The 144179-nt window shown below is 41.9% G+C and overlaps 1 protein-coding gene across 1 annotated transcript; it reads right to left on the reverse strand.

The window, feature by feature from the left end:
- Positions 1 to 33101: 33101 nt before the first annotated feature.
- Positions 33102 to 115063, reverse strand: LOC126187534 (uncharacterized). Its single transcript, XM_049928675.1, has 6 exons — positions 114865 to 115063; positions 86279 to 86350; positions 86130 to 86199; positions 77865 to 77953; positions 52782 to 52959; positions 33102 to 35242 (listed from the first exon to the last, which is right to left on the reverse strand). The coding sequence occupies exons 2-6, from the start codon at positions 86345 to 86347 to the stop codon at positions 35133 to 35135; spliced, it is 516 nt and encodes a 171-aa protein (XP_049784632.1). The 5' UTR covers positions 86348 to 86350; positions 114865 to 115063; the 3' UTR covers positions 33102 to 35132.
- Between the last annotated feature and the right edge of the window lie 29116 nt (positions 115064 to 144179).

A 144179-nucleotide genomic window follows, 5' to 3' on the forward strand; every position in this document is an offset into this window, starting at 1 on the left:
TTGGTGATAAGTACTTGGATGAATAAATTGATCACTCTGGTGTCAGCTCTCGAACCTCGTTGACGCTTTTGAACGTTGTAATTTCTGAACACACGATATTGTTAATTGTACTTACGTTTTTTGCAGGATATACGTATATAAAGTGTTTGTCCTCTTAATCTCATTTCCTACCTTTCCATCCATGTGAATATAATTAATTGGAAATAATTAATTATCGCTAGAATTCAAGTTTTACCATTGGACATTTGCCACTGTTGTCTGGCAATAGCACATTGGAAGCCCTTAAGTAAAATATAATTTATCATACTATTTTTGGTCTCCATCCACGAGATAACAGGAAAAAATACTTCAAATATTTCTGTTATCAGGAAACGAAAATATTTTTTGCAGAAAAGTTTTGATTAAACATGCGCAACGAACGCGAAGAAAATAAACAGTAACACGAGGATGAGGTTTCTTTATTAGTAAATCGCTGACGTCAATATCTTATTTTCACTGCCGTAAATGTTATTTAAATTATAATTAACAGTATAAAAGGTCAGTGTTTCAGAGAGAAATTACGTAACATTTAGAATAATAATGAAGTTACGTAGGTGATTATACCGTGTCTCTCCCTCCCTCTCTCTGCAACAATATTTATTTATCGGGCATTAATTACCAGTTTGAAACAAACCATGAATATTTTTGAGTTAGCCATGTGTGTTGTCAATAAAGTAAATTGTTACAACCCAACCTACCACCTTTACTCATAATTATCTCTCTGTGTAGGTACATTGGTGTTTGTCAGTGTATATTTTAGCGGTACTACGGGTATGCGAAACATACGCGACGTCAGCACTTACAAATACTTTCAACGATTCCAAATGTAACAAACAGGTACCTTTCATAAGAAAAAAACAGACAATATAATTGGCTCTCGAACGTATAGCATGGTCCGATTTCCACGGGAATAGAAAGAATATAAAAGAAAAAACGTTGTTGTGTTTTATTGTATCGTATTGTGCTTGAAATTAATTTGTGCATATTTTTTCCACATGTTCATCGACTTGTGCTTAGACAGGAAACTAATGAGAATCTTTCCTTGCACTGGCGAGAAAAATTGTACCTAAAGGAACTAAATACTACCGGACAGGACTAAATTCCAAGCGACCTGGATCTGTTGCTGCTTAAGGGTACCTACTGTTTTGTGGTGACAGGTTAGATAGTTACTATAATAGCCAGTGGTACATTTTCATATGTTGTGTGTTGTATCTTGTATTGTATGTACCTTGAATGTAACCGTGTGAAGCTTGAGTTACATTTTCACTGCGAGTAGTGGTGAGTCTCGCTCGCAGCCAAATAATAGCAGTCGCAGCAATTGGCTGTGGATTAATACGCTACAACTAGGACGATAAATTTTGTACGTATTCACACTATGAACCGTTCTAGAACACGTCAGTAAACGAGAAAGGAAACAGAAATGTCTGATACCGAATCTCTAGGCAGTTTAAAGGAATTACAAGGTGAAGGCCGTAAATTACCCGAACCCTTTTCCCATGAAAACATGACAGGAACGGAATCGAAACAGCTGTTACACAGCGAATTCCAAAACAATATTAGCAAGTTCCAAAACAATATGTTAACAAATGACATTAAATCTTTAGTATCGACCTCTGCGGAAGCGTGGTCAAATCCAATATTAATTAAACCGTCACCGGCAACTATACAGAGCGATGATTTCTTCACATAATATTTTTTTTCAAATATTACAACTTAGAGAAAAGTTATGTGAAAAAGCTCATTCAGCAAAGCTACGTCAACAACTAAAGTATTGCGATAAGCAAACGAATGAACCATTACCCCTGAAGGAAAGGGAACGTGAAGAGAAGTTAGTCCTTAAAGAAAGAACTTGAAGGGAAGATAGCCCTTAAAGAAAGGGACGTGAAGAAAAAAGGGAACGGGAAGAGAGGTTAGCTCTTAAAGAAAAAGAACGCGATGAGAGGTTAGAGGATAGATAGAAGCTGCGGGATGAAGACATCACCTATCAATTAAATGAAGTTTTAGTAAAGCATGATGAAGCATTATTGCAAAAAATAGATGAACAGCTAAGAACCATACGAAGTGAGGTGACTGCTATGAAGGAAGCTTAGCGTGGGCTACCTGATGCAGTAAGCAAGATTACGAACGAGGTACAAAAGTGGCAGGAAGCACAAAATGCCCTGGACACTAAAGTACAGGTTATCACAGGTAGATGAAACGAGCTTTCTCTACAACAACCTGAGCAGTTGGAAGAGCACATGAAGGCTCAAACTGAGAAAATAGGAACTGAAGTAACTCAGTGGTTAGCGAAGAAAAATGTTGAGATTAGAGAACACGTAACTACTGAAGTACAAGCGACAATACAAAGTGTCACGATCGAAGCCGCATTCGGTAATAGTGAATCAGCATCCGAATTAAAGCAGGTTCAACACACGTTAGATGAGGAAAAATTAAATTAGAGCATGTGTTGTGTGTGTAGAACGAAAGGAATCGAGTGCAGGATAGTGATCAAAATATGACACAAAATCGTAAAAAATACAGAACGAAAGTTATTATGAACCGAGAGCTTTCACGGTGCGGAGGAACCTACAGTTCGGCTCCAGGGAGGGTGGTAGTTGTAGCTTGTAACCTCCCCCTCACTTATCGACCTTAATGACAGTGAAAAATTGAACCGCGTGTACCTAATGGAAATTTGGGAAAAGAAATCGTCACCGAAGTTAATTTGTCGGTAAAGAGGGAGGAAAGGGTTACATCTAAATGAAAGGGAAAAATGCAAATGAAACTGGTGGAAATTAATTTTGAAAAGGGGTAAAGTTAATAAAAAAAAGTAAATGTGCGGCCGGTACGTTAACAATTAAGTAGCGGTAATTAGATATTTGAGATTTGGGGGAAATTACGGTCGCCAGTCCTAAGGACAATTACTATAGTAACTGAAAAAGAAAGGTTATTACACATATAATTAGCACTAGAAGCGTGGCAACTGAAGATTGACACGTGTAGTGTGAAAACTGAAAGTTTGTCAGAAGTAATAAATTTCGCTACACCCTGACTCAATTTAGCAAAAGATTTAATAAAACAGGAAAATCGAAAGTTAATTTAGTGACTGAAATTAATAGTGAGCTTTGTTTCTGAAGCATATCGAAATTCAGTAGAATACGGTTAGTCTTGGGCTACCGCAACAATCATTTCAAAAGCTACTTGAATCTATGCAATTTAGAAATAAGAGATTTAACTTTGAACTTGAATTAAATGATTCTGAACAATTAACAATAGTAAAATTTAGTACGTACCAAGCTGAGCTGCAGTCACAGTTAAGCTAAAATATGCTATCAAAACTCGCACTCTTAATTTGTGCTTGTGTAATCTAAATATTGTAGCCAGCTATGAATACTTTAACTGAACTTTGAAATTAAAGCAGTGAAATCGAATTATATTACTTTAATGCTGGCGTTTGAATTTCAACGACACTCGGGTTCATTTCGGAAAAGGAAGGGACCCTCCTTGGCAATGCAATTGGGACAATGAGCAACAAAGGTTCATACTAAGTTGCTGTAATTTTGTGATGCAACAATTTTAAAAGTTTGAAAAACTGAGGTCTGCCATACAGTTCTAAAACTTTACGTGCTTCCAGTCTTCCTTGTTGGTTGATTGAAGGTCTGAAGCCATCGATCGAGGAGGTGGCGACAGTCACTCATTGTCGGCCGTCGCTGTTGCAGAAGCTGGATGTTGGCGCGCCTTCTTCTCGACACGGTCACCAGACGAAACGGGCTCTTGATGTGCGCCAGCTAATGCTTCCCGTCCGCGACACCATGTCAGAAACTATCATCGCAAGTCGAGCGCAATTACATGCTGCCAAACCCCGAAAGCGCGGCAACTCGCGGGAGCTTCACACAACACACCTGCTCCACTGCACCACCCCAGCCAGACTCTCTCTCTGCCCGCACTCCACGCGACAGCGTTAACCCTACCAAAGATGCTAAACACTTTGGTTCTCCACACGACCTATCGATGTATTCGTTCGATAGCATAGTTTTCCCTAGGCCAGACCCAGCGTATAAATACAAACAATATTCACAAAACAAACCAATTATACATCGACATAAATGCATATATATACAAATAGTAATACAATTACAATATACAAAGATATAGAAATGTCATATCTTGAGGTAACAAAACAAGGAAAAAAATTATAGTACAATAGATGGAAACAGGAGGATATGCATTTCCGGCGTTACAAGCTGATACCAAATTACAGGAAAGCCTTATCAAAGACAGGAAAATTCAGACATTCTCAGCTGAGAAAGAGGCTATATAGCCTGTTATTTTTATCAAGACTTTTAGACACGTTCTGTCCAACGCTGGACAGAACCTCAGAAGATTCAGTTTGCAACTCCGCACATTGTCGGTGAAGAGGCACTATGGGCTACAGAGACAAGCAGAGAACTATTAAACTTTAGAACAAAATATCCAAATCCTGGAGCACGTGCATCCAATACAGAAGATGTACAATCCCCCAATGTAAACTCAAAATTTTGAAGGTTGCGTAAATATGTTGAAAACTACATAAGCAGTGGCTGCTCGTACGTATACATTCTCGGTGTTCACAAATTTTTAAATTCAGGTAAATAAGAGAATGCGAAATTAATAGCATCCGCTGAATAACAGTTACACTTATCAACATATTTATACAAATTCAGCCGCTGTCAATAACAATGATCACATGCATAACTTATCTGAAGATGGAAGAATTATTTTTGTGGAATTTTGTTGTTTTGTATATAATTAAGTACAGTTTGTGGCAATAACGAAATAGTTTATAATCTATCATACTCTCCGTTTCGCATTTTTGTGTAAGTGGGAGTTTTCGTGCCCTTTCATTTTTTCGGACAATTGTATAGGGTCCCTAATTCAGGTATTAGTTAACGAACTAACTTCTGGGCTGAAACTCAGGCATTCTTACATTGCACTCACCAACAACTTAAACGCTTATTATACGCTTCTTTGTTATATGTTGGCTTATAGTCACCCTTATTTCATTTCGTCCCTGCCTCTGGTCTGGGAGGACCTACCTCCTTTATGGTTAATTTTTACTGGTAATTTTCTTTCCTGTTAGCGCTCAATACAGGTTCAAGAGAGTTCATGCCACCACTGCACAAGAAAGGCGATACCTGCACAGTAAACAAACAGGAATTGCCGTTTTCGGAAATAATAAAATTCAAGTAGTACTATCCACAAGGTCATTTGACTAGAATACAAATGAGGTGCTGAGAGCCATAAAGGCCAAAAGCACACCGTCTTCGACCCCCCATATATAAGTGAATGTCAGAGAAACCAGTTTTCGTGAATGTCCAGATATACATACAATAAGGGCCAACAGTACAGAGAAATTTGACACATCAAAGATCAACAGATGTCAGAAGCATGAGTAAATGCTACAGATTCACAATCCACGATGATGTACTTTATGGTTCTCAGGGCCTCAAATGGATTACTGTGTAATAAAATACAAAACTTAATGTAGTATATATCGTTCAGAATCTCACAATTAGGTTTTTCTACAACTATAACATATACTAATGTCCGATCTATTTTTACTATATAGTGAGTGAATTGGCATATCTGTGGAGTGTTAGCGCCTAGCGGTATTTATGGTAAGCGAACGTGCATAAAAGTCTGCTGCACTGTGCTACCACCTGGTGACATTGACATAAACTTGCAGTTGAGAGGTAAGGGTCAGCAGTGCACGCACTGAACAGTGCACGTTTTTCATAACATGTGCAGAACCTCCTTATAACCTGCACAAATGAAGGTGCTCTAGCCACCATGATGCCAAGTTTCACCGAGTCTAGAGAAGTAATGTAACACAGTGTGGTAAATTTAGCGACACGTATTTCAGATTACCGCATAAGAAAAATAGCCAATAAATCCGCAAGAGGTCAGAAGTTAGGCTGTTCGCGTGCTCGTACACAAAAGCTGCCACTGTACATCAGTAAAACTCGTTACTGGCATGAAGCCATGACCACGAGAGAAGAATTACTGATCTTTAAACCGAAACTATCTACCCAGGTGAGGTAACAGCTCGACCTCATACAGGAAGATCGAAAGAAGAATAACACAAATAACTATAGTTATTCTCCGCCATAGGGGGAGGAAGGAGGGGGAATAATAAAATTAATTGTAATGCTAGCAGGGATCAAAAGAAGAACGATTGCCATAACAATAATAGTAACAATGGCAATAGTGATCACATACAACCACCATATAATGTTGTGTATCGGAATTCAAATGTGAATGGATACGATGACGATCAACAAGGCGGCAACAGGAAGAAGGCCGGGGACGTCATATGGAACAATAATCCCAACTTCCAGCAGTCAAAAACAAGTAGATACAATTGCGATAGCTGCCCAAACCAACAACCTAATCCGAATTGGGGCCCACTTGCTGGATTCGATTAATACTGGAACAATACTGAGCAAGGACGTAGCCAGGATTTTGTTAAAAGGGAGGGGGGGGGGGGGTTTGATTTGTTAAAGTGGACCTTAAAAAGGCTTATATTTTTTATTTTATTTATTAATTTCGTGTGCATAATTTGCTTTCGGCAGGCCTCCATACAAATAATATTTAGTCTATAAAATCAGGCAAGAAAAGCTTTTCTTCAAAAAGCGTAACATATATTCTCAACATTATATAAATGTAAGAAATAGCCAAACATGCAATTAAATATTTCTTCGTTTGACAACACGATAATTTTTCTCTATTGCCAAACGAATTAAAATTCGATTATTGTGTATTGGCTTTTTACTAACAAAACAGCTCAGTCTTCTAATGTTTTGGAGTTCACTATCACAGTTCAGAAGAGTCTTAACGCTGGATTGAATAACTTGCGTATAAAATTAAACGGATCAGTTCTCTTCGAACAGTTACTACCTTTCTCCTACTACAGTATTGTGATTAAATATACAACTTATCTAAAACCAATTCAGATTCTCTTCGGCATGTCAAAGCATCCCACGGTACTCAGTTCCAAAGCTTTTATTTCAGTAGTCAACTTGACACTATAGCAAACAAATTTATTTATAAAACAACACGGAATACACATAAACTACGAGCTACAATTCTCGAATCTTAACAGTCACACATTAACTTAACTAGACTTCTAACGGATGGACCTCATAAACAAGTTTTTAATTATCCATGATAACATAGTTATACAGTCTCTGACGCCGATAAACTCCTCTACGATGTACAACACACGTTGTCGTTTACATGACCTTTATTGACAAATAAGTTAGAGCTGTGACTCTTAGACTCACTGCTCTTCGCATTAGAACATCATTCTTGTAGAAAGACTTGAAGACAGGATTTAATGCCATTTCACAAGTGAGCCACCTTTATGCTCAGATACAGAACACAAAATGACGATCGCTAGCTGCTTTCCAGTGTCAACAAGGCTTTTAGTGGCAGAAGTCTCTGCGGACATGTTCGGCTCCATTTCGGTGCAGCTCTTCTCATTTAAGCTGAGAGGCTGCATCTTTAAGGAAATCCGAATCTATCAGGAAAGAAAGGATTTTAGAAGGAATTCGCTGTGACCTACAGTAAAGTATCAAACCGAGCATTTGCTTAACCTGAAAATGAGATGCCACAGAAAAACATTTTCAAGGTTGCCTGCAGATGGATTCGAACCACATCGTTTGTCGAATCCAGTTGTTGCTAGCTCAGCATTTCAAGCCGTACACCTACCACAGCCGTTGGAAATCTGGAAGGACTGGTTGTTGTGCATTGTATTCAATCAAAATGAAATGCATCACAATAAAAGATGCAACTCTGATGATGCATGTTTCTCCCTTATTTATGCTTATTTTGCCGTTTAATAGTGCAAGAATACATGTATATTTTAAGATTTAATTGTGCAAGGGATTCGTGGCTTCAGTTTTTTGTAGTATGACATGAGCGTAATTAGATCTTGGACGAAAGGTGGGTGGGGACTGCAAGGCGCAGTTGGCTCAGACGAACTGAGCTGCCTGCCGAAAAAATCTTTTGGGAACGAACGAACTGTAGACTGTGCTGTCATCACACCCCGCTCTCCACAAACCCTGCCCCATCGTTCCGTAGACAAACAGGTTTTCATACCTGAGTAACACATGGCTGACCTGACCGTGCGATATATTATCATTTGGACTAATAATGATAAAATTGTGATCAAATTTTTAAGGACATGCAGCTATCGCCCTCTTGGGCGATTTTTTGTTGATCAACGCAATTATTGGGCGGTACAGGCAAATTCATGTGTATTTTTAGGATTCTGTACCTCAATCTGTGCAAACAAAACCTTTGTAAGTTGGAACGACAGGTTCAAATATACGTCACATACGAAGCTCTATGGTTCCTTGGCGGTGTAAAAATTTTAAGCTTCTAAGTCAATGCAATCAAAAGATACGACCATTTATGTCACATACTTTGAAACTCGAAAACCCAGCCATCAAAATCTATAGGATACTTCCCGTCGACCTACAATCATGAAATTGGGCAAGAAGAAAAAATGTTAAGATTGTTAATTTATAATTACATAGCACGAAAAAAATTTTTGGTAATTTTTCATCCGTCTGTCTGTTTGTTTGCGTGTCTATAAGGACCCCATCTTTTCTTGAACAGAAACATGCATCAAGTTCAAATTTATGTCACATACTATGTCTATGGTCCCTTGGTGGTGTAAAACATTTAACCTTCAACGTAAATTCAATCAAACAAATCGGTTATTTATGTTACATGTTTTGAAACTCGCAAACCCACTTATCAAATCCTACAGCGCTCTTCCCGTTGACCTGGAACCATCAAACTCGGCAAGAAGCGAGCTTTCACAGTATAGGTAAAGGAAAACTCCCGAAAATCATTAATTTTTAATTATCTATCACGAACAAATATTTTTGTCATTTTTCCATCTGTTTTTCTATCCACCTGATAGGACCCCCTTCCCTTGTAAACTGGTTGGCGTATAACACTCAGATTTATGTCACCTACTAAGGTCTATGGTCCCTTGGCTGTGTAAAAAAGTTAAGATTCAAGTCAATGCAATAAAAGATGCAGCCATTTATGTTACATGTTTTGATACTAGCAAACTTACTCATCAAAACCTATAGGATACTTCTCGCTGATGTAGAATCGTGAAATTTGGTGAGAAGCAAGGTTGCACAGTACAAGAAAAGTAAAGTACTCTGAAACTTGTTCAGTTATAATTATATCACACAAAAATATCTTTTTACCACTGGAACATACATTGCATTCATCATCCGTCGAAAGCATAATAGACGAACATTACGGAATACAAACATAAAACGTAAGTTTTAATCATGTTTTAGTAACTAAGGAAATAATAATTTATTAAATCTTCTATATCTAGATATATAAAATGAAATCCCCTGCTCGCTTATTTTCGAACCCTCAGATCGTGTGTGCTACTAGAACTAGACCAATTTTTTACGCATTGATTTTAATTTTAAGTCATTTGTAATTACGTTTACGACTCCGCAGCCTTGTGAAATACTCAAATATTCCTACCCCAGTGCTCTACCAGTCTCCAAATAATGACTCCAGTGCTAGAATTAGTCTGCTGCAGAAAGGCAATTAGGCTGTTATAGCAGCCCATAGAGTACATATGTTTAATTTACCACGACACTAGTGGACGAATCAAATCGGTTTTCCTCTTCATTCTTGTTGCAAACTTATCCATAACTGGCAACTATCACAACAGCAAACAGCACAAAAACAATAAACGGAAGCACTTACGTTAAATTCAACTGCATGTAAGAGCTGAACCGATTAACAAAACAACAGCTGAACTCAAGTAAGGCAAACGATTTACAACATTTGTGAGCTGGTGCGTTTCTGGCGCCAGTTTCCATATATCGCCATTTTGATCTTTGAGTCGACTTCGATGCTTACTTGTCTTCTGCTCATCTTTGGCGGCGCGGATTTAACGGCAGCGCGCGCGCTCTGCTGAGGTGGTCTGTCGGCATTGAGCGAGAGTCTCATGGGACTGTGTACTTAGGGAGGACGGCAAGAGGACGAGTTGGACAACGAAGGAGCAGGGCCAGCGGCTACGGCGTGTTGAGTCGTGAGCGCAGATCCACTGCCCATGGTGATTTGGTTGTCCTAGAGGTCAGACGGACAAGCTCCTTCGAATCTGTTATAAGCTACGCTGGCCGATTGAATTGGAGTCGCCGAGTCGCTTCGGTGGGTTGCGTGTGGCTTAACTGAATATGCCAGTGTACTAAAAATCCTTTGGAATTGTTTTAGTTGTTGATCACTTACCTCGGTGTTGTGACTAACTATCTTGATGGCAGTTGAGGAACTGTGGCTACGGCCAACTACCCGACATGAAGCGTGGTTAAAGACGTAGCTAGAAGTTCAACGAGTAGTGAGTAAGTCCGGCTTTGCGTTTCAACACACGCCGAGATACGTCCTCTATTCTATCTTGTAGCTCATTTGGTAGTTTGTCGTGTAAATGTGCGCCGAGATTTTTAGAGAATTTATTAATCAAAATTTAAGGGCTGGCACCGGCTAAGAAACTCACGGAGGCTAATTTGTTTCTATTCAGTTGTGTTGATCACCTGTTCTTTCGATAATATTCTGTAGTTCATGTCTCAGAATATTGTCTGCCGCTGATGTGTGTTGTGTTACAGATAACTGGAAGCGGTCGACGCGAGCATACTGGGAGCAGAGCATCACTGGGGCAGAGAGATATTTACGACCCTGTCCTCTCCTTTACGTCTTGGGTTATGTTGTCAGTGTTACGTGATTCCATCTTTCCAGTGGAGAATTATAGCATCTGAAGTTCAGTTGCAGTGTAAAGTTGAGTACATTTCTACGTCATTTCCTGTCTCCTGAATCTCTCGTATTGATCTGAATCCTTGGTCTGCTCGCGTCTATCACTAATTCATACGTAATGTTGAAGCAACCTCATTTGAGGGATATTGTCATATGGGCATGTTCTAGTTGTAATCATTCTAAGAATATTGTTGATTCATCAACTGATTAAGTAAACTTGAAGCCCCTCCTTAATTTTTTTGTCATTTGTGCCTAGTTTTGGTTAGGAAAGTTGGCTAGCCAAGCCTTAAAAGATCTGTGTGCTTACCCTTAAGCTGTTCCTCAGCTGATTGGAAGTAATGAGAGTTCTGATGGGAATTGTATGGACATTTCTACTATTTAAGTAAAGCTTTACCTGAGTATATTTACCTAGTCATATTCAAATTTCAAGTTTCATCGGTCTTGTTCCGGTTAAAGAAATTTATTTGTTATTTGTCCAAGTGATCTGACCTTGTAAGGCAGTCTCGTGTATCATTGTGATTGTGATTTTATAATGCTTTTCATTGTAATAAAATATGTAGCAACTACAATGGATTACTATTGTGATTTTGGTGTGTCACTACCATTACCACATTCAAATTTGTTCTTGGCTAAAGCAAGGATAGGTGACAGATGATAGCACTATCGATACAGCGATAATTTAAACCTATCTGTGGCTTTGCTATCCATAGCGCGTATCCCTTTTCCGTCTGTAATAGTACTTGAATTACGTAAACACAAACACCTCACCTCAACCTCTCGATACCAGCAATATTCCACTGTGTTTCTGTATAATAGTTAACATATTTCTGTGACAACATTCAGATTTGATTTCATTAATGTAGAGGAACTTCGATACATCGATATGTATATATTGCAATGATATTATTCTTATGTGTATTCTTTCTTTTGTCACTATGACCTTTGACGTGCTTGTAACTCTGATTTTTGGGTGCGTAAGCGTTTATTAGAGAGTCAAGCTTTGGTCGTCATGTTAAGAAGATGAAAATTGTAGTCAGTTTATGAAATGTGAACTTTAACAGTGAGGAAGATATTTTCAGGTATGTTTTTTATTGTGAAGTGATGCTTTGGAACGAGTTACGTGATATTGCAACAAAAGTAATAAAAAAGAAGTGTAACTTAAATTCGGAGTGCTGATTACTTTTTCACACCACCATTGTCCAAACTTGGAAAAGTTTAATCTTCAAGAATGGTTTATGAAACACACCTATAAAACTTTTGAATATCGCAGAACAACACCTATGCCTCTTTGCATCCGAGCTTGGAATCATCACGACCTAGATTTTCGACGATTGTGCCATGAGTTCACAACGAGACCACCGTGGGAAAATCGAAAAGATGAGTGCCTAGTTGATCCATTATTTCAAGAAATGACTTTATTAACTGTGCTCTAATGACACCTGCCACATAATATAACTTTGTTGTTGCCCGAAATTGCAAAATTCAGCAGCGTGAGCAACACTACAATTATAATTAATTTTTGACCTTTGTTGTGGTAGGGTCGTTAGACATCATATGACTGAAAACCGAAATAAAAGGCTCTACTGTCAAGAATCAGTATGGCACTCCGGCAAAATCGCCGGGGGCACTCAGGCAATCAACCCATCGACTCATCATGTTGAAGATACCCATTCAGTAAAACACCGTGTTCTGCAACTTGAAGAAGTCTGTGACTGCCTGCTGCCTACCCTCGTCCGACAGGAATCATCGACCCTTGAAAACCATTATAAGGGACCCAAGATGTGACAATCACATGGGGAGAGATCAGGAATATTGGCGCTTTTCGATGGACATGCTGTCCTTTACACATTCTTCTTTCTCTGGTGGATGACTACCAGTGTTTCTCCTACAGCAGCCAAGAAAAGAATAACAGCACGTTGGTCCTCTTTAGACGCATTTGGTAACAACGTCGCCACAGTTTACGTTCCCTCATTTTCTGCACGCTCGTCTGAAACACACGAATGCTACACTACTCCCACTACTCCATTGCCCATATGTCGGTGCTTGTATAAGCGCATCGGAGACGCACTACTTTGCATATATGCTGCAGCAACCCCCCCAAACTGAAACTTTTTAATCGCTTTATATATCTTTTAATATCACTACATGGCACCTAGGATGGGTGTAATTTCATTTAAGTGATGAGGCGTCTGGAGTCTGGATCCCCTGCACCCACCCCCCCCCCCCCCACTTTGTCTACGTCCTTGTCCTAAGAAGAGTAATGTGTGGGGACAAGATGATCACATTATGCAACAGTATAAAGACCGAAGAGTAAGAATCGTGAAAGTGGTGGATGACCACCAACCGGGCCATATACACCTTTAAACTAATCACTCATGCCTTCTTTCAATAGTCATGGAGAAGACTGAAAGCACCTCTATGAATAATATAAAAATGTTGCGATACGAAGGCCATGATATACGTAATGAATTATGTGCTGAGCCGAAAGTCTCTGGTTTCTTATTCTCAGGTCAGAAACATACAAATTTACAGTAGCCATACATATCAATATATAAATTGTATTTCTATTGCATGTGCCCAGTACTTTCCAACCTCCAAGGCGCAGGCGCTTGGAGTGGCTCGCAGGAGACCATTCTTCGTTCAGGATGTAGGGCACAAAGCACACAGAAGCATGTGGCTTGTAGTTTGTCCTTGTCCACAACCACAGGACGTGTCTTGTCTTATGAAGCCCCATCTCTTCAGATTGTCTCTAGATCGACCAACTCCTGATCGTAATCTGTTTAAAGATTACCACAGCTTTCATTGTGTCCAGGTGGTAGTTCTTCAGCTTCTGGCATCCATCGCCGCAGGTGAGGCGTCGACTTCTTCCATAACTCCAACCTTGCCTGCTCTGGTGAAGCGGTGAGCTTCTCGGATGTCCTCAGGAAGCTCTTTCGTGAGCTCGGCCTTTGCTGCGGTGGATTATGTCCGTACAGTGGATGGGCGCTGTTCTGTTCCACTTTCAGTCTCTCCTTGTTGGCAGCCACTGCTCTGCGTACCCATGGTGGCGCTATTCCAGCCAGGTAGTAGAGCTTATCGGTTGGGGTATGTCTTAAGCAACCTGCGATCAACCTGCAGGTTTCGTTGAGAGCAGTGTCTGCTTATGTAGTATCAGATGACCTGTACCAGATTGGGGAAGCATGCAGTAGAAAAGCACAGGGCCATTGCAGGAGAGCGAATAGTTTGTGGATGTGAGCCCCACTGTGTCCCCACTAGTTTGCGAATTAGGTTGTTCCGAGTGGAGATTTTCATTTTAGTGTTCTTGCAGTGGCTTTTGAATGTCATAGTTTTATCAAGAGTGACTTCCAGCTATTTAGGGACGTGATGATGCTGCAATTGGATGCCTGACCCTTCAACATGTAGCTCACGATTAGTTTCCCTGTTCCTTAGGTGAAGGGCACACACTTGTGTCTTCAAAGAGTTCGAAGGCTTTGGTCTGAGTTAGTAGTAGCTTGACAGTGTTGTAAGTGCAGTTGTCAGGTTTCATTCCACTGTTTCAAAGCATAGGCTCTGCGTAGCAACGGCTAGGTCATCTGCATATAAAAATCTTCTCGTGCCCGGGGTCAATGGCTGGTTATTGGTGTAAATGTTGAAGAGAGTAGGAGCCAAGACGCTTCCCTGAGGTAGACCATTTTTCTATGCTCTCCAGCGACTGCGTTGTTGTTGAAACTCAACAAAAAACTTGCGGTTTTAGAGAAGGGTACAGACTGTAATCAGATGGGTAAATCCATGGTGCAAGTTGCAGTACATGCTAAGTTAGGCAGTACACCGATTACTGAGTTTTTAGACACAGGAACAACGACAAGTATGACTGAGCTCCGCTGTACAAACAGTTATGTCAGGTATATAAGATACCGGATTTTCCAGTACTAGATTGTAGGGTAGTCAAAACACAGGTGTAGGTCGAAATTTTAGTGGGAAATGGAGCCTTTATGTGCACGTTCCTGGCGATAAAAAATTGATCACTGGCCTGTATACTGGGTTTAGATTTTATCGGAGAGAGGAGCGCAACAATCGACCTCTCGTCTGGTACCTGCACCGTGGATAATTTAGGAAAAAGAATACTACTGGAATTGATCGCTACAGAAGAGATACAAGGCAGGTATTGACTGAGTTTCTACACGCGACCTCAATTCAAATGGCTCTGAGCACTATGCGACTTAACTTCTGAGGTCATCAGTCGCCTAGAACTTAGAACTAATTAAACCTAACTAACCTAAGGACATCACACACATCCATGCCCGAAGCAGGATTCGAACCTGCGACCGTAGCGGCCACGCGGTTCCAGACTGAAGCGCCCAGAACCGCACCGCCACACCGGCCGGCGCGACCTCAATTGTTATATATAAAAAGTAATTTAGGGATGATGTAGCTTACGTCTAAAGAAGTGATTCAACAAAAGGTTGCCAAGTGAGAGTGCTTAGATATGCAGCAGCAGACACATTCAATGGATTTTCTAAGCAGTTAAACAGAAGTCTTTTCTGAGAAGGCAGTAACCATATGAGGTTACGTTTATAACATGTAAGTGTATCCACAGGAAACATATTGCTACACAACTTATACTGTCCCTTGGAAGAAAAAGGAAGCAGATGTTAGAATGGATTATTATAGAGCCTTCCTATTGTCCGCAAAGAAGTCTACTATTGGCTACAGCAAAGGCAGATAGAAGTGTAAGGCTTGTGTTTGATGCAAGAGATGCTAACAGGATAATTGTACCAGCCTGGAAAATCTGGAGCATAGATATGAACACCTCGTATTGCCGGATAGCAGTGTCAGGTGCAGCAAGGAAGTACACTGCTTTCCTGTTCGCTGGTGGGTGTTACCAGTTCAAGATATTACCCTTCAACCTTAATATTAGTGCAGGTGTATTTATCAATGTATGGATACTGTGCTAGGCCCCGACACCTTAGACAATGTTACGCTATATGTAGATGAACTTGTAATCGCTACGAGAACCTGGGACGAACATTTAAAAGTGGTGAAAGAAGTATTAATCAAATTTTCAGAGGCAGGTGTCACTGCCAATTTAACCAAATCCCAATTCAGCAGAACACATATTACATTCTTAACGCATATTGTGTCAATCGAAGGAATAGTTCCTGTTACTAAAAAGTTAGATGTTATATGGAATTTCCAATGCCTACAACAAAGAAACAGTTGAAGGCGTTTGTTGGGCTGGCTTCAGTTTTTCGCCATTTCATGCCTGAGCAGTTATTGACCAACAAAATCTTGCTGAATACGTCATGCATGTTAATGACTGAATGTCAGATGCATACTATAAGATTAAGAAGACTCTGATCCATTCAGAAGTACATATTAAATCACCCCGACATGAAAAGGACTTTTGTTAAACAACAGGTGTATCATTTTGTGCGTTTGACTCGTGCCTACTCCAAGTAGAGGAAATATAGGAAAGAAAGGTAGTAAAGGTGATAGGATTTGTCTGTCGCATACTCTCACAGTGCGAGAAGGCATATTCGGCAATGGAAATCGAAGCATTGGTTTTGATTTGGGCATTAGAAAAGTTTCACTACTATGTGCATAGAAAAATAATAAAGTTTTTGTTGCCGTCAATCGCTAAACCTTTTTCTCACATGTAAACTGTTGCATTTGTGTTTAGCTCATTATGCTCTACTCCTATGAGAATATGATTTCGAAATAAATCATACAAAAGGCTCTCACAGTGTGGTAGCTGACAAACTAAAGCATCAGCCACAGGAGCTTGCAAACTCGTAGAAGCTTCCGAGTACAAAGTGCTACTAACCAATACTCCGTCAAGTGCACGGCAGTATAGATGTGTGTGTGGGAATATGGCCGTATACAAAATGAAGATGAGAAATGGAAACCCGTCATTCAGGAAATAAGCAATAAGCCGAACACACAGTTCGAACTGAAAATGACATCTTCTTTTATTATAAAGAGAACGATGAGGATAGGTGGCGTATCTGCATCCCTTCTAATTCAATAGAGGATTTAATCTCGTCGACTCATAGAGTATGGGGTCATTTCGGAATAGACAAATCACCAGAAAATTGCTGATTATTATTACTTACGAAATCTAAAACGGCTAGTACACTGGCTCATATGGACTTGTACAGTCTGCCAAAAAGAAAAACAAGTGAGTATTTCTACTAAGATTGAACTGGATCGCATAATACCCACAAAATCCTTCGAGCTCACGTCAACTAATGTAAGTGGTCCCCACCCGACATCTCGTGGTGCAATTCAGTATTTAGTGGCACTCTATGAATTTTTCTTGAAGCTTTTAAAGTTGTTGCCCACATGAACCACTACAGCAGCTCTTATTAAAGGAAAAGTACTAAATGATTGTTTGCCAAACGTAGGAAAACCCAAACCTACGTCGTCTCACAATGTGTCCTACTTCCTCGATGCTAAATGAGAAGGATTTTTGGAAGATATTAAACAGGTATAAATATCAAGATTTCATCCAGAAAGTAGCCCAGTTGAATGCATGTTTGAAGTGTTTAAGAGATTTATATGAACCTACAGCCCTAGACAACATATGCACTGGTAGACTATGTGGGGCACTTTCAGGAGATATACAATAATCTGACACATTTTTCCACTGGGTATACCCCAGCGAAGATCATGTTAGCTGCTAAGGAAGAGAATAAGTGGGCAACCCCAATACCTAAGCTAGTTAGATCAGAAGTAACTTGGGAAGCAAAATGAAATGAGAATAACCTATAATTGAATTAAATCAAGAAGCAGAATACTCAAAAGGAAGTATGATAAGACTGTAATAGAGTAAGAGACTATGATACTGGAGAATTCGTGTTCCTACAACAAGGCTTTGAGCCTTAAAAGACAGAACAAAATATGGCAACTTTTGTACACTGGTCTCTGCAAGGTTGCAGACATTACCCATGAGGGCAGTCACAGGCTGGCACAACCTGACAGTATGACTACCAAAGACATGTACCCACATAAGGACTTGAAAAAATTATAGAATAACTTGCAAAAGGAGGTGTGAGATTTCTCTAGATAATATTTGTTTTTTTGAATACGTGTTGTAGTTTGTCATGTAAATATTTGTTATATATTTTTTGTTATTTAACATTTTCAGTGTGATTTTTAACAAAGAGCCCAGGGGTAACAAAAGCAAGAATCAGTCTAGACAAATAACATGTACTGCATTTAAGAGTTGATTTGAAACCGTTTTTAAAACATTGTTAATTATATCTCTTGTATAATATTCTGAACAGGGATAGAACATTATTAAATGCTATTTACTTGAAATGAGAACTGTTGATGGTTGATCCATCTTTTAAGTCAGATTCTTTTCCTTAAAAGTGTCGATAAGAATAGTAATCACTTTTTTACATTTTATTGAGCTAGAATATAAGAATATTAGGATAAGTTTCATTTCGCACACTGTGGCGTGTGTGTATGTGTGTGTGTGTGTGTGTGTGTGTGTGTGCTGGCTCGATGGGGATGGTTGTTCAAGTGTGGTTGACACAGATCGGCATCCGTCGATCGTAACAACTCCGATCTGTAATTGTTAAAACAAACTCCTCGCTTTATTTGATTAGTTTCATGTACTATCTCCGTTTAACAGATATTCTCGTATCGATGGAGCAGCACGCCGAAATGTATAAGAGGCCCTCTCTTATAATTGAAGAAATGGTGTTCGCAGGACGTCTGTCTTCTTTACTGCTACACACAGCGATTGCACCACTCGGTACTGCAACAACTCCCTTTATCTGAAACAATAAACCAAATATCCTTCGCGTGTTCGCGACGGGCTTATAAGCTTACGCGAAACATGATAACAGAAATTTTTATGCCCGGTTTGCAAATGAATGTTCAAACGTAGATAATATGATATCTCGAATTAGAAGTTCCACCATTGAAGCCGATGCCACTTTATAGTCTTGCGAGGATGTTCATTACGAAGTATTATAGCGTCGTTAATACGTCGCTACGGCGCTAAGTCAACAACCATGTCGTAAATGCAGAGATAATGTATTCTCTAAATAACGTACAGAAAGCGTCGTAATAAAATGTCCAGTTTCTGTTCACTGGTAATAATGTCACTCAATCACCTTCAGTTTCGGCTTTCTATCATGAAAATGATTATTTCACAGTTACACAATAAAGTGCCATTAAATTATGTATACGAGACGAAGTATTAAAGTTATAAATGAGTTTATTAAACTTCTGAATTGTCTAACCACTGCACTAGAAAGCTCACCGAACTGTCATTCAAGGAACTGAAGCTACGATTTACATCAGCAATTTTGACATTGACTACAGCTTCCGACAACACGGTATACCTGTGGATTCTTCGTGATTGCGTGTATATGTTTCCTATTCAGGTCTATTTGCAGAGTTTATGTCGGCGTTTGGTATATTGCTGTGTCCATCAATGTTCGTGACGATCAAAGATCACGACGACTAAGTCCCAGAATTGATTAAGAATCACACGAATTACTTTTCCCTCGCGTATAGCACCTGTTCCGTTGTCTGGCTAAACGGTAAATGTTCTATCACTTTTCTTCAGAACTTTGACTACTACGTCAAGACGATAATTGAAAACTTTAAAATTCCAGATCGGTCTGAAACAATCTAGTATCTGCCAATAAGAGTGCTTCTATCGTGACGTCCACAAGAGAGCGAATTAACATCTCCATTGGAGTTTTTCATAGTAGTCGCAGCGAACTTACAGCTCGATGCGGCGACAACTCTCTTCTTGGATTAATGCTATCTTTGATCACTTTATCTCGTCTGGGTTTTAACCTTCGTAAAGCATATATTCTTTTCTTAGACTGATTGATTCATTATTTGCTTATATATCCTTGTGTGCCTTTATAAACATTACAAGATGCGCCATGGATTAACAGAGTTTGAATTGCTGTGTGATGAAGTTTTTCTTTTTGTATCTAATGGCAGTTTTGCCAATTAGTTTTCGCGTTTCTGACATTGTCCTGGCGACAACATTATTCGCAACATTATTCGCAACTAGGCAACAACAGCTTGCTTCTCTGAGTAAACAGGAATATGCACAGCTGTCTAAGCCGTGTTCTCTCCCAACTATGCGTTTTCGTGAACTCGCTGTCTGTCTGTGTTTGGTTTCCCACCCTTGTCGCAATTACGTCGTGGTTCTTCTTCCTTCTACGAGTGGAAGCAGTGATGTGTATCCATGGAGGTAAGAATAAGGGGAGATGGCGCTACGTATCCCAGCCATACTACGTTTTGAAGGCATGGGGGCGTGGCTCGCTGCCATGACACTCTGACCAAAACATTGCCAGCGTGCTGTAGCGCTGCGTGTATTACAGTCGCTAATTGCACCATGTACGCATGTAACGTCATCAGATTTGTTGTTTCAAAGTTTTTGTTTAAAATAAAATCTCGTAAAGGCGAAATTCCGCGTTTCTTCTGATTAAAAATAGTTTTTAATGTAATATTACGAATAGCTAGCCTTCAGTGTAAACGATACAATTTTGTTAATTCAGTAATAAACGTGTATCACAAACTAAATAATAGTAACTGAAAACTAAGTTAGCTATACCCTCCCTCCAAAGCCCCATAAATACATCTTGTTTGTAATACGTACTGGGACATTTCAGTTACGTTACACTACTGGGAAACACTGTTCATTACCACCAATATTTACTGAAATACGGTACATAGAATGGAAAATCTACACAGTGTCCTGTTTAGGCCTATACTTTACGCCAGTTAATGTAGTGTTAGCTTTTAATTTGGTACATGATGAAGACAAAGTGAGTTACTCAACACTTCGATTATCGACGATACGTACGTATTACACTGAAACGTGAACTTGAAAACTAAGAATTTAATTCTTTGAATTAACATACCTTTTGCAAATGTTTTGGGTGTGTAGGGAAAACTGATGGTACAGCATTTTCTCGGAGCCTTACGGCTGAAAGGGAAGTTCGGACTATGTCCTCTTCTCGGAAATGCTGAGAACATATAGTGCTCCATTTAGACGCACGCCAATTCTTCCTCCTCACGGCATTCTCCCACAGAGCTTTCCGACTTTCATTTTTAGGAAATCTAAAATCATAAAGGAGAAAAACACGCTATAGTACAAGTACCGATGTAGCACACGTTCATTCACAATGAAATTGTAAAATCACACTTAACGAGACAACTTACACATGAAATGTTATTCCCTTCGATTTCGCATCACAGTCAGAACGATTCGTACATCTGAACACCACACAAGTCACCATAATAGCGAAAAATCCTTCCAAAAGCGAGCGACAAGCCTATGCACACAAGCTTACAGCAGTAATGTTTTGGTCGGATTGAGATGGCTACCCTCGGCTTCACATAGCTTCACAGCTGTGACGTCACGGCGTCTCCCTCTATTCTTACCTCCATGTCTGTATCGATATTTGCGCCGTGTACCGTCTTTGGTTCAGTGGATATAGTTTCCGGCAAGGGGGTCTGGAGTGAGTCGGTCGGTTGTTGGGGAAGAGGGAAATTATCTCCGCGCGGTGCAGTCGGCTGGGGCCATTGGCAGCATCTGCGCAGTGTCGGATCGTGTGTGGAGCTGTCCGATCGCTACGAGATTCGTAGTTCACCGACCCAGAACGTCAAAGTTGAGTAGTGGTTTCAACTACCCAAGGCACGTCTATTCATGTTGTGGTGGTTCGCTTCGGTGGTTTGCTGCTGGGGAGGTTTTCCGGTGAGCAACACCGAGTGGTTCTACTGCTGAGATTTACCCGCCATGCGGTGCAATTTGAATGCACCAGTGGAATCTTCTGTCTTGTGGCCGGTAGTGTTCTGTTTACCTGCCTTGGGGACTGACGTAAATTTGTGCAGCGTCCTTTCCTCACATGTTGGCGCTGTCCAACATGGTGTGTAATTCTGACAGCTAATACATACTCTATTGTGGGTTATCACGTCTGTAACATTGCCGGTTTGAATTCTCATGTACTGATTGATGGGAAACAAGTCGTTGTGTCGGTCGGTCCGTGGCTGTCCGCTGGTTGGGTTCCTAAGGATCAAGTATAATTGGGCTCACCACCTGTCTCACCTAAGTAAACGAGGGCAGACTGACCTCCCTGGAGGCCTTCTTAGTGCCACCGGTAATTAATTATCTGTTGTCAGCTATTTTAAATTTTAGGCTTATGGTAATTTGTTTTGTTTCTTAAAATTTTGCAAAATTAATTTTTAAATTTATCTTTCAAGTTTAAACACTGCAGCCTTCTGCCTTTAAAGAACATGGTAATATATTTTAAAATTTTGAAGTTTAATTGTGGCCCTAGGCCATTGGTATTGCACCTTGCATATGTTGCTTCTTTAAATTATTTTATTGCTATCTTAATTGGATTAACATCGAGTATTGATATAAGTGTCAGGAAGTCGTTTCTGAAAGTATTTGTGTGGAGCGTAGCCATGTATGGAAGTGAAACATGGACGATAACTAGTTTGGACAAGAAGAGAATAGAAGCTTTCGAAATGTGGTGCTACAGAAGAATGCTGTACATTAGATGGGTAGATCACGTAACTAATGACTAGGTATTGAATAGAACTGGAGAGAAGAGAAATTTGTGGCACAACTTGACTAGAAGAAGGGATAGGTTGGTAGGGCATATTCTGAGGCATCAAGGGATCACCAATTTAGTATTGGAGGGCAGCGTGGAGGGTAAAAATCGTAGAGGGAGACCAAGAGATGAATACACTAAACAGATTCAGAAGGTTGTAGGTTGCAGTAGGTACTGGGAGATGAAGAACCTTGCACAGGATAGAGTAACATGAAGAGCTGATCCAACCAGTCTCTGGACTGAAGATCACAACAACAACAACAACAACAACAATTAGATTCTAATCGTGTTAAGATTTCTTGTTGGAGGCCTTCAGCCGTGAAATAGTTGCCTTCGGTAAAGATTCGGCTATGTGCCGCTTTGATTGTAAAGGTTATCAAATTACAATAAATGACAATTACAAGCAGCAACTGACCTCAACCGCTGACCCTTTCCACAATCCTGTTACCTGTAATGCCCAGCGAGCTTAGCGGGCTTCTCAGTGTCCTCTACATATGTAACTGTATTCTTGAACATGAAAAATTATACTCTGACTATTACTTTGTAAAAATCAAGCCAGAGCCTTAAGTGGCACAATCCAGATAGTCAACTGATCATAAAACATGAATTGGAGAGATACATATGTAACCTTGCGTAAGCACATTATATTTCTGAGAAAAGTTACATACATATCTTCTAACATTCTGCGTGGTTTCTGCGACTGTTTGTTCTATATCGTGTCTCCCTACCACTTTCGCCCAACGACGCTCTGAGCGTGTTTTTTAGGGAATTGACTAGTTTGAACCTGGGACCTGTTGCTGGTAAGGAGACGCCAGACCACACATGACATGTAGAGTTCAGAAGAGTTCAGTGAGACTAGCGATGATATAACCAAATACTTAATGATTTCAGCGTCAGCTCCACTGCACTCCCTGTAAAAGAATCTTAATACTACCTAAATTTAGTGGAAGGGGTTCAAGGCTTTCCTATTTTTAGTTAGCTGGTAAAATAACGTCGAAAAATCAGTTAAGTTTACCATTGGAAATTTTATTCTACTCACAAAACATTGTTTATAAATTGCACTATTGATAAAAGGAAATGTTTTCATACAGGATGGTAAAAATCAACTGCATTCAACAAAAATGTGAACGTATATCCCCTGAATGGGTTTCCAAGTTCTACAATGGATCGAAGGATGACCTATGCCATATCACATCTATAATCTAGGTTTAAATTAAGTTTCACAAAAGAGAAAACTATCAAAATGGTCTACAGTGACCCTAAATTATCTTTAATTACTTATCTAACTTGTCGTAAATTACAGTGGCTGATGGGGCTTCTCAATAACTATATAACAGAAAAATCATCGCGTTTCAGATTTTTACTTCAAGTGGCAAATGTGAACACCATGAGCTTTAATTGACGATCGACACTAGTATTACGCAAAAAGGGGATGTAACAGATGAGACTTCTGCAGTTCTGAGTGAAGCTTTATGCGCTGTTATGCGGCACTGAAAGCGACGAACAGCTCTTAGCTCGAGGTAGAATTCCTGGGTATCAAATATTGGCAACACATCACGGAATTGCCACGTATATTAAAAACGACATACGTCAGTACAACGTAATCCCGACCTCTGAATACCATTCTTTCTTTGCCTCATCTGTACAATTAGAGAATACGGTGATTATAAATGTCTACAAACTTCCTTCCTCACCCTGGCCTGATCCTATAGCTATTGTCTGCACGAGTGAAAATATTGTAATAGGGGTTTTTAACAGTCATCATACATTCTGGGGCTACTACCAGAATGACAATAACGGCATTAAGTTGGTAGAATGGGCCGAAGTAAACAATCTGACTCAAGTCTACGACCCTAAAGACAGGGGTACTTTTCACTCAGCCCGCTGGAAGCAAGATTACACACCAGATCTATGTTTCGTCACCCCTGGCTTAATAACACCAGTCCCTCGAGTCCGGAGACAAGTGCTTCAAGATTTCCCCCACAGTCAACACAGGCCAGTAATACACAAAATCGGAATCCAATTACCAGCTATGCGTTCCACGCCCACACCTCTATGGAATTTCCGAAAGGCAGATTGTAAAATGTATACCAACTACATTGAATCTAACATCTGGTGGATTCAAGCAGTACCTGAGAACTACACAAAATTTGTAGGATTGATGAAAACAGTAGCCAAAAGAACTATCCCAAGAAGTTTCCGCAAGGAATACATACCAGGTTGGAATGAGAAGACCAACAGATTAAGAGAAGAGTGTGATGAAAACACCAGGAAAGAGAAAGCATCTGAAATATTACAATCTCTGGACAAAGCTAGGAGAGATGGGTGGATAAATACTGTTGAAAATTTAAACTTTACTCATTCCAGTAGGACGGCCTGCTCAATGATACGAAAACTAGATTCTGCTTCCACACAATGGAAGGGGACCACCCCTGTCAATGTTAATGCAGTAGCTAACCATCTTGTTGATACCGCTAACGCCAAACGATAAGAATCTCAGCAGACTAGTAAAATCCAAACTCAGGCAACCAAGCAGACAACTCAACCTCACGACGTATATTCACGACCTTTCTCCATACAAGAAGTTGAACAAGGTTTACATTCCCTTCAAAATGGAAAAGCAGCAGGATTCGACGGGATTTATCCGGAACTACTAAAGAACTGCAGCCCGGCTGCAAAACAATGGTTGGCATTGTTTTTTAGTAACATATTGGAATGTGGGAACTTACCCGCAATATTCAAAAGACCAAAATCATTGCTATCTTGAAGCCAGGAAAAGATCCAAACTTACCTCAAAGTTATCGATCAATAGCCTTGCTTTCTGTCACGTACAAGCTTTTGGAAAGGCTGATATTGAATGGAATAGCACCAGTAATTGAAGAGCTAATTCCAGTTGAACAAGTGGGATTCCGTCCCGGTCGTGACTGCACTGATCAATTCCTTTCACTGATCACTTTTGTGGAAGCTGGTTGTGAGAAGAAGCTGAAGAGCGTCTCAGTCTTCCTTGATCTCAAGGCAGCTTACGACACTATTTGGAAGGAAGGTCTTTTATTGAAACTGATCAAGGTGGTGCCCTGTGTGAAGATATCAACTTTAATCGAAAATATGCTATGTAACAGAATAATTCAACTTTACTCAGAAAACAGCAGAAGCCGACTCAGCAAATTAATAGTCTACCACAAGGTTCCGTCCTCTCTCCAGCACTTTTCAGCGTATACACTCATGATCTGCCTAACACACTCTCCCGCAAATTCATATATGCGAATGATATCAACCTCACTGTTCAACACACTAATTTTGCAGAAGCAGAGAATGTCCTCAACCAAGACCTTGTACTCCTGGATGAATACTTTAAGAAATGGCATTTGAAACCGAACCCTCACAAACGTGAGGTATCTACTTTTCACCTGGACAATAGGCTCTCAAATTACCAACCAAGTGTCAATTTTAGAGGGGAAGCATTACAATATCACTTATCTGGGTATGACTTTGGAAAGGACCCTAACGTACAAAGCCCACTTACGTAAATCTGCTGCAAAACTGAAGAGCCATAATAACCTTCTTCAGCGTCTACCTGATACATCATGTGGAGCTCACACCAACACATTGAGAACATCTGCTCTGGCACTCGTCTATTCCTCAGCAGAGTACTTCTCTGCAGTATGGCTTAATAGCTGCCATACTCACCTTGTGGACACTCAACTTCGTCACACTATGCGTATCATATCTGTAACATTACTTGCTACTCCAGTCCAATGGCTGCCGGTGTTGTGTAACATACCACCTCCTCACATCATAAGACAAAAACATCTTGCTCATCTGTGGTCAAGAATACTGAATAACTCGTCACTTCCAATTCACGAAGATGTGAGACAGCTAGAATCATCCAGGTTGGAGTCCCGTAAACCGGCATATAAAACGACCATGGAATTGTTATACAACCATTTCGACCCCAAAGACAGCTGGCTGAAAGAATGGACATCTATCCTTTCTTCCAGGAGTGCTAGTTCTGCAAGGTTCGCAGGAGAGCTTGGGGCGTGAGTCGTGCTTGGGTAGCTTATTTGGTAGAGCACTTTCCCGCGAAAGGCAAAGGTCCCGAGTTCGAGTCTCGGTCCGGCACACAGTTTTAATCTCCCAGGAAGTTTCAAATCAGCGCACACTCCGCTGTAGAGTGAAAATTTCATTCTAGAATGGACATCTACTCCACAGGGCATCTTGAAAGTTGAAGATCCAACAGTAAGGCTAAATGGTTTCAGTTTACAAGATACGCTTGGAGCAGGCTTAACGGCTTCAGAAGTGGTGTGGAAAGAAGTACTTCGATTCTTCATAAATGGGGTTGGGTGGACACCCCATGCTGTGACTGTGCTGACGTTCCACAAACAATGAAGCATATAGCAGTGTACTGTCCCCTTCGTGCCTTCCCTGGAAATCTAGTGAATTCGAACCTGGTTACTTCCGAAGTGGTGGACTGGATCAATGGTTTAGATACAAAGATCTAAACTGTATTTTAATGTGTCTGTGGTACTGTATTTTATGTGTTATTGTGATTGTTATGTATCATATGCTAAATAATATAACTGTATTGGTCACAGTATGGTAAGCGACAAAACGCAACAAAATGATATTCACATAATAATTCTGAAGGGCCTTCTGCCAAAATGTGAATTATTAATAACTAATTGATCCTACATAAACTTCATGAGGTGAATGTTGCGTGGAAACTTAAAAGCAGGACTTTTACGACAAGCAGTGAACGTTGTACCTTCTCCTGGAAAGCCTTCTAAAAGCCATAGTAAAATGTTACGATAACCAGAAGTGAACTGTGTCAATAACGAACAAAACTATGCTGTTTATGGACGTTCATGCCACCTTTGTGACCTTCGTTGACCTTCAAAGACCTTACTGTTACACATCATTGGATTCGTCTCGATAGCCGCTAGCAGAAAATAAGTGTCAAACTATAGCATCCCATTTAAAAAACAAATCTGACCTTCATATCTCTGAAGGGACCCCACCTAGCAACAAAAAACCAACGTCATATTATAGGCCCCGTTGTCGCGTGCCACTTTCGTCCCAAAAAGCTTTCAGCTCCTGTCATAGTTTCGGAGTTAATCTTGGTGGCAACAGTTAGTGTCTTAACCTGTATATTACAATTTAAGTCGTACGATATTGTAGTTCCTGTACATTAATTTAACTGTCAGCCTCTATATTTATCGTGTAACCGAAATTTAATCGATTACTTTCAGTACTCATGTAGATGACTTCACACTTTCCGTTATTTAGATGCAGTTGCCACGTTTGGCACCATTCAGATATCTTGTCTTAACCATTTTTCAATTGGTTTTGATCTTCTGATGAGTTTACGACGCGGTATATGATACATAACCTGCGAACAAACTAAGATGGCTCCTCAGATTGTCTCCTAAATCGTTTACATAGATTAGAGATACCAGAGAACCTATAACATTTCCCAGGGAAACACCAGATATTAATTGCGTTTTACTCGATGCCTTTCCGTCAGTTCCTACGAAATGTGGCCTTTCTGGCAGGAAGTCACGAATCCAGTCGCTCAACTGAGACGAAACTCCGTAGGCACGCAGTTTGATTAGAAGTCGATGTCAAAGGCCTTTTCGAAGTCTCTTAATATGGGAATCAGTTTGAGATCCCTTGTCGATAGCACTCATTACTTCCTGAGAATAGAGATCTAGTTGTGTTACATAAGCACGATACTACCCGAGTCTGTGCTGACTGTGTCTCAGTAGATCGTTTTCCGAGAGATAGTTCACAAATATTCGAACACATATGTTCCAAAATCGTACTGAAAATCGACATTAGTGATATGGATATAATTCAGCGGATTGCCAGTATTTCGTTTTTTCGGTCTTCGTGCCGTTTGTGCAACTTTCCAGTGTTAGAGTACGGATCTTTCGACTAGTGAGCGGTTGCATTGATTGCTAATTATGGAGCTATCGTATCGGCATACTGTCAAAGGAATCTAATTGATGTACAACCTCGACCGGAGGACTTGCCTTTATTAAGCAACTTGAACCGCTTTGCAATACAGAGTATGTGTATTTGTTGGCAGTTGTTCTTTATTCAAATTTTGGAATATTTACTTCGTCTATTTTGATGAAGGGATTTCGGCAACCCGTATTTAGTAACCCCGCTATAGACGTACGTCATCAGTAACATTACAACACGCTACAGCGAAAGCCTTTTTTTGCGGTAACAGTGATGTTTTCCCCTTCTGCGAGACGCCAGGTAAACATTTACAGATTTATATTTCAGAGTAACTACATTTATTTTCTTTCGATGTGCTCACGCAGTTTTCTTTCATTTGTATTTCCTGTGGCGTTTAGGGAACTATGACAACGTGGCATCGCACTTCTCTGGTGACGCAACGTTCCGCATTTCCAGTCGCGGAATTTTCTTTTCGACGGGCAGCTGACCGCGAGAACATTGATGCCGAATTGTCACGAGCCTCATTGCGCTTCATCGTAGTAATTCAATAAATGACATAAAAGAAACAGCTGCGTTTTGTTATAATATGATGTAAATGAGCAATTAGCATTGATGTCTGAGTGATGGCGGACGTAGTCTGTTAATGGCGTATAAGGAAGATATTAACTGTATCGTACGCTCTGAAAACAATCAGTGGGTGTACTAGTCATTCAATAAATCGAGATATTAGACGATTTATTGCAAAGGAAATATTACAGAACTAAGTGTTTTCTTTTTTTTATTTCAGATGAATGTACCGATTGGCATAAAAAGCTTTAAATTATCTGAAAAATCATCCATGTGAAAAAAGGTGTATAGTTAATAGCAAATAAAATTCAAGGATAGTAATTCAATGTCAACATCACTGAATGAAATTTATCTCAGATTCAGTAACTAAAAAAAAAAACCACAAGGAGAAAATTTAATTAAATTTGGAACAGTTCCCTGTGCTCTACATCGAATCTTACAAGAACCTGCAGTTAATGACAAAAGTGCTTCATAAACGACAGGAAGCGATTTATTTTATAACCACTGCAATGAAAAGAAATATTTTCCGGTTTGTGGAGTTACATCGAACTCTAAAACAATCCGAAGCTGTTAATAAATATAATTATATAACAGAAATGTGAAGAATGGAGGAACTAAAAACGAATAACAGATTTCGTGTACCAGGAAGTAAATAACTTATATTTCGAAAAAATAGGGGGAAACAATAAATGGATGATGAAAGATAGGAAAGATAATGAAAATGCAGAAAACAAATAGTAACGAATAGGTGGAAGAGGTACTTGAAATAATTACATGAGCCAGCCACGGTGGCCGTGCGGTTCTAGGCGCTTCAGTCCGGAACCGCGGGACTGCTGCAGTCGCAGGTTCGAATCCTGCCTCGGGCATGGATGTGTGTGATGTCCTTAGGTTAGTTAGGTTTAAGTAGTTCTAAGTTCTAGGGGACTGATGGCCTCCGAAGTTAAGTCCCATAGTGCTCAGAGCCATTTAATTACATGAGAGAGATGTTGTCCAGATGCTTTGGATATGAAGGACGAAAAACAATTACTCCAAGGCGACCAAGAATTTCCAGTCACTGTGGAAGAAACTGAGATGGCACAATGGAAAAGCAACTGATGGGAGATAGGATTCCGAAGGGGCGCAGTGTCGTTGATCAAAAACCGAGCGAGGCGGTGCAGTTGTTAGTACATTGGATTCGTATTTGGAAGGACAACGGTTCAATTCCCTGACCGAGCATCTAAAGTTGAGAGGCAAGTGGATGAAGAACGGATCGGTTTCACATGTTGAAAAGGTACAGGAAATGTAACTGTAATATCATTGTTACGAACAACTGGAGAAAGACAGCTAAGAAAATGGAGGGAAGCAGTTTTTTTTTTTTTTACTTCGATTAAGCTTGTGATATGAATTGGAAAGAAATGTGGATAATGAGCAATTTATATATATACTAAAAGTAAAAGTAAGAAGGGAGTTGAGATGGCAGAACGAATTAAAACTGAGAGAGGGGTAGACAAAGCTGTTGTTCTTCATCCACTCTGTTTAATATTTATAGAGATGATTTATTTATGAATTGCTTCCCACCAAACAGTGGTGTGACAGTAGGAGGAAGAATTAATGATGCCATGGTATTACTATGAGAAAATGCAATTAAAAATATATGTGAACACCAGCTAAGAAAAATGTAGGATGAAGATAAATTTGAAGAGGTATAAGGCAATGCCTTTCACAAAATAATCAAGGAAAGTAAAGTGAAATTTTGTAATGAGTTAGTGGAAGAAGTTAATAATTTCAGGTGCCTAGGATGCAAGACAACCTGTAATGTAGCATGTAAAGAAATAAAAACAAGACTAGTTACTGCAAAAGAAATATTTTACAAAAGGGGGAGTATTTTCTGTATTCCGGTAAGTGAAAAATTAGGGATAAGTTCATCGGTTTTGGATACAGTATTGCCCTGTTAGACCGCCAAAACCTGTACACAATGCCGAAGAGAGGAGAGATGCTTAGAGGCTTTTTCTATGTGGGTTTGGAGAAGAATGGAAGGTGTGAAGTGGAAAGATTAAATACAGAACGTGGCTGTGTTCCTCATGATGAATACCAAAAGAAAAATACTCGAAAATACTGAGAGGAATCAAAAAAATTTGCTAGAGCGGTGAATGAGAAGACGCAATGGAATGGTGACTGAGATGAAGACAAGGGGAAGTAGAACAAACACGTCAACTAGTCAACAACATCAAGATAAACACATCCTATGCAGCTAGGAAATGAACAGTGGGAAACTGAGAGGACTGTAGAATGGTGAACTTGCAGCGATAGGCCTGCGTAATAGACAGAACACACTACCACCATCATTATGAGAAGTGAGGCGAAAAATGCAGACTGAACAGGAATGAAATCGGAATATACATTTAATTGCAGATGAACAGACTAAGGTGCGAAATTCAGAGCTTGGCTTCGTAGTAGACCAGCAAATTAAAACAAAAATTACAAATACTGAATGCGACCTAGGTAGAATAGTGACACTTGTCTAAATATTACGTAGAAATCATTCGCATCTATACGGCAACATGTTCACATTCTGACGAGTAGGCGGAAGAACTCTGCAAAGAGTTATGGTACTGAAGCTGATAAAAGGCATCAAATTGCTCTAAAATTAGAATGGAGAAGTTTTATATGAAAGTTTGACGAAAATAAAAGAGCAACTGCTTCGTGGGAACTTTGGATATAATACGGAAACTGCTAGGAACAATAATAGTTTATGTCCTTCGCACATTACACCGGAAAAACTAAACACGAAATGGATCAAATAAACTAAAAGTAAATTGATTTCACTTTATTACAGAATAAATACTTTATACAAGATATGAATATCCGAAATTACTTAGAATATCATGTGACCATGCAGCCACCAGAAACGGAGAAAAATGTATACAAAGCTAGAAATAAACAGCCTTACCATCCAGGGAGTCCGATATGCACATTACGAGAATTTATTTATGAATGACGAGGATTCCTGTCCAGTCAACGGCAGCACGTGTGGCAGATTGTTTTAGTTCAAAAAAATTTTTTTTTTGTTGTGGACCCCATTTCAACTACAAAAAAGCACTGACGAAAACCAGTGATCCGATTTGATTAGCGTTTATATCGTTACGTTTATCTTGTTCTCTTTCTTGGTGACTCTGTCGAAGAAATTTGTTCCATGTCTGCATTTACTTGTCAGAACAAAATTAGTAACCACATAGATGAGCTTCAACCTGATACTAAAATAGTAGAGTAAGCAGGACTTGTTAATGCCTGAATGTTGCACGGAGAAACGCTATATTCAGGACTCCCCCAGAACACTGGTTCGACGCTCATCGCAATCTTGTGTGTTACCGCTGCGTTACTTATCAGCCAACATTCAGGCGCGGTTATGGTAGGCCTTATAATGCCTCTTGATGGCGCCCGAGAATACTCGGTTTGCTGCAACAGTGTGGAGACAGCTAAACAGCGATAATCTTGAGTCTTAGTATGTATTACACTTTTACGCTGAAATGGACAGTAGAGCTGAGCGGACGAACTCATTTCTATACTTTTGGGCTGCCAAAGGCACTTCAGTTTTTTTAACTACGTATACTTTTAATTAATTAATATTTCAGCTGATTTACACGGAATATATGCACAAATTAAAAGATACACAAGACAAAAGAGGGTGCCTTGTGAAACCTTGTGCCATTTCATGTCGCAACGGTTTTTTTTTTTAGGTCTTTATGTAGACAGTGGAACTTGGTAGCAGTATTCACTCACTAACGCCCAACGTGTATTGAAATTCTTAAGTGAGTATTCGTTGTTACAAATAACTACAACGTCAGGTAATAAAGGAGTTCCCATTTTTTCTTCAATTTTTCGGTGGTCCTCTAGCCATTAACCGGCGCAATGGTAAATTTCTCACGTTCTAGTTTATTTTAATCAGATCTATCATTGAATTTCGTTCAACATTTGTCCAACTCAACCTGCTTAACAATCTTATTTACATTTGCAGTACTGCTGACATAACCTGCAGACCCTTAAAACACATTTCTAAATTCACTTCCAAATAACTTTATGCACAACTGCACAACTACAACAATGATAGATATAGCTGCTGAAACAAATGTGTGTTCAATTCAGTGAAAAGGCAATTTTTTCATCAGTATTGGTTTCTTTTGTTACTGTTTATTTACATTTTTTTACAAAATGTAGGTACAAAAAGTGTTCAGATGCATATTCAAAATGTTGCGGTTACTCAGTATATATAAAATCAAACAATATTCAAAATGTTGTGGTTACTCAATATATAAAATCAAACAGGCGACAAATCTACAAACATCGCTTCCTGAAAACAGTAACTGTGGTTCACAAACCAAGACTATTACATTTCTTCAGATTCTTGTAAGACAAACCATCACATCTCAAAATATTGCCGCAAATAACATTTTATTTGATGATTTCTCTACGTCCTTGAAGATTTTCGGTCATTGTGCACGATGCAGTATAAAGACATATTTCCTCTTCAAATCATTTCCATTTCAAGCTTATTTAAAACGGGCTTTCTTGTAACGTACGAAGAGATGAACTTTATTATTTTAATTACAGTTCTTTATTTTTCTTTTATGTGATCGTCTATTTTTATGTAGAAATCAACAAAACTAGCAACCGTTGCTCTTACTATATTTGTTATCATGTCATTCAAGCCTCTCTATAAAATAAAATTGACACCATCTGAAAACCACTTTCAGTGCACCAAAATCATACGAAACTGTCCGTGTTATCTCCCTTTAGTAATAACACAACGAATGTACCCCTTTGCAGACACACCTTTGCATAAATATCCGAATCTTGAAAGGCAAAGCAAACGCAAGGTTAACTTTTCCAAAACTTGTTACATCATTGCCATACACCAAATTATTGACTGTTACTTGTTTGATTTGTAAACGTACTCATTCGTCTGTTGAAAACAAATGTTAATTCTAGGTAGTTTGATTAATTTTAATGGCATTAACATAAAAAAGAACCTTTTAAATGACTGTATTCACCCTTAACTGTGCTATTTATTACGACATCGACTACTGCAGTTTCGATTTTAGGTCATTTTCAAGACGTTATAGGAGCTGAAAACACAGCAGTAGTCAATAATAAAAACAATGTAAATGATGTGAACCCCTATGGCTCATGTCAGCCTTGGTGACGTACCACATTGGTACAAGTCGGATGGGTTATCTATCTCAGTCGATAGCGCACGAAGCCATTTAAAAAAAAATTATGAGAAAGAGATCCCCCCTACAAATACAGATGTGTACAGGAACATCGAGACATTTGTCTACAGGATCGTCGATAGATAGGAAGTGTTTACTCTGTAGTGAAAGTACATCGCCGTACACGGGAAGCTTATACGATAACCGACTAATTTAAATTCTAAAAATGTGTGTATATGGTTGGGGACCAAATGCCAGTGGAGGTGCCTTGAGCATATGTCATAGAGTCACAGATGTATCTTTGACTATCATCTCCAACACAAGAACCGACCGTTTGATACCAAACTCTTCTCTCAGAAGAAAGCTTTTAGCCGCCGGTCTTAAAGGTGTTCACTCGCATTCAGAGGCAATATTGCAGAGAAGTGTCATTGACAGTTTTCGTTGTATCGAGTAAAGTTGGATTTGCTAAATTTTTCGATAAAGTTTTGTATCAACAAGTACAATATAACCTTGGCGTCATTACTATTGTGGAAATTGCAGTCACAAGCACTTTCGTATAGCAATCACATCAAACTGGTATTTCTGAGGCAGTTTTACGAAACACATATTGCGAGAAAATTATCAATATGGAAGAGACTCCGTCAATGCGAGTAAATAACGTGTTAACCGACCTCCCAGTGCAATAAAAAATATATCTGAAACCTTGATATTTAATTTATATTGATCTTTACAGAAGAAAAAAAAAGTGGGACTATTGGTTAGTGAGATTCATGTTAGATGAATTTATATGTATATCTGTACACATTAGGTTGATAACTTGACGCTGTAACTGCAAGAACCACACACACACATACACACACACACACACACACACACATACACATAAACAAACAAACGTTGGCAGAAGCTATTTTCATGTTCTGAAAGTAATGGTCCATTGTCCAGTTATGATGTCTTTCCTTGTAACTGATGACATGCTGGAGAAGACGCTCTAGTCTCGCTCCAGTCGTTTGTAAGCGACGTCCATACTCGGAGGCGGCGACTCCAGCAAGAACTTCCTTCGGAGGGACTCGACAACTATCAGAGCGTACACTTGTAGAGCTGCAAGAAGGAAAAAGTTGGTAACAAGCTCGTTAGTAGTACTGAAAGAAGAAATTAGATGGCATATATGGGATTTCCTGAAACAAATTTATGAAGAGGATCATATTTACATAAGGTTACAGATTTACTAGCAAATCCAGTCGATGGATAAGCAATGAATTGTAAATTTAATTTTCTGTGTTCTTCGTATATACTTTCGTGTCTAAAACAGCTGCCATGAGAAAAGGTAATAAATTTAAGAGTCGAACGTCCTGTCGAAATTGAGCCCATCAGATACAATAAATTAATTTGGACAGGAACAATCCATGGTCTGATTGAAGAGTTGAACCTGGCATTTCTGTTATTTGGAAACAGAAACCGAAGAAACCGTAAATCAAGATAGTGGGAAGCACATTTCAATGATGATACTCCAGTATGATAGTCCATTGTACCAGTGTTAATATAGAGAACTTTGTTGCCGGGAATACTGATACACATGAATCCACTGGCTGACTGGCATGTCTCATGTGTCGTTCGTAACTGATTTAGCGTCATTACTATCTGATTTCTATTCCCATTAATTAATAAAATAGTTAACACTTGCTGTTAGTAACATCAGTGATTGCCAGCATTACGCCATCTACTTTCATACTGATTCCTCCTCATGTAATATAGTCTCCACATGTAATACAGTCTGCAGTTTAACTGTGTCACAGATGGGCCAGGTTGAGCCCACAGACGCATCAGTCCAATGATTTTGCATTCAGCGAGACCTCCTGGGACTGCCGCTAGCTTTTCAGAGGAGAGTGTTAGGAGATCAGGCGAGTTGATCGCCTAGGGCGGGTAACACATGTAGAGTCCACGCAGGATGCTGTAGCCGATTCACAGTGATCAGTTTTATTCAAAAAGTATGGGCGAGTTCATCCGTTTGTTCGGAAGGTGAGCTCGACACTGTCTCTTCCTTTCAGCCAGTCGGCGAGAACAGAATTGACGCAAACACCCTGCAATTTTTCTCAAGTGATTTTACTGAAACTATTTGGTAAAAAATTCATTTTTGCTTTACTTGTAGCTTTGTACGTCACGTTCATTATGATGAGCCCATCGTTTCGTTAACGGTCTTAGTTACTGTGACATGTATGTGGATGTAAGACACTGCGCGAAATTCGAAAAAGTTTGCAATGAAAAACAGGGACCGCTATGATTTTACGCTTGTCGCATATTACATAATACGTTACTGCATATGAAATTTAGATAACGTGCTGGGAGGAGGTTTCTATCTCTCAACAGTCTCGAAGAAGTTGACCTGACTAAGCACTCTCATTTGCGATCTCGCCGCGCCAGCGATAAAGTCAGAGTGAAATATTCACATCATTCCCCATATTTCATAAACGGTTTGATATATGGAAATGAGATTCTGGCAAATTACAGCATGCAAAGAGGAGAGTAATTTTCCGTTGGCTATTGTGCAAAATTTCATTATCTACCATGTTATTCCACTAACTACAGACTTTTTGATGAAAGAATGTAATTTTGAGGGCCATCAATAGCTGGTGAAACGAGAAATGCTATGCGTTTTAGAACAACATACTGAAGACATTACACGTTTATTTGTTACAAATGATGTGCTTTTTCAAAAGATACTGACCTTCCTTCTCCTCACTTCCTCATTTAATAAATTTAATAAACCACTGTTTCAGAACTCTCTCGCAATTGCGTCCACACAAGGTGTTGAAGTGAAATTCTGTACATTCCGCTGTGTTTTAGCAAAAGAATCTAATTTTAATATGGCAACAAGAGAAATATGTAGCTTTTACTCAAAATTCCCCACTCATAACACTTCTCTGAAAGTTACAAATGGTTAACAAGCCAGGCGAAATGAATCTCTGCATTTTCAACAGAATTCTTTTTAGATACTAACCAAAGTAGAGGTGACAGATAGTTTTGAATGGTCACCACGCAAGTGTGGGCGTGAAGGGGCCCTGCTTAATATTTATAAAAAAGTGTTTGTAGGCTTCAGTTTAGACTGGCACTTCCCCTCTAGCACTCGGCATTTCTCCTACAGGACCTGCCTGTAGCCCCCACCACTGCCGCTTTCCCCATACGTCTGCGCTTCCACGGGCAGCGTGTTCTGTGTGGACTCTACCTGACAGCGGTCTGGGCATTGTTTAGTACAGACATCTGAGGGTAGCGTTCCTGCACTTCTTCTTATAGCGCGTCCATCATAACATGTGGTCCTGGCGTACATTCACAGAAGTCGTGTAACATAGCACGACAAACAATGGTGCTTGTGCAGAGTCTTACTTTTCACAAACAGTGCTGACCAACCAAACACGTCTCCAAGCAACATTGTTTTGTGCCAACAAATCGCCTTCCAAGAACGCTGTACAGGCAAAGATCTCATCGTTCCTGAGACGTTTTAACACCAATATCGATTGTAAGTAGGTTATACTAGGTAACTATGTGTATGTGTCTATGAAGTGGTTAATCTTTACTATTTAAGGTCATTGATTTGTGAGACAAAATTTAAAGTTTGTTATGAATGTATTGCAAAAGATATAGAGTGTTTAAAAATAGTGAAATTTTATAATATATGTCTGTTCACAAAAGAAAATTTATACATTGGAAGCTGGTTCATGCTTAGCAAATTGTATCGTAAAGTTCAAGGGTTGGAACTTTAATTGAAGCAACTATTTATTTACAGCTCGTACAAAATAGATACGTGCTTCAAAGTTTTACTGACCTTAAAAGCAGTCACCAGGATTGTGTATAATCCGCTGCCAGCGATGTGGAAGTCGTAGGGTACTCTTAGCAGTGCCAGTTGTGTTGACAGTTGGAGCAGTGTGGTCTATTGCCCGACGAATTTGCAGCAGTTCTGAAGCAAATACCGTGAAGTGTTTCCTTCAGTTTAGAAATCGAGTTGAACTCATGAGGGCTTAAGATAGGGGAGTGCAGTAGGTGGTATAGCACTTAGCAGTCCTTACGACTAAGCTGGTCGTAGGTCGTGTTCCAAAAATGAACGGCATAGAGACAGAAATGATGACACTTTCTGGAGGACCTGAGCATCATTTTTAGTACAATGCTCAAGCACGTACAGTGCAAGCTGTTACTGATTTGTTTGACTGATAGGACTGCTAAGTGCTATACCACCTACTGCACTCCCCTGACTTAAGCCCTCGTGAGTTCAACTCGATTTCTAAACTGAAGGAAACACTTCACGGCATTCGCTTCAGAACTGCTGCACATTCGTCGGGCAATAGACCGCGCCGCTCCTACTGTCAACACAACTGGCAATGCTGAGAGTATCCTACGACTTCCACATCGCTGGCAACGGGTTATACACAATGCTGGTAATTACTGTGAAGGTCAGTAAAACTTTGAAACCCATATCTACTTTGTACGTGCTGTAAATAAATAGTTGCCACTATTAAAGTTCCAACCATAGTGTAAAAGCTGTAGGGCAACCCCTCCGCTACGGAAGTGGCTTGGCGCACGGGAAAAGGTGGTTTTGGTGGTCTACCTGGGCGGCTACTTGGTGGGAACGCTAGGCAGTCAGTGGCTAGCCATTGTACGGTAAACATCGAGGGTGCCAAGGGAGGCATTTGGAAGTCGATTTATGCGGAAAATTGCCTCGGATGTGGATTCGGGTGTTGTCTGGTGCTCTTGGTATTATGGAATGGCTCTAAAACAAGAAAAATCCGTCGCCAAGAAGAAATTGTAAAGAGCATTCAACATCAAGAGTGTGAGACCAGTTAGCCACCACGTTGCTTGCCACCACTATTGCGTCACTGCTCCGCCAACTTCAGGAACACAGATACGTATTATAGCATGAACCAGTATATTTGTGTGAATGTTTTTCAATAATGATTTCAAGTGCTATAAACCTATGTTTGAACCTTAAAATTATCCTAATAATGAACCAATGCAGGATCTCATCCTAAACGTGCAGAAACCGAGTATCCTGTTTCTACTAAATAGTGACTTGTTTCCATATTAAATGTGCTAAAGTTCAGTGCCAGAGTGTGTAAATGTTGCTATCTAAAATACCTGCTTCACAGGTGGTGAAAAAGGCACATAAATTGAACTTACATGGAACGTAAATTTCTATTGATTGTCACCAGGAACTATTTTCTGAGGAGATTTGAGCTTTGTGTTTGAGTAATTTGCTTTACAGGATAAGAATATAACTATTCCAAGTGGGGTTAGGAATCAATATTAGTGAATTGCACTTTGGTTCTGAAATAATCACAGAATTTGCCTGGAGAGACAGTAACAGTTTATGGGTCCCCACCATATTCTTCTCTTCTAAGGAAGATAAGTGGGATTTTCGTTGCTACTAAAAGAAATCTGTGACATTTCTAAAAATGAGAGTATTTCATTTGTGGTATGTATATGTTAGTTAAGTCAGAACTCTTTTCATGCCCAACTTTAGTCCAGTGTGTCCTGTAGTAACATCTCAGTGCTGAGTTGATTAATGATTGCAATAGTAACTTTTATTATTATGAGTGAAGTACCATTTATCTTCCCATGATTACTGATTTGTGTAAATGGTAACTACTGCTATCCATAATGTAATTCGCCCTGTAGCCTTGTGTATCCAGTGCATTCTTCAAAAGGAGTATTAATGAAAGTCACTTTAGCCAATCACATTCAGTTTCCTTCAGTATAATGTTCAATATAATATGCTTATGCTGGTGACCGTTTATTGTTTCATTTGTATGAATTTCACTACTTACATTATCTCCAAAAGAAAGTCTGTTTAGTTTTTCTATTAATTGCCATAAGTACAAAATTACTGTTCGATGCCCTCTGTCCATTAAGTGCAAACACAGGGTCAAATACAAAAATCTTCCCAGAGGGTAACACTAGTCTGTGGGCATAGAGTTATACTTGGCACAAACTTGCAGTAGAGTGTTATAAAGTGACGGAGCTGCATTGTGGACAGGAAAACTTTCTCTTTGTGAAGGGATGGGCAGAATATTCTGGCGCCACTTCACAGGGTGTGAACAACCTCTGATCTAAAAGGTTGAAAGAGAACTAATCATTGGTTAATGTTAAAAAATAGAAGATAACCTAAGTCAGGATGCCAGTTTCTGAGAAATGTGGAGCTGGAGACGACTTATTGGCTGAAGGAGAAAACATAGCTTACACTTCGTCTGGAGATCCAATGCAGGGCTGATCTATCGCAGTCTGCACCAGATCACAGTGGTCGCTACTTCCCACACAAATGACTACAGGATATGGTGAGAAACTGCAGCTTGGGAGAGCAAGGTACGACAATTACCATACGTTTTTAAGAGTGTTGTTAGAATCAAATACATTCCATGAATTTAATATTTTTCCTGAGTGACTGAAGGATCATTCATGGCTTGAACAGTAATACAGTTTTCGTGTGTAGTTTTGCACTCACCTGGACGATTGAGGCAATCACTGTGTATCCACTACATATTTGTCTTTCCTTTACAAGTTTGCCGATTATGGTTTTATTTTACTCATCTAAACAATCCATTCTTTGGCTAGACATTCAAATTTTAGATGGGTGCTTTTTCATGTCAATAATTATGAATTTTCTTATTCTGTGCATTTCTTGTGATAGAACAGATCATTTAATAAGCTGTTATTTGTATATATTAGCAGGGAACTTTGTAGGAAACAGGGATTAATGAGCATTTCATAGTTAGATGATCACCCTGTCTGTTGTACTTTGTGAGTTGCAACGCAATGTCTAATGTCTTTTAGAGCTACTCCTGTCCTATTAGTTATCCTTTGCATAACACCTTTTATTAAATGCCCACAAGCCCGTGTGGAGCGATCTGTCGGTCACTACAAGTGAAGCAGATCGTTCTGACATCCGTATGGGTATATCGAAAGCTAAGTTGTACTCCCACCTAAATACAAAGTGCAAACTGGTGATCGCTTTTCATTGGAATCTAATGAAATGTCGTAAATTCGAACCCGAATTTATACTCCTTACTCTGTATGATACGTAGCTGAGAAATATCAGTCACTGTTCTTCTTACATGTGTTACTACGTTGCCAGGGAACAGAATACGCAAGATATTACTGTTATAGACGTCAGACCAAAGATTGCTTTGTCGCACATCTCCAAGCTACTCACCCTGTTCCATAATTATCAAAACCTACATCCACAAGAACCTGTTATTTTGTAAACAGCCCTTGGTCTCCCATAACAATTCCCCCCTCCCCTATTTCCACCCATTATCAAGTTGATGGTTTCTTGATGTCTCAGTTTGTGTCTTATCAACTGACTCTTTTTTTTTCGTAGTCCAGTTCTACCACAGATTTCTTTCCTCCCTGATTTAGTTCAGTACCTCATTAGTAATCCGATCCATATATGTACTTTTCAGCCTTCTTGTGGAGTTCCACATTTTAAAATTGCGACCATCATGAATTATTTAGCTGTCCAAACAGCAAAAGTCATCAATTACCCTGGTGTGAAAAATTTCAGGTTGAATGTAAGTAACTTTCGGATGATGTGTCACTACCACTTAACATAGATTGATGAAACTTGAACCATACATAGAAACAACTACTACAGTATAGTACAGAAGGTAACTGGGATATACGCAATGAAACAAAAGAAATGACACTTTGAATGAGATTATAATTACAGTGAAGTCACCGCGATTTATGATGGTCCCTTGGACAGTACAAAGGACGGGATATGGTTCATAACGGGGTATGTTGTCATAACACACACTAATGTATGATCTGAAAACTGCTTCCATGTTGACCACATGGTTGGTAAGTGCTTATCTTAGGGCTTTCCGTTCGTCTACCACCATGTTTGACAACTGCTGGATGGTCGTTGATGCTTGAGGACGTACTATGTCTTATAATGCCATACTGTACATGATGGTATATTTGACATTAATAATCTAAGGGAATTGTGGTATCGATAGTAACGATGCCACATAGTTTCAAAGGTTGGCACTACCACGAGACACCGACGGTAGCGCCCTCTAGCTGGTGCTGTGCAGCTCTACGAGCTCCGCTACAGATTCTGCCCGTTTCATGAGGTGCAGACAGCCAGGAAACTTCGCTTCAGCTTCTCTACATACGACGGGTCTAAGACTTCGCATCTGTACAAAGTTATGTATTCTTTCTTGCACCAGTAAACCATTTTTAAACTCACTGCAGTACCGACGTGAATTTCCTGTTCCTGTTCCTTAGCCACGCGCCGCCTCCCAGGTGGGATACAAAAGGAATAACACTTGAACATATTTGTTCTAGCATAGGCATCTGTATCAGTGGGCGAGTAATGCTAGACCATAGCTCCAGTATAAGAGTGACTGTAATCCCACACGATGTAAGAACTGTAGATTGTTTATATTAAATATTGGAAGACTGTTCACCTAGATATGTGGTGACCAGACTGCACAGGTAAGAGATTTCACCTAGACCTCGAGTGACGTGTTGTCGTGGATAAGCTCTTGTAAACATCTTAATTGATAACAAAATCACAAAAATTAAATAGCTCCATTGTCGGTATATATCTCTTAATGTACTCTTATGAAATATCATATAAGTACCTGTAGGTATCAAGCTATTCCCTATAAACCTACATATGATACCATTAGACGTAAATTGAGAGCTTTTAAATGGTTGTAGTTTGTCATATTCTTTGTGACGTTGTATAAAGGAAAATTTGATAAAGAGTTTTAATAAAATGTTTATAAAAAATTTTCTAAAATGATGTAAAAAGGTTTATGTATACATTATGTTTTATAATGCCACTGCGTCATCTGATATACTTATGTGTACTCTGGGGGCTGTCAGTTGTAAAGCAGAGCACTTGCAATCGGCGCAATAACGTAGCCGTTGTTTTAAATCTGGCATCCGACTTCTAGTACAGCTCACGTTACCAACATGGATCTACATTGCATAGCACCACTTACTGTACTGAAGGGGAACATTACATAATGATGTTAACAAAGGTATGGCCAATATCCATGTGTGCTAACCTTGGATATTATTATTGGCGTTGTTATGTTAGCTGCTTTATCCTAGCATTTTTGGTCCTATCTTTTGCGGATATGACTATGGCAACAGAGAATTCCCGAAACCGGTAGTGTATATTAATTATGATTTTAGCGATCTTGGCAGTTGAAAGTTTATTCAGTGTTCATATCTTCGTGTATACGCTATTTGATCTGCTCACTTTACTGCATAGTTGATTTTTGGACATTCAGAGGGACGACTCAAGATGAGCTATACACATATGAGACCAATAACACGACGTACATATAAACAGCAAGACTAAAGATAAGAGATCGAAGCAATGAAACACGAATTATTAATTTTATGCACATGAGCTGTGTTATATTGAGGTCATTATGCAACATAGGCCGTTTAGCCTTGTTTAAAAGCATGAATTGTCGCTCTTTAAGCGGAAGGCAGGATCCGAAGTAAGAACTCATAATATAGGGAGTTTCAAACATTTTCACCCGAATTCACAATGTAAATTCTTCTTTGTAAATGAAGAAAAAACTTGGAGTTTATTTTAATTTACTCATAGGCCTACGAAGTTTGGACTTTTGAAAAGGATCCCATTTTACAAGAGTATATGTTTCATATGGACACACATATAGTTTTGGTTTTCTTTTTCTTTTTTCTCTTTTTTTTACAATTAAGAGTCAGAATTTTCAGAACTTTTTTTTTTGGCGGGGTGGCGGTGAAAGCTCAAAACAACACACGAAACTCTGCAGAGCCTCTCTCGTGTCCTGGTATGGTATGTGACTGGCTGTTGTATTCCACTTAAACAGAATTCTTCATCATCATCATTGAACACAAGAAGTGAAAGGAAATTATCAACTTTCACTTAAGCGCCCTGAATGAAATTCACAAAACCCTAATCATTTTCTTATCACCACCATGAAGGGCTTGTAGCATTCGAGTCCTGTACGTTCTCAAACACATGCCTCTATAGAAATCACCCCAGACAGCCACAGAAGGAATGGCTAACTCTCGGCTGGCACAACCAGTAATACTTCTGTGGACTTCGTGATACAATCTCCTGGAAGCTCTTTGTGTCTTTAACGAGCACATGGAGTCGACCTGTGGATTTTCCCTTGCACAAAAAAAAACTGTCTGCGTCTACATGACATCTACATCTACATTACTACTCTCCGATTCACACTTAAGTGCCGGGTGGAGGTTGCATCGAACCACCTTCACATTACTCATCTACCGTTCCACTCTCGAACATATTTTGTTGACGTCCACTAAGTACAGAGAAATTATCAAAGATAAATCAGAGCTCACATGAAGAGATTCGTGTGTTAGTATTTTCCGCGCGGAAAAACTAACAAATAAATCTTTCCGAGTGAGCTTTGATTTCCCTTTGATCATTTCTCCGTATGTAGGTGGACGTCAACAAAATATTTTCGCATTCGGAGTAGAGACTTGCAGATTTAAATTTCATAAAAAGATTCCACTTCATCGAAAAACGCCTTTGTTTTAATGATTGCCACCCCAACTCGCGTGTCACACCTATGATATTCTCTCGCTCATTTCGCGATAGCCAAAAACGAGCTACCCTTCCTTCACTTTCTGATGCCTTCTGTCAATTCTACTTGGCAATATCGCCATATCTCGCAGTAACACTCCACAGGGGAACGGACAGGCGTAGCGCTCATTAATACATCTGTTGCATCGTCTAAGTGTTCTGCCAGTAAAACACAGTCTTTGGTTTGATTTCCTCAGAACATTACCTATGTGATCATTCCAATTTAAGTTATTCGTAATTATAATTCCAAAGTATATAGTTGAATTCTCAGGCTTTAGATTTGTGTGATTCAACTGGTAACAGAAATTTAGCGGATTGCTTTCAGTACTCATGGGTATGACCTCACATTTTTCATTAATTAGGGTCGCACATCTTGTCTAAATTATTTTGCAAGTCATGACTTTACGAGACGGTAAATGACAGCTTCATCCGCAAATGATGTTAAGAGAACTAATCAGATTGTTTCGTAAATCGTTTGTGTATATCAGAAACAGCAGAGAACCTATAACACTTCCTTTGGGAATGCCAGATATCACTTCCGTTTACTGTATGACTTCCTGTCAATTAGTACGAACTCTGACGCGAAATCACCAATCCAGTCTCACAGTTGAGAAGACAGGCACGCAATTTGATTAGAAGCCGCTTGTTAGGAATGGTACCAAAAGCCTTTTGGGTATCAAGTAATATGGAATCAGTTACAGCTTCATTGTCGATAACACTCATTTCATTATGAGAATAAAGAGCTAGTTGCTTTTCACAAGAACGATATTTTCTAAACTTATGCTGATGTGTGTCCACAGATCGTTTTCTTCCAGGTAATTGTCTCTTGAAACTGCTGTTGCCGTCGTCAAATGCTACGGGCTGTGGGAGAGCAGTGGCGAGCTCTACGCGAAAATCAGGCCTATAGTTTTCATTTAATTTCACCTGTTGGAACGGAGAACGCAAAACGCCTTTTGCTGCTGTGGCGTTCTCTACACGAAAATCACGCCGCACAGTTGTAACTGAATGGCACCTGCCGAAGCGCAGAACGCAAAAGACCTTTTGCTGCTGTGCTATCGCCGTCTCGAATCGGTGTACAGTCGTTGATGCACGACCGAGAGAGCGAGTTAGCTGCTCCTGGGCGACCCCTACCGGAACCACACCAAACTGCAGTTTATATCTGACGAGAGGGTAAAGTTTACTAGTCATCTCAAGTTTCAATTAACATTCATATAAAAAATGGAGTCTTGTGAATTCCGATGAACCTCTATGAAACGACCTGCAGTTAGTGGTCGAACTCTGTTACCACGTGTATCTTATGTAAAACCAGCAAAGCAAGCAGTGCTACGCAATTGCTAAATATTTTCAGGAAATGAATATACACTCCTGGAAATTGAAATAAGAACACCGTGAATTCATTGTCCCAGGAAGGGGAAACTTTATTGACACATTCCTGGGGTCAGATACATCACATGATCACATTGACAGAACCACAGGCACATAGACACAGGCATGCACAATGTCGGCACTAGTACAATGTATGTCCACCTTTCGCAGCAATGCAGGCTGCTATTCTCCCATGGAGACGATCGTAGAGATGCTGGATGTAGTCCTGTGGAACGGCTTGCCATGCCATTTCCACCTGGCGCCTCAGTTGGACCAGCGTTCGTGCTGGACGTGCAGACCGCGTGAGACGACGCTTCATCCAGTCCCAAACATGCTCAATGGGGGACAGATCCGGAGATCTTGCTGGCCAGGGTAGTTGACTTACACCTTCTAGAGCACGTTGGGTGGCACGGGATACATGCGGACGTGCATTGTCCTGTTGGAACAGCAAGTTCCCTTGCCGGTCTAGGAATGGTAGAACGATGGGTTCGATGACGGTTTGGATGTACCGTGCACTATTCAGTGTCCCCTCGACGATCACCAGTGGTGTACGGCCAGTGTAGGAGATCGCTCCCCACACCATGATGCCGGGTGTTGGCCCTGTGTGCCTCGGTCGTATGCAGTCCTGATTGTGGCGCTCGTCTGCACGGCGCCAAACACGCATACGACCATCATTGGCACCAAGGCAGAAGCGACTGTCATCGCTGAAGACGACACGTCTCCATTCGTCCCTCCATTCACGCCTGTCGCGACACCACTGGAGGCGGGCTGCACGATGTTGGGGCGTGAGCGGAAGACGGCCTAACGGTGTGCGGGACCGTAGCCCAGCTTCATGGAGACGGTTGCGAATGGTCCTCGTCGATACCCCAGGAGCAACAGTGTCCCTAATTTGCTGGGAAGTGGCGGTGCGGTCCCCTACGGCACTGCGTAGGATCCTACGGTCTCGGCGTGCATCCGTGCGTCGCTGCGGTCCGGTCCCAGGTCGACGGGCACGTGCACCTTCCGCCGACCACTGGCGACAACATCGATGTACTGTGGAGACCTCACGCCCCACGTGTTGAGCAATTCGGCGGTACGTCCACCCGGCCTCCCGCGTGCCCACTATACGCCCTCGCTCAAAGTCCGTCAACTGCACACACGGTTCACGTCCACGCTGTCGCGGCATGCTACCAGTGTTAAAGACTGCGATGGAGCTCCGTATGCCACGGCAAACTGGCTGACACTGACGGCGGCGGTGCACAAATGCTGCGCAGCTAGCGCCATTCGACGGCCAACACCGCGGTTCCTGGTGTGTCCGCTGTGCCGTGCGTGTGATCAATGCTTGTACAGCCCTCTCGCAGTGTCTGGAGCAAGTATGGTGGGTCTGACACACCGGTGTCAATGTGTTCTTTTTTCCATTTCCAGGAGTGTACATCCTAATCCCCTTCTTCGCTCTCTCCATATACATCTTCTCTGTCCCCCTTTCTTTGTCCATTTCCTCCACTCCCCCGCCCCACCGTCTTCCTGTACTTCATCTCCTACCTCCTTTCTCTGTCTATCTCCTTCTTCCCCTCTCTCTCGCCGTCTCTTCCTCCCCGTCTCTATGTCCATTCTCTCCCCGCCTCTCTCTCTCCATCTCATCTTCCCACTCTCCGACCTTGAACCGTGTTTATCGTTATTGCAGATGAAAACTTAACTGGAATTTGCAGCCACTTAAGATGAATGAGTAAGTCGGTTGGGGTCAGTGTGACAGGGAGTTTGAGAGAGACCTCTGTAGCGTCTCGATTTGTGACGATAGTAGCTTCGACGACAGTATTTCGCGTAGTCATAAGACGTTAGTTTCGAACGATTCAACTAACATAGTAGTATACCTATCACAGGGCGATAAGCCACAAATACAGCTACCTTTTTTTCCTGCTAAAACCGACTGTGGGGAAGAAACAAGAACAGAAATTGTTGTGTATACAATATTTTTTTGCAGTTATATACAAAGTGTAATGTGTAAAAGTGCTGATATTTCTGTTGTTGACTGACGACGGCATACTGAACAACATTACGTCAGTACTTACATCACTTGTGGACTAACATTTATAGCTGTTACAAGGCGTATGTTTTTAGACTGGTTAGGACCTCCAAGTGTGTATGGCAATACAAGCCTGTAATGCCTATTTTGTCACGGGCAGCACGTCAGGTGTTGAAGTGTGGACACTTAGATGCACAAAGGTGAGTCTACACTGACAGTCATAATTGGTTGAGGTCACTGGTGCAGTTACGACCATGTAGAAGATATGAAGTCGTAAAGTTTGTGATGTTTTTGTGGGAAAACTATTCGACACAGAGAAGCAACAGCCAGCAGACCGATGCATGTACATACACACTGAGGTGAGAGTCATGGGATAGCGATGTGCACGTATACAGGTGGCGGCAGTACCACGTACACAAGGTATAAAAACGCAGTTCATTGGCAGAGTGATTCGTGAGAAAAGGTTTCCGACGTGATTATGGCCGCGCGACGGGAATTAACGGACTTTGAACTCGGAACGGTAGTTGGAGCTAGACGCAGGGGACATTCCATTTCGGAAATCGTTAGCGAGTTTAATATTCCGGGATCCACAGTATCAAAAGTGCCGAAAATACCAAATTTCAGGCATTACTTCTCACCAAGGAGCATGCATTTGGTGACGGCCTTCACTTAACGACCGAGTGTAGAGCTGTCAATGCAAACAGACAAGCAACACTGAGTGAAATAACCGCAGAAATCAATGTTTGGAATACGAGTAACGTATTAACAGGCTGTGGCAGCAGACGACCGATGATGATGATGATGATCATGTTTCGTTTGTGGGGTAATCAACTATGCGGTCATCAGCGCCCGTACAAAGTCCCAGTTTTTACACAGTCAAATTTTTGCACAATCCAATCTAGCCACTGTTACGAATGATGATGATGATGATGATGATGAAATGATGAGGACAACACAAACACCCGGTCCCGCAGACGACCGGTGCGAGTGCTTCGCTAATAGCATGACATCGTCTGCAACGCCTCTCCTAGGCTCGTCGCCATATCGGTTGTATCCTAGACGACTGGAATAGCGTGGCCTGGTCGTATTAGTCCCGATATCTGTTGGTAAGCGCTGATGGGAGGGTCCGAGCGAGGCGGGGGCCCCACGAAGCCATGGACCCAGGTCGTCAAAAAGGCACACTGCAAGCTGGTAGTGGCTCCATAATGGTTTGGGCTGTGTTTACATGGAATTCACTGGGTTCTATGTTCCAAGTGAACCGACCATTGACTGGAAATGGTTATGTTCGGCTACCTAGAGATCATTTGCAGCTGTTCATGAACTTCATGTTCCCAAATAACGATATCATGTCACCAGGTCACAATTGTTAGCGATTGGTTTGAAGCATATTTTGGACAATTTGAGCGAATGATTTGGTCACCCAGATCGCCCAACATGAATCCATCGAACATTTGTGGAACATAATCGAGAGGTTAGGTCGTGCACAAACTGCTGCACTGGCAGCACATTCGCTGTTATGGACGGCTATAGAGGCAGCAAGCTCTGTATTTCTCCAAGGACTTGGAACGACTTTTGAGTCCATGTCGTAGCCAGTTCCTGCAGTACTCCGGGCAAAAGGAGATCTGATACGATATTAGGAGGTATCCTGTGACTTTTATCACCTCATTGTAAGTATCACATACAAAAAGAACAGCATTTATACCTGTTACACACTGTATAAAGAGAGAGAAAGTATAAGGGAGAAATAATTCGTCGAATGGTTAAATATCCTGCTATCGTGGTTAAAACTGGCTGCGTGGAAGAAAAAGAAACCGCACGTAATCACAGTGTAGGACAGCACTGCATTTTCTGTCTTTCAGATCGTTTTAACAGAAAACCTGTGCACTGCTGTTTAGAAAAATATACAGGGTGATCCACTGATCGTGACCGGGCCAAATATCTCACGAAATAAGTGTCAAACGAAAAACTACAAAGAACGAAACTTGTCTAGCTTGAAGGGGGAAACCAGATGGCGCTATGGTTGGCCTGCTAGATGGCGCTGCCATAGGTAAAACGAATATCAACTGCGTTTTTTTAAAAATAGGAACCCCCATTTTTTATTACATATTCGTGTAGTACGTAAAGAAATATGATGTTTTAGTTGGACCACTTTTTTCTCTTTGTGACAGATCGCGCTGTAATAGTCACAAACCTATGGCTCACAATTTTAGACGAACAGTTGGTAACAGGTAGGTTTCTTAAATTAAAATACAAAACGTAGGTACGTTTGTCCATTCTATTTCGGTTGTCCCAATGTGATACATGTACCTTTGTGAACTTATCATTTCTGAGAATGCATGCTGTTACAGCGTGATTACCTGTAAATACCACATTAATGCAATAAATGCTCAAAATAATGTCCGTCAACCTCAATGCATTTGGCAATACGTGTAACGACATTCCTCTCAACAACGAGTAGTTCGCCTTCCGTAATGTTCGCACATGCATTGACAATGCGCTGACGCATTTTGTCAGGCGTTGTCTGTGGATCATGATAGCAAATGTCCTTCAACTTTCCCCACAGAAAGAAATCCGGTGACGTCAGATCCGGTGAACATGCGGGCCATAGTATGGTGCTTCGACAACCAATCCACCTGTCATGAAATATGCTCTTCAATACCGCTTCAACCGCACGCGAGCTATGTGCCGGACGTCTATCATGTTGGAAGTACATCGCCATCCTGTCACGCTGTGAAACATCTTTTTTTTTCTTTTTTTTTTTGCCTTTGAGTGTGTACTCAATTTAGCCATCGGCTACACATAGTGACACTGTACACATAACTGAATAAACAAATACTGAAATGCATATTTACAAGAATAAAAAGCTTAACTGTTACAGTTTTGTACATAATTTTTTAAAAAGTGAATTGAATTGAATTGGAAAATAATTAAAAGTGTCTTGGCTTACAATTCACACCAATTCTGAAATATCTTCATCAGCAAGACATATTTATAATTTACGTATGTCATTAAAACCTACAGATTGTAACCAGTACTCTTGATGAAGTTAACTATCACTTTATATAGACGAATGTCTTTAGTACACAAAAGAGAAGAAGCTGATTGAGGAAGATGGTAGCCCAATCTCAGCAATGTCTTCAGAAAGACCAACCGTTCACGGTCAGATTTGGGGCTCATAAATAAGATGTGGTTGACATCAGCTTCCGACTCAGGATCACACTCACATGCTGGTGAACTGTAAACATTTTGTAGTGACATCGGTAGAACATTACGTAGGAAATCAGCATACATTCCACCATTTAGATTGCCATCGATAAAATGGGAGCCAATTATCCTTCCTTCCATAATGCCGCACCATACATTAACCCGCCAAGGTCACTGATGTTCCACTTGTCGCAGCCATCGTGGATTTTCCGTTGTGAAATAGTGAATATTATGCCGGTTTACGTTACCGCTGTTGGTGTACAACGCTTCGTAGCTAAATAGAACGCGTGCAAAAAATCTGTCATCGTCCCGAAATTTCTCCAGTGCCCAGTGGCAGAACAGTACACGACGTTCAAAGTCGTCGCCATGCAATTCCTGATGGATAGAAATATGGTGCGGGTGCAGTAGATGTTGATGTAGCATTCTCAACACCGATGTTTTTGAGATTCCCGATTCTCGCGCAATTTGCCTGCTACTGATGTACGGATTATCCTCGACAGCAGCTAAAACACCTACTCGGGCATCATCATTTGTTGCAGGTCGTGGTTGACGTTTCACATGTGGCTGAACACTTCCTGTTTCCTTAAATAACGTAAGTATCCGGTGAACGGTCCGGACACTTGGATGATGTCGTCGAGGATACCGAGCAGCATACATAGCACACGCCCGTTGGGCATTTTGATCACAATAGCCATACATCAACACGATATCGACCTTTTTCGCAATTGGTAAACGGTCCATTTTAACACGGGTAATGTATCACTAAGCAAATACCTTCCGCACTGGCGGAATGTTACATGATGCCACGTACTTATATGTTTGTGACTATTACAGCGGCATCTATCATAAAGCGAAAAAGTGGTCCAACTAAAACATTCATATTTCTTTACGTACTACACGAATATGTAATAAAAATGGGGTTCATATTTTAAAAAAACGGTTGATATCCGTTTTACCTATGGCAGCGCCATCTAGCGGGCCAACCATAGCGCCATCTGGTTTCCTCCTTCAAGCTAGACGAGTTTCGTTCTTTTTAGTTTTCTCGTTTGACGCTTATTTCGTGAGATATTTGTCCCGGTCGCTATCAATGGACCACCCTGTATAGCCTATGTCTCTCTGATTGTCTATTAAAGTATCATGAAAAAATTTGAAGCAAAGCAATCGAGGACTTTTCGAGACTTCTGTTGACAACATAGCAACGTTACACAACAATACAATAGTACTGCTAACTTTGTGATTGACAGACTGTATCGTCGGGAAGCGGGGAGGGGCAGTGTCGCCGACCTGCATCCAGCGATGCTGTATAAGGCTCTGCAGTTGCCTCCAGAGCAGGCAGCACTGGGAACACGTGAAGCTCGACAAAGAGCGACTATCGGCTGTCGGCTGGCCCCTACCACTCCACTCGCAGAGACTTCAATGACAAAGTTATTTAATCGGAGTGCAGTAGCTGGGCAGACACTCACCTCCGTGTACGGAGAGGAGGACGAGCATCGTGGCGACCACCTGCGGGCACAGCCTGCGCAGGACGGGAAACTGCGCCGTCTCGAGCACGGTCGCCCACAGCGCGGCCGCGGCGGCTGCGTAGGCGGCCAGCAGCAGCGAGTGCGTCACCTCCCACACCACCAGCCGGCATCGGCTGCGCTGCAAGTAGACAGGCGGTCTGCCTCTAGAACCAGCAGCAGTACCAAGTTCGTGAGAAGTCGAGTTAGAGATTGTGGCTGTGCTGGAGGAGAATTGCTGTTTTCGTCGCAGCGAATTGAGCAGTTTGACAAGTTATATGAAGGGAGTGATATTCTAGCTTAGGATGGGAAAGACGCGCAGTATCAGCACTTCCAATCATGGCCATATCGTGGACACTGAACATGTGAGATATCCTGAGATGCGCCACCATGTGAAGAGCGCATCATGAATAACTCGATTCAGAGAAAATCTTAAGTCTTAAAGTCAACTGCCAGGGTAATGTGTCAATAACAGGGGCCTCGTCCACACTGTCCTGGATCTCTACAGCTGACAGATGGATGGAGCAGTCACATACACACAAAAAAGTGTGTGTTTTCCACATCTCCTAAAGCACAGCATTGATTTCAACCAAATTTGGTACACATTCTACTAGTTGTCTCAGAAGAAGTGTTGTGGGGTCCAATAGGAGCGGTGGTGTGGGTGAAAATGTTAGGCATAGTCTGCCTTGCATGTCAGGTGTGTTCTGTGGCTTGTATTGGAATGCTTTCCACAGGCTGTATGTGCATATAGGCACAGCAAATAGAGGGAGAGGAGGAAGAGATAGGCAGTGAGAAGGGGAAGGATCAATCAGACAATGAAATGGGAGAGGAGGAGATAGAGAGAGGCAGGAGGGGAATGGACAGAGTTAGGAGGTGGAAGGTCTAAACAGAGAGATGGGGAGGAAGAAATGGTCAGAGAGTGAAGAAGGAAGACATGGTCAGGGAGAGGGGGGAGGCAGGTAGAAAAGGGGGAGGATGAGAATGAGGGGAATGGGGTTATGGACATGCAGATGAGGGTGTATGAAATAGACAGAAAGAAGGCAGAAGGGGATGGATAGAGAGATGGGGAGGAGAAGACAGAGAAACATGGAGGAGGAGGAAACGGACAGAGACTGGGGTTGTAGCAGATGGGTAGAGATAGCAGGAAGATGAGATGGACTGTGAGAGGATAAGGATGAGATGGACAGAGAGAAGGATAGTAGGAGATGAACTGAAAGAGGAGAAGGAGGAGATGTACCGAGAGAGGGGGAGGACGAAATGGACAGAGAAACGAGGGGTACACTTACACAGGGTAAGGTGAGGGTAAAAGGCTTATAAGGATCTAAGAAGCAGAATAGCATACCTGAAAAGATTTCTAGCTAAAATAATATCTACAGGGGTCGAAAACAGGCTTAAATTCGATTAATAAATTTCTGAGAATGTATTTAGAAATGTAGAGAAGTGAATCATACACTACGATAAAACTGTAAAATAGGGGGAACAAAGTGTCTGAGATGTGATGTTATAGAACACTTCCGTCTTGCCAGAAGCGTCTTTAGAAGGCATATACTGTTGAAAGTCATTTGTGATGAGTGAGGCTGTATGATAATACACTGAAGCGCCAAAGAAACTGGTATAGACACGCTTATTCAGATACAGAGATATGTAAACAGGCAGAATACGGCGGTGCGGTCGGCAACGCGCATATAAGACAACAAATGTCTGCACAGTTGTTAGATCCGTTACTGCTGTCACAACGGTAGATGATCAAGATTTAAGTGAGTTTGAAAGTGGTGTTATAGTCGGCGCGCGAGCGATGGGAAGCAGCATCTCCGAGGTAGTGATGAAATGGGGATTTTCCGTACGACCATTTCACGAGTGTACCGAGAATATCAGGAATCCGGTAAAACATCAAATCCCTGACATCGCTGCGGCGGGAAAAATATTCGGCAAGAACGGGACCAACGACGATTGAATAGAATCGTTCAACGTGACAGAAGTGCAACCCTCCCCAAATTGCTGCAGATTTCAATACTGGTCCAGCATCAAGTGTCAGCGTGCGAACCACTCAACGAAACAACATCGATATGGGCTTTCAGAGCCGAAGGCCAACTGGTGTACCCTTGATGACTGTACGGCACAAACCTTTACGCCTCGATTGGGCCCATCAACACCGACATTAGACTGTTGAAGACTGGAAACATGGTCCCTGGTTGGACGAGTCACGTTTCAAATTGTATCGAGTGGATGGACGTCTACGGATATGGAGACAATTTCGTGAACCCATGGACACTGCAGGTCAGCAGGGGACTGTTCAAGCTGTTGGAGGCTCTGTAATGGTGTAGGGCGTGTGTAGTTGGAGAGATATGGGATCCCTGATAGGTCTCCATAAGACTCTCACAGGTGAAACGTACCTAAGCATCCTGTCTGATCACCTGCATCCATTCATGTCCATTGTGTATTCCTACGGACTTGGGCAATTCCAGCAGAACAATGCGACACCCAACACGTCCAGAACTGCTACGAAGTGGCTCCAGGAACAGTCTTCTGAGTTTAGACACTTCCGCTGGCCACCAAACTTCTCAAATATGAATATTATCGAGCATATCTGGGCTGCCTTGCAACGTGCTGTTCAGAAGAGATCTCCACCTCCTCGTATTCTTTCGGATTCTGGACAGACCTGGAAGATTCATTGTGTCAGATCCCTCCAGCACTACTGTAGACGTTAGTGGACTCCATGCCACGTCGTGTTGCAGCACTTCTGCGTGCTCGCGGGGATGCTACACGGTATTAGGCACGTGTACCAGTTTCTTTGGCTCTTCAGTGTATCATAGGATAGTTGTGATTAACACATTCCACCAGTATGCTCAGGTATCAGTGCTCATGATTTCAGATGGGATTTTAAAGAAGAGAAAGGTTTTCATAGTCCTGCAAATCAAACGAATCCTGGTCACGAAGTCCCTTGCTGCACATTCTTGGTAAATGTTTCGCAAAAGCCCACTGATATCATTTGCGGAAGGGAAAAGAAAGGCCCCATTCGGGATGTTCGGCCGCCTTGTGCAAATCTCTGTATTTGAGGCCACATCAATGACTTCCTAGTCGACGATGATGAAATGATGATTTCATACACAGCTAGTCCCAAGCGGAAGGAAGGTGAGTAATAAAAAGACTGCACTAACGATTAAGGAGTTAGGTTGCTGTAAGGGGCAATGTGCTCTCAACAGTTCAGAAATTATCCCGTGGGCATTGCAAATTTGAAGAAGTGTGCAGCAAAATGAAGCTAGTCACATAAAAATATGTCAGTTTTCACGTTTACGTTGGATGCTCGCAAAAGATAATGTTATTACAACTGTGCTTAATGTATTGGACTCGCATAGGGGAAAGGAGGAGTTAACATCTTCGACCTGCCATCTCGATTCATGTATTCTGTTGTTTTTCTATTTTACTTAGGGCGAATTCCAGGATTGTTCCTTTCCTATCCTTGTCCAGTACAAAGCTGCGCTCAGTCTGCTTTCAGTCTCGTCGTAAACAGTATACTGAACCTCAATATTCCTTAATTCCTTTGAATAACAGGCGAATGTAATTCTGATAATTTTTAGACCTGTCTCAAGACAAAAAGGATATTTCCACATATCTAACACGTGTTTACTATTTATACACATACTGTGCAGTAACTTAATAGTAGACATTCACTGCATGTTTTCCCTCCATAACTGAGTTACCAACATCCAGTCTCTTCGTGCAGAGAGTTAAAGGTTCGATCGAAGATCCCTTTTGCTGTTAGAGCAACACATTTGATGATGTTGGGTTGGAGATCGAATATTATCACTTCCAGTGACAATTATAATAAAAGCAATCGCAGCCTAGAAATTCTGATATGGAGCCACGACTTCCACAAGGTATACTGAGAATAAGTATTAATGGTAATGAATGCCTATCGTGTGTGCTTTCCATGTCATTATTCGATATTAATTTATACTCATGTCGCCATAAACATTTGCATGTTTAGTACCTCGATCGGTGTGCGAGAGGACCTACTCGCCAACCAACAAAGAAAATATTCATACCAGTTCTGTAGTGCGGCTGTGTTTGCAATCGTGTGTGTGTGTGCCCGTGCGGGCAGGCACGTACTGTAATTATTTCCTGGTGTTGCTCAGTTCCTGTGAGCATTGGCAGAATTCACTGAAACTATTAAAGTTAATTTTTCCCCGTTCCCGCTTTGCCTGACACAGCTTTCCCCAGAGATTACAACGAAGGCGGACAAGAAACGGTCGAATGGATTTGCGTTAACACATTCTAGGGATACGGCTGCGAAAACCGCTGCAGCTAATTGAAAAACAATGGTTCAAATGGCTCTAAGCACTATGGGACTTAGCTGGCCGCTGTGGCCGAGCGGTTCTATGCTCTTCAGCCCGGAACCGCGCTGAGGCTGCGGTCGCAGGTTCGAATCCTGCCTCGGGCATGGATGTGTGTGATGTCTTTAGGTTAGTTAGGCTTAAGTAGTTCTAAGTCTAGGGGACTGATGACCTCAGATGTTAAGTCCCATAGTACTTAGAGCCATTTGAACTATTTGAACCACTGTGGGACTTAACATCTGAGGTCTTCAGTCCCCTAGACTTAGAACTACTTAAACCTAACTAACCTAAGGACACTTTTTTTTTTCAATAGCTGCTTATATTTTATGACCCACCGTCTAATTTCTTATGGAGGATCGTATGTTTCCACTTAGCCGCTGTGACTGAAAGTAACACCACTCCGGCTCCCGTCCCCACTCACACCGTTGCCCGTGTCCCGCCACGTGGAGGCGTGCTCTATTTGTTTAGATCAATTTGATATTTTTTTGTGTGCAGCATTAGAAAAACTTATAACTAATACAAAATCAAGTAAGATATTCATAAACAAAACGAAATTAAATATTTAGAAAGAAGGAAGGGAGAGAACTGAATAGAGAAGGGATAGGTATAATATTGCCCGTCACCTGGTTGTGGGCGGCGGCCCGGGTCTTGGAATGACCCTCTACACGCCGGCCGTCGCTCACCATGCCTTTAACATATACCGTCCTAAAAACTAACTTAACTAGAAGAGATTAGAGTACGTTAAAGCTAGAAACTAAGACTAAGACCTCCATGTCCAGCCTGCTAAACTATTTACGATATACAATAGAGAGGTAACTGATTTTGTGCTTGGCTCAAAGTTGCTAATGAAAGGGTAGTTGTGGTAAAAGTAATAAGGTAATGACGCTAACGGTTTGTGTTGAGCCTACAAGGCTCCTAGTAGAGTACATCAGGCGCAAGCAGCTCCCGGCCCCGCCGACAACACGACCTGAACGGTGGTTTTCCCCGATCTACCATAGGTATCCGTCGGGTTGGGCTCAAAAGAGAGGGACCACAATTAAGATCCTTCCATACAGACTGTGCGCTGCCTCTTAACGGAATGCGTAGGTCCCTTGAAGAGGTACCCAGCTTTAAGCTCTTATTAGACATAGAGATGCTGTTAACTATTTACATATAAGGTGCAATCTGTTTTTAGGATTGTGTGTGACTTGTGCACCTCTTGTCAGTTGTTCCACTCTGTTCTTTGAATTTGACTTGGTTGACACTATGGATCATCCGCGCTGGACGCTTCAATATCTGTGTTGGTGCCCTGGTCTGTATCTCTTTCTTCTTCATCACTCGTGGTGCTAATCATATCTGTGTCCCCCTGGGCATCGTGACGTCTGTTTGGACCGACTTGCCTTCGGTAGGGTCTGTTGCGCAAGTATTCTATTTGTTGGATCTTCGAGATTTCGTCCGTTAGTTTGTTGAGTTCAGTCCACCTTTCCGGGTTGCGTATTATGGCATATAGTTCGTTCTGTGTGTTCAGGCGATTTACGTGTACTGTGTATCTTATGTTCGTGCGTTGTCCGCAGAAGAAAACAGTATATTCGGGGGAACCTTCTTCCCCGCATGTGCATCTATTAGTCTGCTGCAGACTCACGCGGTACAGGTGCGTGGGATAAGGGCCATGTCCTGTGATGAAATGTACCATACCGCGGCTGGGATCAATATGTTTTAGTTTTAGTCTTTCCCGGATGTCAGGGAAGAAGTTGTATACACGGCGGCCCTTATCGCTGTTGGCCCACTCGCTCTGCCAGGTATCCACTCGCCATGCTCTGAGTTGGCGTGTTGCCTCAATCGGTGCACCAGTGATCTGCCAAACCTGGTCTATTCTCCCCATCCTAAGCCAGTACATTGCTGCGCGGTACCTGATGGTGATATCTATGGGGAAGATTCCCATGACGACACATAGTGCGTCATTTGATGTTGTGTTGAATGCCCCTGTTAGTCGAAGTAGAACACTTCTTTGGCCTCGACGTGCAATGGTTCTGTTGGTTGAGAGATTCAACCTGTGGGCCCACGTACTGGCAGCAAAGCATAGTACTGACTCGAAGAGAGCGCAATGGTATGTTCGTGTCACTGACAGGGGTAGTCTGAATTGCTCCGAATTTAGCCTAGCCAGTTTGTGTAGTATCTTTTCTGCTTTGTTTGTGCATATTCGCATGTGTTCGTGGAAGTTCAATCGTTCATCAATGTATACTCCTAGATAGCGAGTGACTGCTAGTCTTTTTATGTTTGTGTCTCCGATTTTGACTATTGGGTTCCTGCGCAGTATACCCTTTAGCAATGTATAAGTTGTTTTGTTTCCTGCTATCTTTAATTTATTATCTGTGCACCATTGGGTTATTGTCCTAAGTGTTCCATTGGCTCTTTCTTCTAGCTGGGCACGGTTGTTTGCTGAAACTACGACGAGTAGATCATCAGCATAAGCGACAACTCCATCTGTCAGGATGTGCTCCTCTAGTAACTGTAGGAGCGGTTCTATAACTATGTCCCAGAAGATGGGGCCGCAGATCGACCCTTGTGGACAGCCTTTTGTAATTCGTTTAATAACTTTCTGGTTGTCCATTTGCCAAACGACCGTTCTGTCTCTGTAGTAGTCCATGAAACCATTATACAGAGACTCCAGTACCTGCAGGTGTAGAGTAGTTTTTCTTGTACTTTACCGAGTGTATTGATAAGGAAAATTGGTCTGTATGACTTGGGGTCTGATGGGTCTTTGTCTGGAGCCTTTTTGATGGTAACCGCCTTCGAGGTCTTCCACACTGCAGGCACACGGCCCAGCCTTAATGCATCGTTTAACAACGTTGTGAGAAACGGGGTGATCGGCGGTGCAATTTGTTTCAGTACCTCAGAGTGGATACCATCCGGTCCAGGCGGCTTTTTGTTTTGGAGTTCTGAGATCGCTGTCGCCACTTCTTCCTGCGCAAATGGACAGGTGACGGTTGGTGTGGTGTATACTGTGTCTACTTCGCATCTCAGTGCTGCATGTTGTGGTGTGTCTGTGTCTGCGATGTCGTCGGGCAGGAGTTTGCTCAGCAGGAACTCCGCTGTGCGTCTCCAGCCCTTAGTCATCTCACCATCCTCCTGTCGCAGCGTTCCCAGAACCAGTGGGCTCTTAATTTTCTCTGTCACGATTTTGTACGGCTCCCCCCAAATGTTTAGTTGCGTTTGTGCTGCTACATGGCTGTTCCAATGGTCTTTCCTGGTCTCATTCAGCTCAAGTTTATATTTGTCCTTGGCAAGCCGGTAGTCGTGTAGTCGTAATCGTCTTTCTCTATCTGAAATTGCTCGTTGGTAAAGCTTACGTTTACTCTTTGAGTCTTGTTTGAGTCGTGTTAATTGTGTAGTCCATGGAATATTTTGGTGTTTTGTCATTCTTTGTGTGCGTATGCAGTTGTTCTGTGTGTGTGTGTGATGATATCTGTCAGCATGTGTGCTCTGTAATCAACACTGCCGGTGATGTCTTGCGGTGTGTGCTCATGTATTTTTTGTCTGACCCTGTCCCAGTCTGTTTTGTCAAATAATAGTCTTTTGGTAGTGTTTCTGTGTTGACGTTTGGTGTACCACGTAAGGTTAGTGTGATGATGTTGTGGTCGCTAGCAGTGATCTGGTCATGTACGGTCCAGTCTCGTACTTGGTTGATGGCGGCATTATTAACGAGGGTGATGTCTATGTTTGATGAATGACCGTTGTGTCCGATGTGAGTCGGGTGATGTCCTTCTTTGTTGAGTACGTGTAGTCTGTTTTCTTGGATGATATCATTTATTATTCCACCTCTGTCGTCAGTTCTGTCTGAATGCCACAGGGTTGATCTGGCATTTATGTCTGCACAGATGAGAAGTTTTTTGTTGCCAGCGTATTGCGCAACATAACTGATGAGGTCTGCGTATGGTTTGATGCAATGACAGAATTGGGCGTACAGTGACGCGGTGATCCAAGTATCCCCCTTGTGTGTGACTTCAACTGTAACTAGGTGCTCAGAACAGAGTTCTGTAATTTTGACTGGATGTATTTCTTTGTTTAGGATTATGACAGATGCCATGCAGCCTGTCCCCTCCGCAACTGTCACCGCACTTGGAGGAAAGTTGGGGATATGCACTTGTCTAGTGTAGGGCTCCTGTATGCACAGAATGTCACTTTTTAGTTCACGTAGGACCCGTGGGAGCTCCGAATTTACAAGTATACTCCGCATAGCATTAAGCTGTGCTATTAGCAGTTTGGGTGTTTAACGGTGGCGTAGCACTTGCTGCCAGTTTGACTGTAATCGAAGTGTGTTCTCTCATGAGCCCTTACGTGATCCTTGTAAAGCTTGTCCATATCGAATGGTTCCTCCCTGCGGGCGCACACCTGCATGAGCAGATCTAGTAGGCTGTCTGGATCTGTTGGAATATTCTCCGTTTTGAGAATCAGTCTATCGGTTTGCTCTGATGTACGGAAACAAACAGATTGGCCGTACGGGTGTAGGGTGCGGATGAGCATCCGCTGTGCCGTCTCTAAGATGTCTCTTTTTTCTAGCCTACTTAATTTTACATTTATGTCTAGCTTGTCGTAACTAAAACTGTCGGTGTCGATGGCGTGTGTTGGCGTCTCTGCAGCCGTGACGTGTCGTGATAGTGTAGTGGCGTTGCTGTGCACCTCTGCGGGGGGCGCTGGATTGGCTTCCTCGTTGGTTGTTGTGGGGGTTTCCTTGGGCGTCGGCATTGAGGTTGTTGGTTGGGGGGCTGCGAAGGTGTTGGTATCATCAGGGGTATGCACTTTCGTATCACTAGGTTTTGAGGCAGCCTGTGACTGCCGCGATTGGTCGTCACTTTCTTGACTCTCTTAGGCTGTTTGGGTTTTCTATGCGGTTTTAGTTTCCTAAAGGCTGTGATGATTCGGACACATCACACACATCCATTCCCGTGGAAGGATTCGAACCTGCGGCCGTAGCAACAGCGCAGTTCCGGAATGAAGCGCCTAGAACCGCTCGCCAACAGCGGCCGGCTAGCTTATTGCAGACCTTTTTCCTGTAGTTCACAGGACAAATCACTATCATGAAAGCTGTTCACCGTCCTGGAAACCACAGGCTAACAATCGCTCACCCAGCTACTTTCTCCCCGAATGCAGCCACTGAGTCTGATACAGACAACGCTGTCTTCTACGAACATGAATTGCGGACTGCCTGTGTGTACTTTTTGGGGAGCTGATTTGTCATATGCAACAGGTAGCAATAATGGAGGGAAAGTGTGGGTTAATAAACATTAGTTAAAGAGGAAGAAGATCTTTTAGCATGTCCAAACATGTACGGAAGAAAGACATCGAAACCGGCACCTTATACGTCATTTAATACGTTTTATTTGGTTTACTGGTTTCGACTAATGACATAGATAACCTCAGATCAACATTGTTCTTCTTTGAAAACGTCTAGAGAAACATGATGCATAGATGCCCACAGAGGAGTGTATTATAATCCTGATAGCGTCCAAAGTTGTAGAACACACTACCCTGAAGCGTAGCTTGTCAGCACGGTGGACGTTCGCAGTAGTAGATACTCTGATGGCTATTAAAATTGCGACTTCATGAAGGCGGCATATAACAAATATCAAACTGGCACGCAATACGCTACATGTTAATATATGTAAATGATTAGCATTTCAACGCAGTAGCACAAGCAGGTAGAGCCAAAGGCACCTTGTCCGATGGCAGTGCAGGATCGAACTGCCACATCACACACCCTGTATCAGAAAAAGGACTTCTTTATCGCAATAAAAGTTTGCTCAAGGACAATTATTTTTTCATTTATTACATATTTAGACACCTGTTGCCTGAAAAGAATAGAGATGAGTTGTAGATTCAAGCCACCAAAGTCCAGTGGGCAGTGGAGGAAGTGGGGGAGGTGGGGAGGTTATCTCGGACAGACATCGAACGAAACGCCTATCACTAACTAGGTGATATGATCAAGGACGTTGACGTCAACAACGTCTGTATTGTTGCTTGGGTCAGTCTCCCTGTCTTCCTCTAGCGTGTCTGTCATGCTGATTGTTTGTTGTGTCCTGGGTCGTATACCAGGCCTATTTTGTCATCCTTTTATGTACTGGAGGTGAACGGCGTTTGAGATAGATTCTGCCGTACTATCGACTTTCGTCCATGGGGTTTCGTCATCAATTGCCGTGTAAAAATCCTTCTATGTGTGCTTTAATCGTTTGGCCTGTGAGGAAGGTATGCCATGTATTACGATGTGCTCTAAGGAACCTCCCTCTCCACGGGTATTGAGTTGGTTCAAAAGTTCATAGCGCTTTTCCATAAGTTTAATAACTTATGGAATGTTCGACAAAGAGCGAAAAAGACGAGAATCTGAGGCCCCAGGATCGGGTGAATAAGGAGGGTGCGGAAAGACTTCCAACCCAACTCCTGTGTAGTGCTTTTTGTCAATCTAGAGGAATGGGTTCGGCCAATATCATGGAGTAGCATCAGTTGACGCGGTCTTCCTGGTCGTCGTTCTTGGGTTGCTTCTGCAAGATGTTCGACTTGTTGACAATAAATGTCAGCAGTTATGTTCCACCAGATGCATAACATTTTCTTTTGTGGATGCGCGCAGGTCTTTGTACGGGCAGTTGCTGCATTGGTTCGGCTCAACGAGTACTTTCTTTTCCTTATGTTAACCCCCTCCGCCCCCCATGAACCATAGACCTTGCCGTTGGTAGGGAGCCTTGCGTGCCTCAGCGACACAGATAGCCATACCGTAGGCGCAACCACAACGGAGGGGTATCTGTTGAGAGGCCAGAGAAACGTGTGGTTCCTGAAGAGGGCCAGCAGCCTTTTCAGTAGTTGCAGGGGCAACAGTCTGGATGATTGACTGATCTGGCCTTGTAACATTAACCAAAACGGCCTTGCTGTGCTGGTACTGCGTACGGCTGAAAGCAAGGGAAAACTACGGCCGTAATTTTTCCCGAGGGCATGCAGCTTTTTTTCTTTTTTTTTAATTTTTTTTTTTTTTTGTCATCAGTCTACTGACTGGATTGATGCGGCCCGCCATGAATTCCTTTCCTGTGCTAACCTCTTCATCTCAGAGTAGCACTTGCAACCTACGTCCTCAATTATTTGCTTGACGTATTCCAATCTCCGTCTTCCACTACAGTTTTTGCCCTCTACAGCTCCCTCTAGTACCGTGGAAGTCATTCCCTCATGTCTTAGCAGATGTCCTATCACCCTGTCCCTTCTCCTTATCAGTGTTTTCCACATATTCCTTTCCTCTCCGATTCTGCGTAGAACCTCCTCATTCCTTACCTTATCAGTCCACCTAATTTTCAACATTCGTCTATAGCCCCACATCTCAAATGCTTCGATTCTCTTCTGTTCCGGTTTTCCCACGGTCCATGTTTCACTACCATACAATGATGTACTCCAGACGTACACCCTCAGAAATTTCTTCCTCAAATTAAGGCCGGTATTTGATATTAGTAGACTTCTCTTGGCCAGAAATGCCTTTTTCGCCATAGCGAGTCTGCTTTTGGTGTCCTCCTTGCTCCGTCCGTCATTGGTTATTTTACTGCCTAGGTAGCAGAATTCCTTAACTTCATTGACTTCGTGACCTTCAATCCTGATGTTAAGTTTCTCGCTGTTCTCATTTCTACTACTTCTCATTACCTTCGTCTTTCTCCGATTTACTCTCAAACCATACTGTGTACTCATTAGACTGTTCATTCCGTTCAGCAGATCATTTAATTCTTCTTCACTTTCACTCAGGATAGCAACGTCATCAGCGGATCGTATCACTGATATCCTTTCACCTTGTATTTTAATTCCACTCCTGAACCTTTCTTTTATTTCCATCATTGCTTCCTCGATGTACGGATTGAAGAGTAGGGGCGAAAGGCTACAGCCTTACACCCTTCTTAATACGAGCACTTCGTTCTTGATCGTCCACTCTTATTATTCCCTCTTGGTTTTTGTACTTATTGTATATGACCCGTCTCTCCCTATAACTTACCCCTACCTTTTTTCAGAATCTCGAACAGCTTGCACCATTTTATATTGTCGAACGCTTTTTCCATGTCGACAAATGCTATGAAAGTGTCTCGATTTTTCTTTAGCCTTGCTTCCATTATTAGCCGTAACGTCAGAATTGCCTCTCTCGTCCCTTTACTTTTCCTAAAGCCAAACTGATCGTCACCTAGCGCATTCTCAATTTTCTTTTCCATTCTTCTGTATATTATTCTTGTAAGCAGCTTCGATGCATGAGCTGTTAAGCTGAATGTGCGATAATTCTCGCACTTGTCAGCTCTTGCCGTCTTCGGAATTGTGTGGACGATGCTTTTCCGAAAGTCAGATGGTATATCGCCAGACTCATATATTCTGCACACCAAAGTGAATAGTCGTTTTGTTGCCACTTCCCCCAATGATTTTAGAAATTCTGATGGAATGTTATCTATCCCTTCTGCCTTATTTGACCGTAAGTCCTCCAAAGCTCTTTTAAATTCCGATTCTAATACTGGATCCCCTATCTCTTCTAAATCGACTCCTGTTTCTTCTTCTATCACATCAGACAAATCTTCACCCTCATAGAGGCTTTCAGTGTATTCTTTCCACCTATTTGCTCTCTCCTCTGCATTTAACAGTGGAATTCCCGTTGCACTCTTAATGTTACCACCGTTGCTTTTAATGTCACCAAAGGTTGTTTTGACTTTCCTGTATGCTGAGTCTGTCCTTCCGACAATCATATCTTTTTCGATGTCTTCACATTTTTCCTGCAGCCATTTCGTCTTAGCTTCCCTGCACTTCCTATTTATTTCATTCCTCAGCGACTTGTATTTCTGTATTCCTGATTTTCCCGGAACATGTTTGTACTTCCTCCTTTCATCAATCAACTGAAGTATTTCTTCTGTTACCCATGGTTTCTTCGCATCTACCTTCTTTGTGCCTATTTTTTCCTTTCCAACTTCTGTGATGGCCCTTTTTAGAGATGTCCATTCCTCTTCAACTGTACTGCCTACTGTGCTATTCCTTATTGCTGTATCTATAGCGTTAGAGAACTTCAAACGTATCTCGTCATTCCTTAGTACTTCAGTATCCCACTTCTTTGCGTATTGATTCTTCCTGACTAATGTCTTGAACTTCAGCCTACTCTTCATCACTACTATATTGTGATCTGAGTCTATATCTGCTCCTGGGCACGCCTTACAGTCCAGTATCTGATTTCGGAATCTCTGTCTGACCATGATGTAATCTAATTGAAATCTTACCGTATCTCCCGGCCTTTTCCAAGTATACCTCCTACTCTTGTGATTCTTGAACAGGGTATTCGCTATTACTAGCTGAAACTTGTTACAGAACTCAATTAGTCTTTCTCCTCTTTCATTCCTTGTCCCAAGCCCATATTCTCCTGTAACCTTTTCTTCTACTCCTTCCCCTACAACTGCATTCCAGTCGCCCATGACTATTAGATTTTCGTCCCCCTTTACATACTGCATTACCCTTTCAATATCCTCATACACTTTCTCTATCTGTTCATCTTCTGCTTGCGACGTTGGCATGTATACCTGAACTATCGTTGTCGGTGTTGGTCTGTTGTCGATTCTGATTAGAACAACCCGGTCACTGAAATGTTCACAGTAACACACCCTCTGCCCTACCTTCCTATTCATAACGAATCCTACACCTGTTATACCATTTTCTGCTGCTGTTGATATTACCCGATACTCATCTGACCAGAAATCCTTGTCTTCCTTCCACTTCACTTCACTGACTCCTACTATATCTAGATTGAGCCTTTGCAGTTCCCTTTTCAGATTTTCTAGTTTCCCTACCACGTTCAAGCTTCTGACATTCCACGCCCCGACTCGTAGAACGTTATTCTTTCGTAGATTATTCAATCCTTTTCTCATGGTAACCTCCGCATTGGCAGTCCCCTCCCGGAGATCCGAATGGGGGACTATTCCGGAATCTTTTGCCAATGGAGAGATCATCATGACACTTCTTCAAATACAGGCCACATGTCCTGTGGATACACGATACGTGTCTTTAATGCAGTGGTTTCCATTGCCTTCTGCATCCTCATGTCGTTGATCATTGCTGATTCTTCCGCCTTTAGGGGCAATTTCCCACCCCTAGGACAAGAGAGTGCCCTGAACCTCTATCCGCTCCTCCGCCCTCTTTGACAAGGCCGTTGGCAGAATGAGGCTGACTTCTTATGCCGGAAGTCTTCGGCAGCTTTACTGTATGGTTAAATGATGATGGCGTCCTCTTGAGTAAAATATTCCGGAGGTAAAATAGTCCCCCATTCGGATCTCCGGGCGGGGACTATTCAGGAGGATGCCGTTATCAGGAAAAAGAAAACTGGCGTTCTACGGATCGGAGCGTGGAATGTCAGATCCCTTAATCGGGCAGGTAGATTAGAAAATTTAAAAAGGGAAATGGATAGGTTGAAGTTGGATATAGTGGGAATTAGCGAAGTTCTGTGGCAGGAGGACCAAGACTTTTGGTCAGGTGAATACAGGGTTATAAATACAAAATCAAATATGGGTAATGCAAGAGTAAGTTTAATAATGAATAAAAAAATAGGCTTTCGGGTAAGCTACAACAAACAACATAGTGAACGCATTATTGTGGCCAAGATAGACTCGAAGCCCACGCCTACAACAGTAGTACAAGTCTATATGCCAACTAGCTCTGCAGATGACGAAGAAATTGAAGAAATGTATGATGAGATAAAAGAAATTATTCAGATAGTGAAGGGAGACGAAAATTTAATAGTCATGGGTGACTGGAATTCGATAGTAGGAAAAGGAAGAGAAGGAAACGTAATAGGGGAATATGGATTGGGGGTAAGAAATGAAAGAGGAAGCCGCCTGGTAGAATTTTGCACAGAACACAACTTAATCATAGCTAACACTTGGTTTAAGAATCATAAAAGAAGGTTGTATACATGAAAGAATCCTGGAGATACTGACAGGTTTCAGATAGATTATATAATGGTAAGACAGAGATTTAGGAACCAGGTTTTAAATTGTAAGACATTTCAAGGGGCAGATGTAGACTCTGATCACAATCTATTGGTTATGAACTGTAGATTAAAACTGAAGAAACTGCAAAAAGGTGGGAATTTGAGGAGATGGGACCTGGATAAACTGAATTAACCAGAGGTTGTAGAGAGTTTCAGGAAGAGCATAAAGGAACAATTGACAAGAATGGGGGAAAGAAATACAGTAGAAGAAGAATGGATAGGTTTGAGGGATGAAGTGGTGAAGGCAGCAGAGGATCAAGTAGGTAAAAGACGAGGGCTAGTACAAATCCTTGGGTGACAGAAGAAATACTGAACTTAATTGATGAAAGGAGAAAATATAAAAATACAGTAAATGAAGCAGGCAAAAAGGAATACAAACGTCTCAAAAATGAGATCGACAGGAAATGCAAAATGGCTAAGCAGGGATGGCTAGAGCACAAATGTAAGGATGTAGAGGCTTACCTCACTAGGGGTAAGATAGATACTGCCTACAGGAAAATTAAAGAAACCTTTGGAGAGAAGAGAACCACTTGTATGAATATCAAGGGCTCAGATGGAAACCCAGTTCTAAGCAAAGAAGGGAAATCAGAAAGGTGGAAGGAGTATATAGAGGAACTATACAAGGGCGATGTACTTGAGGACAATATTATGGAAATGGAAGAGGATGTAGATGAAGATGAAATGGGAGATATGATACTGCGTGAAGAATTTGATAGAGCACTGAAATACCTAAGTCGAAACAAGGCCCCCGGAGTAGACAACATTCCATTAGAACTACTGATAGCCTTGGGAGAGACAGTCCTGATAAAACTCTACCATCTGGTGAACAAAATGTATGAGACAGGCGAAATACCCTCAGACTTCAAGAAGAATATAATAATTCCAATCCCAAAGAGAGCAGGCGTTGAAAGATGTGAAAATTACCGAACAATCAGTTTAATAAGTCACAGCTGCAAAATAATAATGCGAATTCTGTACACACGTATGGAAAAACTGGTAGAAGCCGACCTCGGGGAAGATCAGTTTGGATTCCGTAGAAATATGGGAACACGTGAGGCAATACTGACCCTACGACTTGTCTTAGAAGCTAGATTAAGGAAAGGCAAACCTACGTTTCTAACATTTGTAGACTTGGAGAAAGCTTTTGACATTGTTGACTGGAATAATCTCTTTCAAATTCTGAAGGTGGCAGGGGTAAAACACAGAGAGCGAAAGGCTATTTACATTTTGTACAGAAACCAGATGGCAGTTATAAGAGTCGAGGGACATGAAAGGGAAGCAGTGGTTGGGAAGGGAATGAGACAGGGTTGTAGCCTCTCCCCGATGTTATTCAATTTGTATGTTGAGCAAGCAGTAAAGGAAACTTCCTGGCAGATTAAAACTGTGTGCCCGACCGAGACTCGAACTCGGGACCTTTGCCTTTCGCGGGCAAGTGCTCTACCAGCTGAGCTACCGAAGCACGACTCACGCCCGGTACTCACAGCTTTACTTCTGCCAGTACCTCGCCTCCTACCTTCCAAACTTTACAGAAGCTCTCCTGCGAACCTTGCAGAACTAGCACTCCTGAAAGAAAGGATATTGTGGAGACATGGCTTAGCCACAGCCTGGGGGATGTTTCCAGAATGAGATTTTCACTCTGCAGCGGAGTGTGCGCTGATATGAAACTTCTTGGCAGATTAAAACTGTGTGTCCGACCGAGACTCGAACTCGGGACCTTTGCCTTTCGCGGGCAAGTGCTCTACCATCTGAGCTACCGAAGCACGACTCACGCCCGGTACTCACAGCTTTACTTCTGCAAGTACCTCGCCTCCTACCTTCCAAACTTTACAGAAGCTCTCCTGCGAACCTTGCAGAACTAGCACTCCTGAAAGAAAGGATATCCTTTTTTTCTCAGTCTCAGGACTGAAGACCACAACAACAACAACAACAACAACAACAACATGTTAACATAAAGACACCATTTCTCGTCACCAGCACGGTACAGGATGGGAATCGTTGGTGTTGTTCAAGAGTCGGTTGATAACGGGAAAGCGGAGAGGCACATATGGCTACGTCCTGATTTTTGTGATTTTGGCTTAGAGCATGTGGTACCCATACACCCTAATTTCGAAACTTTCCCACTGCATGAAAAGTTTGCACTATTGGGGAATGATGGCAGTTCATCACATGTGTCGTCCGCCCCTGGTAGCTGAGTGGTCAGCACGACGGAATGTCATACCTAATGGCCCGGGTTCGATTCTCGGCTGTGTCGGAGATTTTCTCCGCTCAGGGACTGGGTGTTGTGTTGTCCTTATCATCATCATTTCATCCCCATCGACACGCAAGTCACAGAAGTGGTGTCAACTCGAAAGACTTCCAACAGGCGAACGGTCTACCCGACGGGAGGCCCTAGCCACACGACATTTACATTTACGTTTTTATCACATTTGTCAATTTTCGAGTTCACTGACGTGTATCTGTGATGCGTTTAAACGATCTGCATCAAACCCCGAAGGTGTGCCTGAACGTGTTTCTGACTGTCTCTGCTGCTGTCACCCCTCCGTTGAAATCCAACAGAAGTATGTGTCGGAAAGCCATCTCTTCAAGTGGCATTTGTCTCCCATTTCTTCCCTGTCATGGTAATTATAATGTCCTGTCTTCCAGTCAATACGTTTCAGCCCGATATTTTATGGTCTATTCCGTCGGGTAGATTACTAGGACTACACACAGAGCTCCAACCGGTATGAACTGGAAAGCCCCCGATAACCCGAGCAGCACACTTCTTTGCCTTCGCTTAACAGCTGTTCTTTTAGTAACAAAACTCAGGCGGTGTGCCCTTGTACAGGCCTCAAAGCATGCGATGGACTCAAAGATCGCGCAGTGATATGTACGTAGTGAGACAAGTGGACCCTAAAATATTCTTTGCTTACCCTGTCTAGTTTGTGTAATTGTTCTTTAGCCTCGTTGGGATCTATTTTTATGGTGTTATGAAAGTTTAGTTGTCGCAATGTATATTGCCAAAGCATCGAGTTGATCTTTAAGGTGTTAAGGAAGTGTTGTCTAATTTGATCACGAGATTTGTTTGTAGTTTTCCCATTAGCATTCTGTAGACTGTTTCGTTGAGTGCTATGTTTAACTTTTTTTTTTACACTAGTTGTCTGATTTACTCCCTAAATATCATCTTGTGTCGACCGCTACTGTCACCAGTAAATCTTGTGAATAAACTAGGATTCCACTGGTATGTTCATTTACCTTTACCAGTTGTAATAGAGATTCAAAGGCAACATCCCAAACATCGCAGAAGGCTGCCCCATCGAGCCCTGTCGGCCTCACTTACTGCTTTCCCTCAAACCTCGCGGTGCTCCGCATGCCACTCTGCTTTTCTGTCTTTACAGTAGTCAAGGTAACTATTACATAGTGCCAAAGGTACTTAAAATTTTCTAACACGTGTGAACATCGCAATAGATAGTCAAATGCACCTGCGCTGTCAATTAGGATTGTCACAACGTATATACGAACTGAATTTTGAACTGAGTGAACACCACTGTTAATTGCATCATCAATTTATTTTAGTTTTCTAAAGCCAAACTGATACTGATTAAGGCCCCTAAGTTCCTTGTGTGCTTTATGCGATTACACGGAAGCTTCCGGACTTTAGCTAGTGCGTTTAGTAGACATATTGCTCTACTACACGATTGAATGGTCCCTATCGTCGATTTCTTAATTATGATTGTGACGTCAGTTTTCCACATTGCACTTATTTTCTCTAGCCATGGGGCTTCATTATATATCAGTAGAAAATGGGATAATCTGTGGGGCAATCTGCTTGGATGCAATCAAGATCGGGGTCTCTCTTCCTTTTTGGCTTTGCTGTAGTCAGAGCGACCTCCTCTCGCACGAAAGGACAAACGACGTTGTCTGACGTGTAATACTGTCCCATTTCTCTCCTCAGTTGTGCTTGTGTGTGGTTACCTTTTTGCAGTTGGCGTATAGGATGAGTTTATGCAGCTGGTATTATGCTGTGCTTCTCCATTCTGACACCCTCTGATTGAGTCACCGTGGACAAAAACTAGTGGGATCTTCATTCACTCTGTCAGCAGTCTATATGATCCTCCCCAAATGTTGTCTTAGAATTGTGTTCGTACGTAGTTGTCGCAGTATCGTTGTCTTGTCTCCGGTAGTAGTGTTTTGTACCTGAAGTTAGTGTTCCTACTTGTGTTATGTCTTGTGTATCAGTCCCATGCTGTTTTTCCCTTTTGGTACTGCTTTCGTGTCTCTCTTGTTACTTTTCGTAGCTTTGTTAGCTCACGTCTCTATGGATGTTCCACCCATGTGCTGTCTGAATTTGGTATCGCTTCAGTCTGTGCTTGTTGAATTAGCTCTATTAACTGACGAATTTTAAAGCTGATGTTTCCTTATATTGTCTGAAACGGGTCGTCCTCTATCTTCCTTAGTCGTCTCTAGTCTGCCTATTCGGGAACAGTCCTTTTGTAGAAGGTAATGTGTGTGTTATTTGAAATCTTTATAAGTCTCACATTATGGTGAAACTGTATAAGTCTTTCCAATACTATCCAACCGGGTATCGATGTCAAGGTCCTGTAATTCACCACTGTGATATCTATAATGCTTGTCTGGCCAGCACTTCCGTGATTCGTGGGTGATGTCCGTCTTTGTTTAGTACACACCGGTTAGTTTCGTTTATCACGTCATTTATTTTTTATTCCCTTTCGTCTGATGTTGCATTCCAGAGTGTAGAGCGTGCGTGTATTGCTGCGCAGATAATAAATGGTCTGTTACCTGAGTAACCTACTTTGTCTAGCATTGGTTGCGCTTAAGGGTGTATTTCATGGCTGTATTGGGCATAGAGGGTTGCTATCACCCGTGTCTCAGTTTTTCGTACTAATTTCTATTGTCATAACATGGCTAGTGGTCAGTAGCGCAACTGTTGTCACATTTATTTCTGTATTAACCACGGCAATAGCTGCCATAGCTTGTTAGCATCCAAAGAGCATTCAGACATGAGGGAAGGAATGTGACGAGAGGTGGACGTGTTAGTTCCCCTCCCTCGTGTAAGGTTCTTGGAGACGCACGACATCCACATTAAGATCTTCAACCACTCTACATAATTCTCTTTTTACAACCATGCTCCTTCTCCTTATTGCATTAAGTTGTAAAACCTTAATGATGGGCTTTTAGTGAAAACGTAGCACTGCGATATAGATGTAGAACGGTCAAAGTGAATCCTGCTGTGTGCTCTTACTAAGCCATTATACATTTCGCCAAGGTCCGTGTTTCATAGCTCCATGCACATACTTTAGTTACAGTGTCACATAGTTGTCTGAAGTCAGTCGCTATGTTTTCTGAACCTAAATCATATGACTGTCAGTTGTGTCGTTAGTTAACGGATACTATCCCCAGGGACTGCAATAGACGTGTAGTTAGTCTCTATGCAGTTTGTAAGAGAACTTTGTTTTGAAGTCAGCCAATCTGGCGCCATCTTGTGTGACAGTGCGACGATGTCTGGAGCACCATGGATTGTCAGCAAATTGGTTATTGTTGTGGTTACCTTGACACAACGGCTGAGCTGTTGCAACGGATAACATTCGACATTGGAGTGGCATCAAGTCTTCTTTGCAGATGAGTCCCATTTCTGTGCACAGCACTATGATGAATGTGTCTGTGTGAAAAGGCTCTGAGGGCCACAAATATTATCAAATAGCATTCGTCACAGTCATATGAAATGTGCCAGTTACAAACCCTCTTCTTCAACCAAGCTTAAGTGAAGTCGGTGGCATGAAGTTGAGATGAACGTTTAGTTGAGGGAAACGCATGATCCATGAACACTGAATTCCTGCCCACAGTTCACAGAGACTGATCTGATCTGGTTGCAAGGATTGCACATCTATCTGTATGTGATCCCAGATGTTTTTAATAGGACTGTATTAAGATGACCTTGAGTATCACATTTTGCGTGCGGCCAGCAGGTGTTAGTGCAGCAGCTTAGTGTCACTCAGGTGAAGGCTATACCGCCATCGGCTAGGCACCGGTAAGTGGGAGTCTTTGTACAGTGACATTTTCAAAGTGCCCAACAAAGGTGGCCGGGTGGCACAGATTGTGTTGCGGAAATAAGGGGTGTTAGAGAGAGCCTTTGTCGTTTTAATTCATATTTCAAATGCGCCTCAGTGTAATATCTTCCCCCCTTGCACACGCCACTGGTGGGCACCAAAAAAGAGGGATGAAAAAGTATAAACACCGAGGACGTATCCAGCGGTGGAGATCCAGGGGTCCTGAACCCCCCCCCCCCCTTCGCCATCGGTTCATCCGTTCACCTAAATGAAATTACACACGACCTAGTTGCCGAGTAGTGAAACTGACTGAAAGATATTTCGATTTGCAATCATAGACGGAAGAAGGGGTTCGCATTGTCGACAGTCAATAAAGCCATCGATAGATTTAAATTATCGGTAACAAAATCAGCTATCGCCTATCTATACTTTAGCGAAGACTAATTACTGCATATTGTTGGCTTTACTTGAGCTCAGTTGTTGTTTTTTTTTAATGAGTTCAGTTCTTGCTTACAGCTCACTAACGTATTGCTTCTGTTCTATGTGCTGTTGTGATAGTTTCTTATCACAGGTACGTCTGTAACAAGAAAGAAGAGGAAAACCAGTTTTGATTCGTCCACAAGCGGTATGGTGTTAAAAGTATGAACGCGTTACTATAATAGCCTAATTACCTAGCTATAGCGGTTTAATGTTAGCACTGGAGTCATTATTTGGAGACGTAAAGAACTTTCAGTCAAAAAGTATCAGGATTTCACAAGGGAGCGGTGGGGTAAACATAACTACAAGTACAATTAAATTGTAATCAGTGCACAAAAATACGCTAGCCTTTGCTTGTGTCGCCCAAAAATCGCGTTGATCAACAAAAATATAGCCTAAACGATGATGGTTGCATTTCCTTAAAGAATTTGCTCATAATTCTATCATTAGTAGCGCAAATGGCAAAATATCGGCCAATCTGGTCACCCGGGCGGTGCTCAATTATGAAAACCAGTTCCGATACAGAACGAGGGCGAGGAATTTGTGGAGAGCAGAAGGGGTATGTGATGACAACAAATTCTACGATTACAGTTCGTTCGTTTCTAAGAGATTCTTTCAGCAGGCTGCTTGAATTGGTCCAACCGACTGTGCTCTGCATCCTCGCCCTCGCTCCCCCCTCCCCACTCCCCATCATCTGTTCCGCTGTTTACGATCTTGTAACATTATGATAACTGAAGCGTTTTCATATGTTGTATGATGATCTTCAAATAGTAATGTTCTTAAGTTGTAGAAACAACTACATAAAATTTTTTTTGCATTACTTTTGTAACTGTTCTTATATTGATTTGCGGGCTAGTTATTTATTTCTCGAAGAGACAGTACTTAATTTTAATGTTGTTTGTGTACGATTTCTACAATATGCGTAGCTCAGCGATATTTACATTAGAAGGCAGCTGGCGATCATAATTTTGTACTGCGTATGTGTGCATAAAGATGGCTCTCTTGTGGAACGGCGATATATCATGTTTTCAAGTCTTACTACAAGAAAGACTTTTTACTGTGAAATGTCTTATTCTTAATAGTATCCTTGGAATAGCGAGTCAACCGTCACAACTCTAACGTATTTGTAAATGAACGTCATATCAGCGCTAACGTATGTAGCACGTCACAGAGGAGTTTATTAGCATCAAAAACTGTATAATCATATTGTCATGTATAAATGCAAGCTCATTTGTGACGTCGTATATACTGAAAGTCTTGTTGAGATCAATGTGTTAATCAGTGTTAAGATCCCAGAAATGTACCTCATAGTAGTTGTGTATTCCGTTTTGTTTTAGAAATAAATTTTGAAATTTTGACGTGACGAAGGAATTCTGAATTGATTTCACACAAGTTGGAAATTTAAATGCAGATTCTAGTAGAAGAACGATAGATATTGCAACAAGAGGTTTGAACTTTCTTTTAACATTGTACGTCATTCATCTAAACGTTAAGATTCTTCTGCTCTGCGGTAGTGAATCTTGTATTAGAAGACGGGACTGTGCTTCGTTAGTAAAGAGACAACAGAGTTTTAATTCGTTTGCCAATGAACTGAAGTATCATATTGCCAAATAAAGAAATCCTTAATTGTGCGTCTGGGTGTAGAGAATATATATTTATAAATGTTTTTCTTGCTTAATTTTATAGTCGGAAATGCTATTTGCATGAAGACCTCCAGAAAGCAAATTACGTAACTCAAATTAAAAAATAAATAAATCTGTTTGTAGAATAAATAAAGTCATGAGCATTTTTAAGGTCCTCTTTAACAAATCGGACCTCCTCCTCCCCCCCCCCCCCCCTCTCCACCTTTGACTAAATCTTGGCTACATCCTTGTAAACACCCATTATGTTTCGGATCACGTTAAATTTCGTCGAATGTTTTGATCAGTCGTTAATTGTTACACCTCGTACATAAGAGAAGAAATTGCTGTCATGCTACACTCCAAAGGGGCGAGAGTACGTTTAATGGGGTTTCAGCTCTGTGATATCCTCAGAGAAGGGCTGACTCGTCCGGAGATGACAGCAGTGTCAAAGGTTGTCAAGAATGTCGTCCTGTTGCACATAGAGCTGCAAACTGTCTTTTCAGACTGCAAAATATTTGGAAGATGAAGGTCCCTTGGGATGGTGTAGTTTCATTCAACCCCTAATGACACATAATGAGGTCCCTCTGTGTCCAGCAGTGGTATGTTTGGAATTTTTTCATCGGCTATTCATAAGGAAAGTGCCTAATTTTAAGTGCTAGCCGTTGCGTTTCAGAGGCCTCAAGAGATGGTGTGAGATGTGGCCAGGGGAGATGCGACGATCTTCCCACTGTTTGATGTAGCCACGGTGGCGTTGGGCGGAATTTTGGTGAAATGTGGTGCCAATGTGACCTTAGTAACCCCCTTACACCTGAGTTTCTGAGCTCTGGCCTGCTTCTTGCACGAGTCTACACCTTGCTGTTTGAACCAAAGGATGGCGTCGCAGGATGCCACACTTCCGTACCATTACAGAGGAAGGCTGTAGGCACCTTCGAGCGAAAATGTCGAACTATCCCATTGTAATGGGAGAAAATGACGGGGTTTAAAAAATGTGACCCTTCAATTTTGTTGCACGGGTTCTTATGCAGACGGGCGCTTGATGGAAGCTGCCTGATGGCGTGTAATGGGAACGACTGGATAGCACGAAATGTACACAAAGTAAGAATTGCAGTTAAGGTCTGATAGATGGCTGATGATCTAGAACCAGCTTCTGCAGTTTCTGCCACACACATGGAGTGAAGTGTTGCCTTCTCTCACATACGCTGCCTCATATCGCCTACAGTTCATCCCATCACAGTTCTTGAGGCTGGTAATATCAACATCATACCTTTCCCCAAGCCTTTGAGCAGAAAATGTAATCTCTGCTCACACCATGCCCCACCTGGAGGCCAAGATAACTTACCAATAATGTAGCCGAATTTTCTTTTGTTGGTTTAATTAAGCACTGTTAGACAGAATAAGTTTCAGATGATTAATTTGTTAAATACATAATAATACTGAGTTTATTAAGTTACAGGATTCTACAAGAAACCCTTCCGAATGTTTCATCATATGGAAACTGATCCATGTCGTAAGATTGCTCAGGTGCCCAATACGTGTGAAATATAATGTCAATATTGATTACTTACCTTCATGACGCCCTCGACAAGGGCAACGTTGGCAAACATCTGAGCTGCTCCTACAGCAAGGCTACCGGCAGCCAGGCCCAAGGGAATTTCTGCAACATTCCAAAGACAATTAAGAAGAAATTATCCTGTGATACGAAGATCGACTAAAACCGACTGAAGGCACTGAAAAGAAAGCAAGTGGTAGTGGTCAAAAAACACTTCACATAGCTGCCATTTTTTACATTGTAAGTCTTGCCTTGAGAACCCCGCGAGTCCGCAGCTCGTCGTCGTTCGGCAGCGTTTTCGCTTCCCACGCCCGGGTTCCCGGGTTCGATTCCCGGCGGGGTTAGGGATTTTCTCTGCCTCGTGATGACTGGGTGTTGTGTGCTGTCCTTAGGTTAGTTAGGTTTAAGTAGTTCTAAGTTCTAGGGAACTGATGACCATAGATGTTAAGTCCCATAGTGTCCAGAGCCAAGTTAAGAACCGCGCGACCGCTACGGTCGCAGGTTCGAATCTTGCCTCGGGCATGGATGTGTGTGATGTCCTTAGGTTAGTTAGGTGAAAGTAGTTCTAAGTTCTAGGGGACTGATGACCACAGCAGTTAAGTCCCATAGTGCTCAGTGCCATTTGAACCATTTTTTTCTTGCCTTGAACCTTATAACTAATACTATAGACGCAATCATATTTATTACTTATTTTATATACAGTTTGAGTGTTATCTACATTGTAAAACAGACCATTAAGTCGCACATGAAACTTAATATGTACAGTTTTACAGTTTACTGTATTTATACAAAATTTAAGCGGTATCGGTTTATTTCAATATTGTGTGCTGTGACCTCGGAGACTTTGGTGGTGACGTGCTTCAATAAAATCGCCATCATCATCACAGTTGAAACCACTGACGACCGCGGCATTTCTTTTCTTTTTTTTTTTTTTTTTTTTTTTTTTTTGCTGGGCCTGGCACGGTATAATTCCAGAGAGGGCCGGATGGCGCATGCGCAGATGGCAAGTTGGGCTGCTAAGTGTTTACCCCTGCTCTCTGATAAAATTGTTGTAGTTTATTCTAATTTCGGTCGCTTTTTTGATAACAGAATCCCAGTATGATGTTGCATGAGGCAGAACTCTCGTTTTTTTTGTTTTTGTTTTTTTCTAATTGTATGTTAACAGATATCTGGGTTACACAGTAGGGCATGGGGAAGGACTCCCTACATAGAGCGAAAGCAAAGACGTATGCTTGACGCTTGTAGGGACGCGGTACCGGCAATTTTAAATGTGGCGCCGGCCACTCGCACCATTTGACGTCACTCGGTCCCGCAACGGGACGGAGCCGCTAGCAGCTGCCCAATTTGCTTTCCGCCCATGCGCCACTCCGGCCCTCTCTGGAAGGTTCCAGACTGTGGCTTAAAACAGCTATAAGCATTACGGGACTTAACAAAAAAAATGGCTCTCAGAACTATGGGACTTAACATCTGAGGTCATCAGTCCCCTCGAACATAGAACTACTTAAACCTAACTAACCTAAGGACATCACACACATCCATGCCCGATGCAGGATTCGAACCTGCGACCGTAGCGGTCTCGTGCTTCCAGACTGAAGCGCCTAGAACCGCTCGGCCACTCCGGCCGGCGGGACTTAACATCTAAGGTCATCAGTCCCCTAGAACTTAGAACTTCTTAAACCTAACTAACCTAAGGACATCACACACATCCATGCCCGAGGTAGGATTCGAACCTGCGACCGTTGCAGCAGCGCGGTTCCGGACTGAAGCGCATAGAACCGCTCGGCCACAGCGGCCGTGTCCAGACTGTCCCGTTACATCTACATAAGCAGAGCACCGAGCCAGTCCCGGCAGTCAGTGATTTCATCACCGGATGTCGATGGCGGAGATAGCTAACGAAATGATGCAGTTTGTATACTGAGAAGATTTTACCGTGTGCTGTCTTACGAACGGAAGTAAAATAGGGAGGAGAAAAAAGCAGTCTGGAGAGAAAGAGAGAGAGAGAAGAGTAATTTCAAATCATAAATATGTCTTTTTGTACCGTTCCCCCTCTGGCATGCACATAGGTGTCCATCCAGAATCCAGAAGGCAGTTTATGCGCTACTGTACCACTGTGCACAACCTTACCGTTACATCTCAGATTTTGCGATACATAATTTCGAGCTATACCACAGCATTGTGTGGAAGCGAAACTGGAGCAGTAGAGAACAGAAGCGTTTGAGATGGGGGTGTTACAGAAGAATACCTACTAGAAATTTAGTGGACTGGTAAGAAATGAGAAGGCTATATAGAGACTCAGCGTGCATACAAATATATGGCGAACACAGACTAGAATAATGGTCATGACAATAGGGCATGTGTTAAGACGCGAGGGAATAACTTCCATGGTACTCGAGGAGCCATGGAGGACAATACCCGCACGCGAATACAGGCAGAAAGTAACCGAGGGCGTAGAATGTAATAGTCAATCTGAGACGGAGACGCTGCCACAGGAGAGGAAATCGTGTCGGTCCGCAACAAAAAAATACGCTGTGCGCTACACTACACTACACTACATCTACTTCTACATCTACGTGACTGCTCTGCAATTCACACCTAAGTGCCTGGCAGAGAGGTTCAATGAACCACTAGTCCACTCTTGAACAGCGCGCGGGAAAAACGAACACTTAAATCTTTCCGTGCGTACTCTGATTTATCATATTTTATTACGGTGATCATTTCTCCCTACATAAGTGGACGTCAACAAAATATTTTTTTATTCAGACGAAAAACTTGATGCCTGAAATATCGTGAAAAGAAAGCCTTTATTTTAATGATTCCCATCCCAACACGTGTATCATATCCGTGATACTCTTTTGTCTATTTATAGGTAATACAAAACGAGCTTTCTTTGAACTTTTTCAATGCCTTCCGTCGATCCTGTCTGATGAGGATCCCATATTGCGCAGTCATTTCCAGAAGAAGACAGACAAGCGTAGTGCCAATAAAACGCATTCTTTGGTTTTCCTTCCCCACATTATCTAAGGGATAGTTCCTATTTAAGTTGTTCTTAGTTGTAATCTCTAGGTATAACTGAATTGACATCGTTTATATTTGCATGATTTATAGTTTAACCGAAAATTGGCTGATTTGTTTTAATACTCATGTGGGCGACCTCATACTTCTCATTATTTAGAGCAAATTTGTCACGTTTCGCGCTACACTACGCTACTCCACTATTCCACATACTTAGGCCCTGGCATACAAACTAATAATAGGGACTGTGCTGTCACTGCGGCGTTACTCTTATTTTTCCATAGGTAGTTGTCTAGATTGGAAGGGCGATTTATTTATTTATTTATTTATTTACACGTCAAGTTCCGTAGGACCAAATTGAGGAGCAAATCTCCAAGGTCATGGAACGTTTCAGTACATAAAAGTAATAACAGATATAAATAAAATGTTTGTGTACCTGAAAACGCCAACCCATAAGTTTAAATAAACGCAATCAACAATACAACAAGAATCAGCTTAATTTTCAAGGAATTCCTCGACAGAATAGAAGGAGCGACCCATGAGGAAGCTCCTCAGTTTCGATTACTGCTAAGATTTTTGAATTCTAATGGTAGCTTATTTAAAATGGATGCAGCAGTACACAGCACACCTTTCTGCAAAAAAGTTAAGGAAGTCCGGTCCAAATACAGGTTTGATTTCTGCCGAGTATTAACTTAATGAAAGCTGCTTATCCTTCGGAATAAGCTGATATTGTTAACAATAAATGACAGTAGGGAATATATAAATTGAGAGGCCAATGTCAAAAAATACGCAGACTCGTGCACAGGGGTCGACAAGAGGTTCGTGAACTTACACCAGTTATTTCCCGAACCGCCCGTTTCTCAGCCAAAAATATCCTTTTAGAATGGTAAGAGTTACCCCAAAATATATTACCATACAACATAAGCGAATGAAAATAAGCAGAGTAGACTAATTTTCGTGTCGAACAATTACTCACTTCAGGTACCGTTCGAATAGCAAAAATTAAAGCATTAAGTCTTTGAACAAGATCCTCGACGTGGGCTTTCGACGACAGTTTTCTATCTATCTGAACAGCTAGAAATTTGAACAGTTCAGTTTCACTAATCGTATGCCCACTCTGTGAAATTAAAACATCAGGTTTTGTTGAATAGTGTGTTAGAAACAGAAAAAACTGAGTCTTACAGTGATTGAGCGTTAGTTTATTTTCTACAAGCCAAGAACTTATGTCATGAACTGCACTATTTGAAGCCGAGACAGTTTTGCACACAACATCCTTTACTACCAAGCTAGTGTCATCAGTAAACAGAAATATTTTAGAGTTACCCGTAATACTAGAGAGCACATCATTTATACAGGGTGTTACAAAAAGGTACGGCCAAACATTCAGGAAACATTCCTCACACACAAATAAAGAAAAGATGTTATGTGGACATGTGTCAGGAAACGCTTAATTTCCATGTTACAGCTCATTTTAGTTTCGTCAGTATGTACTGTACTTCCCCGATTCACCGCCAGTTGGCCCAATTGAAGGAAGGTAATGTTGACTTCGATGCTTGTGTTGACATGCGACTCATTGCTCTACAGTACTAGCATCAAGCACATCAGTACGTAGCATCAACAGGTTAGTGTTCATCACGAACGTGGTTTTGCAGTCAGTGCAATGTTTACAAATGCGGAGTTGGCAGATGCCCATTTGATGTATGGATTAGCACGGGGCAATAGCCGTGGCGCGGTACGTTTGTATCGAGACAGATTTCCAGAACGAAGGTGTCCCGACAGGAAGACGTTCGAAGCAATTGATCGGCGTCTTAGGGAGCACGGAACATTCCAGCCTATGACTCGCGACTGGGGAAGATCTAGAACGACGAGGACACCTGCAATGGACGAGGCAATTTTTCGTGCAGTTGACGATAACCCTAATGTCAGCGTCAGAGAAGTTGCTGCTGTACAAGGTAACGGTGACCACGTCACTGTATGGAGAGTGCTACGGGAGAACCAGTTGTTTCCGTACCATGTACAGCGTGTGCAGGCACTTTCAGCAGCTGATTGGCCTCCACGGGTACACTTCTGCGAATGGTTCATCCAACAATGTGTCAATCCTCATTTCAGTGCAAATGTTCTCTTTACGGATGAGGCTTCATTCCAACGTGATCAATTTGTAAATTTTCACTATCAACATGTGTGGGCTGACGAGAACCCGCACGCAATTGTGCAATCACGTCATCAACACAGATTTTCTGTGAACGTTTGGGCAGGCATTGTTGGTGATGTCTTGATTGGGCCCCATGTTCTTCTACCTACGCTCAATGGAGCACGTTATCATGATTTCATACGGGATACTCTACCTGTGCTGCTAGAACATGTGCCTTTACAAGTACGACACAACATGTGGTTCATGCACGATGGAGCTCCTGCACATTTCAGTCGAAGTGTTCGTACGCTTCTCAACAACAGATTCGGTGACCGATGGATTGGTAGAGGCGGACCAATTCCATGGCCTCCACGCTCTCCTGACCTCAACCCCCTTGACTTTCATTTATGGGGGCATTTGAAAGCTCTTGTCTACGGAACCCCGGTACCAAATGTAGAGACTCTTCGTGCTCGTGTTGTGGATGGCTGTGATACAATACGCCATTCTCTAGGGCTGCATCAGCGCATCAGGTATTCCATGCGACGGAGGGTGGATGCATGTATCCTCGCTAACGGAGGACATTTTGAACATTTCCTGTAATAAAGTGTTTGAAGTCACGCTGGTACGTTCTGTTGCTGTGTGTTTCCATTCCATGATTAATGTGATTTGAAGATAAGTAATAAAATGAGCTCTAACATGTAAAGTAAGCGTTTCCGGACACATGTCCACATAACATATTTTCTTTCTTTGTGTGTGAGGAATATTTCCTGAAAGTTTGGCCGTACCTTTTTGTAACACCCTGTATACATAAGGAACAGGAGTAGCCCCAATACTGATCCCTGGGGCACCCTCCATTTGACTGAACCCCTTTCAGACCCCACATCACAGCCATTCTCAACACTGTGAATAATGACCTTTTTCTGCCTGTTACAATATAGGTTAGTTTCTAGGAATTCCTTCGTGGTCTCTCCTCTCTCCCGAGGCTCATTTGGACTCTAGTTCTGGAAAGTCTTTTTTGCATCAGCGTTCTGTCGTGGTGCGCCTCGTTGTATTGGTGAGAGGTTTCTGCCAGTTTGTCCAACGATCAGATACACATGCAGATCGTAGACTAATTTTCAGCATTTCAGCTTCATTCGTTATTTTTTTACTACCGAAAACGCTTTTTTCCCGGTCTGTAGCATCTCGCCCATGCCTATTAGCACAGTCACACTAGCGAAAATTGTTGAATCACTAAATAATCATCATAAACTCTAAATTTACCGAGCGAGGTGGCGCAGTGGTTAGACACTGGACTCGCATTCGGGAGGACGACGGTTCAATCCCGCGTCCGGCCATCCTGATTTAGGTTTTCCGTAATTTCCCTAAATCGCTCCAGGCAAATGCCGGGATGGTTCCTTTCAAAGGGCTCGGCCGACTTCCTTCCCCGTCCTTCCCTCATCCGATGAGACCGATGACCTCGCTGTCTGGTCTCCTTCCCCGAAACAACCAACCAACCAACCTCTAAATTTCACACTAATGCTACAAAAAAGGATTTTAGACCTATTTATGTCAAAATTTTGTAAATACTATGAGGAAAACTAAAGTAGGTGTTGATAAATCACATAAACTTTTTTTGCAATTTCAGGAAGATTTATTGAACTGTCTCACTGTTTAACAGTAAGTTCAAAAATGGCTCTGAGCACTATGCGACTTAACTTCTGAGGTCATCAGTCGCCTAGAAATCAGAACTACTTAAACCTAACTAACCTAAGGACATCACACACATCCATGCCCGAGGCAGGATTCGAACCTGCGACCGTAGCGGTCGCTCGGTTCCAGACTGTAGCGTCTAGAACCGCACGGCCACTCCGGCCGGCAACAATAAGTCGAAGGATAATGTTGTAAGAAAGAAGCATATGCTTCAGTGCAATCAATAGATTTCTTGCAGTACGAGATTGTAAAAGGCCTCTGAAACATACTAGTTTACGTCTAATCAGTCACGAGAGTTTAACGGTGTGCAACCTGCAGCCAGCCGCAGTGGCCAAGCGGTTCTAGGCGCTTCAGTCAGGAACCGCACGACCGCTACCGTCGTAGGTTCGAATTCTGCCTCGGGCATGAATGTGTGTGATGTCCTTTGGTTAGTTAGGTTTAAGTAGTTCTAAGTTCTAGGGGACTGATGACCTCAGATGTTAAGTCCCATAGTGCTCAGAGCCATTTTGCAACCTGCAAGCAGATTTTGTTGCGGAGGCTGATTAATCGTCTTCCTCAAGAACACTATTGGCACATTAGGGCAACAAAATACTGCATTTTGATCTGAACGGCAGGACTTCATACGGAAAGTAACTTTTATCTTTCACCCTAATAAGATAATTTATGTAAGTCTGTAGGATTTCGTGGTCGTTGTCATTAGAGTTAAAATCTTCTGGGTTGTTAGGCGCGTCATATTTCCTTCTAAAATAATCGACGTTTCGAGCCCTCTGCTGGGATCCTCTTCAGGACGTTTCGATGCCCCGCGATTGTGTTGGAGAAGTGGGAGTATCGGTTAAAATTCTTGTGACTACCTCTAAGTAATTACCGCCTTTTTTTAAAATAATGCTTCTAGTACGGTGTACGTGATACCCTACATGATTAACCAACACTAGGTGTACGGTTATATATACGTAATCACTTAGAATTTTACGATACGTTCTTCACGTGCACTCTTCGACAGCATTGTGTAAAGTTAATCGATTTACTGGAACAGACTGAAATGACAGGTTGGTGTATGGTTTAGTGGCACGTGGCACGGTAAGTCAGCTGACACGTAGCCTACACAGCGCTGGCACAGTTCTCTCGGGCACAGTTCCACGCAGCACCTACAAAGGCACTCTTTACTGCCTCTTAATTAGTGATTACATATTGCTAAGCCACACACTCAGCTGAGAATCATCTGCCATGTATACAATTTTGACTCCTTAGCTCTAGAAAACCCCGTATCTTATGGAAGGCAGGGTGCTTGTCGAGCATTAATGATGCTTATGATAACGTGTGATCTGTTCTGATTTGCACAAATTGGTACGTAACAAACATTATATTGGTTTAAGAATGCTGATCAGTTACTTTTTGCTCTTTGATTGTGTTATTAAAGTTCTGAATGAGAGTGACATAACATTAGCTTACCGTCTTTGTAGAATCGTGTTTTACTGATGAAAAAGAAGAAGCCCACGAAGAGATGGACCATCGAATTTACCTGCAAAGAAAAGGCAGTTAGTATGAACTCTGGCCTCACCAGCGAGCACCATGAATAAAATACACGTTTCCTTACTTACCGTAAAAAATATCCCAAACATAAAGGCGCCTGTCTTTAGCGAGTAACGTCCGCAGAACGTCTGCAACATGTCCTGCAAACAAGGAGAATAATTAGTATTCACAGAGGATGCGATCAATATCCACGTACATCGCACAACAATGCTCGTAATATAGCGTCCCGCTAGCATGACAATAATCTTGCACATTGTAGTGCAGCCTGCACAATAATGGAAACTTTACATCAGTTACTCTACCATTTGTTTTGGAGCTAAACTGTTTTTAATCAGCTGCAAGAAAAGCCACAATTTTGGTGCATTTATTATAAATAACCTTGTCAGAGACGACTCCGATTGTTCGTGTGTGTGTGTGTGTGTGTGCGCGCGCGCGCGCGTGTGTGTGTAATTCAATGACCAACATCACAGCTTCTGTGGGTGCGTATTTCCGTAAATCATGGTAAATAAGATAGACGTTTTCGGAAATTAGCAAATATTGACGATACGTATTTCGTGAAACATCAAGCTTCGGGTCAGAAAACACAGCTGGCAATATTTCAAGTAATTAATAACTCCGTTGTTTTACAGTTTACATTTAATGCGGTTCCGCTCAAAACAAGAGACATCGCACTCTGAGCACAAAATAACTGTGTGCTCCGAATTGTTTGCATGAAAATTACGTTTAATATACATCATACGCTCATCGTTGCGAATAACTCTTCGGAACACCTCAGTCACTTGACAGCCTGGATAACGAATTTTTTGAATTTAGCCAGCACACAGGTATATTATATAAGTTACTTATAAATTATACACATATGCATATTGTGTGACCTAGAGTACTTTGGTTATGTTTAGTATGTGTTGGTATATATGAATCTTTATGTTGCGATTTCTAAATTGTTCTTCTGTAATGCCGGCCGGAGTGGCCGAGCGGTTAAAGGCGCTACAGTCTGGAACCGCACGACCGCTACGGTCGCAGGTTCGAATCCTGCCTCGGGCATGGATGTGTGTGATGTCCTTAGGTTAGTTAGGTTTAAGTAGTTCTAAGTTCTAGGGGACTTATGACCACAGCAGTTGAGTCCCATAGTGCTCAGAGCCATTTTTTTTTCTTCTGTAATACCTTTGGGTACGTAATGACAATCCCCGGAAATTGCGTAATAGAAGTGATACGAGGACGAGGTGGCGGGTGCGAGGGTGTTTTGTACCTGTGTGTGATGTGGGACATGGAGGCTCTGAAAGGAGAAGGAAGGGGGGGGGGGCGAATATCAGCTGTTCATAGTCTCGAGAAATATTTAATGATATGATTATTGCCCTATGTGTCATCTAGTTCACTTCTGTAATATCTTAAACGTGAAATAATTTTGTATGTAATGATTTACAGATAAACAAGCATATCACTGAAACAATGATGAAATAAATCACGCCTAGCGGGATTAGCCGAGCGGTCTCAGGTGCTGCAGTCATGGACTGTGCGGCTGGTCCCGGCGGAGGTTCGAGTCCTCCCTCGGACATGGGCGTGTGTGTTTGTCCTTAGGATAATTTAGGTTAAGTAGTGTGTAAGCTTAGGGACTGATGACCTTAGCAGTTAAGTCCCATAAGATTTCAAACACATTTGAAAATTTGAAATAAATCACATGCATTTAAGCAGTCTTAGTTTGTGACCTTCAGAGTTTTCCAGAGAATTAAGAACCAATGAACATATTGCAGTTGCTACAGAAGATAACGCAAACACGTTATTTCGCTTATTAGATGCAGCAAGAGCAATTAAACCTGCACGGCATTTTATTTGTTTCAGAGGAGTAGATTTCACTTTTATAGTATTACATATACCCAAACTATCCTTTTAGTTTCTTTATCCACCAGTGGTCTGTATCGGTACTGTCTTAGAAACCATTCTTCAGAAAATCATACGAAGCACTGGAATCCAATCGTGCACGGTGGTTTAACATCTGCAAATAAACAACGTTCTAATAAATCCATCGTGTAAATCTGGTTAGAGTGAGAAACGCATGACATACAAAGTGGTTACTGAATACGTTACTTCCTGGAAGGACATATAACACACTGTTTTTCGTGAAATGTATCCCAGTGAAACCAATTTTAAAGTATAACGACAGTATTATGGATAACTTAGCAGCGTTGGTAAGTCAGGTTGATAGCTTAGATCTGAATACAATGATTATGCATAGGCAGAAAAATGTTGCATTCGCAGTAACGGAAGAGACAGCAAAGGAATAGACAGGTACTTAGTAAGCCAGGAGCTGTGTGAAGAATGATAATATGAAAACCAATCACTGTTGCACTATTTCAATATGTCAACAGAATTTTAAAAAAATAAGAGAGCAGTGACTTATTCAGGGACAGGTTGAATGCAAGGAATGATACAGATGTTTTGTACTACACTACCTTTTGCTGCAGAACAGTGTAACGGAGGAGCTTAAATGATTCGAGGAAGTCACTGTGGAAAGTAGTAGGTATCAGGAACGGAAACGAGCCAACAAATAAGGTTGGTTGGTTTGGGGGAGGGAACCAAACAGTGAGGTCATCGGTCCCATCGGATTAGGGAAGGATGGGGAAGGAAATCGGCCGTCCATCCCGGCATCTACCGGAAGTGATTTAGGGAAATGAAGGGAAGCCTAACTCAGGATGGCCGAACGCGGGTTTAAACGTCGTCCTCCCGAATGAGGGTCCAGTGTGCTAACCACTGCGCCACCTCGCTCGTTAATAAATAGATAAACACTACATTTTGCTAGATTGATCGATTAATGGCTTGTCTTGAAATTTCATATTATAGACTGAAATTTTTCTATTCTGAACGCAAAGCTACTCGTAGAGTAGAATTTTATAGTGTGCTAGTTTTATCAGCGACAAGATCACAGATATAAACTTACCTAAAGAATTTAATCTATCGTATAGATACAAATTATATTTCCTTCATGTTTGATGCGGGAACAATTTTGGTTGATAAAGAAGTGAACAAAGAACTATTATGTTATATAAAAAGAGACATTAGTCGACAGAAGCCGACTGGTTAGCAAATCACCGACAATTTGACACAGATTTTTTTTTTTAATTGAACAGGTGATACATGCCGAGGACGAATCTCTCTATTAAAACGATTTAAAACTTTTACACTACCTGCCCTCTGTAAATGGCATAGTTGTGACGGTCATAAGAATGTACCCTGTTGGTAACTATCTTGAACCTATACGAAAGTTATGGGGAAGAAGTTCAAACGAACACACAGCAAAACTGCTATTCTTAATACCGAAAGGAATAGTTCATGTTAATAAACATAGTAATAACAGAACAGAATTGACTTTCCATATTTAAATTTTTATGCGCTGTAACTCCAGTATTTTAATAGGATACTTTCATTACAATTTCATCCCTAACCGAGGTTATTTTCAGTATTTCCAGTAGAAAAAAGCCATTCCTACAGATGAATAATAGTATGGATGCATGGTGGCTATTAAGTGGAAATCGCAATACCGCATGTTCAGAAGACGTGCACGTGAAGCGCGTCGCCGTGTTTCGGACTTTGAGAAACGTCGAATCATTTGCATGAGGGACATCAGAGCGACGTATAACTCATTTCTGTCTTCACGTAGTAGAGAACACAATGGCACTATGCGGGCATATGCAAAAACGTCACGTATAGCAGAGGGTTAGTAGCTACGGACCGCCAGGGCCTCGATATCAGACGTGGCCGGAAATGGAATGCATGTCTCCCGCGAGTCGGAAAACGTAGGTTACAGAGGTTGTTCTAGAAGGTTCTTCACGTATGTAGACCTTCCAAGGCACGAAAAGCGCGCAGAACGACTCTCCCCAAGGGAAATTCCCGTTTGTAATCTGCTGTGGCATAAGTCATATCGCTGACGTCATAAAATAATTACACTCATTTATCAACTCTTCAGGCTATAGATCATTATTTTAATTACGAACAAAAGCAAAAAAGAGAGGAGAGCCTAATAATGTAACCTCCTCTGTAACAGTTAATATAAATTCATTCATTTGCAAAACTGAGACCCCTGACGTAACTTACTAAACAGAAACATACCTAGAGTGGGGTGCTAGCTGCAGTATCGGTGTGTTCACCACTGGGAGTAATCGGACCTCTGCTGACGAATATTACGCACTTGAAAGCACAACAAACATGTTAATTTCAGAGTCGATAAACTACTTGGCGAGTAATAACGCATTTCGGACACTGCTCTGAGCATTCGAAACAGCACCAGAATAGACGCAGGTTGTTATATCTCGCGATCAGGAGAAAGTAACGGTCGTGTAGGAACTGATTTCTGACGGCGTGTAAACGTACTATTCCTGACTGTGAAAATATCGAGAATGACGGTTGGTCCACGTTCTTAACTCAAAATGCTACTACTTCAAGATGGATAACTGATTCAGGCGCGTGACCGAGCATATACATGACTATCTGGTTTTCGGGTTTTTCACTCACGCAGATGGCTGGCTGGTCAAACTTTAAAATATTAAGTCACGATTCTTGATTTTATAATGATCAGGAGAACAATAGTTTAGTTTAAAATATTTGCTTGAAGACACATATGGCAGTCCAATTTTCAGTTTATACTCTTTTTCAGTTTTAGGAGTTCGGAATTCAAAGTTCTGGTAGTAAGATACTTTCCCTAGACTAGAAATCTACTCTGCAGGAATCAGAATGGGTTTCGAAAAAGACGATCGTGTGAAACCCAGCTTGCGCTGTTCGCCCACGAGACTCAGAGGGCCATAGACATGGGTTCCCAGGTAGATGCCGTGTTCTTGACTTCCGCTAGGCGTTTCATACAGTTCCCCACAGTCGTTAATGAACAAAGTAAGAGCATATGGACTATCAGACCAATTGTGTGATTGGATTGAAGAGTTCCTAGATAACAGAACGCAGCATGTCATTCTCAATGGAGAAAAGTCGTCCGAAGTAAGAGTGATTTCAGGTGTGCCGCAAGGGAGTGTCGTGGGACCGTTGTTGTTCACAATGTGTATAAATGACCCCGTGGATAACATCGGAAGTTCATTGAGGCTTTTTGCGGATGATGCAGTAGTATATCGAGAGGTTGTAACAATGAAAAATTGTACTGAAGTGCAGGAGGATCTACAACGAATTGACGCATGGTGCAGGAAATGGCAATTGAATCTCAATATAGACAAGTGTAATGTGCTGCGAATACATAGAAAGACAGATCCTTTATCATTTAGCTACAATATAACAGGTCAGCAACTGGAAGCAGTTAATTCGATAAATTATCTGAGATCTAAAATGGAATGACCATATAAAATTAATCGTCGGTAAAGCAGATGCCAGACTGAGATGCATTGGAAGAATCCTAAGGAAATGCAGTCCAAAAACAAAGGAAGTAGGTTACAGTACACTTGTTCGCCCACTGCTTGAATACTGCTCACCGGTGTGGGATCCGTACCAGATAGGGTTGATAGAAGAGATAGAGAAGATCCAACGGATCTTCATGATGGATAGACTCCAGTGGAAGACTTTGCAGGAGAGACGCTCAGTAGCACGGTACGGGCTTTTGTTGAAGTTTCGAGAACATACCTTCACCGAGGAGTCAAGCAGTATATTGCTCCCTCCTAGGTATATCTCGCGAAGAGACCAAAGGATAAAATCAGAGAGATTAGAGCCCACACAGAGGCATACCGACAATCTATCTTTCCACGAACAATACGCGACTGGAATACAAGGGAAAACCGATAGAGGTACTCAAGGTACGCTCCGCCACACACCGTCAGGTGGCTTGCGGAGTATAGATGTAGATGTAGATGTAGATGAAAATCCAGATAATCTGTGGATAGTTCGTTCTATACGAGATGTCTGGTTCATTATAAATTCTGTGATCAAATTTTCTAGGTTCCGAACTCGATTGTAACTATCAATCCCTTGCTTACATGTAATACGGATTCTGAGACAACAGTGCGCCTGTTTATTAAATTGTGTGTTCAGTATAGACATCCGGCTATATTATTTTGTAGCTAACTAGCTACTTCCCTGACCATCCTTTTATTTAGCTTATAGACAATACAGGAATTTTAGACATTATAAATCATTAAAATAAGCTGGCAAAATGGCGTTATAAATCTCTAAAGTAGGTAATAAAAGGCTATATAGAAAAACCCTACATTATGCCTATTTATTTACTAGGCTGCACTATTCAATCACACATGTAGCAAATTCATGTCAACTTCATGTTGTATTATATTTTTAAAGTAATTTTAAAGTTTGAAACAAAATTATGAGCGTACTTGACAGGAAAATGAAAATGTTTCTTGAAAGCCTATGTATTACAATGCCTGATCGGCTTATTGGTTGCACATGACATCCCAATGCTTTTCTAAATTTTCCGGACTGATGTTGAGTCTCCTGTCAGATAACACAGTTTTCATCTGAGAAATTAACTTTTCAACATCTCCAGAGGCGACTGGAGCAAACTAAAACATGGAACTACTGCAGGGTCTATTTCTCCTCCAACATAATTGTCACTTCATAGATTTTTTGAGATTTTTCTAAGCTTGTCAAGATCAGAATTTTTCCGAAACTCTCATTTCTCTGATACATCCATAACCTTCATTGACTTAAAGCTTGTGGCAAGAAACTGAACTCAGGCGCAGTGAAACTTAAGTCTTTGGCACTTCCGAAGAATCGAGAAGTATCTGTTTTGCACAATTAAAGATGCTTCATCCTCCAGAGAGATGACCAACTTAGCTATACTGCTCTCAGAAAATATGAAGCGTAGAAAATTGCTTCTGAATTCATTTCCTCCATTTCGTTGAGACAGGCTGAGGAGGCACAGGTATATCTGGTGCAATGTCTTTAAATGTCTGAAACCTTGATGGGCTTTTACTGAGGTCTTCTTAATGATGGAAAACAATTTGTCGACATCCGAAAACAAGCTTCGTATCTCTTCTGGTACCCTGTGCATTCCAACTCCAACGCAGATCACGTGATGATGTTTGGAAATAGAACTTTCAAAGTGTCCCAACCTTTTTCATGTATGGTGCAATGTCTGTGATAAAAAGTAATATATTTTCATCTTGAATTTCTTCAGGTTACAGTAATTGTGATGAATGGGTACATAAATGTGCGATAGTTGAATCGTTAAATTTTTCATTCAGAAATGGTTTCATTGATTTGCCTTTTGAAGGATGTCCTTGTCCAACAACCACAGGGGCAATTGATTCGCCGATTTAAATCCGGATACTTTTTTCGTCACCTTTAATTATTTTCATTACTTCATCGTCACATTCACTTAAGTAACATTTTCGCAAACTTGACTCACTGTGCACATATTCGTCTGTATACTTCAAAAAAAATTATTTTAATGTAAGATTCTGTAGTTCCCACAAAGGGATTCCGGCATCTTTACGTAAATCAAATGCAAACTGCGATTATCGACTCAGTGTTGCATTTGCCTTTAGAAATAAAGAAATTTTCTTTCTTGGCCTTTAAAGTGTATTTTTATGCTTGCTTGTACTGATATTGTGAGAAATGAAATATTTCTTTTCGTAGTTCACTCACTGCTCATATATTCTAAACAGACGTATTTTACTGTCAGCAGAACATATGTCGGATCCGAAACTATTAACATAACTGCAGTTTACTGAGCAAAGGAACTCCGAATTTCTGCATGTTTAGCCACAATGAAAACTGAAAACAACGAAAAATTCAGAATAATAATTAAACCACGTTCCAGCTCCGACACTAATTGTTAGTTTTTAGGAAGGAATGATCCGACATTAATAAACACAAGCGAAAATTAACTCTCATACACACAAGCGATTCGGGAGGACGACGGTTCAATCCCGTCTCCGGCCATCCTGATTTAGGTTTTCCGTGATTTCCCTAAATCGTTTCAGGCAAATGCCGGGATGGTTCCTTTGAAAGGGCACGGCCGATTTCCTTCCCAATCCTTCCCTAACCCGAGCTTGCGCTCCGTCTCTAATGACCTCGTTGTCGACGGGACGTTAAACACTAACCACCACCACCTACACACAAGCGAAAATTAAAACTCTTACGAACTATTACTTTCTCTATCGCGACATCCATTGTTGTTTTTAATAATAAAGGAATAAATAACAACCAAATACTTAACAAAGGTAATTTATTTCAGCAAACAAGCGTTTATACAAAAAAAAGAAAGAAAAAGGCAGCCCAAAATTGCGACGTTTCAATACGGAGATGCAAAACGTACGGATTCGAGTCAAAGTAAAGACAGATGTAACACATTTAAAAAGGAACTCTCCCAAAGTTCCGGTCTCATCTTATAACAAAGTAACGACAGCGTGCAGTAGCGAGAGGAGAACATCAGGCCAACGGCTTGTCAACGGTTGGAGTGAAGAGGGGGGGGGGGGGGGGGGGGGGGTGAAGGGAAGGGCGAACTGCGCACATCAAACTCTAAGGGGGGGGGGGGGAGGGGGGAGATACGGTTTCTGCAGTCAACAAATATGGGATCAGCATTTTCGTTGGTGGCAATTTTTGCATTTGACTGAATCATCTTATGATACTTATTACATTCTATTCTCTCCCTTCTTCCATTTTTCAGTCTGTGGCTCGGGAACAGCCTCTGCATGCTAATGTAATTGTATGGCATAGCACTTTCAAAGAGTAGTTGAGACTGATCGGGTCCTCAGGGCCGGCTATGACGTATAATCAAACTATAGAATGGCTAGTGCGCCGAATTCTGCGGAGGAGCGCCAGACTTGAGGCAGAAATCTTGACTGTAATTTTTTTTTACATTGTTAGCAGTTATCCTAATCACCTGCGTAATAATATACTGTTCAAAACAAGTATTGCCACCACCCTCATTACTTACTGTTTTGTTCCCTTTGAATCTAAGTCCAGGCTCGTTCGCAGATCTGCAGGTGGCGCAAAACGTTTTTGATCACTTTAGTCTCGTGGTCACACAGAAATAATCCATGTGTGGTCCCATCGAAAATGACGAACCGCAGGCCAACAATGCCCAAACAGCAGTCGGTACGCCTAGCATGGCTCACCGCTACGACAGTGTCCACCGTACTCTACGAACAATTCAACATTTAATGAAATAAAGCACGTGAAAACCTTTAAATGTGAGGTGAGGCAGTAGTCTTACATTCCCCCTTTTCGCTCCGTTCAAGACCAACTCGCGTTCACGCCGTAGCTACATCGCTTTTCATTGTTGCTCTGGTAACGAACGTGAAACTTGCACAGTGTATCCAGTGATTTTTCTCCAGTTTCCTCTCAAGCGGTAAAGAGACACACATTTGTTTTCCAGTTTCGAGGTGATATGGGTGAACCTTTCTCGTGAAAGGTTGTTTTTATTGTTGTTGTTGTGGTCTTCAGTCCAGAGACTGGTTTGAAGCAGCTCTCCATGCTACTCTATCGTGTGCAAGCTTCTTCATCTCTAAGTAAGTACTGCAACCTACATCATTCTGAATCTGCTTAGCGTATTCATCTCTTCGTCTACCTCTACTATTTTTACACTCCACGATACCCTCCAGTACTAAATTGGTGATCTCTTGATGCCTCAGAACGTGTCCTAACAACGGTCCCTTCTTTTAGTTAGATTGTGCACCAGTTTTCTCTTCTCCCCAATTCTCTTCAGTACCTCCTCGTTAATTACGTGATCTACCCATACAATCTTCAGCATTCTTCTGTAGCACCACGTTCCGGAAGTTTCTATTCTCTTCTTACCTAAACTACTTATCGTCCATGTTTCACTTACGTATATGACTACACCCCATACAAATACTTTCAGAAAATACTTCCTGTCACCTAAATCTATACTCGGCGTTAACAAATTTCTGTTCTTCAAAAACGCTTTCCTTGCCATAGCCAGTCTAAATTTTATATCCTTCTACTTCGACTATCACCATTTATTTTACTACTCAAATATCAAAACTCATCTTCATCATGTTACCTTCCATTCGGAAAGTGGGTGCACTCAGCGACTGTTATGTGACTTATAAATTATAGAGTGGAACTATCAGTAGTCCTTTTTTTAGATTTTATTACGCAAATCCAGATTTCGGCTAGTAGCTAGCCATTCTCAATGCACTGTTTTTTATTCTCAATGCATGTAAGTCCCTGCTATGACATGACTGATATTTATATACGATTACTACTATTTTGTTATTTTAGGTGTGATATTGCACAATGTCACAAAAATCTATCGAGGAATTTTTTGGAGGTGCTAAAGCCCGCATCACGTAGGACGGCGCTTCCGAGCATTGGGGCAGAGCGATAGGCAAGCGTAGAGGGGATGAGGTTTGCGCATGCGTTGCTACAGAGAGCGGTCAAACAAGACCACGTTGCCGAACTGCACCGCTCCGATCAACAGTCAGGTTCATTTGCCTATGGTACGATGTATTATACGTTCAAATATATGAAGGGAAGAATATATTTTAAAACTTTTTTCGATCAATCGACACATGAGAAAAATTTTACATCACGTCTTGATGTTGCGTCCGTTGCTCCACAGCGATAGTCTGCGCGATGTCGGAAAGCAAGAACAGCTGACGCAGCTTTGGAAAGACGTCAAGTACTACACTCCTGGAAATTGAAATAAGAACACCGTGAATTCATTGTCCCAGGAAGGGGAAACTTTATTGACACATTCCTGGGGTCAGATACATCACATGATCACACTGACAGAACCACAGGCACATAGACACAGGCAACAGAGCATGCACAATGTCGGCACTAGTACAGTGTATATCCACCTTTCGCAGCAATGCAGGCTGCTATTCTCCCATGGAGACGATCGTAGAGATGCTGGATGTAGTCCTGTGGAACGGCTTGCCATGCCATTTCCACCTGGCGCCTCAGTTGGACCAGCGTTCGTGCTGGACGTGCAGACCGCGTGAGACGACGCTTCATCCAGTCCCAAACATGCTCAATGGGGGACAGATCCGGAGATCTTGCTGGCCAGGGTAGTTGACTTACACCTTCTAGAGCACGTTGGGTGGCACGGGATACATGCGGATGTGCATTGTCCTGTTGGAACAGCAAGTTCCCTTGCCGGTCTAGGAATGGTAGAACGATGGGTTCGATGACGGTTTGGATGTACCGTGCACTATTCAGTGTCCCCTCGACGATCACCAGTGGTGTACGGCCAGTGTAGGAGATCGCTCCCCACACCATGATGCCGGGTGTTGGCCCTGTGTGCCTCGGTCGTATGCAGTCCTGATTGTGGCGCTCACCTGCACGGCGCCAAACACGCATACGACCATCATTGGCACCAAGGCAGAAGCGACTCTCATCGCTGAAGACGACACGTCTCCATTCGTCCCTCCATTCACGCCTGTCGCGACACCACTGGAGGCGGGCTGCACGATGTTGGGGCGTGAGCGGAAGACGGCCTAACGGTGTGCGGGACCGTAGCCCAGCTTCATGGAGACGATTGCGAATGGTCCTCGCCGATACCCCAGGAGCAACAGTGTCCCTAATTTGCTGGGAAGTGGCGGTGCGGTCCCCTACGGCACTGCGTAGGATCCTACGGTCTTGGCGTGCATCCGTGCGTCGCTGCGGTCCGGTCCCAGGTCGACGGGCACGTGCACCTTCCGCCGACCACTGGCGACAACATCGATGTACTGTGGAGACCTCACGCCCCACGTGTTGAGCAATTCGGCGGTACGTCCACCCGGCCTCCCGCATGCCCACTATACGCCCTCGCTCAAAGTCCGTCAACTGCACATACGGTTCACGTCCACGCTGTCGCGGCATGCTACCAGTGTTAAAGACTGCGATGAAGCTCCGTATGCCACGGCAAACTGGCTGACACTGACGGCGGCGGTGCACAAATGCTGCGCAGCTAGCGCCATTCGACGGCCAACACCGCGGTTCCTGGTGTGTCCGCTGTGCTGTGCGTGTGATCATTGCTTGTACAGCCCTCTCGCAGTGTCCGGAGCAAGTATGGTGGGTCTGACACACCGGTGTCAATGTGTTCTTTTTTCCATTTCCAGGAGTGTATTTTTCACAAAATGACGATTGTGTGACGGTAATATAATCAAATCTCGTTGGATAATTGTCATTTATTGCGATTTGGACTGTATTATACATGAAAATATATTACACAAGAAAATTAATTTCATACTCAAATCGAAATCGTTATATATACTTCGCAACCATTTCTACTCCACAATTTTTTTAAGATTTGTATTAAGCGTGTATGTGGGTCTGTCTCATTGTAGTTAAAGGTAAGTGATTGTGGTTAAAAAAGAATTACTAGTCGCAAAGTCTAGCAAAGAGCTGTTGTTGTTGTTGTTGTGGTCTTCAGTCCTGAGACTGGTTTCATCTCCATGCTACTCTATCCTGTGCAAGCTTCTTCATCTCTGAGTAACTACTGCAACCTACATCCTTCTGAACCTGCTTAGTGTATTCATCTCTTGGTATCCCTCTACGATTTTTACCTTCCACGCTGCCCTCCAATGCTAACTTGGTGATCCCTTGATGCCTCAGAACATGTCCTACAAACCGATCACTTCTTCTTGTCAAGTTTTGCCACAAACTCCTCTTCTCCCCAATTCTATTCAATACCTCCTCATTAGTTATGTGATCTACCCATCTAATCTTCAGCATTCTTCTGTAGCACCTCATTTCGAAAGCTTCTATTCTCTTCTTGTCGCCGGCCGCGGTGGTCGTGCGGATCTAGGCGCTCCAGTCCGGAGCCGCGTTGCTGCTACGGTCGCAGGTTAGAATCCTGCCTCGGGCATGGATGTGTGTGATGTCCTTAGGTTAGTTAGGTTTAATTAGTTCTAAGTTCTAGGGGACGGATGACCACAGCAGTTGAGTCCCATAGTGCTCAGAGCCATTTGAACCATTTTTTCTCTTCTTGTCCAAACTATTTAACGTCAATGTTTCACTTCCATACATGACTACACTCCATACAAATACTTTCTAAATGACTTCCTGACACTTAAATTTATACTCGATGTTAAGAAATTTCTCTTCTTCAGAAACGCTTTCCTTGCAATTGACAGTCTACATTTTGTATCCTCCCTACTTCGACCATCATCAGTTATTTTGCTCCCCAAATAGCAGAACTCCTTTACTACTTTAAGTGTCTCATTTCCTGATCTAATTCCCTCAGCATCCCCCGAGTTAACTCGACTACATTCCATTATCCTCGTTTTGCTTTTGTTGATGTTCTTCTTATATCCTCCTTTCAAGACACTGTCCATTCCGTTCAACTGCTCTTCCAAGTCCTTTGCTGTCTCTGACAGAACTACAATGTCATCGACGAACCTCGAAGTTTTTATTTCTTCTCCACGGATTTTTAATACCTACTCCGAATTTTTCTTTAGTTTCCTTTACTGCTTGCTCAATATACAGATTAAATAACGTCGGGGAGAAGCTACAACTCTGTCTCACTCCCTTCCCAATCACTGCTACCCCTTCGTGCCCCTCGACTCTTATAAGTGCCATCTGGTTTCTGTACAAATTGTCTAGCAAAGAGAACAACGTAAAAATTGTCAGTGTGTTATTATATTTATCGCTGTAACAGGCAGGAGTTTAAACTGACGTTACAGTGAGAGATCGCATTTATGGTCCACTGAACAAGGAAACAACTAACCGTCTTTTGTGAATAACTCGAGAGAATTCTGACCGATAACGTAGAGAACCTCCGACATCTCGACAGGTAACCCTCCGTGTCATTTTAAAGCATTCGTGTCTTGAAAATAAAGGGGTTTACTCGTCGCAATACTTACTTCCCCGGCCGCGTTTCCGCGAGTAATTAGAGTGTACATCATGCTGGGAAAAGCTAACTTCTCCTTGGGCAATATGCTGAAAATTACAGTCTACTTACTTCATAGGATATAAATGCCTAATCAACAAAGGCTAGGATGTTCTCAGGCACTATGTATGCTATTGATATGTCGAAAAACGGATTTTTTAATCATGGGTCTTTAAAACCACGAAATATTACTTTACTTTGTTCCAATGTCTACATCGTAATATCATCGTCACTGCTATCTGAGTCCTTGTCCAACCCCACCGCTTAAAAATTTAGTATGATAGGTTCAAGGCATGTATCCATCTTCATCTCCCTATCAAAGTCTTCCTTCTGAAGCTTTTCACTGTTCTGCACACAGTGTGCCCACGCAGAAGGGGGATATTGTCTATTGCTTGTTGCACAATCGACTGTAATCTTTCAAGAAGCTGTAATCCATTGGGTGATGTACCGGTAACTGTGAAAGCCGTCTCAAATATAATTCTAGAATTCGCAAAAAGGAAAAATGTGTATGCAGACGTTGTGCTATCATCTAATGTCGTGAGACGTATACAAACCTAAAAGCTCAACGACTGATTCCATTGTGTCCCACCGGAAGAGCGAAATTGCAACACACAGTACACCGTCTGTTCCCAAAGAATTGTCTCTAGAACGAAAGTTTAGGAAAGATTTGTTTGAAATTCCTGATCTCCTTCTGAATGAGATTGATCGAAGGTTCAACTAAGAGCATCTAAAAAATCTATCCTATCTTGAAGAAATGCTTATTACGTCCCCCCCCCCCCCCCCCCCCCAAAACACATCCTCCATCTACACTACGTTTGGAAGAATTGCTTGCAGTACATACAACAGACTTTAACCTGAACAGGCTTCGTGTACATCTCGAAACGCTGCATACCATTGCGACTGGTACACAAGCATGTAAGGTATTCTCTAGTGAAAGAAAACTTATTGCTGAACATGACAGGGCTAAAGCGCTCTTTCAGGAAGTTATTCGCCTCATCATTCTGACGGTTCCAGTATCCGTCTACTCCTCCTCAATGTTCATCAAGGCAGAACTAGAAAAATTAAACTTACGGATGTCATGAAAGACAAACTGTCAAAAGGAAAACTACGTTTGGAAATCATCCGTAAAATTTTTTAGTCCACATAAAAACAAATTACGTCTTTCTTTTCTTTTTTTCATTAAGATGTAATGCACAGTGTTTGTAAAATAGTAATAATAACAAAAGGGTCCTCTCTGGCCGATTGATATTGCAGTAAATATGAACTCCTTTGCGTAAATTGTCTCAAAACACGTAGGACTTCCCAGGTAAATAACGTCTTTTTAAAAACTGAAGTAACGAAATTGATTTAAAGACCACGACGTATAAATCTGAGTCCATATTAGTATTAATGAGTTGTTTCTCTCTGTAGAATAACAAGGCCTTCCCACATTGTCGGTATGGATGTATTCTTAACGGTTTTGTTAAAAGACGAAATCAGTAGAGGGGTTTGCTTGCCCCTCCCTTCCACCTTCTAAAGAAATAGTTGGTATGGCACTGCTGCAGGACTACCCTTGAAGTGCTAAGACATCGAGGGACCCTACTATGCTGGGGCTTAAGGCACTCGTAGAATCTACAGACTATAAATATTCCATTGGCATTCTGCCTGGGCATACCATTCGTCAGAGGTTAGCCCGCATTGTCCTGGATTTTTAATGGTTGGTTGGCTGGTTAGTATCCGGGTCTGCAAAAATGTTCCGGTTTAAGAATTTTATGACTGGTGAGGGTTTCATTTTAATCTTAGACTTCTATGCTCGACATTGCGCTTTTAACACTCTTTTGATCCTTTATAGGGTACCAGTAAGTATACTTACCACCCGCCTCTTTGTACAGAAGCATCTGTTTTCATAGGCCTTTATTGTAACAAATCACTTCCTTTAACGATCTCTGGTAGAAATACGTACCACTTTTTGAATTCCCGCCTCACCGCCTTCTAAACATGTAAAAGTAAGTGAAAGCGGTACGCATTCTTACCAAAGAGCGTCTCTGGTCGTAGTGTTGTTGAGAGAAGTAAACAGCCGTCAATTACGAGTTCTGCAAGGCAGAAACACTGCAGATTTGTGCATTCCAAGGTACGGCAATAATTGCATGCTTAATTCTGCGTATATTGTGGTATAAATTATTCACTTTCGTTATGTGCTGAAACATTTATTACAATATATAGCTTATGCTATGCGCGAGCCGGAAGGAATAGCCGAAAATGGGTCATTTTCAGACTAAGATTTCTCGTCCTTCTAATGAAATTGCCAATTACAATTTTCTTTTGTTAATTCATTGAACAGTATTTTCTTACATGTTGGGTACAATTTCGTTCTCAAAATAGCGGCTAAGATGTTACTACGTTATAATCATACATGTGTCAACAAAAGGTAGGTTACACACGTTTTCAGTGACGAATGTTAAAGTTTAATTTTATTTATTTACTAGTTGAAACACCATCAAAAATGTGTTAGTGTTTACTGAAGGGATTATTTATTAGGTAACAGTTCCATTTTGTTGTAGGCCTCATCATGGCTCTAAATAGAAGAGGTCTGACAGAGGAGAAAATTTTATAGGAGCTAAATAGAATAATGGATGAGATGGCTGACGATTCAGAAGAAGGTGGGGATGAAGATGCAGATGATTGCCTACCAGTTCAACTACACGTACCCACAACATCCGCCAATGATGCCCAGTTGTCACATGACAATGATGAAACTTACTTTTCAGTTGTTGACGAAACAGAAACAGAAAGTGAAAGTGAAAATGAAACTGACCATGTTGTAAGTGTCACTTTCTCATGGTGCAGAGCAGGGCATGTACACCAATTATTCTGCAACACTGTTTGGTCTATGCCTTTTGGCATATCGAACATAGCTGAAGTGAATGTGAGTAGCCCAATGGCAATTTTGAACCTGACTGGTGAGTTCTTGGAGCAGATCACTGCTCAGTCAAATTTCTATGCTATACAGAAAAATAACAGATTAAATTTAACTGTTGATGAACTGAGAGCATTCTTAGGAATACTTGTTATTATGGGATCAATCCATTATCTAGTGTTAGACTGTACTGGAGTAATGACAGAAACTTTTATAACAGTAGAGTTGCACAAGTGATGCCTATAAAACGTTTCTTGAAAATTATGAGATTTTTACACCTAAATGATAATTCCAAAATGCCAAAAAAGGCTGAAATGAGTTTTGACCGATTATACAAGATTAGACCTATGTTGGATCACCTCAACAGTTGTTTCAAGAAGTTGTTCCATCCTGCCAGATATTTGTCAGTTGATGAATCTATGGTGGGATTCAAAGGAAGAAGATCCTTGAAACAGTATATGCCAAATAAACCAATTAAAAGAGACTTTAAAATCCGGGTGATTGCATGTGCTAGTATGGGTACTGACTAGGACTGTCAGTGTATGAGGGCAAAGAAGAGGGAAGCAACAGTAACAAGTCCTTAGGTGAATGTGTCATAGAAAAACTTGCAGCTCCTTATTAAGGTCTAGGATACTTCCTGTTCTTTTATAATTTTTTTTCAAATGTTGTAATGATGAAAAATCTGCCAAGAAAAAATCTGTTTACTTGTGTCACAATCAGAAAAACACGAAAGTTCTTTCCTAAAGATACTTTAGATGCTGATAAAACTCTAAAAATAGGAGAATCTGATATAGTTATGGCTGGAGACATAGGAGTATCAAAATGGAAAGACAGAGGAAAGAAGTGTGTTATTGTAATTAGCACGATGCATAATATTGAATCAAAACGTTTTATTCTGAGTACTAATAACAAGGGTGTTAGGGAAAGCGTTCCTTGTCTAGAATCAATCAGGGATTACAACTTACATATGGGAGGGGTGGATCGTTTTGATCGGCTATTCTGTACCTACAACATATCATGGAAATCCCAACGATCGTGGCTAAAATTATTTTATTATTGTATTGATGCATCCTCTACAAAGATACAGTCAGGAAACGTATGTCTGGCACAAAACCTTTGAGTCACTTGAAATACAGGTCACAGTTAGCAACTGAAATGACAGGTTCCTTCTCTGCACAAATCAAAAAAGGCCCAGTAATTCAGATTGGAAGAGGAAGGAAGGGAAATGCTCCTGATGGCCGAGCAACTGTAGCCAATACAATTCGTCTAACAAATGTAGGGCAGCATCTATCAGCAAAGGGTCCTACCTTTCGACGATGTGCCTATTGCAGTACTACAAAGAAACAAAAACGCTCCACCACAGTTTACATAAGATGCAATGTAGCCCTGTGTTTGCCATGCTTCATACCTTTCCACACGCCCAATTCGTAATTATGAGTAAAATTCCATTCAGTTGGTTTCGTCTGTGATTTTGTTCTTAACAACAACAATTATTCCCACATCATCCTTCAGCTATTTATAATAGCTGTTCATGATGTAGATTTCTCAGTTACTTACATTCATTCTCATACAGCTGTATTTAGAGTTTTGCACATGCAGATGATGTAGATTTCTCAGTTACTTACATTCATTCTGATATAATTGTATTTACAGTTTTGCACATACATATATATGTGACTCAAATATTGTAACATGTATTGATATGTTTAAGAACTAAAATATAAGCAGTGTGGTATTAATTCTCATTTATTTCATAATATTTCTAAAACACAATAAGTGGTAAGAATACTTACCAAAGAACAATGTATGATATCTAGTATCACAAATGTTCTCTGTTAAGTATACTTACCACCCCATAGGATGCCACGCACTTAGATAACCAAGAAAATAAGTATGTTAGATCACTAACCTCTTGTTTTGGATATGAAATAAAAGCATTTCAAGTTTATTTTTGGAAGTTCCTAGTACCGCCCTATAAAGGGTTAGGAGCGTGGCCCTCTCAGTCGACCTTGATGCAAACGCTGACGTCGATTGGGGAAGCGTGGCTAGCGGTTCAGCCACGTCACGAATTTTGACTTCGTCATTTGGCAACACAAAAAGGGCAAAGTGTTTATGTTGTTTTCGTGTATGAAATATCTCGTCTACACGTTTTTCATCATTTATTTCTTTTTGTTTTTTGTTTCATAGTTTGACAATGAGCAAAAGAAAGTATGTGTTTAACGTTAACCTCTACTTGGAATGTAAATTTTTGAAACTGTGTAATGAGAGTAGCAATGAACGTGTTTACTGCATACTATATACTGGAGAATTTTTGTTGCACCTAAAGCAAAGTATGATGCTAAGGACCACGTGAAAACATGTAAACATATAAGAGCTGTCAATGTCAAACATAAAAACATTTTTAAAGCCGAAAATAGGAATAACAGTAATCTGGAATGCGCTGCTAAAAAGGCTACAATGTCATAACAGATTGCCAGACACGAACAGCTTTTCCGAAAAAGCTATGTCAAGTGAAAAATATAGCCGAATAAATAAAGTTAATCTTTCAGTAAACCGATTACATCAATTTTAAAAATCTTTCTGGAATTAGACCCCCCAAAAAAAAGGCTAGCCTAATTCTACCTACTCTGGCTAACTGGTGGCGAGACACCCTTGCACTCAATAACAGGACGCTGACATCCAACTGATACAGAAATTAATATTTTCAAGTTTAATTTTATTGTGGTAAGGTCATTCTTACAGGTACAGTGATATATGGAATTAATATTTTAACGCCCCACCAAGACTGCCAGCTTCTAAGATGGCTATAGTGCAATTACTGCGACAAGGATAGTGACAGAGACTTGAACGGTGAAGGGCTAGAGTCAACTCGATCATCGAGTTGTATTCTGTGATATACAGCGATGAGACTCGCTTTTTAAACAGTCACACCAAAAAAACGTGAGAGATCACTAACGCCAATGTGTCTGTAGACGACCTGGTGAAAAGCCGCAGGAAGGGGCAATTCTCGGGACGCACGCCTCTCTTACCCCTGGAATCATCTGCCGAAATTTTTACAAAGGCACAAACGGTGTTTAGAAAGGATAGATTGCATGCAACCGGTGGTGACGTGTTTGTCGCTGTTAGTAGTCGTTTATCCTGTAGTGAAGTAGAAGTGCATAGTTCCTGTGAATTATTATGGGTGGAGGTTACACTCAACAACCGAGCTGGTTACTAATTGGCCCCTTTTACCGACCTCCCAATTCAGCAGCATTAGTGGCAGAACAACTGAAAGAAAATCTGGAATACATTTCACATAAATTTTCTCAGCATGTTATAGTCTTAGGTGGAGATTTCAATTTACCAGTTATAGATTGCGACACTCAGATGTTTAGGACGGGTGGTACGGACAGAGCATCGAGTGACATTATACTGAGTGCACTATCCGAAAATTACCTCGAGCAATTAAACAGAGAACCGACTCGTGGAGATAACATCTTGGACCAACTGATAACAAACAGACCCGAACTTTTCGACTCTGTAGGGGCAGAACAGGGAATCAGTGATCATAAGGCCGTTACAGCGTCCAGTAAACAGGAATATAAAAAAAGAGAGGAAGGTTTATCTGTTTAGTAAGAGTAATAGAAGGCAGATTTCAGACTATCTAACAGATCAAAACGAAAATTTCTGTTCCGACACTGAGAATGTTGAGTGTTTATGGAAAAAGTTCAAGGCAATCATAAAATGCGTTTTAGACAGGTACGTGCCGAGTAAAACTCTGAGGGACATGAAAAACCCACCGTGGTTCAACAACAAAGTTAGGAAACTACTGCGAAAGCAAAGAGAGCTTCACTGCAAGTTTAAACGCAGCCAAAACCTCTCAGACAAACCGAAGCGAAACGATGTCAAAGTTAGCGTAAGGAGGGCTATACATGAAGCGTTCAGTGAATTCGAAAGTAAGATTCTATGTACCGACTTGACAGAAAATCCTAGGAAGTTCTGGTCTTACGTTAAATCAGTAAGTGGCTCGAAACAGCATATCCAGACACTCTGGGATGATGATGGCATTGAAACAGAGGATGATACGCGTAAAGCTGAAATACTAAACGCCTCTTTCCAAAGCTGTTTCACAGAGGAAGACCGCACTGCAGTTCCTTCTCTAAATCCTCGCACAAACGAAAAAATGACTGACATCGAAATAAGTGTCCAAGGAATAGAAAAGCAACTGAAATCACTCAACAGAGGAAAGTCAACAGGACCTGACGGGATACCAATTCGATTCTACACAGAGTACGCGAAAGAACTTGCCCCCCTTCTAACAGCCGTGTACCGCAAGTCTCTAGAGGAACGGAAGGTTCCAACTGATTGGAAAAGAGCACAGGTAGTCCCAGTCTTCAAGAAGGGTCGTCGAGCAGATGCGCAAAACTATAGACCTATATCTCTGACGTCGATCTGTTGTAGAATTTTAGAACATATTTATTGCTCGCGTATCATGTCATTTCCAGAAACCCAGAATCTACTCTGTAGGAATCAACATGGATTCCGGAAACAGCGATCGTGTGAGTGTCATTTCCAGAAACCCAGAATCTACTCTGTAGGAATCAACATGGATTCCGGAAACAGCGATCGTGTGAGACCCAACTCGCTTTATTTGTTCATGAGACCCAGAAGATATTAAATACTGGCTCCCAGGTAGATGCCATTTTCTTTGACTTCCGGAAGGCGTTCGATACAGTTCCGCACTGTCGCCTGATAAACAAAGTATGAGCCTACGGAATATCAGACCAGCAGTGTGGCTGGATTGAAGAGTTTTCAGCAAACAGAACACAGCATGTTGTTCTCAATGGAGAGACATCTACAGACGTTAAAGTAACCTCTGGCGTGCCACAGGGGAGTGTTATGGGACCATTGCTTTTCACAACATATATAAATGACCTAGTAGATAGTGTCGGAAGTTCCATGCGGCTTTTCGCAGGTGATGTTGAAGTATACAGAAAAGTTGCAGCATTAGAAAATTGCAGCGAAATGCAGGAAGATCTGCAGCGGATAGTCACTTGGTGCAGAGAGTGGCAACTGATCCTTAACATAGACACATGTAATGTATTTCGAATACATAGAAAGAAGGATCCTTTATTGTATGACTATTTGATAGCGGAACAAACAGCGGTAGCAGTTACTTCTGTAAAATATCTGGGAGTATGCTTGCGGAACGATTTGAAGTGGAATGATCATATAAAATTAATTGTTGGTAAGGCAGGTGCCAGGTTGAGATTCATTGGGAGAGTCCTTAGAAAATGTAGTCCATCAACAAAGGAGGTGGCTTGCAAACCATTCGTTCGACCTACACTTCAGTACTGCTCATCAGTGTGGGATCCGTACCAGGTCGGGTTGCCAGTGGAGATAGAGAAGATCCAAAGAAGAGCGGCGCGTTTCGTCACAGGGTTATTTGGTAACCGTGATAGCGTTACGGAGATGTTTAGCACACTCAAGTGTGCAAGACTCTGCAACAGAGGCGCTCTGCATAGCGGTGTAGCTTGCTGTCCAGGTTTCGAGAGGGTGCGTTTCTGGATGAGGTATCGAATATATTGCTTCTCCCTACCTATACCTCCCGAGGAGATCACGAATGTAAAATTAGAGAGATTCGAGCGCCCACGGAGGCTTTCTGGCAGTCGTTCTTCCCGCGAACCATACGCGACTGGAACAGGAAAGGGAGGTAATGACAGTGGCACGTAAAGTGCCCTCCACCACACATCGCTGGGTGGCTTGCGGAGTATAAATGTAGATGTAGATATGGCAAAAATGGCAAACTACGTTGTCACTCTCACGATCAGGGTACCGGAAAGCGTATTCCAGCAGGATAATGCATGACCAACAAAAGTCTTGAGGGATGTATGGATCCTTTACCGGCTAAGCCGGCCCCCAGATTTATCACCCAACGTGTCTGGGGTACAATGGCAGGATCCGTGCATTCATACTAGTATCCAGTCAGTAGTCTTCATAAACTGACACAGCATGTGTTTCAAGCGTGGCAAGAAATTACTCGGGGTGACACTCGGAGGCCGTCTGCTTCCATATCACAATGGATACAAGAATCTATTCGTGCCCATCGGTTCTGCATGGAATGGAAGTCTAATCACTTAATACTCGTTATGTGATAAAAAATCTTCACAATGTGTTATAAATATGGAACTGGTGCTTAATACTGTAACATTTTGCTCTGCAATCAATGCATACACATTTAGGGGTAATATTAAAAGATATACTATGCGATGTTGACATAAAATTAGTTTTAAGTTAGGTGAATGGGAGATTTACATATGTCGGAAGGATTTTCGATAGTTCTAGGTGCTTCTTGCACAATGCGATTAATATTATGTATTCTAATGACGTGTCCTCGGGTCGACTGTGAAGATGGTCTTAGTCAAATGCAAAAGATTTAGTGCTGTGCACGATTCGATAAGTAACTTGTCCGAGCTGGTAAACCTCTAGTCGAACCTGGAATGATTTGACCATAATTCTTATCTCTCATATGATGCGCTTTTGAAAGTTATCATAAGTATCGCATATTTTGTGAGCAATGTTCAAAATATTGTAATACATTTCCAAAATCTGATCGTCGGTAAATATTTCATTGCTGAAGATCAGAAATTCCTCTTTGCAGGACACAGTTTCCTATCAGGTGATAGAGATTTTGTCCTTATAGAGAAGAACAAAAGACCTTTTCACGTATATCACCCCGGCGACTGGATTCCAGTAACCGCTAACGCCTAACACAGCGGATCCCTTGTCTGCAAGATGGAACCAGAAGACTTCAGAGATCTTGCCGCACTAGACCAAAGTTAGCGCTGACACTCCTTCAAAATAACTGAGTATCTCAGGCTACAAATTTCATCTGACAGCCCTACTAAACTAAGGGGAAGTAAAAGTCATAAAGAATCCGAGAAGTACGGGGAAAGAACCTGCCCTAGGCAACATTTCAGTTTTATCTATTTTGTGCGGTAAACTTCTGCCAGTAAAATGTCACAAGAAGGTGGAAGCTTACTTGACATGGGGCAGTATATCCCAGCTGAAACACGGAATTTCTACGAGCAAACTGTCAAGTGAATCGTGCATTTACTTGTCTGTCTGCCAAAACCCACGGATTGAGGACAGAAAATGTAATGCTGAAGGTACATATTTCGTGTAACTGCAACACGAATAGTGTAAATTTTTTTCGTATCTTCTGTTGGTCTTTGTGCAGATCTGTATTGCAATAAATATCACCTGTTTTGACCTTTATTGTTACACTTTCTCAAAATAAGCTCTATATTCCTGCCATTAGTAAAACAGAAAAACTAGTGTGTTTCAACTGCACAACGTCATAACTGTGGAGCTAAGGCGTTGTTCGTTCAGGAAAATAAAAAAAATAGTGCTATATAAAAAAACATAAGCAAATGTGTCATAATTGCTACAAAAATACGCAGAATGGCATTTACCTCATAACATCATCTGTATCAAGAAAGCACTAGTACTTAAGCGTAAAACAGTTTTTTCTTTACCAGTAGAATTTGCTTAGGTAAAATTAGCTTTTAGTTAGTTACGATGTTGTTAGGGTAAACGATCAAATTATGCATTACCGTGCACAATATTATTAATAATGAGATTTATTGGCTTGCGGCGTCACAGCGACACTTAACGAATTTTCGCCCATATCATGAGAAATAATTACTAAATGACAGCGCCTAGTACGCTAAAGGAAACGCTATTCAATTTTATTGGTTCCAATATCTACGCAGTGCAGTGTTGCATTAACCCTGTAATTAGTAATGGGATGAAAATAAAGCAAAGATAACAGTGTTAGAATATTATAAAAGGGCATGTACGATTGTGAGAGGCTCTCTTGCGCTGTTCTCTTGCGGTTAAATCTCGTAGACGATTAGGTTTTCTTGGGAATTAGATCTTTCTTAATCACTGTTGCTGAGCTGTACTACTAAACGTGAGTTGTGTTTGCGTGTGCAGACTGAATGTCCTTTAAAAGCATTAAAATATTTTGTGGCATTAAGATTACGTCATTTGAAGAACCTCTTTCAGTCTGAATAAAAAGAAAAGATAAATCTCATTCGGTGCGAGTGAGCGAGTGAGATAACTAAATATCGAAGGTTTTCATTTGGGTCGTGATTATTTCAAAAGTCTTTTTGTGAGAAATTACTACTCACGTATTACATTATTGCAACCTGCAGGCATTAATTTTTCTCCGAGTCCTAAATTTTGCTGAGTGCAATTATTACGAGATTAAGTATCATTCCTTTCCACTGTCAACAAAATACGAAACGAACTGTTTCCAATCTAACTGTGCGACGTAGCCATTTTCCAGTTCAGAGGTAGCTTAAGTTAACAGTATTATTATCATTACTGATTTTTACGAAAGTAACTGAGATTAAACAAAAGAGTATCAAACTCCCGTTTTCTTATAACGTCACCGCCAAAGACAGTATTACAATAAATAATTTTACGTAACATTTAATGCTCTCGATTATTAGATTGAGAATATAGTCAGTTTCTCGCAATTACAGGTGGTAATGCTATTAGCTGACCTGTTTCGTTTAGATCTCCAGCGATGTTCTGCCAGGCTTTGTCTTGCACACAGCGACTGTAAATAGTCTGCTTGATTATGATCGTATAATTGAGGATATTTTTCTATTATTTCACGAAACTTTACTTTAATCTCTAAATAATTTAGCATTTTGACACTTCAAATTAATGAAAACAGCAGTGCGTCACTTGACGTCACCGCCAAGCGTCGCTTCAACGCGCCACTCGTGGCTAAAACGTATGTGGGGCTTGAAACGTTATCACATCTCCACCAGACTTCCCCGTCAAGCCACTTCTGTGTGAATTGCGCCTAATGGAAGTACAGCACACCACGATTGATTCCATCCTAAATGTTTGTATAACTTGAAGAATAAGACACATATTCATATCAAATTGGATATGCACAATAATCAGAACGATGTTCAGTTGTTATCATTACCGAAGGAATATCATAAACAATCAGAAAAAATCAGCGTGAAAAATTACAAACTTTTGTGGAATAACAGTAACAGTAACATAAATTGTGTTCCTTACCTACAGTTCACAAGATGTCAAGTTCTACATGAATAAAGTCTAACTCCGAGATCATTCGCAGAAAAAGCAAGGAAATTATGACGCTGAGGCGATATGTGCAGAATTTGACATTTTCATTAACTGATAACATCTACAATTCCCAGTATGTAGAAAATTTATTTAGTTATTGTAATTAATATCTAATCAGCAAAAAAGTAGCTGAAAGTGAGGTGGGCAAGAATATCCCATGAGTAGAGGACTACATTAAGGAATTAAGTCCAGTGATAATCAACGTGAAAGAAAGAGAAAATAACTTACAAAATGAACATATTTTGTACTAACTAACGGTAAAAACACATACAAAGTAACTGTGAAGGGCTTTTTACTTACAACTGGAATTCCTTTTGTTGTCAGTATAAACAATCATTGTCTGCAAACTAACGTTCGTCAAACATTTGTGTTAAAAATGTTGTTGATGTTACTACTGAGCAGTTCGTCGCAATACCATGGTACTACCCTACGGTTCGCAAGTGTTAGGCAAATTGAAAGCCTCATAAACTTGGTTTGTTAGATGGTATAGGCTTACGATTTACACGCTATTTTAGGTGAGGTCATGACTACCATGAAAAATCAAGAATGGCAAAATAATGTCGAGAAGCGTATCGGCATTTTTGCAGCTGTTGTTCACTGATGCGTCACAGAAGAAGAAAAAAGACGTGAAAGGGCGTTTTAGAGGATGAATACGAAAGTAAGGGAATAAAGTCCCAAGGATAAAGCTCACACACCACATAGCCCTTCTGGCGAAAAGGAAGGAAACATTACGAGAACTGTTGAGTGGGATGTAGTGCCTACTTAACATGGAATTAAAGTTTGCATTATACAAAGCATGGATGACAACGGTCAAGAATAGCAGAAGAAAGGACAACGACTTGCTATGTATCGGTGGTGTGGATAGAACAAAACTGTCTGTAAACTGTGATTACTGCAGATGGAGCGATCACGAAAAACATCTGAATCCGATAGGTGCTGGAGGAAATAGCTCTACTTGTGTAAAATTCTGACGTAAAATTGCACTGTTTGTATCTGAAAGATGCGTCTGGAGCATAGAATTGCATGGAAGAGGTAGATACAAATGAGAAGAATAATCTAGAGACATTTGAGGAGAGGTGCTACAGAAGAATATGAAAATTTTATTGAACACATAGAGTAGGAAATAAAAGGTGCTGAAAGGGAAACTGGAAAGGATGAATTATACACACATGAAAAAAGGTTTTGCATCACCTAGGATCCGAGTGTTTCGGAACCTGTAGAGAAAATTGGAATAGAGATCAACATAACCATCATTTACGCCCTTTTTATTGCTCATGAAAAACACACACTGCATATTGTACCACCATACAGCGAGACTTTCAGAGGTGGTGGTCCAGATTGCTGTACACAACGGTACCTCTAATACCCAGTAGCACGTCCTCTTGGATTGATACATGCCTGTATTCGTCGTGGCATACTATCCACAAGTTCATCAACGCACTGTTGGTCCAGATTGTCCCACTCCTCAACGGCGATTCGACGTAGATCCCTCAGAGTGGTTGGTGCTTCACATCGTCCATAAACAGACCTTTTCAATCGATCCCAGTCATGTTCGATAGGGTTCGTGTCTGGAGAACATGCTGGCCACTCTAGTTGAGCGATGTCGTTATCCTGAAGGAAGTCATTCACAAGATGTGCACGACGGGGGCACGAATGGTCGTCCATGAAGATCAATGCCTCGACAGTATGCTGCCGACATGGTTGCACAATCGGTCGGTGGATGGCATTCACGTATTCTGCAGCCGTTACGGCGCCTTCCGTGAGCACCAGCGGCGTACGTCGGCCCCACATAATGCCACCCCAAAACATCACGGAACCTCCACCTTACTGCACTCGCTGGACAGTGTGTCGAAGGCGTTCAGCCTGACAGGGTTGCCTCCAAACACGTCTCCGACGATTCTGTAGTTGAAGGTATATGCGATACTCATCGGTGAAGAGAACGTGATGCCAATGCTGAGTGGTCCATTCGGCATGTTGCTGGGCCTATCTGTACCACGCTGCATGGTGTCGTGGTTGCAAAGATGGACCTCGCTGTGGCTATCGGGAGTGAAGCTGCACATCATGCAGCCCTTTGCGCACAGTCTGAGTCGTAAAACGACTTCCTGTGGCTGCACGAAAAACATTATTCACATGATGGCGTTACTGTCAGGGTTCCTCCGAGCCATAACCCGTAGGTAGCGATAGTAGCCCTTGGGCGGCGTGAGTGAGGCATGTCATCGACAGTTCCGGTCTCTCTCTATCTCCTCCATGTCCGAACAACATCGCTTTGGTTCACTCCGAGAAGCCTGGACACTTCCCTTGTTGAGAGCGATTCCTAGCACAAAGTAACAACGCGGACGAGATCGAACCGCGGTAGTGACCGTCTAGGCATGGTTGAATTACAGGCAACACGAGCCGTGCACCTCTTTCCTGGTGTAATGACTAGAACTGATCGGCTGTCGGACCCCGTCCGTCCAATAGGCGCTGCTCACGCATGGTTGTTTACATCTATCGGCGGGTTTAGAGACATCTCTTAACAGTCAAAGGGACTGTGTCTGTGATACAACATCAACAGTCAACGTCAGTCTTCAGGAGTACTTGGAACCGGGATGATGCAAAACTTTTTTTGATGTGTATAGGAGCAATAGAAACAGCTACAAAATACAGTACCGAAAGTGCTTCATATAGTAGATACGCGAAGTTGGAAATTTAGTACCGCACAAGAAGAAATGAAAGCCATAGTCAGTTCGGAAGATAATTCTGCTTCTCAGGAAAAGAAATAAGCAAACTGTTAGAGCTGAGATGGTGTCGCTACATTACAGGACAATATGTAGAGAACTTACGTGTGCGCCGACCAGATGTGAGGCACCGACAAATGGACTGCAACACCAGCGGGTGAGCGACTCTATCTAGAAAGGTGCGGATTGTGCAGGGTAAACATGGGGAGCCCGGCAAACAGCGACGCGGCTGATCCGCGAGTCCTGGGCAGATAACGCGTGCCGGTCGCAGGCCAGCCCACGCCTGCACTCACTGCTCTGCCTACTGCTATCTGCAGCCAGAAATGGAGAGTTTCGCGCCGGGCCAGTCGATAACAGCAGGAAGAGGAAGCAGCAGCTGCCAGCCGCCACTTCCGCCATGCGTTTCGCCGGCTGTCTTTCTCCATTGCAACGAGAAGCCTCGCACGTCCCAGGGTCAACAGTTCTGCTGTCAAATATAGCGTTATCAAAAGAGAAAGAACTTACGTTAATAGGTGAGGATATCCACCTCTAAAGGCATATGACTTTTCGTCAAATGTTCCAAGATACAGCTGTTAAATCTTTCACATAAAGGTGATGATAAATGAACAGGACATTACTTGCCAGGGCTCCTTCGTCCTTTTGAACTGCAGTACTTGAATTACTTTTTGGTCTCGTCGCATATATTGTGATCAGTTGACAGAAATATCTAAGAAAAACCTCCTTTTTCATACGGAACAGCAATGCATGTATTATTAAGAAGTATGATGTAATGGTCCTCCAGTCGTTTAATGTATACACTTCCGAACTAACAGGCACTGCACAGACTACAGCCATCAAGCAATACAGGAAATGTATTCGCAACTGCGAATATAAACTACCTCCGGCTGTGAATTGGAATGACGATTGTGAAAATTTGCGCCGGACTGTGACTCGAACCCTAACATACCGCAGTACGCGATTGGTCGCCTTAACCGCTTTGGCGATCCGTGCCCGAATCCAGTCAGAACCTGCACTCGTACGTTACGGTACGCTCCCGTCCAGGAAGGGCAACTTTGTTGAGAGTGGAGGGCCACGTACGTTCGAAGGAACATTGCACCGTACTTCTTAACAACACAGGCGGCACTATTTCGATTGTATTCGCCAATAGCAGGCCTTCGACTCTCCATAAATGTCATTCCTGGACGGCAATATTCGTAACGCACGAGTGCAGACTGTGACACATGGACGATGAAATATGGAATTTTGGATCTGGCTGTGATACGTGCACGGATAGCGGAAGCGATAAAGGCGACCACTCACGTAAAGCGGGAAATCTGTGCTCGAACCCCGGCCTGGCACAAATTTTCACTGTCGTTACTCCAATAAACAGCCGATGATGGTCCATATTCGCAACTGCGAATACATTTCCAGTACGTCTTTTTTCACTCTGACTGACAACCAGCAGAACTGTTGGAACGTCATCTCCAAGTACGATTTAATACGTCCGTTGGATCCGAATCTGCAGACATGGCGAATTTCTGTACAAACCTCTCTCGCAACAGCAGCGGTCAACCTCAGACTATTTTCTCAATATCATTAAAGTAACATTTTTAAATATACCAGATCGTGCTGAAATGTAATGCATGCGAATTTTGTGTGAAAACTGTTAAAGCTTTCTAAGTAAAACAAATATTATTAATGTTTTACATATTTATTTTTCATGTCTACATATTTTCAGCCATCTGAGTGTACATGGCTCCGAATTTCAGCTTGTACCATGGCGGTGTGTAACGTAACTGCACTGAAGAGCCAAAGAAACTGGCACACCTACCTAATTATATGTAGGGCTCCCGCCAGGACGCAGAAGTGCCGCAACACGGGGTGGTATGGACTCGACTAATGTCTGAAGTAATGATGGAGGGAATTGAAACCATAAATCATATAGGGCTGTCCTTAAATCCGTAAGAGTACGAGAGAGTGGAGGTCTCTAGTGAACAGCACGCTGCAAGGCATCCCAGATATGCTCAATAATGTTCATATCTGGGGAGTCTGGTGGCCAGCGGAAGTGTTTAAACTCAGAAGAATGTTTCTGGAGCCACTCTGTAGCAATTCTTGACGTGTGGGGTGTCGCATTGTCCTGTTGGAGTTTCCCAAGTCTGTAGGAATGCATATGAGACGTGGTACTTGGGGAAAGGCAGGATTCAGTGTGGACGGGGCCATTTTCAGTTACCACTGGTTGCTGAGTTTTTTTTAATTACGTACACTTTATTGGAAAACGATTGCAAATAACGTTGACAATAAGGAACAATTATCAAATTTGACTATTAAGACACAATGTCAAATAAAAAATTTCTTAAGCGAGTTTCACTCACGGCTGAAGGCCTTATTGACCACAAATTCAACTTATTTGGCGGCTGAAGGCCCTAATAATAATAACTCAAAAAATAATTTGACGGCTGAAGGCGTAGATAGCAATTATTAAGAACGAGTTAACTTCTCCAACAAATACTAAAATATTATACAAAGGACAATCATCAAATTTTCACTATTAAGAGACAATATTCAATTAAAAATTCTTAAGACAAATTGCATTCACGGCTGAAGACCTTATTGACAATTATCACTATGTGACCAAATCAAAAGAGAAGTGGACCTCAGACAGTGCTCCACGGCTCGACCTGGGAAAGTCGCTTAACTTCGTAAACGATGAGACAGGCAGCCAATAGTTGTATTCACTTAACCGGATGGCAACTCAAACCAGGGACAGTTCAAATGCAGAACAACACTCTTGCAACATCTAGCTAACGTCTGATAACCAACACAACGATGGAATAACCCAGGCAAGGTGGAACCGGTGGACAGCACTGCGTCTTCAGAATCCAGTGTTTCAAACATCCAGAAGCAGAAGGACCCACTACGACGAAAGTAGTCCAAAAGAAAGAAATATCAGAACCACAATCAAGGAGGCTGTCGAACTACACGCCTTACTGGACAACAGCGGCAAGGTGAGGCAAGGTACGCTAACCTACAGGGTAGGTAACTGGGGCGTTAGCGGCCACTAGGCCAGAAAGTACTGTTGGTTGAACTTCATAAATAAACACAAGGAATTCAACAATTAATAATATAAGGTGGAGGACGGCTAATTAATTTCTCCAACTCCAAACACTCTACTCGTTGCTCTTCGCCTCGGCGACCCTGCGAGCAGCAATGTGCGAACCAACAGCGTGATCTCAAAATAGTGGAGGTTTCACTACTGGGTTAATGTCCACTCAGCTCAAACGTCCTGGGTCTGGTGGAGAACGAGGCTGTCCCCTCGCAACTACAGCTCCTCGAACTGGCAGTGCCTGCATGCCGCTAGCGGTCCCGGCACGTCCTCGCGCTGCCAGACCTCACTGCTGCTCCGTCCCAACCGAACTACCCAACACACTGGGATCTGGAAAACAGTTGACACCCTTCCAAAGGTAGTACTAGGGTACTAGAGATCGATAACCGCTGCTGCTGCCACTCACGGACAGACAACGCTAGCAAACGTAGTGACGCCAGTAAACACGAGAAGGAAACGAGACGCCACTATCCCTATTACACGATGCCAACCTACCAACGGCACCAACGCGAGCTGCAACACGGTTCATTACAATTGACATGAATGGATGCAGGTGATCAGACAGGATGCTTATGTACGTGTCACCCATCAGAGCCGTATCTAGACGTATTGGGCTCATATATCACTCCAACTGCATACGCCCCACATCACTATTGAGCCTCCACCAGCTTGAACAGTCCCCTACTGACATGCAGAGTCCATGCATTCATGAGGTTGTGTCACATTGAACGATTCTCTTCAGTCGCGTTGGTCCCCTCCTTACAGGACCTTTTTCGGCCGCAGTGATATCAGAGATTTGATGTTTCACCACTTCGTCGCTACCTCACTCGTGCGCCTACTATAACATCACGTTCGAACTCATTTAAATCTTGATAACTGGCCATTGCAGCAACAGTAACCGATCTAACAACTGCGCCAGACACTTGTTGTGTTATATAGGCGTTACCGACCGCAGCGCCGTACTCTACCTGTCACATATCTCTGTATTTGAATACGCATGCATATACCAGTTTCTTTGACGCTTCAGTGTATGTCGGTATGGGAGAAACAGCGTTCAGTAGTCGGGCTTCGAATTCCAAGAGTTCGTCCACACATGGAGCGCCCTCTCCTTCTGCATGCCAATACAAGACCACACACGAGCTCCCCGACGTCTGCAGCAGTCCAGCGCCTCGGGTCATTTGTATTATCACACGAACGCCCAAGAAGTGCTTGAAATGTTGTATGATGTGGTTGGTGTCTGTGAGGGTACTTGTTTTGGTGTAACCGTACTACCTCTCGACCTTTTCTATCTGCTTGGCCGTACACAAATACTATCTGGATTTGTTGCCGACATGAATACCGGAAGATTCTGCTGCTTACAGTATGCTCCGTCAGTCACACAGCCTGTAACACACAAGGAACACACGGCAAGTGGTTTGAGGAACTTTCATTCGTCTGCGTCACCTACTGTGGCGACGATGCATTTCTGGTCACATGTTCATAGGTCCTTTCCCCCCTCTATTTCCAGCCAGGAATCTGTTCCTGCCGTTTGTTGGTTTTATTAGTGTTCATCCTGTGTGGTGTTAAGGTTTTCTCATTTTCTTCAACTTGTGAAGTACAGTGACCTTTTTTTCCAGTCCTTTTCAAATCGGTTACGATGGTCTTTGCCCTAGTCCAGCTGACATTTTGTCTTTTTTTATCTTCCAAAAAAATGGTTCAAATGGCTCTGAGCACTATGGGACTCAACTGCTGAGGTCATTAGTCCCCTAGAACTTAGAACTAGTTAAACCTAACTAACCTAAGGACATCACAAACATCCATGCCCGAGGCAGGATTCGAACCTGCGACCGTAGCGGCCTTGCGGTTCAAGACTGCAGCGCCTTTAACCGCACGGCCACTTCGGCCGGATTTTATCTTCCATTTGAAGATAATTTTGCTGCCGCTGTCCATGCTGCTCTATCCTGTGAAAGTCTCTTTACATTCGCGTGACTGCTATAACCTACATTCTCTTGAACCCGCTTACTGTAGCCAAGTCTTGGTCTCCCACTACACTTTTCCGCCTTCCCACTTCGCTCATTTATGGGTACAAAAATGACTATCCTTCAAGCCTCAGGACAAATCCTATCAACTAGATTGTAGTAATCCACGGTTCGGCACTTTCATAAATGCGCGGGCTTTAGAGCGCTCTTGTACGGCTGCCCCTATGATCTAAAGCGAGCCAAGCCAACGTCGTACAGCGTCAACGTCAGGAGCAGATAGTGATGGTTTCCCTTATTTTACTGAAGCTAAGGCTTAATACATTTTCCCTATTTTAGCTTAGTAGCTATTCGTTAGTTATTCCATACATCCATCTTATCTTCAGCACTCTTCTATAGCACCACATTTCAAAAGTTTCTCTTGTATTGTTGTCTCTATTATTTGTCGTTTGCATATCATTTCCACACAAGGCTACAGTTCTGGAAGTTACTTGCAGAGAACATGTTATATTAGATGGAAATAAATATCTCGTTTTTCACAAATGCTTCCATTGCGTTTGTAAATCTGCAGTATACATCCTCTTTACTTCGGCCATCAGTAGTTATTTTTCTACCCAAATATCAGAGCACGGAAACTTCTTTTAGTATGTTATTTCCTGATCTAATTCACTCTGCACTAAATGATTTTATTTCAGTTAAGATGGCGTGCAGAAAGGTAATTCCTCCGAATAATTTATGTAAAACGCTTAAAGCTTTTTAAATAAACCAAGCGTTATTAAGATCCTACACCTTTATTCTTCAAGTCTTCATATTTATTTCCCAACACAGACACCCTAACGACGAACACATTTGTCCCAACGACAGACCAGTTTGTTAATACCGTCACTGTAGAATGTTGACGGAGCCACAACTTCACTTCTGCTTGCACCACTTCATGATTATCAAAGTGACGTCCTCGAAGGTGTTCTTTGTAGTCTGGAAGCACTCCGAGCTCTGTCACACAAGATGACGTTAGCACCATCTTTTCGTTCATTACGAGCACGAACAACCCAAAGACGCGTATTACTTATGTCGATACAATCATCACCGTACGTAGATTTCACACTTCTACGGATTACAAGTGGAACCACGTTTTCTGTGCTTAGAAACTCGATTGCAACACGGTGTTTCTGAAGCACCGACATAACTACGTTACACAGCGCCCATGTTGTACACTACAGATCTGAGCCTTGAGAACATAATAAAAACCATGTTGTCCAAATATACAATAAAATGTTCGGAGGCATTACTTTTCAGCAAGGACTCGTTCATTGCATTGCCCTTATTCTACTGTTTTTGATGTTCATGTTGCAATCTCTTTTCAAGACACTATTCATTGCATGCGTCTGCTCTTCCACGACCTTCATCTTCTCTGACCGTATTACGACGCCATCAGCAAAGTTTAGAGATTATGTTCTCTTCTCGATGAACATGAATTACCTCCCCAAAATTCTCTTTTGTTTCATTTACTGCCTGCTCAATGCAGAGACTGATAGGTCACTACCATCTCTTCCTCCTTTCACAACTAATGCTTTTCTTTCGTATCTTTCGGCTCTGAAAACCGCAGCCTTCTTTATTGCACAAGTTACGTATAATCTTCTGCTCACTGTATTTTTACCCTGCTACCTTCAGATTTTCAAAGAGTGGTAGTCCAGTCAACATTGTGAAATATTTGTGACGTGAAGTTGGAATTTCGCTGCATGTTTCACTGCCCGCCCGCCACGCTGGTTGTGACTGATCCTTTTCCAGCCAGATGGCGTGTACGGCAGAAAAAAGGCAGATGCAGCGCCGCCACGAGCTTCCTGGGGTGATGCGAGACAACGGAGAAGATTCTTTAGTTTGGCGCGCCTGTGGCAACATCGACGTGGGGCAGAGCCGGAGGCCTGTTGTGGCTTGCTAGCCGAACTTGTTTACTTTGATGTGGCTGGCCCGGTGTGTTGCCGCAGCCAGAGTCTGATAGCGAAGCTAATCAGCGGGATAGCGCAAAGGCGACTAATTCTATTTGTGGCAGCGTTGACGTCCTCTGTGAGCAGTGGCGCGTGAGGAATGGTTTCAGCACTGGACCTGTTCGGTGCAACGACCATACCTGTCTCCATATTTGACGGGCTGGCCAACGTGCGACCGCAGTGTCTAGCCGGTGACAAAAGGCGGTCCGTTGACAGCAAAGAAGCGCAACAGGCTGGAGAGGAGAGCACTACGGAAGTGAGCAGCAGCGGCAATCTGACGGTCATCACTGGGCGTGGCCAGTTGTAGGTGGACATCACTGGGATGGGTAGCGGACAGCACATTCTTGCAGGCGCCCAGGAGAAGATGCCAGTGACGAGGAAATGTGGCGAGTTGGTTATTACGAAACAGTGAAAAGTGGCATGCGGTTTTGTGAGCCACATCTGTTAGTGGCAGGGACTGAGTGTACGTAGCTGATTAGTTCACAATGCGGCCGTGTGCGCCTAGTTAGATGCAGTCAGCTTGCCACTGCTGTGGTTGTACAGAGGCATTCTAAGGCTATGAAGAATACCGTCAAGTGGATTGCTGTACTGCACGACAGGGCTGTGGTGTAAGAGAGCGTAATTTTTCCAGTGTGAAATTATATAACACTAACATCGAATTCTCCAGATGTCAGACAGTCAGATCGATACCAAACGTCGTATGTCAAATGGTTCAAATGACTCTGAGCACTATGGGACTTAACATCTGAGGTCATCAGTCCCATAAAACTTGGAACTACTTAAAACTAACCAACCTAAGGACATCACACACATCCATGCCCGAGGCAGGATTCGAACCTGCGACCCTAGCGGTCCCGCGGTTTCAGATTGAAGCGCCTGGAACCGCTCGGCCTCACCGGCCGGCAAGTCGTACGTTGATAGAGGATAAAACAAAACAGCGATATACACTCCTAGAAATGGAGAAAAGAACACATTGACACCGCTGTGTCAGACCCACCATACTTGCTCCAGACACTGCGAGAGGGCTGTACAAGCAATGATCACACGCACGGTACAGCGGACACACCAGGAACCGCGGTGTTGGCCGTCGAATGGCGCTAGCTGCGCAGCATTTGTGCACCGCCGCCGTCAGTGTCAGCCAGTTTGCCGTGGCATACGGAGCTCCATCGCAGTCTTTAACACTGGTAGCATGCCGCGACAGCGTGGACGTGAACCGTATGTGCAGTTGACGGACTTTGAGCGAGAGCGTATAGTGGGCATGCGGGAGGCCGGGTGGACGTACCGCCGAATTGCTCAACACGTGGGGCGTGAGGTCTCCACAGTACATCGATGTTGTCGCCAGTGGTCGGCGGAAGGTGCACGTGCCCGTCGACCTGGGACCGGACCGCAGCGACGCACGGATGCACGCCAAGACCGTAGGATCCTACGCAGTGCCGTAGGGGACCGCACCGCCACTTCCCAGCAAATTAGGGACACTGTTGCTCCTGGGGTATCGGCGAGGACCATTCGCAACCGTCTCCATGAAGCTGGGCTACGGTCCCGCACACCGTTAGGCCGTCTTCCGCTCACGCCCCAACATCGTGCAGCCCGCCTCCAGTGGTGTCGCGACAGGCGTGAATGGAGGGACGAATGGAGACGTGTCGTCTTCAGCGATGAGAGTCGCTTCTGCCTTGGTGCCAATGATGGTCGTATGCGGGTTTGGCGCCGTGCAGGTGAGCGCCACAATCAGGACTGCATGCGACCGAGGCACACAGGGCCAACACCCGGCATCATGGTGTGGGGAGCGATCTCCTACACGGGCCGTACATCACTGGTGATCGTCGAGGGGACACTGAATAGTGCACGGTACATCCAAACCGTCATCGAACCCATCGTTCTACCATTCCTAGACCGGCAAGGGAACTTGCTGTTCCAACAGGACAATGCACGTCCGCATGTATCCCGTGCCACCCAACGTGCTCTAGAAGGTGTAAGTCAACTACCCTGGCCAGCAAGATCTCCGGATCTGTCCCCCATTGAGCATGTTTGGGACTGGATGAAGCGTCGTCTCACGCGGTCTGCACGTCCAGCACGAACGCTGGTCCAACTGAGGCGCCAGATGGAAATGGCATGGCAAGCCGTTCCACAGGACTACATCCAGCATCTCTACGATCGTCTCCATCGGAGAATAGCAGCCTGCATTGCTGCGAAAGGTGGATATACACTGTACTAGTGCCGACATTGTGCATGCTCTGTTGCCCGTGTCTATGTGCCTGTGGTTCTGTCAGTGTTATCATGTGATGTATCTGACCCCAGGAATGTGTCAATAAAGTTTCCCCTTCCTGGGACAATGAATTCACGGTGTTCTTATTTCAATTTCCAGGAGTGTAGTTTGTGCTATACGCTGTTGTGGCAGAAGATCGTGCTAAACAGTAAGTAATAGGTATCACGTGACCTACAGAGCACAGGAAAAGCATGACTTTGAGCGTTTATCGTGCGGAGCTCCCATGGGGAACTTTGTAGAATGTTAGTTCGTCTTACCAAGGGTCCCAGGTTCGAGCCCTGGTCATGCCAGTTTTTGTACTGCAGAGCCCGTGAAAATTATATAAGACAACATGTTCCTACCATGTAAAAGAACTGTTCAGAGTTTATAGATGTATGGCGTTGCTGCCATCTAGCAGTCAATTATTATTATTAACATTATTATTATTAATACTTCTGCAAGTGTGATGCAATTGTTTCTTATTCTGATGTTCCCAATGTTTGTGTTTTTTTCTTTGGAACTACAAGTTTAGGCTACCTCTAGGTTTGCTACGTTCAACTAAACGAAGCGAAACTGAACTGTCAATACAGTATTGCTATAAACTCTCAAAAGTCCTTTCATACGCCAGGAACATGTTTTCCCGTACAACAGTTTCATAACTAACGGTCTGCCAGCTCCCCACGGGAGCTCTACACGACAGACGCTCACACTTACACTTTTCCTGTGCTCCGTTACCGATTACTTATGGCTTACGCGCTTTCTCCTGGTTGACAGCACATAACACAAACTACATCAGAGTTTTGGTTGATACTCTGTCGATACACAGCGTTTGGTACAGACGTGACTGTCTGACGTATGGAGGTCTCGATGTAAGTTATTGTATATTGTACTGATTTCCTTACAGTGCATGTAATAGTTCGTTCTGTGGCTGGTTTGGCACATGATGATGGTAAAAGTAGTAGTATGTAGATATCATACCGAAATGCATGTTTATCTTAGTTATTCAGAGCGCCAACTTGTAAAGTTAATTAGGGGCTGAAACAAGTTGTCACTTTTAGTTGTAGCCCACTTATATAGCTTATCTGGGACAAAAATGATTGACAAATTGGCTGTTGGGTTCTGTCTCGGGTTCTGTTTCCTGATTTTTCTGGCGTTTCGCCAGCACGAGTGGCTGGGTTTGTCAAAGCTTCACCCTTCATTGCTGGTGGTGAACTAGATTCGAGCTCGCGGCCACAGATTATAGTAGGTACCTGGCACGCCAAGGCCCAGTTGCTTTTCCGTGGTCATTTCCGTTGCATTTCTCCTCTTGCTACCTGCAAAGGTCGTTCGCTGCATACGGAAATCCACGATCCTCTCACCCTTGATGCTTTCTTTCTTGTTGAAACTATTCTCATGTTTGTGTATTTCTATAGCTTCTCTGAAAAAGCAGGTGTGATAACTCTTCTTTTCAGCCAGAACTTCTGTGTCGGCGAATTTTACTATGTGGTCGGCCTCACACACAACATGCTCTGACGCGGACAATTTCTCCACCTGCTCCAGTCTGCAATGTCGCTTATGTTCTGTGATCCTGGTGTTGACTGATCGTCCGTCATTCCAGCATAAACTTTTCCACCTGTTCATAGTGTACGATGTATTTACCACATTTCAGGTGGGTCCCTTCTCTCCTTTGCCTTCTGAGACACTCTTTAATCTTCTTTGTCGGTTTATAAATACTCTTTACGCCGTATTTGCGCAATATGCGGCTGATTCTGTCCATCACTCTGGAAATGTACTGCAAAAAGGCCGTGCCCGATATTTATTTTTCCGATGTGTCATTTCGCCGAGTGTTTGATTCTATTACACTTCCTACATAACTGGTTGAGTGTCGTTGCTCCTCAGAGCGCTTTCCAGGCGTTGCATCTCGCGTCTGAGGTGCTGTGGCTCACATATTTGTCTTATTGCGTTACGAGCGTATTGATCATGCATCTTTTCTGCCTCGGGTAATGATTTGACAGTTTGTGCCGACATCGGTCCATGGGCATCGGTTTTAGAACTACGCTGTCTCCCAGGTTTTGACCATCCCTTGTGACCAGCAAATCTAGAAATGGTAGCTGTTTGTCGTTTTCTACTTCCATAGTAAATTTTACAAGGTGTACAACTTTGCTTCCGCCGTTTGCCGATAGATGGCGACAACGGTAAGTAGCGGTCGACAGAAACAGATCGCAGACGTCAGGCAGTTAGCTTGGACTTCATTCAAACATTAGTCGATTTGTGACTGCATCATAAAGATGTTCTTGATTGAAAATGTCAGTTTACGAGCCTATTTCTCGTCATTTGAGGGAGGTGTTACTGTTATGTTTCAATACAAAGAAAACAACGGCTGAGTCTCACCGAATGCTCTCAAGTACGTATGGTAAGGACGCTATTAGTGAAAGAACGTGTCGTGAGTGGTTTCAACGTTTCAAGAACGGTGATCTTAACGTCATAGACCGGCATAGTGGTGGAAGAGAGAATGTTTTCGAAGATGCAGAATTGGAGACACTGCTGAGTGAAGACTCGCTTCAAACTCAAGAAGAATTGGCACGATCTGTGGGAGTGACACAGCAAGCCATTTCGAAACGTCTCAAGGCTATGGGCATGATTCATAAAGAAGGAACTTGGGTCCCGTGTGAGCTGAAACCAAGAGACGTTGAACGGCGTTTGTGTGTTTGTGAGCAGTTGCTTCAGAGGCAAAAACGGAAGGGATTTCCGCGTCGCATTGTGACCGGGGACGAAAAATGGGTTCACTATGATAACACTAAACGTAAAAAATCATGGGAATATCCCGGCCATGATTCCACGTCGACGGCCAAACCGAATATTCACGGCTCCAAGATCATGCTCTACATTTGGTGGGATCCGCTTGGCGTCGTGTACTATGAGGTATTAAAACCAAGTGAAACAATCACAGGTGCTCGTAATCGAACGTAATTAATGCGTTTGAGCAGAGCATTAAAAGACAAACGGCCGCAATAAAGCAAGAGGCACGATAAAGTGAGTTTGTCAGCACGACAACACTCGACCCCACGTTGCAAAAGAGGTCAAAACGTACTTGGAAACGTTAAAATGGGAAGTCCTACCTCACCCGCCGTATTCTCCAGACATTACTCCCTCTGACTATCGCCTGTTTAGATCAATGGAACGTGACCTGGCTGACCAACACTTCCGATCTCATGAAGAAGTCACAAATTGGATCGATCCGTGGATCGCTTCAAAAGATGAACATTTTTTTCGACACGGGGTTCGTACACTGATGGAGATGGGAGAAAGTGGTGGCCAGCGATGGAAAATACTTTGAAAGATACATGTGTAATCAATTTGTTTCATTAAAGCCTCAAATGTTGGGGGAAAACGGCAGAAGCAAAGTTGTACACCTTGTATGTTGGACGCGAGATGCAACAGCTGAAAGCGCTCTGAGGAGCAATGTGTCCTCCAACATTTACATAAGAAGCGTCACAGAGTCAAACACTCGGCGAAATGACACATCGGAAAAAGGAATATTGCGCACGGCCTTTCTGCAACACATTTCCAGAGTGACGGACAGAATTAGACGTATATTGCGCAAACACGGAGTAAAGACTATTTATAAAGATCGAAGAGTGTCTCAGATCGGCAAAGGAGAAAAGGGACCAACTTGCAATGTCGGAAGTATATCGCATACAATGCACATGCGTAAAAATTGATGTTGGAATGACTGAACGATCAGTCAATACCAAGATGACAGAACATGAGCGGCATTGCAAGTTGGGGAAGGTAAAAAATCAGCTGTTGCAGAGCACGTGTTGTTTGAGTCCGACAGAAGAGCTATCACATCCATTTGTTCAGAGGAGCTATAGAAATACACAAATATGACAATAGCTTCAAAAAGAAAGAAGATAGCCTCAAGGTGAACAGGTCCTGGATTCCCGTGTTGCAGCGAACGACCTTTGCAGGTAGCAAGAGGTGAACCGCACCGGAAACGACCACGGAAAAGCCCTTGGGCGTTGGCGCGCGAGGTGTATATAATACGTGGCCACGTGCTCGACTCCAGTCAACCACCAGCAATGGAGGGTGAAGCTTTGACAAAGACGGCCACTCACGTTGGCGAAACGTCAGAAAAATCATGCAAGAAAGCAAGACACAAGCCCACAGGTAGTTTGTTAACAAGAGGCTGCGAAAACCTTAACACTTTTGTACAAGAATGATTATTTTTTGTAAGTAATATACGGATGTGTTTTAGAATAACTTCTGTTATATATTATCGCTGCCCGTTTGAGTTAAGAATTATTGTGTTTCGGTATGGACCAAATATTGTTTTATATCTGGTATCAGCTGGTTTCTGAATTTCTTATTTGTGTTAATGAGCGGCAAGATAATTAATTACTTATGCGCTCGCATGTTGCAGTCTCAATTGTTTTGTATCCGGTATCAGCAGGTATCTGAATTTCTTATTTGTGTTATTGAGCGCCAAGATAATATCTTTTTTTCCAGAACTCGCACCGATATTCCGTGAAAAGCATATTCTCCCAGCGTTGTTCTGCCTTGATGGATGTAATGGGCGGTGATATTTTAATAAAATGAGTGTCGGAACCCAAGCGTTTTTAAGATGAAACCTCCGTCTCCATTTCTTAGGGTTCCTGACATCTTCATTATGCTGTTCCAGAAACTTAGCGTTTACACCACGACACTGGTCTCATCGTGTTTATCTTCATGACTGCATTAAGGATAGCTCTCTGGAACAGCTGATTTGGTTGCTTGTTTCAGCTGAATGTGTCGCTAAAGTTCCTTGCGTCTTTTCTCGACTGTTCTGATATACTGCCCTACGTAAGACATGCCACATCCACATGGCAAGCGAAACACACCCTGCTTTCGCAGACCTAGATCGTCTTTAACATTACAAAGAATACATTTTGTCTTAGTTGAACGAAGCAAAATACACTGACTGCAATGTTTCCGTTGGAATCTATCAGCCTTTCCAGGTATTGGGTCAGTGTAATGTATATTAGCGATTTTTTGCTTACATTCCTCGGTGTCGGTTAAATTTGATGATCGGAGTAGCCATTGCTTCGGAACACTACACTATTCCTACTCTTGTAATTCTTCGTCAAGGGTATCCTTGTCTGAAGCTGTTAGTAGGAGCTTTATATACCAGAGATTTCGGCGTCGAATTTCTTTGAGATGGTTGGTGATGGCTCGAAGCATAGAGATAAGGGTCAATGTGTGTGGATTTTCTATGCTCGTAAACACTGTGACCTTAAGACCTATCCGTTCCAGACTTAACCAACTTTTGGAGGAAAGGTAGTTGGCCCTTTTTTATTTTTTTAAGTTCCATCGTGAATTTTATATTACGATAGATAGAGCTTAAATGTTCCAGTCAATTCTTCTTGTAGCCTTTCCTCCTCATGTGGTCCTGCTTTTATAGCAGTATATGGGAGAGTCACGCACACCATTACACTGGCACACCTTGTGGTGTTTTTTTGTTAGATTTCTAACCTGTTGTCTCCATCTGGAGCCTATACTCCTGTTTGCTGGAATTACATTTTCTTCGAATTCCCTCACTCCCGCTGCCTGCACAAAAGCCCTTCCTGTTGCTTTCTCCCTGCAGTGAGTTCACTACCCGGCTCTGAAAAATCACAGCTGCATGAGACCCAAGGGACTTTTGCCAGCATTCTCAAAAATTTTAGAAAAAGTAATGTACAGGCAGCTTCTCAACCATCTGACCACAAATAACATATTATCAAGAACACAGTTTGCATTTCTGAAGGATACTGATATCGAAAAGGCTATTTACACCTACAGTGAAAATGTACTTAATTCATTAAATAACAAGTTACAAGCAGCAGGTATTTTCTGTGATTTGTCAAAGGCATTCGATTGTGTAAACCACAACATCGTTTTAAATAAATTAGAATTCTATGGTGTCATGGGCAGTGCTGCAAAATGCTTCAAGTCATACCTCGCTAACAGGAAACATAGGGTGTCAGTGTAAGGGACTAGTGAATTAAGTCATCAGTCATCATCAGAATGGGAAGAAATTACATGTGGTGTCCCACAAGGATCCATCTTAGGGCCATTGCTTTTTCTTGTGTACATTAATGATCTCTCATCAGTTACACTGCCAGAAGCAGAGTTCTTTCTGTTTGCAGATGACACAAGTATTGCAATAAATAGTATGTTGAGTGTAGTTCTAGAAAGATGTGCTAATAATATTTTCATGGATATTAATAAATGGTTTAAAGCCAACTCACTGACATTAAACTTCGAAAAGACTCACTATATGCAATTCAGAACCTGTAAGAGGTTTCCACCCAGCATATGCATAAAGTATGAAGAAGAGCAGATAGAGGAGGTTGACAGTCTTAAATTCCTGGGATTACAACTTGATAATAAATTCAGTAGGGAGGAGCACACCACAGAACTGTAGAAACGCCTTAACAAATCTGTATTTGCAATTCGAGTGTTAGCAGACGTAGGCGACATAAAAGTGAAAAAGCTTGCCTACTTTGCCTACTTTCATTCCATAATGTCATATGGTATAATATTTTGGAGTAACTCTTCAAGTCAAACAAAAGTTTTCAGAGTCCAAAAGCGTGTAATATGTATTATTTGTGGAGTAAATTCACGGACATCCTGTAGAAACCTCTTCAAAGAACTGGGTATACCAACTACTGCCTCTCAGTATATTTACGCCTTAATGAAATTTGTCCTAAATAATATATCTCTTTTTCCAACGAACAACTCAGTTCATACATACAACACCAGGAACAAAAGTGATCTGCACAAAGACTTAAAAGCACTTACTTTAGTTCAAAAAGGGGTCCACTACTCAGGAACACTCATCTTCAATTATTTGCCAGCAAACATAAAAAATTTAGTTATAAATAAAGATCAGTTTAAAAGGAGCCTGAAAGACTTACAAGTGGCCAACTCCTTTTACTCCATTGACGAATTTTTTTAATAGAAACAAATGATGTATTGTTATATTCATACTATTAGTACTGTTATTTCAGCTTTAAAAAAAAGTGACATGTTCCACATCCACGAGGGTCTCCTCAACACGGATCTATGGAACAAAAAACTAATCTAATCTAACCGCTACAGCAGCCCTTCACTGCCTCGTTATCGTCTGCTCTGGATGGCCCAGCATCCGTCTTTTCCACCTCGAGTTACAGGACCCCAATAAAGAGAGTGTAGGCATAGATAGTTAGTACTGCATAAAATGCATATTTGAACCATCAGTTGTTTTTATTTTATACCTAAATATTTACCGGTTCCTGTCTTGGCCCATCTTCACAAACGAGGTTTAAAATGGTTTAAACTACCATATTGCATTAGTTATTGCTTAAAATGTGTAGTGCACACCATGAATGTAAATATTTGATGTAGGACTTTAAAAGCTAACATACGAATAGCTGGTCTTCTCTGCTGTACTGCTCATGCATTAAGTATCTATATGTTTGCTTTTAAAGTCCTGTGTCACACATTTACATTAATGGTATGCAATACACATTTTAAGAAATGACCTATGCAATATGGTAACTTAAACCATTTTAACCCTCATCCATGAAGAAGGTCCAAGACCGAAACAAGTAGATATTTGGGTTTAAAATAAAAATAGCTGATGGTTCAAATATGCATTTTATACATTACTTAATGACTGTTAACAGTCACCTTCCAACAATGTTCGAAAAAGTTAGTACAGCCTCTGCAATCATTGCCATGTCTAATAATACGATTCTAAGTGCAGTTTGTATGTCGTGTCTTTCATTAGCATCTTCGTCACTTCTACCTTTATGCAAGCATGATATGTGGATAGCTGGAAAAAGTTAGTCATCTCTCATAACTACCACTTTGCAACGTAAAATTTACACAGGAGATGACATACTGAAAAATAACTAGTGTGCCATTCCCTACAGCAAAATTTTGCAAGTAAATGACTTTTCACCATACCATACATTTCCACTACCTATCATTTAATCAACAAGGATAGGAAGGAATGGGTACATATTTCATCCTTGCCAACACAGACACTAAATACACATTATCAAAATATTACAATTATTTAGGCATACTCATGAGAACTACCCTGTATTTTTTTCTATTCGTAGTACTGGACCTGTTGCTGGAGGCAATTGCACTGCTGGTGTGGTAGATATTACATTCTCATAAATACTACACAATGCAGCTTTAAAGCAACAAAAAAAATCCAAGCAAACTATCACCATCGCCCAGTAGTTTGCTACCAAATGATCCTAAACAAAAAAGGGAATCAATTTATATTACAAAATTAATATCATCCCCTTCCACACAACATTGGTCCCATATTCAGTAAATCAGCTACCTGGCAGAATAATATGAAAGGTCAGCGACGTATAGTTCCAGCTCATTTAGAAACATATAATACATATATATCTTATAACAACATCATAGTAATGTTTAGGTTAAATAAATGATTATCAATCAGACAAATATTAAAATTACACAAATGCATATTGATATAATAATAATTGTAGCTAGTTGAGGACAACAATGCTAGTATTAAATTTTGGGGGTTAGTGTCATATGCTGGCATTAATAAATTATGTGAGTCATTTGCTATTGATTCAATGACAGTACACTGACATGTACTTCATGTTCTGATAAAGAAATTTATCATCTGACAAAAAATGCCTAATAACTACATAAGGGTTGAATTTCTTGTGTTATATACCTAAAATTATATGGAAAGTCCCCTAACATTTAATTACAATAACAGAAGAAACTCAACCCGAATTACTTGGCGTTTCTTGTCAGATGATAAATTTCTTTATCAGAACATGAAGTACGTGTCAGTGAATCAATAGCAAATGACTTACATAATCTTCTTAATGGTGACACATGACAATAACCCCCAAAATTTAATACTAGAATAGTTGTACTCAACCAGCTACAATTATTATTGTACCAATATGCATTTCTGTAATTTTAATGTTCATTTGATTGATAATCATTTATTTAATCTAAACATTACTATGACGTTGTTATAAGAATTCCTTTTTGTCTTTGTCCTCTTATTGATATTTACAACAACTATTTCTAACTCAAACTTTGTTTGTGTTCAAACAACCACACAGAATTCATTATATGTTATGTTTCAGTAGTTTTGTTAGGGTTTAGTATGCCATGCAGTAGTATCACACATTATTCATTTACTTCCAACTCTCTCCTCATTGATACCACATTGGGTGCTCAACCTCTCTTTGACTATGTTAATTTTTCTATCATTTATAGTCATGTGATAATATAATACCGTCAACCAATATGACTATACTTTATCACCAAGCTTCTTCTCGAATCCTCTTCTCCTTGCCATTGTGTTTAGGGATATCCTACTCTTGTGACAGAACAAACAAATTCATATTTTTAACTTAGATGATATCATCCCAGTCAGCCTTTACTCCTTTTGGTCGAACTTGTATTCATGCACAATACTTCTCCTTCAGTCTTTCACTTCCCTCTTCTCTTCTTCTGGTCTATTACTGTGGTGCGACCTATGTACTATACATAACCTCTTACTTGTTCTTTCACCTCTGTAATTCGCCATACATACTCTAGACGTGGGTGCCTTAAATTATCGTTATTTGTCACATCCTTACACTCTCATATGGTGTGGACAGATGTAATTACCTAATACACTGATAGTTCTCCTCCTTATCACTTCGTAAAGTGTCAAACCAATCAAATCTAGTGAAAATAAAGTGCATTCCTACCCGATTCGATTATTACCGCTCTAGTTGGCTCAAGTGCCCTCTTAATGGTTCAAATGGTTCAAATGGCTCAAATGACTGTGAGCACTATGGAACTTAAGATCTGAGGTCATCAGTCACCTTCTTAATGGTTCCTCTTATCTTGCCTGCAGCGAATATCCTTATAATTCAAACTCGCCCTTTCTCTTGGTTAGTACATATTTTCGTTAGAATTCTAAGAGTGTACACTATTAGTACAAGTATGCTTCCTCTAATTACCAATAAAGAACATCTTTCTCCAGCTTCATCAGTTCTTACTCTGTGTTCTCCATTTTTATCTATATCCTTTCACATCAAATGACAATAACAATCATATCTTAAAAGTAATGACATTTACAGTCATCACTCTATTCCAATTTGTAACCTCTCCACAATAAAATAATATTAATAATATTCACATTTAGTGTAACTCCCCACGAATTAGTTTCCATAACCTCCCAACAGTAAAAACAATATAATTATTTATTTCATTCAGTGTAACTGCTCAACAGATAACTTCCGTAACCTACCAATAATACAATGTGACTAACCTCTCAATTAAATTGCGACTCACTTAAATAACCTTTCAATAATTGACTGTGAATTTAAACTGGTAAATTTTGGACGTCAGCAGTGCTGCGCCATGGCCCTGTGAATTCATTCTGAATAAATTGAAAAATCTTACCTCAATTAGGTCGCCGGATAACGCGTATATATCTGCTCCTATAAGAAATTTTTCTGCCACAGCTCAGTGCAATGCTGCCCGATAGATTTGTCATGTATAAAAAGAAAGAACTGATTTTTCTTTACAATAATCAGGATGACCAAGGATTGGAGAAATTAGTAAAATCTTTAAATTGAAATGAATGATTGTCAAAAGTTACTTTTTATGAGAAAGATTATTATTAAGAGATTTTTTAAAACATTTACATGGGACTTGATATAACAATACTACATATGCGCGAGGCTGCTTTTACCTTATATTATACTGCTCAGGCACCGCCATCACTCCACCAGCCCATCCAACTCCACACACACGACTGCTCGTTAGCAACTACTTACTCCAACTGCTACACAGTTCCTACTGCATACAACACTGCTCTCTGGTCTGAGATTCTCTTCTACCTTTCATATCGCAAGCAGTGCATGAGCAATCCATCGAAATTACATCTGCTCGAGTGCACTAGCAACAAATTCCTTAATCGTGAACCTCTTACAAGTTCATAATGCATAATAAATAAAACTGTTATTCTCATACCATTGCCCAAGAATTCTATAGCAAAAGAATTCCATGTCACTTACGTTAAACCTAAGCTATTATGTTTCACAATTATTTATAATTACAGTTTAAGTCTTTCAATGAATAATTATACATTTGACACATGGTGAAGCCAAAAACCGTTTTCTGGTTTATTACAGTTTGAACAACCCCCAGTTCCCCTTTCAGTACTATTCTCTTTAATAGTACAGGACAGCATGACAGTAGAAGATAAGTTGAAAGATTTATAGAGTAGTACGGAACTAAATGTGATTCTAAAAACCAGAATTTTTTAAGTAAGATACACATACAAAATGTGCTCTGTGTTCGTTGCTCTGTGTTCGTCAGTCACATAGCATACGTACAATCGGGGCCATTCTCTTCTGCTCTCTACTGTCCTATCTTTATTTGAACAAGCTTAGCAACACTTTTGTTTGCTAACAAGCTTTTAACTCTGCTAATGTCGTCATACACAACAATTTTTCGTACTCCTGAACACCATAAACCGTCGTTATTCCTATACACCAAAGTCTACTCTCGAACTTGCTACAAGCCAGTATCAATCACATTGTACATCAAGCAATAACAAAAAATTAAGTTGTAACGACCAGTACTTTTTATGTGTGCAGTCAGTATATTTCTGAGGGTGGTTAAACAGTTTCACAAAGTTCATGATTAGCTTAAATCTTTCTGTAACCTTACTCAACTGCTCTTTATTACTTACTGTGTGATTGTCAGATTAGCCATCAAGAAATTGAGCTTGACGCCTTAATTCTTGGATTATTGAATGTAGCTGACCTTCCTGTTCAACTACTTCTAAAACCCTAGTGCATTTCACAAAAATCACTTCCTTAGCTGTTTCTTGTATAATCATTACATCCATGATAGTTTCTTCCATTACTTTATCTCATTCTCTTTATACTGTGCTTGTCCCAACAGCTATACTATCTCCGTGTTTTCAGGTCTACTCTTCATACCACTGTGTCAGTCTCCAACTCTACACACATCTCTGATTAGGTAAGATTTCACATTGTACTAGGTATCTATCCTCATTATGTATTTTACTGGGCACTGCATTTTGATCTACTACTGCATTTACTATTTCACTTACTGTTCTCACTGGGTATAACCTCCTGACTGTTACTGTGTCAGCCTTTCTCTTTCTACACGAGAAGTTTGTAATTTGTTTGCATTCATTAGCTGATAACTACACTCATTTTTCTCACTGTGTACTACATCTTGGCGTATCAGTGTATCAACAGCTTCAATCTTTACTGGAGCGGTTTCCAATTTATTTGAAAATACTACATGACATCTATAATCAGTCTTCCCAGAGCTTTGCTGGTCGCTAGGCATTGTTGCACTGCTCTGAACTCTTTTCCTAATCCCTGGCTTAACAATAAAATCGTAATATCCCCTATCATCTCTTCCCGTTCTTTAATCCTCTCGTCTTGTCCGTTATAATCCTTGTCTAGTATTTCTGTGATCTCCTCATAACAACCATCAAGCTAATTAATAACAATCCTCTCTTCCCACATACTAATAATATCTTCTTCACTAGTAACTACCCTTGTATTTGTTACGCTGTTGACGGTATCTAAGATCTAGAATGAAATTTTCACTCTACAGCGGAGTGTGCGCTGATATGAAACTTCCTGGCAGATTAAAACTGTGTGCTGGACCGAGACTCGAACTGGGGACCTTTCCCTTTCGCGGGCAAGTGCTCTACCAACTGAGCTACTCAAGCACGACTCACGCCCCCTCCTCACAGCTTTACTTCTGCCAGTATCTCGTCTCCTACCTTCCAAACTTTACAGAAGCCCTCCTGCGAAACTTGCAGAACTAGCACTCCTGAAAGAAAGGATATTGCGGATACATGGCTTGGTATCTAAGATCTATTTTGTTTCAGCATCAGTCTCACTATCTGATAAAAGAACTCCAGTGATGTCTTTTCCCAACACATTGGGCGCCTGCCTCCAGCTAACAATATTCTCTTTTTGTTTTTTAATAAACTCTTTCCGTTTCTTAATAAACTCATCTTGCCTTTCAGAATACTCATCAAATACTTTATTCTGACACTATGTCATTTCCTGTGAAATATCTCCAAAAGGCGCTTGATCCAAGGGTCACTAACAGTCAGGGTCTATATCAGTGGTGGCTGACATCCTGACTGCAGTAGAGAGCAGAGAATGAGAATCACAAATCTCTTATAATCTCAACGAATAATTACTATACACAAATAATTACTGATACCACAGCTAACTCTACAACAGATCTGAGAATCAAAATGAACACAGAAAAATGCTAGCAATACCTCTATCTCAAAACACAAACTTTCAATAAAAAATGCAAACGTGGAGTGCTGTATCTACAACCAAAAAGAGAACTACTTGCACTTCAGTAAATTAAAACAGTTGTGAATATTCAATATACACATCCACTATAAATCACTGTCTGCCTATTCAACACGACAAGTCAAGTATAGTAATCAGTAGGAAAAAATCTTCATTTAAACCGATAGGAAATGAAAATACTAAGCAAAGAAATCAGTGACTTACTCTATGTAAGCATATAATAAAAATATCTCATCACAAACACAAAGGTTTTTTCCCAGCAGGTACCTATCTTACAAACCGCATATCACTTCATAAACTTAATCTTTTTGTCTCCATGCTTCGGCACTGTTCTCTGTAAACAGAGACATATACCCCAATTAACAACGGAAATCGGGGTGCTTTTCATCTAGCGTAGAAAACTGTTGCATTTACTTCTTAGTGTTCCTCACTGAATATCTTACCCGGCAGAAATAAATTGCCTCTACCTTGCACAAAAACAATTGTATGTACAGTTAGCTGACAAAAAATACTGGAAACTTTTACACTATGTTTTCATATAAAATAGTGTTTTCTCACTGACAGTGCTATGCAGGTAGAAACACGTATGCAGCGTACTAACCAGTATGTTTTTAACAGCAAGTGAAATATATATATCAAAATCAAGGTGCATAAGTAGTCTTTCATTGGAGACGGAAATTACAAGACAAGCATTCATGTGATTGCGGAATACCAATACCAATACCAATACCAATAGAACTCTACCGTAACCTAGGCAGAAAAAGGTTGATGAGCGTACAATTTGTATCTATTATTGTGTTTGTTCTCAAGTACAACTTTTCAGCTTCATAAATGCAATTTTCCAAAATAGAGTTTTATGTTTGCATCTCAGTGAAACCTGACTGTTTACGTGATGTAACTGTATGCTCACTGGCGGCTGTCCATAACCATTACTCTTACTGCATATAAAGCTTCCGTGTTTATAGTATCTATGTGTATTATTGCGAACATTACAAGCACTTTTTATGAATACAACACATCTGACCTACCACATGTGAATAGTCTCAATATTTTAACCTCTAGCGCAAATCACTTACACAGCCAGTGAATTAAATAACACAAAAATGTTAATGTAATTTGAATGGGCAATCACTGTACTCTGAGGCTATAAACAATGGTCAGCTAGATTTCCAATAATCATTTTGGCTTACCTGTGCGACAGAGATTAAAGGACTATGCCTTGCTACTGCCTAACTGAAGTAAATCACGCTGCTTTGCCGTAGCTGAAATAATCTTTCCATGTGCAATGCAAAATGTTACGCACCAGCTTAATACTTTGTACATGTTTAACAGACGGATCTCGTGAACTGCGGTGTGAGTCCGAATTACTTTTCTCTTAAAACTTTTGAACAGCAAGTAGGATAGAATGCTTTATGTCGAATAGTTTGAAAAACATAATTGCGCTTCAGGTTTTATTTTCATCTGCGACATTAAAAAGGTGTGAACAAGAGTGGAATACTGCTCATTGTTGCTATAATGTGAACACCAAACACAAAGCTCTCCAAATGAATTCCTTAGCAAAACTTCCTGAAATTAACTCTATAGCCAAAATTTACTTTCATTATCAAAAAATGAAAAATGCTAACGAGTGACGTACTCTTTTCTTGAGTTCATGCACGTATTAAAACAACAGTACCCAAATAGACAAACAATGCAAGTTACGAAAATTTACAAACCAAAACTGAAAATGTTCTCTAAATGCGACATCCTACTTTCTGCAAAGCTATTGCGCGCGGCTCGATACTACATTCTCTAACAAATTTCAGGTTACGTTAGCAGCACTCCGAAATTAGACCCCGGCACCAGTTCATAAGTCTGCTTCCAATCTCGCTAGAGAGCCAGGTCTCCCTCTCTCCCGAGGACTGACTACTTGACAACAACATAAACTATAGAACCTCCTGCATACATGGTCTCAGGGAAAGGCCATTTCTAATGCTGTAACAACCTTTGACGCTTCCGAAAGATTACAGTGAAAATTTTTCGGTAAGAAGGAGTTAAATATGCCAACTTTACAGGTACAACGCAGTGTCACTCCCATAGCTGCTGAAATACTGCCGCTACAGATATTGTTGTTATGGCCTCTATTGTCATTTTTAACGTGAGCAGTAACGATTCTACTGTCACCATATTCCTGATGCATGATTGCATTCCCTTCAGTAATGTCAAGTTTTTTCTTGATCGTCGGGGCATGTAATCATGTAATGTCTAATCAACAGAGCACAGATAATGAACCTCTGTGTTCCATCAGGCTACACTAAATGACATGATCATTCCTTGGTTTTTTTTTTTTTTTTAGTGCTATCCAACGTCGCTCGGCTACTCATTGATGAAAACTTTAACTGCGTGCTCCATGCTTAGTCAGACGACTAACTTCAGAAAGTGTCACGAACTGGAAACACTGGTCACCGGTCTTCACCTCGTTCATACTTCGGAACAGTTTCACCGCCCCCATGTCTCATTTACCTATCTGCCCCACTGCTCAGCAAGCAGATTATATACGACGTATCTCTCTCCCGTACTGCAACCACATGTCAAGAGCGATGACATAGCGCCAGCCTATTTTATTCTGTAGGTCTTCGACGCCAATAGGTTTCTCGTGGCTTCGGCTAATGTAAGCAGCGTATTAGCTTCCTGCAAGACCCCCAGATTAAAAATGAATTAAGACTCAAATGAGAGCAAATTATTTTACATATACACCGCCATCCTGACACTCTCACACTGAGGAACCGCTACACAAAGCCTAGGCTTCAGTCCCTGGTGAAGCAGTACGCCAGGCGAAAACGCTTCTGGCAAAAACCGAGCATAGTTTTTCTATCAGTGAGATAGGGACCCGCACTAGAGAACTACTCTCCTAGACGCTGCAAACCTTAAGAATTTTAAAGCTAAAATTACTGGCGTATAGCGAAAGCACTTCCCTGGAATTTCTGTTCAGTCTCGACCAAAAGACCAAGCGACCGAAGGAAGGTTATTGCTGCTCCAAATTTTGCCAATCGCACGGCGACGAAAAGCTCAATTAATGACTGGTGTTGCGAAAGACTCCGGCCAGCTAGTAGATACCTAGAGGGGGGTTATTTTATGTGCCCTCGCATATTATAGTACCCTGCATGACAGACAAGATATCGACTATCAGGCTTGTCACACAATATTCCGCACCATTCAGGAACACCTCCAAGAGGCAGACTGACTCAGTCTGGAAGCTCCATCCATGAACGACGAAACTGAAGAAACAACCTTTCCGTTCCTCTCCCGAAAACTGGCCAGAGCACACATGTGTGCAACCTCTGGCATGTTACATTGCTTAGTGCAGGTTTCAAAATCATAATGCGTGTGGCCAAAATTCGTATGAAATCACTCTTGGAAAAGACTCTAGGCAACTATCAACATTGTGCTGTCTCTCGTAGAAGCATCTCTTCTGCATCGTGTGGACTACGGAACGTCGTATGCTCCGCTGTAGCGGCTCGAACTGAAGGAGAAAATGTGTTTTTGGACGAACGGGGCGTAAGTATTTATAGAGGTGATGAAGACGATGAGATAATTTGGACGTTACGAAAGCGTCTGACCGTAAGGGCCGTAAGTATTTAATAGAAGCGATGAAGAGGATGGGACATGTATACCACAACATTCCTCCGTGGTGCGTTATCAAATGCTTCCTCTGGGATTTTAATCAATGGTCACCTCACAAAGTCGCTCAGCATTGGTCGGTCTGTCCACCAAGGATGTCTGCCGTCGATGGCTCTGTATGCCATAGCTATTAAACGGCTACTGCGTCTGACTTCAAGCAGAATTAGAGGTTTCGTGATTCAGAACACACGGATCACTGCGCACCATACGAAGGCAACGTATCTGTTGTTGTGTCTTCCCAAGAAGACCTGGTCTCTCAAATGGTTCAAATGGCTCTAAGCACTATGGGACTTAACATCTGAGGTCATCAGCCCCTAGACTTAGAACTACTTACACCTAACCAACCTAAGGGCATCACACACATCCATGCCCGAGGCAGCATTCGAACCTGCGAACGTAGCAGCCGCGTGGTTCCGGACTGAAACACCTAGAACCGCTCGGTCAAAGCGGCCGTCTCCTGGTCTCTTTAGAAGAAGTAATTAAAATGTACATGAAGGCTTCTGGCTCTCATATCAATAGCAGGAACCCATTCCTGACCTTAGTGGAGGCTTGGGCGAATTAATCTGAAGTGACGGCGGCCGAACAGCGGACCTCACACCGTTTTCTGGACATCTACTGGGAGGCCACACCTGGTCGCACTACAACTAGGAAGTGGGCGGACCTCCTCAATCGCATCAGAGCCACTCGGAATCTGAATTTCACATACATCTGAACCTCCTGCAAAAAGTGTGCAAACAATGCATGTATTCGTCGCATGTGAAGTGTACTATATTAGCCCAATATTTCCACTGCCTAAAGGTTTGGCGGCGAATATCCAGCGGGCATCCACCTGTTTTATTCTCCGTGACAACGTCTGTTAAGTGCAGTTCGCACCACTCTCCCTGCCGACCTCGTGGGGCGGCCTTGGGATCATCACATCCTCATCAATCAAATGAGATAGAAACACAGCGCCAGGGCGCATTGAAAGGTGGCAATCAATCCATCTTTCATATAATTTTATGGTTTTATAGCTTCGTGGTTTGATCAAGTAGGCGGAGTATCTCTGACTGCGTTTTCGCGTATTTTTACATATCAGGGAGGATCGTCGCTTTGGGATTGGAAATTGAGTGTGTTTTATTCTCATTTTTACTGTATCTGACATTCAGCACAGTACCTGTAGCCATCTATGCCAAACACGGATGACCATTGGATTGAATAAAGGTGGATGCAATTACAAACGAATGCATGAATCTGGGTAAATTCTGGGGGATTTTCTTGGTATAGCCTTGCGGCAGAGGTCTGGGAACGGCAGCTGAAATTTCAAAGGAGACCCGGGGCACCAGTCTCGTGGGCTGAGGAGCGTTATCTGCGCAGATTTTCGCACAGGAGGCTCTCGCGATTGCTCACCCAGACGATACGACAGGGACACTTTCGTTCAATTTTTGCAGACGTGAAACCAATAGAAAATTTTGCGAGCGCTCAAACAGGTGCCATCACTCTGCCTTTGTATTGGAGGACATACGTTTTCAAATGGCTCTGAGCACTATGGGGCTTAACATCTATGGTCATCAGTCCCCTAGAACTTAGAACTACTTAAACCTAACTAACTTAAGGACATCACACAACACCCAGCCATCACGAGGCAGAGAAAATCCCCGACCCCGCCGGGAATCGAACCCGGGAACCCGGGCGTGGGAAGCGAGAACGCTACCGCACGACCACGAGATGCGGGCGTGTATGTATTGGAGGAGGTCTCTGATGCCACTTAAGGTTTCGTGTTGTGAATTCGTCAGTTCGCCGCCGCACCCTCCCCCTTTCTTTCAGTCTCGGTGCTTGGAGACAAGGCAGATTACATTTCAGACTGAAGCTACAGGAGCTCTGATGAGTAGAGTCGCAGCAGGGTCGCTGTACTGGCAGTGAGTTTGTGGTGCTGTTCCTGTGCGCAGTTCAACGGAAATGTCGGATGGGAACTAGCGCTGCATTCCTAGTTAGAAACTTTCTGAAACTTCTAAGTCATTTGGTGAGAATCGTTATGGGTTTCTTGCGAGTCTTAACTCTGTTATCATTTCAATAAATTCAGATCAGACAAAACTATGCTGGACACTATTCACTTCGTACATTGTGTTCCTGATAACGATAGTGCTTCCTTTCCGCTGCGATGCAGGAACCAGTTCCGACCAATTAACTTTGCTTCGAAAATTTTGAATATTATTTTCGGTAAGTCTGTGATTTTCTGAGACTTTGTGTGGGTGCGTATGTGCATCCATGTTGGGCTCCTCACCCACCCCAATCCCTGCTAGATGATTGTGGCGAATACAGTTTGTCCTTACGGAACCATAGTGTTCCATGTTTATGTTCAGTAGTATATCAGACACCTCACAGCTTCTTACCAACATGATGTACAAAGTGGTGGTAAGTTCCTATGGGACCAACTGCGCCAGCCGCTGTAGCCGAGCGGTTCTAGGCGCTTCAGTCCGGAACCGCGCTACTGTTACAGTCGCAGGTTCGAAACCTGCCTCGGGCATGGATGTTTGTGATGCCCTTAGGTTAGTTCGGTTTAAATAGTTCTAAGTCTAGGGGACTGACGACCTCAGGTGTTAAGTCCCATAGTGCTTAGAGCCATTTGAACCATTTTGAACCAAACTGCTGAGGTCATCGGTCCCTAGGCTTACACATTACATAATGTAATTAAACTACATTACACTAAGGGCAACACACACACACACACCCATGCCGGAGGGAGGACTTAAAGCTCCGAGGGGGCGAGCTGCGTGAACCGTGGCAAGGCGCCTAGACCACGCGGCTACCCCGCGCGGCGGATGTACAAAGTCATGACAGTGACCGTACCTGGAAACCACACTGAAGAAAGGAAACCACAGGTGAACTGAACAGTACTGTGGCAAAATGTTCACCAGACGTTCCTGCCGTCAAGGATTCGCGCGCGATGGTCTCCGTTTACCAATGACAGGCCGGCCAGTGTGGCCGAGCGGTTCTAGGCGCTTCAGTCTGGAACCGCGCGACCGCTACGGTCGCAGGTTCGAATCCTGCCTCGTGCATGGATGTGTGTGATGTCCTTAGGTTAGTTAGGTTTAAGTAGTTCTAAGTTCTAGGGGACTGATTACCTCAGATGTTAAGTCCCATAGT

This window comes from Schistocerca cancellata, chromosome 5 (genome assembly GCF_023864275.1).
Source record: "Schistocerca cancellata isolate TAMUIC-IGC-003103 chromosome 5, iqSchCanc2.1, whole genome shotgun sequence".
Lineage (NCBI taxonomy): Eukaryota > Metazoa > Arthropoda > Insecta > Orthoptera > Acrididae > Schistocerca > Schistocerca cancellata.

Bases quoted from the DNA above. Each gene is read 5' to 3' on its own strand.
- LOC126187534 (XM_049928675.1), bottom strand. From the start codon at position 86,347: ATGTTGCAGACGTTCTGCGGACGTTACTCGCTAAAGACAGGCGCCTTT. The intron at 77,954-86,129 runs GTAAGCTAATGT...GGAATGTTGCAG, and splicing joins AACACGATTCTACAAAGACG to AAATTCCCTTGGGCCTGGCT. The intron at 52,960-77,864 runs GTAAGTAATCAA...GTCTACTTGCAG, and splicing joins TTGTCGAGGGCGTCATGAAG to CGCAGCCGATGCCGGCTGGT.